This window comes from Manis pentadactyla, chromosome 17, assembly GCF_030020395.1.
Source record: "Manis pentadactyla isolate mManPen7 chromosome 17, mManPen7.hap1, whole genome shotgun sequence".
Taxonomy (NCBI): domain Eukaryota; kingdom Metazoa; phylum Chordata; class Mammalia; order Pholidota; family Manidae; genus Manis; species Manis pentadactyla.
Genome location: NC_080035.1, coordinates 39699241 through 39843419, shown reverse-complemented (window position 1 = coordinate 39843419; position 144179 = coordinate 39699241). Strand labels below are relative to the sequence as shown.

The 144179-nt window shown below is 37.2% G+C and overlaps 1 protein-coding gene and 1 long non-coding RNA gene across 3 annotated transcripts; one reads left to right on the top strand and one right to left on the bottom strand.

The window, feature by feature from the left end:
• Positions 1 to 51088: 51088 nt before the first annotated feature.
• Positions 51089 to 118215, bottom strand: NDFIP2 (Nedd4 family interacting protein 2). Of its 2 annotated transcripts, XM_036893688.2 has the most exons (8): positions 117719 to 118207; positions 86473 to 86638; positions 81744 to 81877; positions 71109 to 71202; positions 64527 to 64651; positions 60215 to 60281; positions 57554 to 57659; positions 51089 to 53992 (listed from the first exon to the last, which is right to left on the bottom strand). In XM_036893688.2, the coding sequence occupies exons 1-7, from the start codon at positions 118034 to 118036 to the stop codon at positions 57556 to 57558; spliced, it is 1008 nt and encodes a 335-aa protein (XP_036749583.2). In that variant the 5' UTR covers positions 118037 to 118207; the 3' UTR covers positions 51089 to 53992; positions 57554 to 57555. The 2 variants fall into 2 exon arrangements, with proteins under 2 accessions (XP_036749583.2, XP_057350604.1); XM_057494621.1 differs by lacking the exons at positions 60215 to 60281; positions 64527 to 64651 and having other exon boundaries at positions 117719 to 118215.
• Positions 118216 to 126942: 8727 nt separating this feature from the next.
• On the top strand, positions 126943 to 143730 carry LOC130681435 (uncharacterized). The gene is made up of 3 exons (XR_008994593.1): positions 126943 to 127030; positions 140653 to 140767; positions 143314 to 143730. It is a non-coding gene; the product is annotated as an uncharacterized LOC130681435 (long non-coding RNA).
• Positions 143731 to 144179: the final 449 nt, after the last annotated feature.

Below are 144179 nucleotides of genomic sequence, written 5' to 3'. Positions count from 1 at the left end.
CAGTATGTAACTAATGCAGTATAAGTAGCTGTATTATTCTTAGCTGTATCTTTTTTCCAAATATTTCAAAGTTTGAGCCAATGGAACCATGAGAATCTAGTAAATAATTCACTGTGTGCTAAAGAAAAAATGTGAGATTAAACTATATACGTAGTATTTTCTGGGAAGCCTCATGATTCTACATTATTACTCTAGAATGTATTTTGAGGTTTTGTTTTACATGTATGTGCCACTTCTCTTAGAATCACAAATAATTCATGTATGAAGGAATGAAGTCAGCTCATTTTGTTATAATCTTCTATATTTAATGTCTAACAGGAATTTATAGAATAAATAATATATGAATATGAATTAATGAAAAGATTCACTAGATCTTTGAAACAGAAAATCTAAGAAACAGCCAAGAAAATCAGATCCATCAGATCCTTTCTTGAAAGTTCGGTAGTTTAGCAAGTTCCTGACCACTGAAAGCTAGTATTACACCTTCCCTTTGCCCAAATCTTAATGATGGCAAGTGTCTGTTACCTTAATCCACCATATTTCATGCAAAGCAGATGACCTCTGTATTACTTCAGCCGTCCTCAATTTTCCTAGACACTTCTGATGCTATTAGCACCTGTTACTTCCTAAATTCAACCTCCCAGTCCCTGAAATTTATTTGTAAACCATACAAATTAGCATTATGTAAAGAGTAATTGTTCTCAAACTAGGAGTGAGTGGCTGGGATATCAGAATGACCTGTGAGATTTTTTTGAACCTACACAACCCTGCCCCCATCCTTCGGTAGCTATAAGACACTGGCAAAAATTTTGGGGAAGAGGCATAACATATAAACTTTGAATATTTATTCCCACCCTGGAAGAAAGGGGTTATGATGTCAGAGTCTGGGGTAACAGGCCAATGTTACTGCTTGAAAGGTCCCCAAAATTATCCTGATACAGGAAATTTCTTAAGACTTACACCAGTAGCTCTGGGATTTTAGATTTCATGATCAGTAAAATATAAAAAATATCCCTAAAGGAAAAACATTCAGTATTCAATTAGTTTGGAATTCAAGACAATTTCTTAAATGTAAAACGTTTAACTCAATTAAAAAAAACAAAAACCTCACTCCTTTGCTAGAACAAATGAAAACTTTCTCAAGCACATCACACAGGAACCATTTCAACCACATGGTCTATAATGTGAAATTAGCACCTCACTGGGTACAAACCAAGCTTCCTTCCTTCCTGTCACCCAGAAAGACAGGAAAGAAAGGACAGGAATGTTATATCCATTTAAGGGATAAGAAAATTCATGCTCAGAGTAGGTAAATGTTTTGCCAGAGGCAACATGATTAGGAAATGACAGAATCAAAAGTAGAACCCTAGACTTTTCCATGGAAGAGAACAGAACCCATAATTAATAAGCATTTAGAAACTTTGATAACAAAGGAAATTTTGTTAAAGCTAAAGATAAATATATTACGGTATTTTGCATGTCTTAAGAGTTTTTATTTCATTTTTCTCATAATCAGTTATGTTGTAAGCAGCATTGGCATTGGCCCACAAGAATTTGAAAATTAAAGAAAATGAAGCTAATTCCTTTACATTCCTCCTCCTCAAAGCAAATCAACCCCCACATAGGTATGGGTGAAAATAAGTATATATTAGGTGTTCTACATACTATCTCAAAATGCTTTATGAGGAACAGGTAGGGAAAGCAAATATTCAAAAATGATGAGAACTTTCTAACCAGCTTCAAAAGCAGCATGTAACACACAAAGGGGTAAAACTGTACTGTAAAATAGCCGAATAGCCAAGGAGAGAATCTGGAAGTGAAGGATAGATGTTACCATCAAGGAGGCAAGATGAGTTTGACAAGCCAGTTTCTTCGTGACACCCAGACAAATGGCGGCCCAGCCGAGCTCGGCCCCTGCTCGGACCTCCCAGGAGGCCCCTGGCCTCAGCCACGCCCTGGGGCCCCTGGAGAGAACGTCCAGTGCCTTCCTGTCACTTCTGCTCACTCCACAGGTCAGGAATAAATGGCCAAAAAGAGTGTCCCCAGCCCCCAGCTTAATAACCATGTAATCTGCTTAGCACAATCCCATAGTGGTTATTTCTGTTTGGTTGTTTTTGGTTTTGTTTTTGTTTTTAGGTAATACTTGTATTCAGTTTCAATACAATTTACAGCATTAAAACAAGATTATTTCTGAAGTAATAAACTATGTTCTGCTGTTTTTACCTGAGGTAAGTTGGTCCTTTAAAGCCTCAAAGTCTTTAAGAGAACTACCGTGAACATTTTTGTAAACATGAATTGTTTCATAATCAGGTTTCTTTCCATTGCCTTAATTTTCAGGTAATTACACTTCCCTTTGTTCCACCCCAAGTGGCACTTTACCGTCCTTGGTATTTAGGTTATTATCCACCAAAAATTGCAGGTGGTTATCAAGGCCTGTCTTTGCTGTCTCCAGGCCAAGGTGAACCTATTGAATTCCTTTCGCCTGTCCGCCCGAGCCACTCCCTCCCACCCCTCCATCATTTCCCCCGCTTCTTGTCTGAAGTTTTTCCAAGAAAATGTCTAGTCTTTCCTGGTCTCAGGCACCCAGAACAAATGTGGTTTCAGATGCCATGTCCTGAGAATCACTTCCCTACCCTGGGGTAAATCCCTTGAATTCTTCACAGCCCTTTGGTCTTTCCCTTCCCAGATCCAGGGTGGGTCTGAGGTTTTTCACTGCCCAAGGCAAAATGAGGCTTCGCCTTTTCTTTTATGCCTCCTAATCGGATAAATTTCAGAGAGGCTCACACTGTCCCCTCCACCCTTTCCCAACATGTGCTTCTGAATTATAGATACACTGCTAAATTACCTGGCTCCAAAGAACCATAAATAAATCCAAGGCCTTGTGATGTTTGAAAAGGTTACGGCTCCGAGAGGCAGAAGTGCGAAATCTGGCAATTCACCTGATTTCTAAAAGCCTCAGCTGTCCTCCTCTTTTAAAGTAGGCAATAAAAACAGTACGTGTACAAAATTATTTGTGCATATCCAGGGATTAAGTAAGGCTTTTTGTTCTTTTGTCATAATTCAGGATTTGTTAGAAAAAAAATAGGTAATAAAGTGACTTAGCAAAAGTAAACACCGCATAAGGAAAGAAGGTTACTGGTGATCCAGACTTCATGCTTTTGCCTTCAAAAGTCATCAAAAATCATGAAGGATCTGTTGTTTAAACATACTGAGTCAGCTCTAGTCCTATCGGGGAAGAGTAGCGCATATGCTTCTTAGAGTCTGGATGCTGTTACTTCAAGGGAGCAGCCTTTGTGTCTCTCTGAAACCTCGTGTTTCCAAAACCGTATCACAAAAGCTACTTTTTCAGTCAGTGTCTAGAGGGAAAGGAATTTAGAGTGTATAGACTCATTAGAAAAAAGTCATTTTTTGAAAGGACATTTTTAAATAAAGGTGTGGGGAAGTTGGGGTTCCTATGGCCAGGATCCTCACTGAACTTAGACCACCTGATGATGTAACTGGCCTGTTGCTAGGCTACCGCTTCCACACCTTTAGGCAATAAGCTATCATTGCGCTACATAGAGAGCTCAGCCCAGTGCTCTGGGTGGAGGCAGAGACGCTAGTGCTCGACCTGCCTCCGGGAGAACAAGCCGGGTAATAAACCCTTTCACCCCAAAGAACATTTTGCTGTCAATTTCTTTGGTCACATTGAATCCATAGCAAACTTGCCCGGGGCTGAAACCCATTGGCAAGACAAAAGGGTTTTGCTATGGTTAGCTTTAGAAAAGTCACACGGTTTTACCAAACACACTCAATGCTGAACACCCTCAGCTTTTGTTCAAGAGTAAAAGCATTTCTTTCCCACATCTTTTCTGACCTTCTTCACCACAATTAACATTCTTCTCCTTAGACTGTCAGCCTATTTGCAATTTCTGGACAGGCTTCCACAGTATGAAGACTAAAGGTATGAGTAAAGGTCCACTCACCTCTGGACTCCTGCTGAAGGCTGGGTGTGCTGGTGCCGACCAGGAGCCCATGCCAGGACTGAGGCACTCCCTCCCCGCGTGTGGCTGGGCTGGAGGCCGATTATGCAGCTGCATCTTTCTCCAGTAATTGCCTTGCATGAAGACAGCCCCTCTCACCAAAGGTTCACCATCCACTCATTTGTGTCCAGGGACTGGTCAATCAAAGACACTAAAGGCCTTAGAATTGGCGGGGTCCTGGGCTGCAGGTGCCTTGGAGTTCAGCTCATCCCGGGGCCAGTCCTGCTTCCTTCATGCCTCCTAGTTGTTGAACTCGGGCCTTCTCCGTAAACATGCTGCACCTGAAGCTCTCTCCATCTCACCTGCTGCTTTCCAAGAACCCGGTGCAGCCCAAGGAAGCCAAACCCTGAGCATGGCCTGCTCCAGGAGCAACACTAGCACAGACAGCTCTCTGCACAGGCAGCAGGGCAGTTGCTACAACTTCCAGCAGGGGAGGTCTGGGCCTGTGGACAGTGCACGGGGAGATGCAGGCTGATGCAGCATATCTGACATCGGGATGCATGTTCCTGGGATGAACCAACATTTTAGGGAAAGACAAGGAATAGCTGAGAGGTCTTAATCTCCAATTAGAGTGTAAATATTTAAGCCAGGGACCTCTGTCCCAAGCAAAGTGGTGTCCCTTTCACCCCAACGAGTAAATGAACGAGTAAATGAACAAAGCAGTATATAAAAAGACTCGCATCTTTTAAAACCAGAAGGCAGAAAATATTGGGGATTTGACCCAGGACTTAAAGAGCAGCAAAGTTCCAGAAGAGGTTATATTCTCAACCTTGACCGACTAACTACTCCACAGTCAGGACCCGGATTCGGAAGTAGTGTGAACCAAAGCTATGGGATGGGGATTATCTGAGTGGATACATTAAAAAGGCTTGAACCGTCAGATTTTCCCAAGCCCTCTAAGCCTGCCGAAGCATCCCGCTCCTCCCTGTTGAAGGCTAGTGACAAACTCCCTTTCGTAAATATTACAAAGGGGTTCTGCCTCACAAGCACGTGCACGCACACACACACACACACACACACACACACATGCAGAGCACACTTGACCTACCCTCACCTGCTGGCCACCAGACCATAACTGGAGCTAAATCAAAATATCCTGCTGAAGAAGAGGATCTGCTATCAAAGCAGAGATTATACCTTACTCTTGCTACAGGACCCCAAGATGTGCCAATAGAAATGAGAGGAGTATGGGACTGAATCCGGAGAGTATTGAATCAAGGGAGCAGAAAGTACAACTGGACTAGAAGAATTTCTGCTCTGGCAACATTCCTCTGTGACGTAGAATTGAACATGCTGGCAAAGATCCAGCGAGACAATACTAATGCAATGCTAGGATGGCTCGGGGAAGCTTGGAGTAAGCGAGAGTCCTTGCTAACTGGATGGAAATGCCAGAACTATCATGGGTATTGATGAAGAAGGAATCAAAACACTCAGAGAAGTGGGCAGGCTAGTGTGGAATACATAGATGGTAAGAATGAACGAGTAAATGAACAAATATCTTACCTCTCCTTAGTAAGGCACATCTGTACATTGCTGCCAGAATTACCTTTCTAAAACTCAAATCTGATCACATTACTCTTCATTCTAATAAGGTGCAATCCAATTGTTTTAGACTATTATATATTTATTACTTTGTATTATATGTGCCTAGTACATATTGTTACTCAAAATTTATTTGTTAAATAAATGAATGGAACTACTAAGCTTTCAAGACTCAGCTCTTTCCATTGCCTTCTCTGTTCCAAATGCCTCTTGTTTAAAAGGACCAACGCAATGACTTTCTCACCGTTCCCAAGTACAATAGCCATTCACAGCCTGTGCCTTTGTATAAGCTGATCACCACTAATGCTATTTCAACATTTTTTGATTTATTCACCCAACAAATATTTATTGAGTGCTAACACACACCCTCCCTGTCAACTCCAATACACTCTATGTCATCCGTTCTCTTGCCAATCTTTCCCAAGCAAAGTGGTGTCCCTTTCACCCCAATGTGACCAGAGGTTTTTGCTATGGTTAGCTTTAAAAAAGTCACACAGTTTTACTAAACACACTCGATGCTTGAACGCCCTCAACTTTTGTTCAAGAGTAAAAGCATTTCTTTCCCACATCTTTTCTGACCTTCTTCACCACAATTAACACTTCTCGTTAGACTGTCAGCCTATTTGCAATTCCATGGCCATGGCACTTTGAACCTTCCCCCTAGAACCTTCTCCTTTGAAAAGCTACTTGGCAGCTTACATATCTTTCTCTCCACATCACTGAGTACATGCAGAGCAGAAAAACCACCATCTAGCTTAGCCTCCTGTAAATGGGAAGGTGTATTGCAGACATTTGTTTTGTCTGCCTGGTCTCATTTTCAAGATTCTTCTTGCAGCAAGACCCCTACTTCTTATGGAGAACTACTGCTCCCCACTCTCTGTGGCTCCGACTGCTAATCACAATTGATTAGTCACAGATGTCACACACGCCCTTAGTCACAGAGGTCGGCATATGAACCAGCTCTGGCCAGCAGTGCATCTCTTTGGACATCTGCTTGATCCAATAAGCCACACCTATAAGAGTCCTTCTCTGGGATATTGTATATGGACCCTGCAAAAGGAAGAACTCCCTCTTCCCTCTGGGGTCACTAACTTAGAGCAGCATGTGGCCGTGACCTCCTGCTCTCACCACATGAAGGAAGCATATCTGAAACAGGGATAATGTGGCCAGTTAGCAGAGAAAGAAAAAGCAGGGAAAGCAGACCTAACAGCATTATTTTATTTTAGTTTCTGAAATCCCTGAGGCCTTAGTCATTCCGTTAAATTGCCAAAAAAATTTATTGAATGAACACAAATGAAAAATACTTATAAAACAGTATTCATTGTCAAAATTCAGTTGAAACATATTAAATTATCCCATAAATTATTACTAAGACTCTACTATGTGCTGGGCATTCTTTTAGATGCTAGGCTGGCACAATGAAACATTTTACTCTTTTCATAATATAATGCCATTTTATAATGCTATTTGAAATTAACAGTTACCTCAAAAAAGTAAATAAGCCTTTAGAATGTTATTAAATATTTGTATTTTAGATTAATAAACCTAACCTTCTTTCATTGTATTTATATTCTTGTTTATTGGAGTAATTTCTACTCTAATGTAAAAACAGATATTACCAAAAAAATGGCATAGATAATGGATAAGTAATGTAAAAGTCAGCTAACCAGTAAACATAATAAATTAAGTCAGGAATAAAAATGTATATTGCATATATTTACCCACAAAAATTGAGATTGATTTGATTCTTGATAGAGCAAGAATGATAAGGTGAGAAAGAATTCTATTGCTTTTTAAGAATCTCTCTAACTCAGCCACCTAAACTTACAAGTTTTCCCTAAAATAGATTAGCATGGAGTAGATATGCCAGAGTACAAATTCAACTGATCAATGCTCCTCTTATAAAGCATGCAGCCCAAAATTTATTATCCCCAAAGATGTGATCTAGCCCAAACAGAATGCAGAATTACTGCTGCTTCCCAACTGTGAATCTTGAATGTAGGACTCTGGCATTCATAGGTTCAATACTTAAGGTATAATATTTTATAAGACTCAAAACTGTGACATGTACTGTTCCCAAGGCACCAAATGATGAGGCTGGTAGTTTTAAGCAAATAATTTAGCAAGACCTACATGTGTTTCCCAAATCTAGCTATGTATCAGAATCATAGCTTTTAAAAACTACAGCTGTCTGGGTACTTACCTACTAGTCAGATTCTGAATGGATGGATCTGAGATAAAGCCTGAGCATCTGTATTATTTTTCAGTTTCCGAGGTCATAGCGATGCAAAGCCAGATGTGAGATCTAGAAAACCACCCAACACTCCTATCTGAATGAGTCTTTCTTTTACTCTGCCAGTCATCAGGTACACTCAATTTTTTTTAATATCCTTTAATTGAGACATAAAACCTTGGCTGATACTGAAGAGATGGTTAACTTGTGTCATAAAGATATACTTAGGGAACATGTGACATATTTCCATGTGGAGGAATTGGGGAATTCATGAAGATCTCAAATCTAACCCTTCTGAATATGAAGGGTCTACTGTATCTTATAAAGTTTGTTTAAGATTGCAGTGGTAGTCACATTATTTAAAATCATTGAATTTTAGAACTCAAATAGACTTGGAAACTCATTCAGTCTAACTCATTTTACAGAAGAGGATTTATATGCTATTGATGTTAACACACTGATAGATTTCCTTCAGATAACAAATGAATTCTGAAATGTACATTTTAATACAAATTTGTCAAATTTTGTTTTGGTGAATGCAGTAATCTCCCAAATCCCTAAAGCCATTCAAAATCTTGAAACTGATCCCTTGAATCCATCCTACCACTGGGTCAGTAAATAAGGAGACAATCCCGTGTGTAACAACCTCTTAGTTAGCAACCAGGACCACTTTCCATCTGTTAAAATGATCAGCTGACTTGATCATTTATAAAACATCTCATTTGAAAAAAAAAAAGGACAGATTCTATAAATCAAGTTGAGAAATCTCAACAGATTATTGTATCGTGTTGTATTCCAAGATGGAGCATATTCTAAAACAGGGTAGATCATGACATAGGTTTGTGGCTCAGGTTTATTTTCAAGAAACATTCGAGGCTTCTTAAGTTTGATTAGTGAATCTAAGCAGAATATGTAAGTTTCTAATCATGACAAACGTAATGTTCAAAAAGAATACTAGTTATTAGTTCTCAAGAGAATTCTACTTCAAGTGAAACTGATGTAACATTCTTTGTATACATGCAGACATTGGGTCATTTGTATACAGTAACAGTTTTATAACATCAACCATAAATGCACTGAAAAATGACACTAGTTCTTAAAAGTCATCTTTAAATGTTTAGTGCCTGTCTCATTGAGGACACTTGTGACGTTAGGTGGCTTATAGTATGTCGCTATTTTATACAGCAACACTCCAAACCCACCTGTCAAATTACACTAAATTTGTACATGGTGAGATCTAGAATAAAACCTCCCAGATCACTTCAGACATTTTTAGCAGACATTTGAAGCTGGTCAGAGACAGAATACTGACAACAAATCTTCTACTATAAATCTGTAGGGTTGTGGTTTGATTATAAAACCTGAAAGTCATATCTGGGTAGCTAATGTCATTGGTGAGCTATGCTTCAGACCACGGGGAACATTCCTGAACAAGAGGCAGATCAAGATAGACTTCTAATTTGCAATAAATAGAAAGATAGGATCAGGACTGAAAGGATCAGAATTTGAAAGATTATTTATTTTGCTCATTTGTTCATTTATTTAATAAGCCTATATTAAGCACATTCATTATAAATACAAACTTGGAACTTAGATCTGGAACTTTCCTCTGTAAGTTAACAGACTATATAGTGTAAGTCTTGTCAAAGATGTACTGAATGGCAAAAAGAAAATTTATTCTTTCAGTCTGAAAATTGACATAAAGAAAAAAGGATATTCTCAGCTGATTATTGATACTATACAAATTATTAAAATTATTCTATAGAAACTGTGGTGAGGCTGATCTCAGATTTTTCTAAATAAGGAAAATAAATTGCCCTTGAGTCTAAAATCAAAACCCCATTCAACAAGTACAAAATCAAGACACAATAGGTTCCCCCATATGTAAAGGAGACAGAAAAGTTTTAGGCAAGATGCTCCACATCGCTAATCATCAGAGCAATGCAAATTAAAACCATAAGATATCACCTCACACCAGTTAGGATGGCCACCATCCAAAAGACAAACAACAAATGTTGGCGAGGATGTGGAGAAAGGGGAACCCTTCTACACTGCTGATGGGAATGTAAACTAGTTCAACCATTGTGGAAAGCAGTATGGAGGTTCCTCAAAAAACTCAAAATAGAAATACCATTTGACCCAGGAATTCCACTCCTAGGAATTTACCCTAAGAATGCAGCAGCCCAGTTTCAAAAAGATATATGCACCCCTATGTTTATCACAGCATTATTTACAAGAGCCAAGAAATGGAATGAACCTAAGTGTCCATCAGTAGATGAATGGATAAAGAATGTGTGGTACATATACACAATGGAATATTACTCAGCCATAAGAAGAAAACAAGTCCTACCATTTGCAACAACATGGATGGAGCTAGAGGATATTATGCTCAGTGAAATAAGCCAGGTAGAGAAAGACAAGTACCAAATGATTTCACTCATCTGTGGAGCATAAGAACAAAGCAAAAACGTAAGGAACAAAACAGCAGCAGACTCACAGAACCCAAGAATGGACTAAGTTACCAAAGGGAAAAGGACTGGGGAGGATGAGTGGGAAGGGAGGGATAAGGGTAAAAAGGGACATTACAATTAGCAGACATAATGTAGTGGGGGTGCACAGGGAAGGCAGTATAGCACAGAGAAGACAAGTAGTGATTCTATAGCATCTTACTACACTGATGGACAGTGACTGTAATGGGGTATGTGGAGGGGACCTGATAATGGGGGGAATCTAGTAACCACACTGTTGCTCATGTAATTGTATATTAATGACACCAAAATAGAAATAAATAAAAAAATTAAACTTTTAGGTTGCACAGTTCCATAGGTCCTTTGAATATATGGTCAACACTTGATTTTCTAGCAGGAGAAAACCCACTTGAGCACTTTTAGGCAGTAACATATTCACCCTGATGAAGCCTTACAGCTGGATCTGGAAGGGATCTTACCAGACAAGAAGAGATCCCTGAGCATTATCTAATTTAACAAGAGCAGCTCCAGGTTCTTCAATTCCCATCAGCTTTTCTAAATGGTGAATTACATATAACATTAATTAATTTTCAACACAGAAATAGTAGTCAAGGGTTCAGAACATTTTTTAAATTAGCAACATAATATAACATGTATCCCTCCTATTACCTATTTAGTAATTTCATTTTATCAGATTTTTCCATGCTATCAGGTTTTTCTGGTCATTAATTAATGAATCATATCATAAATAAGAGTACTCTATTCAGGAAAAATAATAGCACATACTATGCCAGGATTTTTTAAAAACAAAAGAACAATTTTTAAAAAATAGATCTCACTATCGCATAAAAGAAACTTTGATTCTAAGTATATTAAAGCAAATACTTGTAGCTCATGTGTTAGTATTTCTATTTCAGAACTTCCTTTCAACTCTTTCTACTCAGCCAACAATTTTCTCATTCCAAAAAAATCTCTAATCTCTCCTAGGCTGTATAACTTGTCTAAAAGCATTCAGCTCTCAAAAAACTCAGTATCCCAAACCTTCTTATTTGGAAAATAGGGCAAAACACAAAGATTTCAATCTAATTGTTTGAATTTCTCTTTATTCCTATTTAGGAAAGACAAGTACTTAAAAGTAAAGGGCACATGGAAAAATCCTTGTACCGTATTGCACAGTACAGAAAATACTTAGGACATTTACAGTACAATATTGTGTCAACTTACAGTGTTTTATTTAAGTCTCTCATCTTTCTCAAAAAAAAAATTCTTGAAAGAACTCACAGAAAAATACATCTTAATAAGATTAAGAAATGACTCTATAAAATAAAAACTAATAATTGAGGAGAAAGCAAATATTCCAAAAACAAAATTGAGAGTAAAATTTATCTGTGATCTTCCTGCAAGGTAGGATTAAAATAGGAACACAACCAGCTAGGTTTGTCATTTGAACATGAAAGTGGAAGCATATCAATTGGACAAAAAGAGTAAATATTATTAATATAATTTAGGATTTTACATATGTAAATCATGTGGCTCAATACCTAAAGTTCTTGACAAGAGTTTTCCAACAGAAACAGAAGTCCTTTTTAAATGACTCTTTTTTATATAACTCCTGTTTTCCAGAGAACATATCCTGGAGATAAAAACAGGGTTATGATAACAATATTCTCCAGTTCCATCCCAACTGAGAAAATGCAACCAATTTCAAATTCTTCAACAAAAGAAAAGTCCCCAAGAAGGGTCTTCTTGGCTGCAATTTGGCATCCACCACTTTCTTTCCTTTCTATTTTGTAGTGATAGCTCCTGTCACTGCTGGAGCCAAAAATGACAGGTACACCACTAGAGCACCCAGCAGTGCCCATCACCAATGGTTGACAAGGACAGCAACATTACTGCTGAAGCCCATCAACATCCATGTCAAGGCTGCTTCATGTCACAACTACTGTTGGTGCTGAAACCACCATGTCTTATTTCTGCAGAACTGCTGGCACCAGAAGTGATGAATGAATCAATTAAAGTCTACTGAAGGTGTTTATTTTAGTATTTATTGAGACCAGTCTTTGTATTCCCTTTACCCTAGAATGTGTGGACTAAGCCAGAGGATAAACTGCTATCTACAGGATCACCATCCCTCTCAACACCGGTCTTTTTTTCAACCAAATGAGAGCACCCTGACTTCTCTTAGGATAGTTCTTTCTCAAGAGGCTGCTGAGCACTCATGTAAATAGATCCCCCCAAAGAACTGCCTGCCCATTCTCCAGATATACATGGTACATCTGAGCCCCTGATACTTCTCCATTGACGTCTCCACTTGGATTTATTATCTTAACCGTATTTCCTTCTCCACCCCAAACTTATTCTTCCCCTAATCTTCCTCATCTCAGCAAAAGGCATCTACTCAGTTGAGATGAAGCCAAAAATGGAGAAGTCATCTGTAATTCCTCTTTCCCTTATCCTCTATATGAAATCCCCAGCAGGACATATCAGCATTATGTCCAAATGTATCAAGAAGTAACAAAATAGCAGACTCACAGACTCCAAGAAGGGACTAGTGGTTACCAAAGGGGAGGGGTGGGGGAAGGCAGGTGGGGAAGGAGAAGGAGATTGAGGGGTATCATGATTGATGCACATGGTGTGTGTGGGGTCATGGGGAAGACAGTAGCTCAGAGAAGACAAATAGTGACTCTGTGGCATCTTACTGCACTGATGGACAGTGACTGCAATGGGGTATGGGGGGCACTCGAAAATAAGGGTGAATGTAATAACCACACTGTTTTTCTTATGAAATCTTCATAAGAGTGTATATCAATGATACCTTAATAAAGAAAAGAAAACCAACCATTTCACTTTTAAACTTCTCTGAGAGCCTTCTGGCTGGTTTTCCTCTTCCACTCTTGCCCTGTACTGTCCGTTCCCCACACACCAGTCAGTGACCAGATCCTCCCCTGCACTGCAATGGGAGAGAATCCAAGCTCCGTACCATGGCCTATACATCTCTATTTGACTGGCCCTACCCGCCTGCATTGTTTATCTAATGTTGCATAAAAAATCACCCCAAAACTTAGTGGCTTGAAACAATATTTATGATCTTACAGTTTCTGTTGGTAAGGAATCCAAGAGCTGCCTAAGGGCCCTTCCAAGCTGTTTTCAAGGAGTTGGCTAGGGCTGCAAATGATCTCAGGGCTCGACTTGGGAGGATCCTCTTCCAAGCTTATTCCCATGGTGGTTGGCACGATTCATTTCATTACGGGCTGTTGGATGAGGGCCTCAAGCCTTCACTAGGCCACCCCTAGTTCCGTACCACCTGGATCTCTCCATAGGGGCAGCTCAAAATATTGCAGCTTGTTTCCCCAGATGGAGAGAGTCAAAAAGGGGCAGAGAAAAGGGGAGAGAGAGCGTGTGCAGGAAGGATGTTGCAGTTTTTAAAAATGTAATCTCAGAAGTGATATCCCTTCACTTTTGCCATGTAATGCGTTATGAGTAAGTCACAGTCCAGCCCACACACAAGGGAAGGGGATTGCCCGGAAGTGTGAATACCAAGAGGTGGGAATCCTTGGGAGCCAAGGCAGAAGCTATACATCACACCTGCTCTGACCTCATCTCCAGCCCCTCCCACCTTTGTTCCCCAGGTTCCAGACACTATAATGGGGGGAAAAGGAAGTCAGCTCTCAGAAAGCTGCGTGAATACTTGATTCTGAAAGGCTGAGTGGGTAGCTGAATCCTAGCAAATGCCAAGTCTGCTTTTGGTCCTAAAAGTCTCGGCTGGGAAACAAACTACAACTGTGACAGAAGCTGCCCTTGCTATTTCACGGTGGCATTCTACAAGCTCCGCTAGTGTACCCTGTGGTTGTATTTTCCACGGATTAATGTGTCTCGTTGTGGCCTTGGGACTCCAATAGTGGTGCCAGGTCATCCAGTTCAGTTAACACCATGGCAATCAGCATATTAACTTTTCATAACCAGCCTCTCTCTCATGTAAACATTCAAAAAGGACAACATAAACAAATATCTGTTTATTTGTTTAAGTCTGGTCATAAATTCTGCAAATGAAACCTGAACTTTTTTGAAGTCAACTCCCTAAGTAATAAAAACATCCAATCAATGTTGGGCATGTGCTGTAATCACAGTGTCATTGTTTTGGGAAGTACATAGATTATATTCATATAGTCCTTTCAGTTTGTAAGGAGCCACTGTGCAAATCTAATGAAACAGTTCTGATTTCTCTGCGTGCTCTGACTTGCCATAAAGTAAAGAACTTCCTCTCATAGCTCACCAAGCTGTTGATTCCTCACTGCTTTAAGTTTTAAGAATGCCTATTTCTGAAAGATGTACTTAATTGAAACTATTCTCATTTTTGTAGCACATATGCCAATGCCTCTATTCTAGGGATCAGCACTTTTTCAATTGTTTATGTTCTTTAAATATTTTTATATGTTTAAAGTTAATTTTTAAATATTAAGTTCTAAGGTTTAAAATTTAGTTCTTTTTTTTTGTATGTTTAATTGATTGTATTTGGGGGAATGAATGGAAAAATGTGAGGTTAGCGATAAATTAACCTTATTAATTTGTGTAGCTATTTAGTTTGGAAAAAACATCCTGAAGGGGTATTTGCTACATTCTTATTTCTAGCTGTGTGATTCTGGTGGATGTTGGGTGTTGTGATGTGGTCATTTAAAAGTAAAGTAGATTTGATTTCAGTTCTCTATATGGGGAATTCCTCAGCACTTACTGAAATAATCAGAAACACCACGTCATGGGTTATAAAACTAGGACTGGGATAGCTCCTCTTAAATGAACAAAAGAAAAGTATTCTGAGCAGCGTTTCTCACACTTCAGCTTTGCCTGAACATTGGACTCACCCAGCAAGTTATTAAAACTCCTGATGCCTGGGTTCCAGACTTCAGAGATTCTGATTTACTTCTGGACAGCAGAATTTTTAAAGAACTTGTGAAGTTCCGCGGTGCCACCATGGTTGAGAACTACTGGTACACGCTCTTCATTAAGCCATCAGCTCTAAATGAAATCGTAGCTATTCTCATCATGCTGGGAGAGGTTTTCAGACCTCTAGGTGTTTCCCCCATAGATTCGAACTTTCATCGGGGCAAGAATGATCTCTCCTTCTTTTCGTCTTTTTTTTCTTTTTTTTAACCTCTGCCTGCTGCCTTCCCTTTAGTCTCACTCAGGGCCCAGCTGAATCTGTCTCCGACTGGCTACTAAAAGCCTCACGCTCTTACAGCAGCCGGCAGCCTCGCTCCACGCGGGTTTTGCTCCTCAGGTGGTGAATCTGCGTCGGAGAATCGCGATCGTGGGCGGCCCAGGGGCCGCACGGTTTTGCTCCATCAAGTATCTCAGGAGCAGTTTGCATCCCAGCCGGCGCCGTCAGGCAGCGGCCGCATTTCTTCTCCTGCAATTTGTTTTCAGCTTTAGCTGACTGAATAATGACACGCGTGAAATTGTGCCCAGAAGTCACCAATTTTGTTTGTTTGTTTGCGTTCAGACATTTCGGGGAGGAATGCCATGAAACAGAAGAGCATTGGATTTGAGGTCAGGACCTGGGTTCAAGTGCTACTTTCACTAGGGAGTCACTTTACATCCCTGCTAGGCCTCAGTTTCCTCATCCATTGGTGGTGGGGTGGGAATAATAATATAGGGTTGTTAGGAGAATGAGATCAGGTGTGTGAAAGCACTTTATAAAACAAAAAGTGTATTTCAAATATTAATTATGATGATTCTGAAAGGAATAAGTGAAAACTTTAGGCACTGATTAAATTGATTCAATAGAACAAGTACGTAGCATCCCTCATTTACAACAGAAATAACTTCCCTCAGTTGTTCCTGGTTTGCCTAACCTATCAGATCCCACATGCCTGTCTAAAATGTAACTTGGTTACCTTTATTTCCAACACTGTAACAGGACTAAAATTTTCCATCTCAACTCAAAGCAGGTATGCCATCATTGAGATATTCCTTTTCCCAGTAAACTCTTTGGAAGACATGGTGTAAGAGGCAAGTGAGGGAAGCAAATAGGTAGTGTTCACTCACTCGTTCCGCATGTGTGTACTGAGAGCCTGCCAGGGGAGAGGCACAATTTAAGGATCTGTCATTGAAGTAATGACGAGGACAGATACAGGGGAGCTTAAGTCTAGTGGGAAACGTCATAAATGTTACAACCGGGAAAAGATGGGTATCGTTAGCCAGGAACTTCACATAGCCAAAGGTTGTGACAGAGAAGCTGAAAGAATTCACTGGCCCAAAGGAAGCTGGGCAGGATTGCCCAAGCATGGAGAACAGGCCTGGGTGAAAGAGCATGGTTCGTTAGCATAACCGAAAGAAGTTCACTATATCAGAGCGTGTGAAAGGGAAAGCAGTTGAGAGAAGAGGCTGGAAAGGTAAACAAACGTAGCCATAAGCCATGGAACCCCTGTCAAGGAATTTTGGATTTCACCCAAAGGGCATTAGGAAATCATTAAAAGATTTTTTTGAAGCAGGAGAATGACGTAATCAGATTTCCGGGGGTTTTGTTTGTAGGTTTTGCTCCATTTGTCTGGTTGCAATGAAAGCATGTTTTTGAGGGGAGAAGAAATGAAAGGGAGAACAGATGTAATCCTCCAGAGGAGAGATGCTGGTGACCTCGTCCTGTGTTGTGACAAATGGGGTCAGAGAGACGGAAGGGAGCAATCTTTGTAAAACTCAAATCTGATCATGTCATTCTTTGAAACTCTTCAAACTTTCCTATTATTCTTTGGATAAAATTCCAAAAAATCTGTACCTGGCTTAAAGGGCGCTCTGTGTCGCAGCTCCCCCTGCCCCTTGCTCACTGACCCTCTCTCTCTCTTTCTTGTATGTACTAAGGTCTTTGGACTTGAAGATGATCACACCCAACCAGTCTAGAAATTTCCAACAGGCCATAACGGTCTGGTTCACTGAGCAATAAGTGAAGTTGATGATTTAAGAGATATGTAGGAAGTCAAATCAGTAAGACTTGGAGGGGAGGACATCAAGGACGAAACACAAGCTTCTGGCTTGATGAACTGGTTGTTTTAGGGAGCATTTGGAGAAAGAGACAAAGAAGATTGTTCAGTTGGACATATATTGAGTTTGAGGTAGTTGAAATATCTAAGAGGAGATGCAAAATAGGCAATTGGTTTTAAGTACTTAATATATGCCAGATTCTGTGCCAGGCACTTTCACATATATTGTCTCATATAAATAACTAAAGCCAAATGTAGATAAAAACAATTAACTATATGACCTAATTTAAAGTAGGCTCTACATTAATTACGTTAATTAATTCCTACCACCTTCACCTCCAACTTTGCTCATTCCACACTACCATCTACCCCAATTCCTGTAAGGGCTTCCCCTTCCTGCTTTTGGCAAGTAATTAAAAGCCAGATCTGTGAAGTATTTCTTCTACCTAGTTTACATATTTTATGCATCTCTGTTGTATGTAAAGGAACAGCATTAGCATTCCAGAATACATTTCCCCTGCATCCTTCAAACCTTCAGACTAAATTCTCCAGCAATCGAACTTAACTCTTGGCTCATAATCATTTAGAACAATGTGTCTAAAAGTATAATCTGTAGCCAAGCTCACTGGACCCAACAGGGCTGCTATCTTAAAACACAGGCTTGAGTCCTTAACCCTAGATCTACGAAGTCAGCATTTCTCAAGATGGGACCCAGGACTCTGCAGTTTAAAAAGCTACCCAGGTGCTATTTATTCAAACTAAAGTTTGAGAAGCTAGATAATTTTTGAATAAGGTAGATCATTCTCATTACACATTTTGCTGTCAGAAATAGTAATGGAACACCTCCTCACAGGGAAGCAATATACCAGAACAATAAATACATTAAATAAATAAAATTTTAGATCCTTGTGTAAAAAGGGCTAAATTGATTGAACACTGAATCAGACTCTATAAAAGAAGGTTTTAAAAGACGTTTTACCCACCTACTGTTCCTACTAGAGTAATTAATGGAGACCTGAGATGAAAATCTTTTATTCAGAACTACTAAATACCAGATAAATTTTAACTGATTACAAAAAAATAAGCTACTGAAGGAGGTACTTTGTAAGATGTGTCATTGAGGGGAGAAAAGATTCACATTACAGAGTAATTCCTACATTATTAGGGTTTTGTTTTTAGATCTTGTTTCCTGTTTTATGCATTTGTTTGCTTGGCTTTTGGTAGGTGCTCTTCAAAGACTCACTGAATTCAACTCTCAATTTTTGCCCACAAAACTTTATCCAATGTCTGTGTCATTACTTGTAGAAAGATTATGTGTATATATACACATACATACATATATATTTAATACTCAATCCAAATAGGGATATTTCAGTATGTTAAAATTCTTTTGTTTTTCCCAAATAAATATTGCTACTTGAAAGATGCTGGACAAATAGATGTATATGAGACTAGATCTCTGCTTAATCTGTATTTTGTAAATTTGAAAAAGAAAAGGAAAAAATCATTTCTGTGAAATTTTTTCATTCACAAAGCTATAGTCTTTTTTTTAATGCAGATACTAAAAACTTAATTTTGAAGTACTTTTCTTTTGCAAAATAAATAGAATATGCTATTCTCCATCAGTTAAACATAGGTAAGAAGTAACAGACATTGAATAGAAGAGAGATAAATATTATGCATGCAAGGAAAATTAAAACTTAGGATGTTGGGAGGAACATGTGCTTTGATGTACAAAAGGACCATTGTTAATGGGGGACAAAACCTCCCCAGTATGGAACAGAGATTAAAAGGAAGGAGTTTCTAGCAGATCAAGGTCAGCTGAGATCTATGAATAACATAAATGCTATTAATCTAGCACTGAATGAATCAAGGGAGTTCAGCAGGGTATGGCTGTGTGGCAGAGTTCGTGGCAGGAGTGTTTTATGTCACTTTGTATTAGATAATGAGCATATTCATCAAGATTCCTAAATACTATCCAAACTGGCATGGAAGAAGCTTTAAGGAGCTTGAGAGAACAAATCAAAGAACTAGATCTGAGACTCAGAAAGGTAATAGGGATGTTCAAACAGTGCGGCAAGTGTAGATACTTGTGGACATCCGCACAATCTCACTGCAGGAAATAGCGTGAGAAAGGATTTCTTTGCTGGATGACTAGCAGCTTATTATGTATGATGTTGCCTCCCTCATTATGTCCCAGTTTAATAGTTAGAAGAAATGCAGACAGTAATACCTTAGAAGACTTTGCTGGAAAGTATGTAATTCTTTTCCTCTTATGATTAATTTAAAATACAAAATAAGCTTCTCCTTTCTTCAGGGAAACAATGTAAAAATCACTAAGTATCATTCTCTTTTTTCAGATTCAAATCTACTTAAACATTGGGACCCCTCTGGTCTAAGTCTTACTGAAATATATAGATTTATTGAAAATATACATATACATTTACATTCCAGACCCATGCCTTTTAAAAGCCCAATTAGGAGGAGTTGAAAAAAGGGGAGAGATATGAAAAGGAAAGAGAACTGAGAAGAAAACAGGACTTATAACTGGTAATGGTAAATTCAACCAACAGGAAATAGGAAGGAAATGAAAGAAAGAAAAATAGGGAGAAAAGAGAAAGTAAAAGTAAGGAAACAGTATAAAGATGGAATTTTTAAAAGTAGATCACAAAGTAATGCACTTCTTGCTAATAAATTGCATTTCCAAGAACCTAGTGAGCCATAGAACCTCATAAAAAACAAGCACCCCAGAAGATTGGTCCATGAATGACATCTTAATTTGAATGTAGCTGGCCACACGGACTGAGTTCCTACCACTGAGACCCTATTTCAACCTTCTTCATTCATTTATTCAACAAATATTAAATGCCTTAGGCATTTAATGAATTAGGCATTGAGAATACTGCAATTAGCAAGACATATGTAAACCCCTGCCTCATAAAGCATATTGTTCTAAATGATTTTGATGGGTACAGTGGGTTGAAGAGTAATCTCCAAAAATTCGTGTCTACTCAGACCTTCAGAATGTGACCTTGTTTGGAATTAGCGTTTTGTAGATGTAACTAAGGATCTTGAGATTATACCAGCCTGGATTTGGCTATGGCCCTAAATCTAATGACTGGTGAATTTATAAAAGGACCAGAGAGAGATAGAAGGCAATGGTGGGAAGAGGAAGGCAGAGGGCTGGAGTGATGCATCCACATGCCAGAGAATACCAAGAATTTCTGGCAGTCACCAGAAGCTAAGAGAGAGGCATGGGACTTTTCCCGCAGAGCCTCCAGAAGGAACCAACCCTGCCTACACCTTGATTTCAGATTCTCTGGCCCCCAGTACTGAGAGAACAAATGTCTCTGTTCTAAGCCACCCCGTTGGAGGTCACTTGTTTTGGCAGCCCTAGCAAACAAATCCAGCAGTAGAAGAGCTGATGCAGACATCAGCCCCCCTGATAGCAGTGTCCCTGGCCACAGAGCACTGCTGCATCCCTGGGTGGCCTGAGGAGCCAAAGGGGCCCTGGTGGCGCTGCCTTTAGCAAAATCCCCAATAAAGGGACCAAAGAATGTGGGGGCAGGGTTCTCTCACAGATGCATGGACTATTAGGGTCAGAAGAGACTTCGATATCCTCTAGTCACCCTATTCATTTTATAGCCAAAGAACTGATGTGATCTGCCTTTGGCTTCCTTTCTCCTGTGCCTCAAGTAAGAAGCAGATGATCTGTCGTATCTCAGGCAGGAAATCTCTGTCTGGCTGACACCCTGAATGATTCAGCAGGATCCCCTCCCAGGGGCTGGGAAGGGGGATTTCTTGCCAGCAAGATGGTAACTGTAAAATCCATTTATTCGACAGTTATTCGGGAGCACCTACTCTGTAAGTCACAATGAGAGAAGCAAGGAATATGAACTCGGCTCTTTTAGAAACACATACACAGCCCCAAATGTGAGACCTGGTACATTTAAACTGTAAGGAAAGTCAAACAGGTATATTTTCAGTTCTTTGAGGTGAAGCTAGAGACCTAAAACACAACAAAAGCAAAAGGAAACTGTAGAACATCCCCATCAGTGGCATTTAAAACAAAGGCAGGACTTTGCTATCTGAATTACAGCAGACCAAGCCTCCTACTTAGAAAAACCAGAAAAGCAAGACAACACACACACACACACACACACACACACACACACACACACATACACACCTATTTAAACAACTACTAAAAGAGCCAAAACTGAGGGGGTCAAGACACTTGAAAGAAGGAAAGTTAATGGAAAGAAGGAAAGAAAGTGGCTGCTGCAGTGCAGGGGAAATGAGCAAACGTTTTAGTGGCTTCATGGGTCAGGAGGGGCAAAAATGAGTTCAAGACTATCAAGAGACCCAAGTTGCAAGAAGCCAAGATCTTAGAGAGAAGGAAACCACAGGATAATCAGCCTGATAGTCCAAGCCATTTTCCCTCTGGAGGCAGTCATCCATTTGTCTGCGGCACAGGCCGAGAGATAGAGAAGCTGATCCAAGCAGGGCTTGCAAAGAGGCTGAAACACGAAGCAGAGCTATTGGCACGGTGCTGGGCAGATAAATAAATAAGTAAAGAGAGTTCAGGGTCGCCAAAGTGGAGGTGCCCTGGCAAACATTCTAGGTTTTATTTGAGACTTCTTACCTTAGAAGTCAGGGCAAATCCCAAATAGTAAAAGCCCTAACGGCTGAGACTCCCTCTCGAGTCTGTCTGCTCTCTGATTGGATTAAATGATCAGATTCCCTACCAACTGCCTTCCAGAAGCTAAATAACATTGTCTCTGAAGAAAGAGAAACACCATCTAGACTCTACAGTTTTCATACATGAGGTCTAGCCCTCCCTGTAAGATTTTCAGACAGAGCCAGAGAGAGGACTAAGAGAATAAAAGGTAATAGAGTTGTGATATGGGTATTGAAATGATCAGACCCAAACTTTAAAACAAGGGCAGATTGCCCCCTTCCCCTCACCCCCACAGATAGTTCCACAAGGATCACATGTAATGCATGAAGCTAGAGTTCCTGGCTAGGAACCTGGGTAACTCAGAAGTGGGCTTCCCTCTGAAGGCTGTTGTTCTGTGTGGAGAGACCTTGAGTAATAAACAGGAGGGTTCTCTGACTGCTGCCCCAGAGGCTCCTTCCTTTGCCCCTCAGTGATTACTCACATGAAGCCACTACCTCTCCCAACTCCTGGAGTCCTGAATTACTGCACAGCATCTTGAATTTTCAAACAGTGAAGCTGAACTGTGTGTGAGGAGAGGAGATAGGCTAGGCTGGGCTAGTGGGCAGATGAAGAACGGGGAGCTCAGTCACATACCTCAACAAACAAAAAGCAAATAATCCAATTAAAAAATGGGCAGAGGAGCTGAATAGACAGTTCTGTAAAGAAGAAATTCAGATGGCCAACAGACACATGAAAAGATGCTCCACATCGCTTGTCATCAGAGAAATGCAAATTAAAACCACAATGAGATATCACCTCACACCAGTAAGGATGGCTACCATCCAAAAGACAAACAACAACAACAAATGTTGGCGAGGTTGTGGAGAAAGGGGAACCTCCTACACTGCTGGTGGGAATGTAAATTAGTTCAACCATTGTGGAAAGCAATATGGAGATTCCTCAAAATGCTCAAACTAGAAATACCATTTGACCCAGGAATTCCACTCCTAGGAATTTACCCTAAGAATGCAGCACTCCAGTTTGAAAAAGACAGATGCACCCCTATGTTTATCGCTGCACTATTTACAATAGCCTAGATATGGAAGCAACCTAAATGTCCATCAGTAGATGAATGGATAAAGAAAATGTGGTACGTATACACAATGGAATATTACTCAGCTACAAGAAAAAAACAGATCCTACCATTTGCAACAACATGGATGGAGCTAGAGGGTATTATGCTCAGTGAAATAAGCCAGGCGGAGAAAGACAAGTACCAAATGATTTCACTCATGTGTGGAGTATAAGAACAAAAGAAAACTGAAGGAACAAAACAACAGCAGAAGCACAGAACCCAAGAATGGACTAACAGTTACCAAAGGGAAAGGGACAGGGGAGGACAGGTGGGAAGGGAGGGATAAGGGTGGGAAAAAAGAAAGGGGGCATTACAATTAACATGTATGGTGTTGGGGGAGCACGGGGTGGACTGTGCAACACAGAGAAGACAAGTAGTGATTTTACAGCATCTTACCATGTTGATGGACAGTGACTGTGAATGGGTCTGTGGGGGGGACTTGGTGAATGGGGGAGCCTAGTAAACATAATGTCCTTCATGTAATTATAGATTAATGATACCAAAATAAAAAATAAAAAGAAGAACGGGGAGCTCAGAACATCACCAGGGTTTGCTATGAATTGCAGTGGGAGGTCAGACCCTGACACAGATGTGAGAAGAAAGAAAATGGACTTCCCACATAGATTTACTCAATATACCTTAATTTTTATTTATCAGAGGCTAGGGGAGCACATGGGACGAGGGGGTTTGAGAATCTTGAGTTCCCCCTCCTATCTTTTCCCGCCCCCTCACCCATTAAGCTGCAAATTAAAGAATTAATGAAACTAAGACAAACCTCCCCATTACCTAATCCAGTTTACTTTCTTTGGTCTTTTCTCTCTAGTTTTTTCTTTCCAGCTCCCTCCACGGGTACTGCATTTCAAAATGCAGCTAAAAGCTCTGCACAGTCCCCTGCCTTCCTCTGAGTCCTGGCTCAGAACCATCCCTGAGGTAACCTCTTCTGGGCCCAAGACAAACAAGCAAAAAGGAAACTGAGGGGCCCCTGGCTTGCTCCACTGGCGGGGTCAGGCATGCTCGCGAGGAAGGAGAGCCCTGCCCGGGACAAGTGCACACACGGAGGGAACCGTTCGCTCCCTTGCAGCAGCGCGCATGACAGGCTGTGCGCTCTGGTCACCACATCTGTGTGTCTGCAGGCTAAACACAAAGGAGAGGGTTTTGCCCTCTCTCTCCCTCCCGTGATCACTTTTAGTGGCGAAGCAGTTAACACCGTATTCCTCCTCTTGGCTCGGAGTTTGCATTTTTTTTTTATTGGCACGGTTTTATCCCCTGAGACAATAGCAGATTGTTCCTGGTGTTCGCAGAAGGATCTTGTTCTGGCAGGCAGGCTTCCAGTCAACAGGCTTGACATCCTCTGCAAAGAACGTGCGAGTGCCTTGTTCGAACCTGACTTTCAAGTGGCTTTTATAGACAATCATCCTAAGCACAGCCTGCAACTGCCTTAGGAGCTTGAACAAAACTGAAACCAAAAACACCCTTCAAGAGTCTGAGGGAGAAGCAGAGAGAGAAGACGACCAGGAGAGTAGGGAAGGAGGCTGCTACTTTTGGGTCAAAATGCTCCTGACCTGAGATTCTCTTCATGTTACCTAATTAGAAAAGCCCTTCTCTTCCTCATACTTCTGACCTGGTTAACACTCTTAAAACAGCTATATTGGGGAATCTTAACTGCAGCAATCACCCCACATGGGGAGCCTTCCTGGCAGGAAGGAAAGGAATTTCAAGCAATGCAAAACTCCCTCCTTGGGCCTGAGGGTCTGTCCCAAGCCAACATCTACACCCTGAGGCCACAGGGTCTCCTCCACCAATGACCTTTCCACTGAAAGCAGGGGAAAAACAACTCCTAGATTGCCACCAGGAAAGGCTTCTTGGGGGACAAGAAATCTGAATTAAGAGAAACAATTACTAAGACCTTAACATAGTCACAGTTCATAAAGCACAAAACAGTTTGGCCTCCTGGGTCTCAAAATTGATGCGAAAAGACAGATTTTGAAGATAAGGGAACAAGATAAACTCATCAGGTAATGCAACTTGCTGGAGTCACATGACTAGCAAAGGACAGAGCTGGTTATTAAAATATTTCTGGGGGAGAAAAAGACAAATCCATCATGTAGCAAAATTCCAAATAATTTATGGAGATACTCTGCTCTCAAAGAGGTGGAACGTAACTCCCCACTCCTTAAGTGCAGTCTCTGCATAGTGACACCTTCCAAAGAGTACAGCATGGAAGGGTAGGGTGACTTCACAGTGAGGAACCTAACAACACGACCTGACAGGCCATCAAAGTCAGTATCAACAGTGATGAGTCACACGCGTGTATCCTTGATCTGACCTGATGAGAATGGCACTTTACCTCTGTGGTCTCCCTTCCAAAAACCCATAACCCCAGTTTGATCATGCGGAAAACATCCCAGTCAGAAGATAAATTGTCACAGCCTAGAGGAGCCCAAGGAGCCGTGTGACTAAGTATCATTCTCGATGGAATCCTGGTACAGAAAAAGGGCATTTGTTGAAATGTAAGGAAATCCGAATAAACTGTGGAATTCAGTTAATGATACTGTACCAATCAATAGCAGTGCATTATGACGAATGTACCATATTAATGTGAGATGTTAATAATAGGGAAATGGGTGAGCTGAGTATATGGGAATGCTCTGTAGAATCTTCTCATTTTTTTGTAACTCTAAAACTGCTCAAAAATTGGATGTCCATTTAACTAAAATATCAGGTTCTCTGCCTTGATCCTCACATCTTACTATAACAGCACACAATTCTGCCTAAGGAAGCATTTTCTCAGTCTGTAATTCAATTAGTGTCTAGCTCCCTTACCAGACACTGGATTCTGAAAAGGCAGGGACCATTCCTGGCCAACATGACCTACCAAGAAAGAAGGGTGGCCCTCATGAAAGCCTTTTATACCCTTATCAGTCTATGATTTTTGTTACCTCACTCTGTCTAGACTCTGCACATAAATAAAACTAATGCTTTCTTCCATCACCAACCAGACCAAAAACTTCATGTGGGCAGAAAATATTTTGCTGGGCATTAGACCCCCTAGCACTTTGCACACTGCCTAACACATAGTAGGTGCTTAATAAATATTTTCCAGTGAATGAAACAAGGCCCAAGGATGTTTACAACTGGTCTTTCCAAACACATTAAATTCAAACACTCACTCCTAGGTCAGAGAGTATGCTAAAATATTTAAAGTATCAAAATAAGAAAATAGGATCCCAGGGCCTATTTCAGTTGTTAAAGTATTAATTCCAACATGGGGTTGGAACATGGACATTTTAAACAAAACACAAAACTAGAGCAAGGTTACAAAAGTGAGTAGGAACCTACATTACAAAGAAGAGGAACAGCAGAGGCAATGACCTTCAAGACACACACCAACAATGTGGGGTCACGTCAGACGTCAGTGCCATCAGTGCATACTCATGGAAACGTCAGAAGTCAGTGTCATCAGTGTGTACTCACAGAAATACAGGTGTAGGCCCCAGGTCACCCTTTCACTCTCTTGGCTTCTTGGCTTTTTCAAAAGACTGTGCACAGTTTGAGATTCTCTATAGAAAGAAGACAAAATAGTCAAATGATTACAAAACAGACAATACCCCTACGAGGATAAGTTAAAAAGTTTGGAAAGGTTTGCCAGAAAAGGGAAAAGCTCATAAGTGATTTGATAACAATTAGTTAACAGATAACAAGATTTTATAAGGAGAGAACTGAGCACTTCTGAGGCTTCATATAAAACCAAACAAGAGAAAAACATGAGCTTAAATGACCATGAAACTTCCTCTTATACATCCTGGATAGCTTTAAAATTAGAATGGCATACCACCTGGTAGACATGGCCTGTCACGAAAGCCTTTTATACCCTTATCATTCTATGATCCTGTTATGTGATTCTGACTTGACTCTGCACATAGACAAAATGATGGCCACAATGCTTTCTTCCATCACTGACCAGACCACAGCCTTCATGTGGGCAGAAACCTTGTCTGCTGTTTTCACCTCTCTCTTCATCACCTAACTTCAGTACCTGGCAGCTAGTGCTCAATAAAAACTTGTTGAACCAATTAATAAGTAAATCAATCGTGAACCATGAAAAAGATGGCAAATTTATTCTGACTTTTTAAATTTATGAGAACATGATACAGAAGAAAAAGAACAAAAGAATGTTCTAATCTTTGGTTTTGATTCAATCATCTAAAATAATTTAAATGGATATGCTAAAGAAAAACCTAGGGAAAAGGCATTAACACAGTGCCAAGTATTAGAGTACATTTGGCTCCCATATCAACCAGAGCTGTCAGTTTGTTGATTTCTTGGGGACCAATGAGTGAGCTCAACATGGGCCTCCAATTGCCTCCAACAGCCTTCATTTGGAAACAGTCCCATACCTGGGGCACGGGAGGCACCCAACCTAAACAGGACTGTATCCCCAAGGACTCCGTTGGAGCAGGTGGGGCATCAGGGATGATAGGGGTAAATGGGGTAGGTCTTCATTGCCCTTCTCTGCCACAGTTCCTGCTGCTCCTCAAACATGCCCATTAAACCAGACAGTGTTTGGGGATCCCCATACTCACAAGGAAGTCCACAAGAATCTGACATACAGGCCACCCCTTCCCACACACAGGTCAACAGCCAACCCAGAATTTTCCCCATGGATGCTGCTTTCCCCAGACCCATTTGTTCAGGCTTCTGGTTGTTTGGCCTATTGTTGGATCAAAAATTCAGGAGCTTCCAGTGAAATCTGAAATTGGCCCTGCACATGGCAGACAAGAAGAGACCAAAGAAAGAAGCAAGCCACTCCAGAATGGTTGGTGGCAGTTTGACAAGCAAGGGAACTTACACAAGAAACTTGTTTGGGCCTCAAAATGAGTACATCTGCACACCCACCAGCCAGTCTTAGAAGTTTGTAGAGAGACCTTAACTGGACTCAGTCACATATACCATCCAGATTGTCCCAGCAACATGGTCTCTCAAGGATGCATCCTTGAAAACGGCTTCCACTGTGGAGACGGTGGGCAGAATGTGCATTCCAAGGACAGGGAGGGAGTGAGGAGCCTCCAATTCTGAGTCTTACTGTAAGGTCAGCCAGTGGTCACGTCCGTCTCTCTATGATCTCCTCCAGCACTGTGTACCTCATACAAGTGGAATCACAATATTTGTCCTTTGGTGACTGGCTTATTTCACTTACAATAATGTTTTCAAGGTTCATCCATGTTGTAGCATGTCTCAGAACTTCATTCCTTTCTAAGGCTGAATCATATCCATCATATGTATATACCACATTTTGTTTATCCAATCATCTGGACAGTGCACACTTGATGGACACTCGAGTTGCTTCTACCTTTTGGCTATTGTGAATAATGCTGCTAAGAACATGGGTGTGAACATAGCTGTTCATGTCCCTGTGCTCAGTTCACTTGGCTATATACCCAGAAGTGGAATTGCACAGGAGGGCTTATCACTTGGATCACTTTCTCAGAGGTTCCCTCAATTCCCCTGCATCAAACCTTTGCTCAACACCTCCCACCAAAACCACATCCTGGCATGCACGCTGTCTTCTCAGCCTTTGCTGCAGCAGGCTGCTGCTGGGGCAAAGCTCATGACCACACAGAAGGGTTGGGGTGCATACGTCATGTCTCCAGCCTCAGCTGGGCCCACAGCACTGCGCACTGATTTCCACTCTCCCAGAACTCCACAGCCCAGGCCTTCCGTGGCTGTTCCCAATCTCCACCATGGATACCAGACACACTCCTCAAGCCCCACAGCCTTCCTGGGCTCTCTCCTCTCAACACCTCACTTCACCTCTTTATTAACTGCCCCAAACAACATCGCTCACATAGCATCTTCAAGATCTTTGCCCTAATAGTTTACCCTGGCGCTATCACTTGATATTTTTCTTTAAATCATCTCATTTTTAATCTTTATGTATGAGCATAACATCCAGAAGGTCTCAATTGTGTTACACGAGACACTTTTTGAATAACACAACTATTGAAAGTGCTTAGCCACATACCAATTAAAATGATTACCATCATTTGGAAAACTGTCCTCTGTAAATGAGAAGATTAAAGGCACCTGTCCAATCTCTACAAGCTCTCCTACATCCAGACCAGGAGATTCCGCCACTCAGGATCTATCATCCATTGTCCTACATGGAAACTTGGTCCTCCAAGATCACTTTTCTCCTCCCACACCTTGACCTCTGCCAGCAGTTCTGGCTCCCCTCTCTTGTACTACGACCTCATCATCAGGCCATGTTTAAGCGTCTGGGCTCTTCTCCCATTACACCCGACCTCTGACTTTTCGCCCAGAGATACTAAACTGCTTGAGCTTTTAACATGTATTGCTTTCTTCCTGTTTACAACTGCTCAGGCTTTTTTTTTATCTGTAATTACTTTTCTCTACCTCCTCTACCTATTTTTTAAAAATAAGAATCTCTGGAACTAACAGTGGATAAGACCCTGATTTGTTTCTTCTTATGATCTTTAATTTTCAATGGGCACAGTATGTGGAAAGCTTATTTAAGTTCAGTTTTACCACATTTCCTCATTATCAGTCAACAGTCTTTTACAAAACTATTATAAAATTTTTTGTATTTTCTCCATTCTTTATTCTTGCATCAAAATGTCCTGTATATTTACAAAATTGACAATAACACTATCAAGTCCAACAGCTCAATTCTGAGAACAAGACAAAATAAATGTGTCAAAAATGTCTTCTGCTACAATATAAAGTCACACTTAGTAGATATAACATATATTTATATGTAACATAAATTAAATCTTTAAACTATATCTTGTTATTAAAATAAAAATTATCCCTAATTTCATCAATAGATATGTTTAGAAAGTTTATTATACTTAATATAATGATCCTTTGATGATTAATAATTGCAGAATTACTGTATTTAGTATAATGCTTTTGATGTGTTCAAATTATTTGACCAAAGTAATCTTTCCTAGAAGACTTCAAATGGATGAATCCTATCATCTAGGTTTCTGTTCATGATAATATTTACCAAAATAAAAGCTAAATGCTAAACTCAAAACTAATTTCAAAAAAATTTAATAGTGTTTACAGGTAAGGTATTTCCTTCTAGAAACCTAAGCCTCACAAGTATATTATGAAATTCTGTCCTAAGTTTTATTTTTCCAAGGTCACAAAGAGGAACAGAACATTTAGTCTATCACCTCAGTTTCCAAATCTAGTAGAATGCCAGCAAGTTTCTATTACAACATTTAAGTAGCAGAAACTATAGGGTCTTTCTTCTCATAGACTTCCCATAAATCCTAAATCTTCGACAGGTGGTTATTAAATGAGGCATATTTCAAAAATTGGGTCTTTTTTTTTTTTTTTACAAAACATGCCTATAAAAATATTAATCATTTTAGTATTGCTCAATTATCCTTGAAAACTGGTAAGCTAGTAGTCTGTTAGGAAATATCCCATCATTTATGCTCTAAAGTTCTCAGCTGAATAACGTCTTGTATTTGTTGTTCTTTCTCATGTCTTACATCACTTCGTCTCCACCGTAATCCTGTGAGGTAGACAAGTAGGTGGCAAGTGTCTGTTCTCCCTTGTTGCACTTCCTTCTGAGAGAATCTGACCTCAGTCTCCATTTGGGGAGGCACCCTGTGTGTCAGGGGAAGCTGGAGCATCCCCACTGTGTCAGCTGCAGCGGCACTAACTTCATTACCCTTGCTAGGGATTGGCCTAGGAAAAGCACAGAGACGTGAGAGGAAGTCTCTGAGGAGCCTTCCAAGAGGTCCTGAAGCACACCTGTGGGAAAGCTCTTTTCCTACCCCAGATGTTGTGTTCACAGAGGGTAAAAGGAGCCCAGGGTTTGTTGGGCCTCATTAATGGGCGAGAATGGGAGAGAGCGAACAGAAGAGACAAATACCTACAAACAGTGGACAGTATATATAAATAGAAAATATATAGAAGGGTGTATGATGACGTGCTGACATAGATCCCTAATGCCTCAACCAAAACTAGAAAGCAGTAACACTCCTCAACAAAAAAGAAACTGATGCCAAAAAAAAAAATCAAGAATGAATCACAACCACATGTGCCAACATGATGAGCCTCAGCATTGAGCAAAAGCCATCATGGAAGACTCTACCTAGGATGGTTGCATTTATATAATATTCAAAACCATGCAAAACTAAGAAACCTATCTTGGTTATACAGAGGCAGAAAATCTATAAAGAAAAGCAAGAGAATGAAAATACAAAGTTCAGGAGAAGGTCCTTTGTGGTATAGGCAGATGAACGGGACCAAGGACAGTCCACAGGGCCATCAAGGGCACTAGGATTGTTGTTCTCACTGGGTAGTGGGAGATGGGTGCTCAAGTGTTCATATTAATGTTCTTTATGCATGGCTTATTTATACTACACACAAATATTCTTGCACAGTATTCAATATGTAATTAAAAAGTACTTACAGGGGCAGAGCCAAGATGGCGGCATGAGTAGAGCAGCAAAAATCTCCTCCCAAAACCATATATATTTTTGAAAATACAACAAATACAACTATTCCTAAAAGAGAGACCAGAAGACACAGGACAACAGCCAGACTACATCTACACCTGCGAGAACCCAGCGCCTCGCGAAGGGAGTAAGACACAAGCCACAGCCCAGCGGGACCTGAGTGCCCCTCACCCCAGCTTCTGGTGGGAGGAGAGGAGTCAGAGCAGGGAGGGGGAGAGAGCCCAGGACTGCTGAACACCCAGCCCCAGCCATCCGCACCAGAGCGCAGACACAGTGCGTGCGCAGTGGACCCTGGATACTAGGGAAAGAGGACAGTAAGATCTGTGAGTGGGTCCCCGTGGCCGGTGCCCCTGTGACAAAAGAAGAGTGAGTACCCTTTGAAAATATTAAAGGGACAGGGGCCTCACAGCTGAACAGAAGCGCCCTGGTGCAATCAGCCCAGTAACTGAGAATCCCAGGGAACTCCGGGCACCACAACCCCCTGGGCAGCAGTGCAGCTCGGAGTCCCCTCACAGTGATAAACAGCCTTCTGCCTGTTCCCCCTCTGGTGCAACTTGCCATAGCAGCAGCAGCCATGCCCACAGCAAAAGGGCAGAGCTTCTTTCACAGTGGCCGGGCAAGAATCAGACACCCCATCTGTGTGCAGCTGCCCAGCACAAGCCACTAGGGGTTGCTGTTCTCCAAGGAGAGGAAGGCCACAAACCAGCAAGAAGGGACGTTCTCCCAGCCAACACACGCACCAGCTTCCCACAACTACTTCTATTGCCATGAAAAGGCAGAAGAATTTGATTCAGACCAAAATCACAGAGCCAACCCCAGAGAAGGAGATAGACCTAACCAATCTCCCTGATCATAACCATACCAATGGATCTTCAGAGAAATATGCAAGAGCTAAGGGATGAAGTCCGGAAGGAGTTTACAGAAATGAAACAATCTCTGGAAGGACTTAAGAGCAGACTGGATGAGGTGCAAGAGGCCGTTAATGGAATAGAAATCAGAGAACAGGAATGCAGAGAAGCTGACACAGAGAGAGATAAAAGGATCTCCAGGAATGAAACAATATTAAGAGAACTGTGTGACCAATCCAAAAGGAACAATATCTGTATTATAGGGGTACCAGAAGAAGAAGAGAGAGAAAAAGGGATAGAAAGTGTCTTTGAAGAAATAATTGCTGAAAACTTACCCAAACTGGGGGAGGAAATAATTGATCAGACCACAGAAGTACACAGAACTCCCAACAGAAGGGACCCAAAGAGGACAACACCAAGACACATAATAATTAAAATGGCAAAGATCAAGGACAAGGAAAGAGTTTTAAAGGCAGCTAGAGAGAAAAAGGTCACCTATAAAGGAAAACCCATCAGGCTATCATCAGACTTCTCAACAGAAACCCTACAGGCCAGAAGAGAATGGCATGATATATTTAATGCAATGAAACAGAAGGGCCTTGAACCAAGAATACTATATCTAGCACAATTATCATTTAAATATGAAGGAGGGATTAAACAATTCCCAGACAAGCAAAGGTTGAGGGAATTTGCCTCCCACAAACCACCTCTACAGGGTATTTTAGAGGGTCTGCTCTAGATGGGAGCACCCCTAAGACTAAACAGATGTCACCAGAGAAAATAAAATCACAGCAAAGAAAGCAGACCAACCAAGTACTAACTAAAGGCAAAAAATAAAATCAACTACCCACAAAAGCAGTTAAAGGAAATACAAAAGAGCACAGAATAAAACAACCAACATATAAAGAATGGAGGAGGAGGAATAAGAAGGGAGAGAAATAAAGAATCACCAGACAGTGTTTATAACAGCTCAATAAGCGAGTTAAATTAGACAGTAAGATACTAAAGAAGCTAACCTTGAACCTTTGGTAACCAAGAATCTAAGGCCTGAAATGGCAATAAGTACACGTCTTTCAATAATCACCCTAAATGCAAATGGACTGAATGCACCAATCAAAAGACATAGAGTAATAGAATGGACAAACAAAGCAAGACCCATCTATATGCTGCTTACAAGAGACTCACCTCAAACCCAAAGACATGCACAGACTAAAAGTCATGGGATGGAAAAAGATATTTCATGCAAACAACAGGGAGAAAAAGCAGGTGTTACAGTACTAGTATCAGACAAAATAGACTTCAAAACAAAGAAAGTAACAAGAGAAAAAGAAGGACATTACATAATGATAAAGGGCTCAGTCCAACAAGAGGATATAGCCATTATAAATATATATGCACTCAATACAGGAGCACCAGCATAGGTGAAACAAATACTAACAGAACTAAAGGAGGAAATAGAATGCAATGCATTCATTTTAGGAGACTTCAACAAACCACTCACTCCAAAGGATAGATCCACCAGACAAAAAATAAGTAAGGACACAGGAGCACTGAACAACACACTAGAACAGATGGACCTAATAGACATCTATAGAACTCTACATCCAAAAGCAACAGGATACACATTCTTCTCAAGTGCACATGGAACATTCTCCAGAATAGACCACATACTAGGCCACAAAAAGAGCCTCAGTAAATTCAAAAACAATGAAATTCTACCAACCAACTTTTCAGACCACAAAGGTATAAAACTAGAAATAAATTGTACAAAGAAAGCAAAAAGGCTCACAAACACATGGAGGCTTAACAACATGCTCCTAAATAATCAATGGATCAATGACCAAATTAAAATAGAGATCAAGCAATATATGGAAACAAATGACAACAACAACACAAATCCCCAACTTCTGTGGGACGTAGCAAAAGCAGTCTTAAGAGGAAAGTATATAGCAATCCAGGCATACTTAAAGAAGGAAGACCAATCCCAAATGAATAGTCTAATGTCACAATTATTGAAATTGGAAAAAGAAGAACAAATGAGGCCTAAAGTCAGCAGAAGGAGGGACATAATAAAGATCAGAGAAGAAATAAATAAAACTGAGAAGAATAAAACAATAGAAAAAAATCAAGGAAAACAAGAGCTGGTTCTTTGAGAAAATAAACAAAATAGATAAGTCTCTAGCCAAATTTATTAAGAGGAAAAGAGAATCAACGCACATCAACAGAATCAGAAATGAGAAAGGAAACATCACGACAGACCCAACAGAAATACAAAGAATTATTAGAGACTACTATGAAAACCTATATGCTAAGAAGCTGGAAAACCTAGAAGAAATGGACAACTTCCTAGAAAAATACAACCTTCCAAGACTGACCAAGGAAGAAACACAAAATTTAAACCAGCAAAGAAATTGAAGCGGTAATCAAAAAACTACCCAAGAAAAAAAACCCGGGCTCATGGATTTACCTTGGAATTTTATCAGACATACAGAGAAGACATAATACCCATTCTCCTTAAAGTTTTCCAAAATATAGAAGAGGAGGGAATACTAGCAAACTCAATCTATGAAGCCAATATCACCTTAATACCAAAACCAGGCAAAGTCCCCACCAAAAAAGAAAATTACAGACCAATATCCCTGATGAACATAGATGCAAAAATACTCAACAAAATATTAGCAAACTGAATTCAAAAATATATCAAAAGGACCATACACCATGACCAAGTGGGATTCATCCCAGGGATGCAAGGATGGTACAACATTCAAAAATCCATCAACATCATCCACCACATAAACAAACAGAAGGACAAAAACCACATGATCTTCTCCATAGATGCTGAAAAAGCATTCGACAAAATTCAAGATCCATTCATGATAAAAACTCTCAACAAAATGGGTAAAGAGGGCAAGTACCTCAACATAATAAAGGCCATATATGATAAACCCACAGCTAACATCATACTGAACAGCGAGAGGCTGAAAGCTTTTCCTCTGAGATCAGGAACAAGACAGGGATGCCCACTCTCCCCACTGTTATTTAACATAGTACTGGAGGTCGTAGCCATGGCAATTAGACAAAACAAAAAAATACAAGGAATCCAGATTGGTAAAGAAGTTAACCTGTCCCTATATGCAGATTACATGATATTATACATAAAAAACCCTAAAGACTCCACTCCAAAACTACTAGAACTAATATCAGAATTCAGCAAAGTTGCAGGATACAAAATTAACACACAGAAATCTGTGGCTTTCCTATACACTAATAACGAACCAATAGAAAGAGAAATCAGGAAAACAATTCCATTCACAATAGCATCAAGAAGAATAAAATATGTAGGAATAAACCTAACCAAGGAAGTGAAAGGCCTATACCCTGAAAACTACAAGACACTCTTAAGTGAAATTAAAGAGGACACTAACAAATGGAAACTCATCCCATGCTCTTGGCTAGGAAGAATTAATATCGTCAAAATGGCCATCCTGCCCAAAGCAATATACAGATTTGATGCAATCCTTATCAAATTACCAACAGCATTCTTCAATGAACTGGAACCAATAGTTCAAAAATTCATATGGAAACACCAAAGACCCCGAATAGCCAAAGCAATCCTGAGAAGGAAGAATATAGTGGGGGGGATCTCGCTCCCCAACTTCAAGCTCTACTACAAAGCCATAGTAATCAAGATAATTTGGTACTGGCACAAGAACAGAGCCACAGACCAGTAGAACAGAATAGAGACTCCAAACATTAACCCAAACATATATGGTCAATTAATATACGATAAAGGAGCCATGGACATACAATGGGGAAATGACAGTCTCTTCAACAGATGGTGCTGGCAAAACTGGACAGCTACATGTAAGAGAATGAAACTGGATCACTGTCTAACCCCATACACAAAAGTAAATTTGAAATGGATCAAAGACCTGAATGTAAGTCATGAAACCACAAAACTCTTAGAAAAAAAGCATAGGCAAAAATCTCTTGGACATAAACATGAGTGACTTCTTCATGAACATATCTCCCCGGGCAAGGGAAACAAAAGCAAAAATGAACAAGTGGGACTACATCAAGCTGAAAAGCTTCTGCACAGCAAAGGACACTATCAATAGAACAAAAAGATACCCTACAGTATGGAAGAATATATTCATAAATGACAGATCTGATAAAGACTTGACATCCAAAATATATAAAGAGCTCATGCACCTAAACAAACAAAAAGCAAATAATACAATTAAAAATGGGCAGAGGAGCTGAACAGAGAGTTCTCCAAAGAAGAAATTTAGATGGCCAACAGACACACAAAAAGATGCTCCACAACGCTAGTTATCAGAGAAATGCAAATTAAAACCACAATGAGATATCACCTCACACCAGTAAGGATGGCTACCATCCAAAAGACAAACAAAAACAAGTGTTGGTGAGGTTGTGGAGAAAGGGGAACCCTCCCACACTGCTGGTGGGAATGTATACTAGTTCAACCACTATGGAAAGCAGTATGAAGGTTCCTCAAAAAGCTCAAAATAGAAATACCATTTGACCCAGGAATTCCACTCCTAGGAATTTACCCTAAGAATGTAGCAGCCCAGTTTGAAAGACAAATGCACCCCTATGTTTATCGCAGCACTATTTACAATAGCCAAGAAATGGAAGCAACCTAAGTGTCAATCAGTAGATGAATGAATAAAGATGTGGTACATATACACAATGGAATATTATTCAGCCATAAGAAGAAAACAAATCCTATCATTTGCAACAACATAGATAGAGCTAGAGGGTTTTATGCTCAGTGAAATAAGCCATCTGGAGAAAGACAAATACCAAATAATTTCACTCATATGTGGAGTATAAGAACAAAGAAAAACTGAAGGAACAAAACAGCAGCAGACTCACAGAACCCAAGAATGGACTAACAGTTACCAAAGGGAAAGGGACTGGGGAGGATGGGTGGCAAGGGAGGGATAAGGGTGGGGAAAAAGAAATGGGGTATTACGATTAGCATGTATAATGTGGGGGGGGGGGCATGGGGAGGGCTGTGCAGCACAGAGAAGACAGGTAGTCATTCTACAACATCTTACTATGTTGATGGACATTGACTATAATGGGGATTGTGGTGGGGGACATGGTAAAGGGGGGACCCTAGTAAACATAATGTTCTTCATGTAATTGTAGATTAATGATAACAAAATAAAAAAATACTTACAAAGAAAAAGGAATAATGTAAAGTGAGACATTAGGTCTGTAGGACACTTGAGAATACTGAAATGTCTTTATTAGAGAACAGAGTTGCTTTAACTTTGAGAAGGGCAAGCCTACTTTCCTCTGAGGTTGTGTGATCAGATCCTAGACAGAGGCAACTGACCATTTTTTGTTGGTACCTGGACTTGACAAAGTAAACTGGCCTTTAGCGTGCAGTTTGACATTTGCACAGGAGTTAGGCTGCAGTTTTCCATTTGCTGGAGCGGCAGGTGTCAGACGCTGCCATTTCCTCTACCTGCATGGTTTTTGCCTCCCCTGTTGACTTTCTCCTTCTTAAATAGGGTCGACGGTTTGACATACTTTCTGTTGTAACGTCCGGTTCTTCCAAGGGAGCCTGATATATGTGGCGGTAAAGTGCGGGGAGAAGGGAGGCACTCTGCTAACCGCATGATGAGATCTCAGTCTTTTAGGGAGCCAGTGCCCCTGCACTGTGATCTTGACAAGCGCTTCTCAACTTTTTTCCTACTCAGGTTTAACAGGAAGAGCAGACGGGGCTGCAGTGGGTGTTTTCCTTCCCCCACATGGAAGGCTACAGGGAGGTGGCGTTGGGTATTCCCTGCCTCTAAGCCAGCTGGGCTCTGGGTACTCAGGGAAAAAGAGGCCAGCATTTTAGGCATGACCCTCTGATTTCACCCAGGGCATTGTAGCAGGAACTTGTTGCCTCAATTTATTTCTCATAAATTTATTTATTTTCATTAAATAAAGATATCACTGTAAGGATGAATTAAGACACATCTGGTTTTAAGCACCAGAAGCCAATCTAACTAACAAGCAAAAATTATGGCAAGAGTTTAGAAAAGCTCATAAAATACAAGGATTCTGAAAACTAAGTTTTTCAAGGCTCCATTCAGGGCTGCCCTGGGAACCACCCCACATGAGTTTACAGAGTCTCAGTTACCAAAAAACTCGGAGCCTCGGTCTTTTAACTTCTGATTTTCAGGAAGAGAAGATCTGATTGGCCCTGCCTGGGTCTGCCGTGTAGCTTGGGCAAATCAGAAACCTGACAGCCGGAAAAGCACCTCTGTGGTCTCAGGGGCAAGTTCCCAAAGAACCAGGTAGAGAGTCAGCTTAACAGGGACTCAGTGTTTGGGGGACACATTTTCCCACAAAGGGAGAGAAAGCCCAGTTCTAACCTACCGGCTCCTCTCAACCAAGGTCCTCATTTAAACTTAGTTTTATTTTACAGTATTTTTGTTTCTCCACAAAGGAAACTACTGTAACAGCGTTGACATTTATGTCACAAGAACGAGGGGGAGCCCCTTCCAAATATATTAAATCTTGATGGAACCAATCTATAAAACGAAACCCTCCTTCCAAAGGTTGACATTTAAACTTTTTATTAGAGTTAGTATTTTAAACAGTAAAATACTTGCGTGTTTTAAGATATTTCATTTTCTTTGGGCGTATAAGGTTCTGATGTAAATTCTTGACTAGATCTTTGTGCTAATACCCATGTGGAGAGATTGAATCTTGTAGGCTGCAAATTAGGTGGGCAAAAAAATATACATATTTTTCTAAAACTAAACTCGTTTTCTTTCTTGAGCCCTCATTCCTTTCATGGCATAAAATTAATGTTAGTCAAACGGAATTTCCTCGGCCAGTTCTGAGTGTTTTTTGCATCCCCTTTCTATTTCCTAGAGATTGCACCCAAGATGCAGAAGGATCTGCAACATCCAGGCATAGGGAAAGGGGCCAGAGGGCATCTGGACACTGTTGTCTTTGCTCCCCGCTGACATTTCCTGCTGGTCCTTGTTCTCAATGGTCCCTAGTATGGGACATCAATATTCCCCTGGTTCCATGGCCAAAGTTCCACCTGGCCTACAGCCTAAACTCTTTGGCAGTTGCCCTGTGTCCCTCTTGTCCTAACCTTGCCCATATTAGGGGGAGAGGAAGGTTTCAGATTCCCTCCCCGCCACTGTGCCTAGACGCTGCGACCCACACCTTAATGTGGGAGGAATCTGGAACCTCGCCCCTCTTCTTGTTCCCACCCAGAAAGCCAGGCAGAGTTGTGACGCACTCCTGCATCCTCAGGCCTGTACATGGTGTCCCTCCCTCCCTCAGGCCATCCCATAATCATGGCCATCCTCGTCGGATTCCCTTCTCCCAGACTGTGGTCACTTCACCTAGTCTTGCTTGGTAGGTGGACAGCCCGTGGATCTGTGCCATATTCTCCTATGCCTCTTGTTAGTGGCATAATTGTACATTAGTTTTTCAAAGTTCTGATTTTCTTACAACTCAAAAACCATTTTTTCTTTAACGTCTATCCTTGCCATGTCAAATGAGAACCTGAGACTGATCACTGACTTTTTCACTAGTCAAGTCCCTTACTTTTAGTCCTTGTATTGCTGTTTTAATAACCATGCACTGGAAACTGTTAGGATAAGCACCCCTGCTGCCTGAGCAGGCAGCACATAATAGGGGTCACAGGAAAGACCAGGGAGAGGTGAGGAGATTAACATTTTAAGCTATTATTGCCTTAAAGGAAAGTTTGCCATTGTTATTTCATTTCAAAATAAATACAGCATCAAAAATGTAAAACATTTTCCTTTCACTTACCATAAATAAAATAGAAACATTTATTAATAATGTGTAAATGGACAACAAATTCATGACACCCCAATCCATTTTCATTTTTAATTTTGACATATTGTGAGGGTCCTTTGCTAAAGATGGTGACATTAAATTACAACATTTCTTAACTATATTTCCAGTAGAGCAACTATGTCCAACAAAACCCAAAGTCCCAATCTGACTCAGCGCACCAGCCCTGTCCGCACGATGTGGGTCAGACCTGCAAGGATCCATACTGCATCAGCCACAACCTCGGCTCTTCCCACTGAAGAGCAGGTGCGGCTTGAGCTGGGAGCTGCACTTTCTGATCTCTACTGGGCCAGCCCCAGGGAGGCTGCCGCCAACCAGCATTTCAATCCAGTTTAAATCCAAGTTCACACCATCTCTTTGCCTATCAGTTTACTTTCTTCTATTCTGATTTCCAGAGACAAGGGACATAAGTCAGCTCAACACATTAGTCCCTTCCTTATATAAAACCTGATGGGAAAGAATAATATCTGCAACTTGTCAGTCACCCCTGCTTGGAGCACCTCCAGACTTTGGTGTGTCCTTCCCTTTTGTTCTATTCTCAATGCCAAAGAACAACTGGGCCCTCTGTGGGCCTCGCTTACTCGTCAGTGCTCTCCTCACATTCTGTCAAGAGAGATTTTTTGGTGGAGAACTAACACAGAAGGCGGTACTGAAATCCTGGAATCCTGGAGCTGACCGGAGAGCCCTGAGCAGAGTCCTCAGTCTTTTGGCTACTGTTGACAGCACTCGTGTCATATTGCATTTAGTGTACAAGCCATGATTTCTCACTTCTGGGCAATGATTGCATTCATTATTATTATATGTAAGGCTGACATGAACAACTTTATGAAGTATTTTTTTCTTCTACTGAATTTTTTCCATGTGATAAGTTCCCATAAATGAGATGATTCAAGCTATTATAAATGATAATTATGGCAAGTATATACAAATAAAACTTACGGTAAAGCATTGTCAATGAAAAAAGGGAGCATAATCTGCCTGAAAAATAACAATAGCTCTGTATGGGATCAAGACCTGGCAGGAGTTGGCCAAAATGAAAATTGGATCAAGATATGAGATTATTGGTGATTTCTCTTTTTTTCCCCCTCAAAACTTTATAAAATAATGTTAAACTTTGCTTGAATTGTTTTTTAAAAAAAAACTACTGAAGTTTTTCTAATTATAAAGGTACATGAGTTTCTCATTGAAAAATATTTATTCTTATTTCTTGAAGAGTACATGAAAAAGAGTGGCTTCTATGGAGCATCATAGCTTTTTAGTGACCTAATCAAACTATACTTGTAATGTCTGCATTGTTTGCTGAGGTTACAATATCTGAAAAGTATCACAAAAGGACAATAACAATAGCAGAGAGTCTCAAAGTTCTCTTTTCATTGTACTGCTCTTTCTCGTAACTGCACATTGGGGGATTGTAATAATGACTGATCTACTAACATAATTGACTGATTTTATCATATTTTAGTTTTCATTCACTCAGATTTGAATTTAATCACATTTTGTTTGTAAATGCCAAGGAAAGACAAAATAAGCAATAAGAAGGAAATAACATGAGGGTTTAGTGGCTTTGCTTTGTGTGGACAAGTAAACAGAAGATGTAAAATTGTCTTAAAAAATGGCAATAGCATTAATGCATTCTAGTTGCTTACTTTAAATCAAAATATAACAGATCCCAATCGTTTCTTCCTTTTGTTTCCAAGTATCATTATGTATCACTTCATCCTTACTTCAACAATTAGGTAAGCTCTAGCATACAGGATCTTGTTTTATGTCTAGAAATATCCATATAGATAAAAAAATAAAATCAAAGTGCCTAATTTATTTCACCCTTTTTTTAACCCTTTTCTTTCCCAGTTTTATGGAGCTGTAATTGATATATAGAATTGTATTACTTTTAGGTGTACAACATAATGTTTTGACATCATTTCACTCTCAGATCACAGTACAAAAATGCTATAGATTGCTATTGTGAGTGCTGTATTTTTTGGGGGTGGGGATCTGTTTACTCTATGTGGGGTGTGTGTGTGTGTGTCCCATCTTGGTAAGGTTCAGTGGGGTAAAATAGAAGGAAAGGGAATTTACATGAAAAAAAACATAGAAGTTCCCTATCAACTTCTGTTTGCCAATCCAGAAGGGAGTTTTGCAAATAGGTCACTCATTAAAAGTTTATATGGTAAATTCAGGAAGGCTGATCCTGAGGAGAACAAGAGTGGAGTTTTTATAGAGCATTCTGGGTGGGCTTAAGCAGAAGCCAAAGTTTACATAAACCATTACTCTTTTAAAGATACTCATCTAACCACTCAATATGCATTCAGTTTTTACCTACCCTTAAGTAAATACATCTAATCATTTTTTCCCTTCTTTACAGCCATCAAAAGAAGACAAACTTGGTTATGCAATTAAAAAGGTTATTCATTCCTCATACCCTCTACTCACAAATATACAAATGTTAAAGAAAGCCAGACCTGGGGGATGGGTGTGATGTAAAAATAAATTATTTAAGGAATTAGCAGTATTTTTCTTTACTTAACAATGTCATCTGTTCCATTTTTGGGGTGAATTTTCAAAACTCACCCAAAAATCTGTGGAATGATGAGCAGCCCTTTGCACTTGAGTTGGACATTTTCAAGATTTTTTAAAGCATTTTTAATTTTTACAGACATGGGCAACTAAATAGGTGATCTATTTACTTTGGAAAACCTAAAATGCTTCCTTGGGAAAAGCTAAAACATACTCTTACCTCCAAGAGTCTTGCTGGCTTTATTTTCCAGCTGTTTCTAGAAAAATTTCTGCTATACAGGTCCCATTGTTTATCTGGACCCTTTAGTCTCATAATCAAGACATGACTTCACTGTTCTCTGGATATTCTTTTCCTTTCATTTAATTCTTTTCCCAAGCTCTCATCACAAGGGCTCTGTCACTTATATGTTTAGCACAGCATCAAGCTCAGCTGATAATAATTATGAGGCTTTAGCTGCTTTTCCCTATTAGCGCTCTCGAAATACATTGAAATGAATAAGCAACAATGGTAATCACTTGCCTTTTTCTCCTAAGTTATTCGTACGATTGCTTAATTTAATAGTCACCTGGGCATTTCTTGTCATTTTCTTCCTGGTATAGATTTCAGTAACTGCACAACTGAATTCTTGTTATGAGGAGTGCTTTTTGAGTGAAACCTGGACATTTTGTATTATGTTATGAGACTTCTGTTTTACTGGCTTCCCTGGGCAGGGGAAGGGAGTTGCCAGGTGGAGTAGAAGTCCGGGTTCCCCACTCAACCTACCTTGACACCCAAGGAGGGCCTCCTCCTGGTTATGGCTGAGGAGGGAGGAGGTCCCAGCTCCCCACACTGACACTGCAGTGGCCTTGTTACCACTGGCTGATGAAAGTTCTGAACCCCATGTGGCCTGCTTTCACACAAGCGCAAGCTCCCTACTTGGCCCTCTCAGCAGGTAGAGGATGGGCTGCCCCGCTACAGCCTGGAGAATACCAAGTCTAGGCTCCTTACTGTGGGTAGATGCAGGCCTGACAGCACAGCTTTTTCTGTGGGGTGTAGCTGTTTCCTAAGAGTTTTCTGTCTTGTTAGGTTGCACCTTTCCTGGTCCTTGGGCAGATCAGAGTCTTGCTGGGGCTTTTTCTGTCTGTGCTCTTTGGTGCCTCCACATTGCTAGCTGCTTCAGCTCCATGTCTGAGATATATGAGGCCAAAAAAGAAAAAAAAAATCGAGAAGCTCTGGGAACTCACCATGGTGTTGTTTCCTGGGTCCCAAGGTCCCTCGTTGATCTGTTTTCTCCCCACCTGTCTTGTCTGTTTTATGTAATTGTCTTGCCAATGGGTTTCAGCCCTGGACAAGTTCACTATGGATTCAATGTGACCAAAGAAATGACAGTAGAATGTTCCTGGGGTGAAAGGGTTATACCCACCTTTATTTCCATGGTGGCAGGTCAATCACTAAAATCCCGTCCACTCAGAGCAAGTCTGCATGCAACAAGCCAGTCTCTGCCTCTGGGCCTCTCTACCTGAACAGCCGTCTCAGTCTCTGTCCTTGGCGCTGCCACCACTCCAGCTTATGCTCTCCTGCAGCCCTGCCACCGTATGGCCCAGAGCACTGGGCAGAGCTCTTTATATAGAGTCAATAACAATGTACTGCCCACACATACGTAGTGAGCTAGCCAGCCAGGGCCAGGTGAGAATCCTGACCATAGAAACCTTCACTTTATCCACAATAATGTTTAGGGTTTTCAGTTGCACTTAGTGGGAGGAGTAGAACAAGTATGTCTACTCCATCTTCCTTTTTACCAGTCTTACTTTACCTAGAACAAAATTTGAAGAAACTGTACCATTAGGAGAGGACCACACTTTCACCCAGACTCCATTTAACTTTAAGCCCAAATATTTTGCTTCCGAATCAGTTCTGACAAAATATATGAAAGCCCATCCTAGGTTGAGGGAATCCCCCGGTTTGGCCATATTTACAGGGGTTTACAGTGTACTAAAGATGCCAATAATTGTCCTGTTTCTATACCAGAATCTGCCCCTCCCATGGCTCCAGATAAAAGCAGAGCTGTCCCTGCCCTCTCTGCAGTGCCACGTGGTGCTATGTGTATCATCCATCAACAGAATCCAGGGTGCCTGGGAGACAGACATGAATTCCACTCCTGGGACTGGAGACCGGGACTTGGGAATCGGGCAGATGGACCCTCGCGAGGCAGTGCCGGCCTGCGGCTGGCTTCCCTGGGCAGGACCACAGCAGTGGCCCTGGGGAACGGAACACAGCCGCAACTCCTGGGAGCTGCCGGCTCCCCCAAGGAAGAAGAGAAGCTGAGCAGAGCACACCCAGGTATTTACATTCCAAATTTACCCACCACATAAATTACTCCCCTGAGGAAGAGCTAATAAAGAGCTGGAGGGAGGTCAGGAATTACTCCAATTACATTCCCTTCACAAGGAAGAAACATCCAAAGTAGTGGAGAACAACCCCTGCCCCACACCCCTTCCAACAGCAAAGTAAATCTTCTTTAAAAAAAATTCTAATCCACAACTTTAAGATATTAGCATTATTGGACACATTTTCTTCAAATTTGAGGACCTAGACATGTAAATAGATGGCTGGAGTTAATACACAGGATGGGGCTCTGTCTTGCCAATGGGTTTCAGCGCCAGACAAGTTTGCTATGGATTCAATATAACCAAAGAAAATGACAGCAAACGTTCTTTGGGGTGAAAGGGTTTATTATCCAGCTTGTTCTCCCGGCGGTAGGTCGAGCACTAGCGTCTCTGCCTCCGCCCAGAGCTCTGGGCTGAGCTCTCTATGTAGCGCAATAACGTCTTATTGCCTAAAGATGTGGAAGCAGTGGACTAGCAACAGGCCAGTGACATCATCAGGTGGTTTAAGTTCAGTGAGGATCACTGGCCATAGGAACCCCAGCTTCCCACAGGCTCAGATTCCAACTAATTTATCTTCCAGAATTTTTTATATTTGGCCTTTATTCTTGACTTCAGACAATGATGAACTAGGTTTATGTCAGCAAAGAAATGGTGAAAGAGGGAGAAGGGGAAAAAGGTAGGAAGGGCAGGAGGGAAGGAAGGTAGGAACAAAGAAAAGAAAGGAAGAGAAGAGGAAGGAAAGAGGCCATCACTGTAAACAAGCAGGTGTAAACAGTCTCAGACTTTTTACACATCTCCCCTGCGTTCTGCCTCTAAGAGTTCAGAGAGGAGACAATTTCAGAACTGAAACCCCTGGCAAGATGTATTTATCCCTATAGGACTTCTTCACAGTTTCCTTCTTTAACTCTTCTGTGAGCAAAAATTAGTTTTGTCCAAGGAATAGAGTTTGGTGTGTGCAAATAGGTATTTCAAGCTAACATTAAGCAGAAGGGTGAAGCAGAGCTGAGATCTGTAGTAATCATTGCAAATGCATTATAGGGAAGTGTCTGTGCAAAGCTCCTGGTGTGGACAAACAGTGAATCTGAGTCATTTACCCCGCAACTTGACCAGAGGGCAAAACTCAGGGCAGGTGGGAGTGGAGACTGTGGGTGTTCTTTGGGCCTCTATACGCAACAGTCTTTATCTAGAACCCTTCTTGGCTCAAAAGAATCAGACGTAGTTTCATTTCTGAAAACAAAAGCCAAGATGGTGCCTACCGGAGCTGGGTCACTGAAAAAAGAGTGCCTCTTTCCCTTGGCTGCTCTCATTTCTTGCTTTGCCAAACAGAGATTTAAAAATGGCACCTGCTTCTCTTGACAAAGTTTTGTTGATAAACAGTGTGGATAGACATTGAATGACCTTTGAGACAGCAATTGAATTATGCCTGCTGACATTTCACTAAGCCCATTTCTACAAGCAATTGTTGGGATGTTAGTCACTCTGCGGGACTCCCAAGTGAGAATGAAGAGAATGAAGGGGGTGAGAGTGAAGCAGATAAAAACCCACTGCTTAGATACTGCTGCTCTAGTAAGTTGACTGACAAGCAATAAACTAAGTACAAGGAGCTTAGATGGCCAGTAACCCCATGGGAGGGTAAAACTTGTGATTCCTTTTTCATGTTGGCAGCTTCTGATGGTCTGAGCAGCCATCCTGTCAATTTTGAGGAAATAGATGGTTATGCCTGTGCATCAGTTTGGATCGTGCTTAAATATCAGTAACAACCTAACAATAGCAAAGCAATCATTTTTCTCATAGAGCAAAAAGTTGGAAGGTAGGCAGGTCCAGGGCTGGTGCAGTGCTCTGCGGTGTCAGCGAAGTCCAGGGTCCTCCTCCTTCCTTACCCCTCTCCTCCACCTACCAGCTGTTGCTCAGTGGCACAAGATAGCTGCTTCGGCTCCAGATACCACCCTTGAACTCAAGGCAGGAAGAATTTGAGAAGAGGAAAGAAAGGGTTCTAAATGTCAATTAGTTTACCCAAGGAACAGTGACTACCCCATCCTGGGAGCAATTTTTGGTCCTGAAACAAGAGAAATCATATTCATCTTCCTAAATCCACCCAGGCTGGATAGTCTTGTTGATCCCCAGCCCTTTCCTCCTAATAACCTGATTCCAGATAACTTCTCACCAAAATGAAACACTAAGATCATAAAGCAGGGTATCAGACCCTGGAATAGCCCAGCCCCCAGAGGCCTTGAAGCCACAAGTTACCCTTCATCTTGAGAAAGGACCAAGGAAATAAACTTTGCTTACTCAGGAGAAATAAACTACATTTGCCAGAAGAAATAGCACTCTCCTCTCAGAGTTGTCTGCAGAATGTACAGAAAAGACACATTGTCTCAGAGACTGTCCCTGGGATCATCTTACCTTTGTCTGAAGCCAGGAGCTGCCATCACAGAACACAGGGTCACCCTAATAAAAAATGTATATCTAGAGTACATAATAAATAGTTAACAGTTGTTACTTTTAGGGAGGGGGAAGGAGTTGGGAGACATGTGAAAAGGAGTTATCACAATTTATTCTATATATTTCTTATACCAATGTATTTGGAGAAATAAATCGAGGATCATAAACCCATGATCATAAGAGAAAAGCTGGTAAAAGTAATTTATCCTGGAATCAGAAACAACCTGCTCACCAACTTATTTTCTGATCACTTCACAGTTGGGATTTGTGCACTGGCTCCCTGAGCAAGGGCAGTAAGTCACCAATTACAGGATTCCCCCACTGCCTGAAAGTAGAGCGTTCCTTCAAAATCTTTTGTAAGTCCAAATGGCATAAAGTGAAAAAGTAATTACTACTGATATATATGGAAACTTTTTTGAGCATTCCCAGACCCCCAAAATCATCTCTTAGGCTTATCTAATACCTTAGTGCAGATCTTGCTAAAGGATGCACAATATAAATTGATATTAAAGCACGGATACGCACACTGCACACAGCTTTGGGGGCTTGATGCCGAGCTACTGAGTATGGTTCCCCGGGAAGAAGCTAGGTGGCGCTACTCCTGCTTTTGTGGGGTATGGACTGGCCCCCCAAACACAGCTTGCTGCAAAACAAATGCTAAACGGTTATTTTCACTTTATGCCTTTTCTCATCTCATAAAAGCAAAAATCCTCTTCGGATTTCTTTCAGTTAGCGAAAACAGGTGCTAATGAAATAGGTCTTTTGTAAAGGCAAATTGGCATAACTTGTACTTTTGAGAAGCCGGGGAATGCCTGTATGAAGTAACATCATCTCATCAATTTTCAGTGAAATTCTGAAGGGACCAGCTTCGGGGACCCCCACGTTTGGCTTGGAGAGATCCATGTGAGCGTCCTCTCTCCCTGCCAGCTGGAATACTTTATTGCTTGGCAAACAGTATAAATTCCCTTACCCTCTTCGCTTGATTGTATCCCATAAAATGGTTATTTAAGCAACTTCTGCTTTAATTCTACTTGCTGCAGAGAAGATACAGGAGCCAACTCTAGTTCAACATTATCCTATTATTATCACCCTTTTCGAAGGGATGGCAGATGCAATGCTCATATCAGGCAAGACATTTCAATTCTGGAGTCATCTACTAACACTAGCAGGCAGCCTGGGCAGGAAACACACTGAGCAAAGATGTAATAACGCCTCCCTTTCCCCTCCATGAACCCCACCGAATCCTCAGGTACTTACGCTTCCCAATAATCAGGTGAGGAAACTAAGGCTTTGGTTAAGCAAATTACCTGAATTTGCATGAGAGTTGATATTTGAATCCGGGGATAATCTGGCTCTAAAACCCAGTCTTTCTGTGACACAAAACTGCCTCTCAATAATCCACAGACTTCTCAAGGAAAGAAGGGAAGATGCTAGTGGAAAGTTAGTCTATTTTGAGTCAAGAAACGTCAACTGTGGTACTTAACCCAACTCTGCTCCCTTTCCAGGATTCTGGGGCAAACGGCCACCCTCTCAGCACCGTCCCGCTGCTCCCAAGCTGCCCTGAGGATGCAGCCCTGCAGAGCCATTTGTGGGTATAAAAGCATCCCAACCAGGACACTCCCAAGTAATAAAGCAACAACTCAAGAAATGGTCATTAACCTTTTAAAATCTGGTTTATGTGTCTTTTCCTTTCCCTGCAATTAGTCTGATACATTGATCCTAACACTTTTTAACTTTCTACCTATGTGTATACAAGGAGCTAGATAGACTCTACTACTAGACCAAATCCCCAAAACTTCCAACTATGAGAAGGAAATGTGCTGTCATGGGGCACATATATCAGGTCCTCTGGAAAACTAAGGGTGGAATGTTAATTTCCCCCAAACTCCCAGTTGATTATAATGCACTGTATTGAATAACAATCACAGCTCTAAAGAGAGGTCCTAAGAATTAATCAAGAATTCATCCTTGGGAGATCCCACAGGATTAGGGAAATGTAAGATTCAGGTGTCTTTTAGAAGTTCTTAACTCTCAATGAACTGATGCTACATGTTTTCTATACAGTGCTGATATAAAAAATCTAAGTGCTAATTCACTTATTCCATCACCACCTATTACATCAGGTTAAGTGGTCACAAGCACTTGCTAGCAATCAAGAGTCGTTAGGCATTATTTCTGAGTAAAATGGGAATTAAAATTTTAGAGCCCAAATTGCATAAATTACTATGCAGGAATCCAGATGGCTGAGAAACTAAGTTTGATGAAAGAGGAATAATAAATCTTATTTCCACACTAGGGATTTACTTACAAAAACTGTTCTTATACCTCTGAATAGTTCATACTGTCCAACACGGTTATTTACTTTCTTATTCTGAGAGTAGAGGCTGCCCTCCAGGTGTCTTCTAAGCTTGGACAAACTTTTGCTTTCCTGGCTGATCTTGCTTCTGAGAAAGCTAAAAGAAGAAAAGAAATTACACTTTAAAGGACAGCCTATACCCTTTCTTTGTGTCACTGAATGTAAAATGTTAATTAAAACAAATAAATGCAATATGAGTGGGAAAATTATTAATAAAGTGATTCTTTTTGCAACCCTGAGAAATAAGAAAACCACCTCTAGGATCTATGAACAGGAAATGTGAGACTTTGGCTTGCTATAACCTCAACTGCTAAAGGGGCAATACCCCTTCTCTCTTTTCTATCTAACTACTGTATGTATTTAATGGCTTACATGAAAATCAAATAGGTTTTTTAAAAGCTTGGGGCTCAATCTGTTAAAACAAAACTTAAAAAATGAAAGCCAAGCTGAAAACATCAAGAAAAGTTAAAAGAAGCATAAATGCTGAGTTCAAAATAAACATTTTCATTGTAACTTTTATGAAGTATGGAATGAGCTTTTTGGTTTTTCTGTAACTTGAGAGAAGGTTTTGTACTTTAGGTTGTATGTCCCAAATAAGAATACAGGCCCATAAGCAGGTCTGACCTATGGTGACCACTGATCTTTTTCAAAGTAGAAATGAACATAGGTTATTTTCATAAAGCTGGCATTTTTGCATTAAAATTAAACTGCAATCTATCTCCTAACATACAAAACACTGTGACAAGTCAAATGATGTTCTACATTCCAACTGAATTCCATGCCATTTGTATTCATCTTAAATAGGATTTACCATATAAACATATGTGAGGCCAAGGTGGCAATATACTGTGAATCCTAAGCTGATTTTCAAAAGGATGCATCACAGGTTCACATTTCCACATCTATAGAACTTTATTAGCAGGTAAAACACATGTCAGCATGTTTTATTTAAGGGCAAGGACATTCATATAGTAACAAATGGCACACTGTCATTCAACAGTTGAACTTTTTATCAACAATGAGATTTTTAAAATACACTACTTCAAATAATTATTTGAAAAATTAACTAATAAGCAATTAAAATAACATTTAACAGCAATTTTAAAAGCTCATTGTTTACTATTTACCATAAGCTGGAATCATTCCAATACAACTTCTATTAAAAAAAAAGGATACTATACATGTTCTACAGGCCAAACAAGTGGTCAGCTAGGAAAAGCCATTGACAACCATCACTGGCTCCTGCCTCAATACTCCAGTTCCTTCTCTCAAAGAACAATGAGTTTAGGCAGTCATTTCCCAGTACAGTGTACAGTTATATAAAGAGAGTGACCATATAACTTATGCTCCAAATTAGGGCACTTTTGAGAGAGGAGGCACTATTTTAAGCTGAGAAAACAGGAATAACCAGAACTGTTCTGAGCAAACTCAGGATATATGTCACTCTGGTTAAATACAGCATCAGATGCACTACATTACTTTTGTGCTTTTGGGGCCAGTATAGGCCAGTTGAAAATAATGTTAGATTAAGGAATTTTTCTTCAATTGGACTTTTTGGACTCCCATTATTTCCTGTTAGGACAGATTTTGCTGGAAATACTAGTGACTACTGTCTTAACAGGTTAAAATTTATGAATAACCTTACCTGGGATGTTATAGACTCAAAAAGCTAGAGATAACTATTTTTTCTATTAAACAGAGATTTTCATTTTAACCAAGTGTAATAGGATTTGTCTTTTTTAAATTTCTAAAATCCTGACCACACTATATAGAAAAATGTATTTTTGCCTTGTTTACTCTGTAAGTAGACTATCCTGGCCATAAATAGCTTATTCAAATGTAACAGAAATGATTTAATAAATTTTTGCATTAACCTCCAAGCCCTAGCTCACACTCATTCACAATATTTAGACACAATAACAAGGATTTTGATTTTCGATCTTTAAGGCAGAGTGCAAAGATGGTTAACTGTCCTCCAGACAGCACAGCAGCTGTTCTATCCAAACACACAGTAAATAAAGAGAAGTATGCTGGAACTGACAAATCTGGAAGGAAATTTTAAGTTTTTAAAAATATTATGATTCCCCTGATGAATGATGAGAATTAAGGCTACCATTGAACTGTACATGTACCTATTATGGAATACTCGATAATATGTACAAATCAAAGCAAAAAGTGAAATTTCTGATGGTGCTTGAAAATGACATATTAATATAAATGCCACAAAAACTAAAGTGACATTTTAATAAACTGATGTGTGATAGCTGATCTAGTAATTTAAAATCACCATGTATCATAGCTTAATTTCATTTAAAAATTATAAAGAACAAAGTATAGGCCTATTGGAAATTAATATGAGATAAAAAGAGATCTAGGATGAGTTTACATTTCTTATAAGCACATGCTAATTTTATCTCCAAATCAGAACTAAATTAAATTTTTTTTTCTTTAACCCATCCTATTGTTTTACTTCAAGGGTGTAACAAAGTTATTTTAGTCAACAATACAAGTTCTGAGCAGGGAGGAGAATGAATGAGGGAAAACAAATAGGAGGCTCAATTAGCAAAACAAAACTTGCATGTTTTATTTATCAAAGACAATGAAATAAATCAGAAAATACACAGAAATACAAAAGAAGTTATAAAGCATAATAAATTTTATTTTCAGAAGTGGAAAAATGTCCCTGCATAATTTTAGATGTGTATTTTAGTAGTAGTCAGTGTCTAATAATGAACAAGCCATCACTTTTATATGTTCTATATAGCCATAGTAAATGATTCTTAAGTTTAAAAGATATAATTCCCACCATTTTTTAATGTTGGCATTCAAAAGCAAAGATATAACTGAAAAGAAACAGATGAGACATAAAATGATTTGCACAATGTAGCTTATGTAGATTCCAGTTGTATTTAATAAATGGTCAAATACACACACTCTCCCAACATACACACACACCCACACCCCTACTCAATGCCACAGACACATTCCCCTAACTTGATAACAGGTATTTCACACATCTCAAGTCAGCATATGATTTTTACAAGTTAATCCTACAATCATAAAGGAGCTATATTAATAGTACAAGTTTTTACCTGCTAAGTTTTAACTAACTAAACATCAAAAGAAAAAATTATTACAATGATATTGAAGATACTTTTGTTTTTTTAAAAGACAAATGCAAATATTCAGAAAATTAATTTTCAGAAATGTCTTAAATGAAATAAATATAATACCTAAAACAATCTCTTTCTGCAAGAATCTTTATGATGGGCAATACTAAAAAACCAAACTTCTCCTTTGAGAATCTCTAAAACTGGCATTTCCTTAAAAAAAAAAATTTCATATAAAGGATGTGTGGAATACCCACATTTTCTTAAAATCTGTCCTAAAACAAACTATCTTTAATACCCAAACTGTCTCTATATATTAAGTTCACTTAATTTTAAATTAATGAAAAGACATCCAGACACAATTTCTAAGAAACAATGCAGAAAGTAATTTATGTGCAGTTATTTACAGAAGTTTTGCTAAATAATGATGTAAATATCAGGTTCAAAAATCTGACAAAGCCTTTCTAATAATCAGCACTGCAGGTTTCAAGAAAACATATATAACAAAAGAGTCATGTGGAGAGTTATTCGATGAATCTCAGAGCCAGAAACTAAAGCATCTGACATGGTTAATAATTTCATTTTTATTATACTAAATGTCAGGTCAGAAGTCAATGGCATTTACAAGCTGGAAGACTGTTTATCACTCAACTCTTTCAATGATATAAAACACTGATTAACCAAATGGACTTTACTGTTACTTTATGGTTTCCTTCAAGTATATGCAAATCTTTTAAATGGGCACGTATGTAAATGTGCAAAACAAATGAAATATAAATATCTAGAGAATGAACAGAAATGGCTTTTAAGCATAAACCACTCTGTCATTCAATTCTGAGGCTCTACTCTTCACCAATTTGTCTTCTGCTTTTAGTAGTCTTCTGTTAAAGTTGTAAGTTTACAGAGGATCTGGAGATTTCACATTGGCATAAGAAAGGAATGTCTGGTCAATGCAGCCTAGGAACAAAGAAAGAATCAGTCTTAAAATGTACTAAGTTGCAATATTCTAAATGATAGCACAGTAAAAAACCCACATTATAGCAGTATTTCATCAGTATATATAGTGGTCTTTTGATAAAGATGCCATAAAGTATCATGTATCAGAATAAAAGTTTAAGCTTCTAAAGGAGATCAGCTAGAAAATATTCACATTAGATTTTAGACTCTTGAAAATACAAACAAGAATACTTATAGTAACCCTGAAACATTTTGTACTTGTAGTTACATAACAGAAATGTTTTAATATACATTTTGTTTATGTAGTTCAAATACTTTCAAAGTATATATGTATTTTTAAATACTGTTTTGGATTCCACTAAAGAGGAACATTTAGAGGGAAAAGATATTTACAAATCATGTATCTGATAAGGGGTTAACATCCAAAATACAAAGAACTCATACAACTTAATGAAAAAACAATTTAAAAAATGGGCAGAGGATCTAATCAGACATTTTCTTAAAGACATACAGATGGCCAGAGACACTGAAAAGACGCTCACCACCACTAATCATCAGGGAAATGCAAATCAAAGCTACAATGAGATATCACCTATCTGTCAGAATGGCTATTATCAACAAGACAAGAAACATCATGTGGTTGGCAATGACATGGAGAAAAGGGAATCCTTGTGCACTGTTGGTGGGATTGTAAATTGGTACAACCATAGTAAAAAACATTATGGAGGTTCCTCAAAAAATGAAAAATAGAATTACCATTTGATCCAGCATTTCTATTTCTGGGTATTTATCCAAAGAAAAAAGAAAACACTGATTTGAAAAGATATATACACCCACATATTCATGGAAGCATTACTTGCAATAGCCAATATATGGAAACGATTAAGTATCTGTTGATAGATGAATGGATAAAGAAGATGCAGTACATTTATAAAGTGGAATACTACTTAGCCAAAAAATAAAGAATGACATCTTGCCATATGCACATGGATAGACCTTGAAGGTATTATACTAAGCAAAGTAAATTAGACAAAGACAAATACCATGTGATTTTACTCATAGGTTGAATCTAAAAAACAAAACAAAATGCAGACTCAGAGTTACAGAGAACAGAGGGATGGTAACAATAGGGGAAAGGAGTAGGTAGGGACAAAGAAGGTGAAGGGGATCAAGAGGTACAAATTTTCAGTTATAAAGTAAGTCATGGGGATGTAACGTACAGCATGCAGAATACAGTCAGTAATGCAGCTGACCCTTGAACAGCATGGGTTTGAACTGTAAAGATTTATATGTGGATTTTTTTATTAAGCTATTATTGATACACACTCTTATGAAGGTTTCACATGAAAAACAATGTGGTTACTACATGCAGCCATATTATCGAGTTCCCTCACCATATCCCATTGCAGTCACTGTCCATCAGGGTAAGATGCCACAGAGTCACTATTTGCCTTCTCTGTGTTCAGTTTTGCTTCGCTGTTATACTCCACAAATGAGGGAAATCATTTGGTACTTGTCTTTCTCCGCCTGGTTTATTTCACTGAACATAATGTCCTCCAGCTCCATCCATGTTGTTGCAAATTGTAGATTTGTTTCTTTCTCATGGCTGAATAATATTCCATTATATATATATATATATATATATATATATATATATATACACCACATCTTCTTTATCCATTCATCTACTGATGGACACTTAGGTTGCCTCCATATCTTGGCTATTGTAAATAGTGCTGCGATAAACATAGGAGCACATAGGTCTTTTTGAATCTGAGAAGTTGTATCCTTTGGGAATATTCCAAGAAGTGGGATTCCGGGGTCAAATGGTATTTCTATTTTGAGTTTTTTGAGGAACCTCCATATTGCTTTCCACAATGGTTGAACTAGCTTACATTCCCACCAGCAGTGTAGGAGGGTTCCCCTTTCTCCGCATCCTCGCCAGCATTTGTGGTTCTTAGTCTTTTCGATGCTGGCCATCCTTACTGGTGTGAGGTGATATCTCATTGTGGTTTTAATTTACATTTCCCTGATAAATAGTGATGTGGAGCATTTTTTCATGTGCCTGTTGGCCATCTGAATTTCTTTTTTAGAGAATTATCTGTTCATATCCTCCACCCATTTTTTAATTGGGTTATTTGCTCTTTGAGTGTTGAGGTATGTGAGTTCTTGATATATTTTGGATGTTAACCCCTTGTTGGATATGTCATTTACAAATATATTCTCCCACACTGTAGGATGCCTTTTTGTTCTGCTGATGGTGTCCTTTGCTGTACAGAAGCTTTTTAGTTTGCTGTAGTCCCATGTGTTTATTTTTGCTTTTGTTTCCCTTGCTCAAGGAAATGCATTCAGGAAAAAGGTGCTCATGTTTATTTATATTCAGGAGATTTTTGCCTATGTTGTCTTCCAAGAATTTTATGGTTTCATGACTTACATTCAGGTCTTTGATCCATTTTGAGTTTACTTTTGTGTATGGGGTTAGACAATAATCCAGTTTCATTCTCTTGGATGTATCTGTCCACTTTTACGAACACCAGTTGTTGAAGAGGCTGTCATTTCCCCATTGTATGTCCATGGCTCCTTTATCATATATTAATTGACCATACATGCTTGGGTTTATATCTCTATATGGATTTTTTTCAACAAAATTGGTGGAAAGTTTTTTGGATATCTGTGACCATTTTAAACTTTCTTTTCTCCAGCTTACTTTATTGTATTAACTTTATGTGGTAACAGACGGCAAGCAGATTTATTATGGTAATCAGTTTGCCAAGTATACAAATGTCTAATCACTATGTTGTACACATGAAAGTAATCAAATGCTGTAAGTCAATTATACTTTAATAAAAAAAGTATAAAGAGATATGAAGTCTTTTCATATGAAGATACTAATAGCTGCACAATTAATAAATGCTATTTTACATACACAGCCTCCAGAAACTGACTGGGTAACTAGTAAGAAAACCTCTACTCATTTCTTTATAGTCCCATTTATTCAACTTACAGCCTTCTCTGTGGAAACAAACTGGCATACATTAAGAAAACAAGTAGCAGAACTCCTGTCTTCTTCACACAACTTTTATTCCTTGATCCAGTTTGTTTATAAGTTCAGTGTACAGCAAATTGCTTTCTGAACACAAATTTGTTTTTTGGTGTTTTTTTACCAGATGTCAACGTGGATTTCACATTGTTTTACGTAAAATGCCCATCCCTTCTAGGTAAGAGCTTTGTCATTAACTTGTTTTTCAAGCCTTCAGATTTTGTGCTGGTGGTTACTTTATATCCTGTGGTCAATCTTTCAAAAAAAAAGTTTTAAATATCTGATTTAAATTTTCAGTTTATTTTATATTAAAAAAATTAAAACTCACGAACAATTTTAAAAAATCTAAGTTATCTTAAAAATTCACAAATTTCAATTAGCTGACTGTTAACAGTAAAAAAATATACTAAGTATGCTAAATTTGAGTAAACAACACAAGTACACATTAGGCATCTAATATGCACCTGGTCAACTTGAATACATAAAGGAGTAAACAGCATTAGTATATTAATATTTCTTACCTCTATAATAAGAAGAAGTATCTTGTTCTACGAGCAGCTGCCATACTTTCAGACATATTTCTGACTTTTAGATAATTAACAAATCCTCTGAAGAAAAGAAGCAGGCCTGAGAAGGTTGAAATAATACATATATATATTATGTTCTTATAATAGACAATTATAAACAAGACACTCAAGGCTTAAGGAATTTAATCTGTAGTGTTACATTCATTCTATACTCTATTTTACACTATAATGATAATTCCATCACGAGAAATTGTAATAAAATTTTACTGACACTCAAAAATTATTTCAATATTTTAAGCCTAGGTATATCTAATTAAGGTAAAAATAAAAGCAACTGCAGCCACAAAAATCCAGAACTACATAACAACATATATTTATTAAGCGATTTCTTTAAACAGCAAAGTTATCTAATGCATTTAAGCTGATTCAACTCATTAAAAAAAAAACATTTTATACCAAACTTTTTAATTAATACAACTACCAAGCAAATTAAGACACACTGATATTCAAAAGAGAATATTTACATGTAATTGCTAACAACTGTGAGATAAAACCAATAAGCCTGTTTAGTGATACCAAGTGCCCGTCACTTATGAAATCTCTATTTGAAGACATGTACATTAAGTAAATAATCTAAATTATTAGTTCCTATTTTCAAGTAATAATAAAAGACTAATTTATAATAAAAATTGAGATAAGAAGAATCAGGAAAGAAGACTTGGGAAGCAGCCACTCTAGTGATTTATTAAATGATCTGGGATATATCTTTCATCTATCTCTGTTCTCTGTAAAACATTTTTTTTAAATAACAATCATTTACATTACAAATATCTTTAGTCATTAATAAAACAATGCCTGTGAAATGCTTCAAAGTTTCAGATGAAAAATATTAACTAAATATAAAAAGCAGTACCTTTACTAGTAAAGTCTTTGATACACTTAAGCATATAATTCTTAGGGAAACAGCTATTAAACTCCAGTACATTTTAACCAGGTACTAGTTGGGGGCAAAAAACAACAACACCAGGTATGTATGCATGCAACTTTCCTCACCAGGAGGAAAACCCTGGCAATTTAAAATACAAAGTTCCAAACTAAATTTGTTCCCCTCCCCCAAGACAGTAATTAAAGCACCAGAAAAAGCAGCATAGTTGTAATAAATAAGACAGGAAAGATAGAAGAGATACACAAATAATGACTTTAAAAACTGGTAGAAATTTCAGCTAAATCTGATCCCATCTGCTTCACATATCCTCACTTCTTCCATTTGTGATTCCCACTCTGAATTCCACCCTCATGCCCTTCCAGATGCTGTTTTAAAAAATGGTATTGTGATCCAAATGTAGAAGTTGCTACTGAAAATGTAAATCAAAACTTGTAAAATACCTTCTTTTGTCTACCAAGCTGCTGTTTCTAAGACACATTTTGTTCTGCTCAGAAATTTTCTAAAATTAGCCAATTCATATCAACAAACCAATTACCAGCAGCTATTGTTTCTCAGTGCTCTATAATGTGCTCAACATTCTCTGAGTATATATGAGAGCAACCTTTCTATCACAGGTTAACTTTGCACGTTCTCCCAAATGCTAGATTATGGCTCTGATGTGGTACTGGGGGTTGTCCTCTGCATTCCACTCTGCCCCACAGGCGTTTTCCTAAGATTTCTCAAACCCTTAATATTTAGAAACAAATATACGCATTTAATATGCTTAAATGCTTATAAACTTTATACATTTTTTTTCAGTTTTAAGTCAGAAACTCAGTAACAAGCACAGAATTCAGGCAGTCAAAACACAATGAACAATATAAAAACTACCTAAACCTTTGTGTGAGTCTGACTCCCTCACACAGTCATAACTATATAACTTCACTACAATTATTAGAGAAAGAATCCAAGATCTTTAGTGATCCTAACTGACCACAATGGATTTGCTTCCCAAAAGATCCTAAAGATTTAACAAACTTAAGGAGAACACTGCCACCTGCTGAAATGCTATTATTTTCTTTTACAATTATGTTACTAGAGAAATGTGAGCCTTTAAACCTAAGTAGAAACGAAATCTATTTTTCATGTCAGTAAATAAATTTGAAATGTGGATTATAGATAATGTGATTTTAAGATTAACTGAACACTCGTACATCTGAGCAAAAAAACACAAGAGAACAAAAATCAGAAATCCATAAAATTTATCAGTATTAATAAAAAGACATGACTTACAAGAAAAAAACTCAACAGAAGTACTGTGATCATTAGGCATGAAGCCTTTCCTTATGCCTGGCTGATTAATGATTAATTCAGGGTATATATCATAAGTATAAAGAATGTTTCAATGATCCAAAAATAGGAAAATGGATAAGGCATCCAACTATCTTCTCAAAATTATTTTCAAGTTTTGTAGTATTGAATTATTATTCAATCACTGACTTTTTAAGCTGACAAGCTCTGGACTTTAAATCAGATATCTAGAGTGCTTGTACAAAGAATTATCTGAATAGCTGAAATGATATAAATGTTGTATATGAGAATTTTACAGTAGAAAAATTATTCCCATGTAAGTTGCAACACAATGTATTTACATCTTACAATTTTAGGAAACATCAAAATTAAACTAAATGCAAGTTAATAAAACTGAAATGTACTAAGAATAAACTTACCAAGTACAAGAAATATCCACCAAAGCCAATATTGTCCATTGAAATATCCAGTAAAATAATCAGAAAACTATGGAGTGAACATAAATATATTAACCATATTCATGTACCTAAGTTTGAAAATCATAAACTAGCATCAGTTTCAGAGTGATTCACCTTAAGTAATCTTTAGCACTGAAAACAGCATAAAAAGAAAAATAAAGGAAAAAAAATGACACATATATAATTGAGAAAATATTTTATACAATAGCAAACGAACTTATGTAGAATATTTTAAAAACAAAAGTCAGCTTCAAACTGCCTGTAACAAAGAAAAGTAACTGCTATATATCTGAATCCCTCCGAGCCACAACTACCTTCCCAAACACATTATAGCAACCCACTCTTTAGATATTAACACCAGAAGCCACATTAGTTTAATCTTATCAGATGGGGATGTTTGGCTGACTTCTAAAAAGAGTTTTTGACCTTCTGTACACCCCCTACTGTTAATCACTGCCAAAAATACTAGGCACATAAAGACCCCCAAGTCATTAGAGTCATTCTATTTTCAAACTAGATGCCCTAGTGTTTAGGACTCAACAGTGAACTGGGAACAACTAAGTCATTCTTGAAGTGGCATTTCAACAGCTCCTATTGTGGCCATGATGGACAGTTTTATATTCTCTGCAAAATGGGAGTATGAACAGGCAGATGGAAGACAGGGTTTGATAACACTAGACACATGTATCTGGACATCATGATTTATTATTTTTTTAAGTTCTTTAAGAAGTCCATCTAATTTTCTTCAGTTACTGCAGATAATTCTTCCCTATTACACTTTAGTACCTAAACAATGCTCTAAATGGTTTTTAAGTTTTTAATAAACCTACTCTAAAACTACTAAAAATTAACTTGTTTTATCTGTTTCCATTGATCTCCAAAATGAATCTGATTTGACTAAAAATTTTGTTAAATGCAGATTTGTCCTCAAATCTGAAATTAATTTAAAGGTTTTATCTTCAAGTTTATAAGTAATTATTTCCAACTATTCACTGGTAATTTCCATAAAAGCTTAAATATCCCATAGCTTTAATAATAACAAAAATGCTTACAAATTATAAATGATGTCACCACTGAGGAAGCATATCTACTAAAGATTATCTAAACCTGTTTAAAGCCTTTTAAATATTTTCACAGGATTTACAATTAATAAATGAACAATGATCTAAATACGCAGCTTAGAGTTTAAGCAATTATCAAAGTACCATTACAGATGCAAAACCCATACTCCTAACACCTTCAAAATAAGTACAATGAAGGAAGAACTAGAAAATTGGGAACATATAGCTTGTAAAATAGGACTGCACTACACTACTTTTTAATCAAGTAATTAATAATCAGAAAAAAAGACTTTCATACAGGTTTTAGTGGCTATAACAAAAAAGAAATAACCAAAGCAATACACTGTTAACTTTCTAATTTTTAAATATATTTTACAATATAGTTAATATATATTACCTGGCAAGAGGCAACCAGGAAATTAAGAACAAGTTATTAAGAACAATGTTGTTCTTCACCAAAAATATTCAACTAAAGCTATTCTTTACTCCTGAATGAAGAATATAATTACCTTCACTTTGAAGTCAAAGAGAAAGACTCACTATGTAAAAAGGACAAACTAGTATGCTTTTGGGCTCACTACTGAGTTATCAAAAATGTTTTAAAAAACTAAAAATCATAGGGCTGAGCCAAGCTGTTGCTACTGTTTTAATAAGTAAATCAATCATATGATTGGCCAATCAAAGGCCAGATTTTTGGAAAACAACAAGAATTTATCTGATTTTATTTCATTAAGATAACACCAGTATCATCCTGTCTATTCTAAGACTTATTTTTTAATAAAACACATATGCATTTGTAAAAAAGCAAAAAAGACATCAAAAGCCTTAGATAAAATTAATATCAGAATCTTGGACTAAAGATATTTAACACTAAATTTGTGTTTCATGGTAACTCAGAAACAAAAAGAAAAGCAGCAATATATTTATAAATAACTTATCCTTAAATGAAAGGAATCACCAGGCTTTTAGGAGAAAAACCCTCCTCTCAGCACTGAATTCCAAGGGGAATTTACTGCTTGAAGCATTATAATACAAGTCAAAGTACAGTATCACACAGGCAATACAGAATTAGGAAAGCAGGCACTGAATTGAGACCAAGCTAGATTCTAATCTACATACAAACTGTGGGACACTGAGCAAGTTATTAGACTCTTCCTATCTATAGTTACACCATCAATAAAATGGCTGGATTGCAACCACCATGAGTGACACAGTGAAAGAATCTAGCGTTTCTAATGAATTATTCCTAGAACATAGGAAGTACTTAATGAATGGCAGCTATTACCACTTCATACGAAAGATATTTTAAAATCTTTTTTTATATCAATTCTCAATACACATTAAAGGTATAATGTTAACCTGAACTCAGTAAAGGTATTTTAAGGGAAGGTATACAGTCCTGGTAATCAAACTTGATATTAGAATACACTCAACAAAACTTTGAGAAACTCCGGTCCTTAAAATCCCCATCTTATCACATTAACTGGAGTTGAAAACTAGATTATCTAACCCTTTCTCAACCTGGGGTTCAATGAGAGAATTAGCCCCTAATCCTCTAAAGGCATAGGTTACATACAATGACTAACTTCTTTTTCATGAATATAGAATGATATTGGCAGTTTACCAACTTTAGAACTGAGAAAATAGTCTTCAAATCATTTTCTGTGTTCTATGACTTAGATGAGAAATCCCATTTTAATAATAGTAATTAATTCAATTACTAATATAACCAAGGTTGTACATATCTACCTTCAATTCTTTTGAGGTTTTCTCATAATTTCTGCAAAGGCAGGGATTGTCTCTACCTTTGCATGCTCCATGGCACCTAAAGATTTATGCTTATGGTGGGAACCCACTTTATATTTTTTGAAATGAAATTAGAGTAAGAATCTGCCAGGGGAGACTTCTTGCAATGAATGGCTCAGATTTTGATTATCTTAGAAGCCAGTTCACAGTTCCAACCAAGAAACAACTGATTAACGATCAAAACCTATAAAATGATCTCAACTAACCTGTCTGATAAGATTACTAAAACCGAGAGAAGTGATAAAGTTTAAAAATCAATTTGATAATATAGGTTCATAATTAAAATGTCTGAAGCACTGATGACAAGCTAACATGTGTATACGATTCCACTGAATATTTTAGGAGGATTTGACTCATGCAATTAGAAAACAATGTTTAAATAAACAGAATTTGTAGAAATTACACATTTTATTAATTGTGTAATAGCATTTAAATGTATGGGTAATTTTTAAGAAGACTTATTAAAATAATAAATAAGCCACTCTTGATCATTCTCCTAGGCCCTACCATTAAAGAAACTAGGAAAATGGCTTTGTGAGAAGGGGCCAAGAGGGCCTTCTAGAGGCAAAGGTAAAGAAAGAGCTGGGGCAAGATCATGCTCACAAAACTGCTGTCTGTGAAGAGTTACAGAAAATTATTTGGGGACTAGAAAAGTTGTTGATATGGGAGGAAGAAGAGGACTTAACTTTCCTTATGAATTATGAAATTATGAAATATATACTGTTTCATAAATGGTAAGAAGCAGGCTGAGGGTGATTTCTAGGAACAGGAAAAAGAGAAGACCTAGAGGGAGCATAAAGGAAAAAAGATGAGTTCTGACAGACACTTCAAAGGCCTGTACTTTACTTTTGAGCTCTTAATGTAAAAAAGGTAAAAGAGTGAAAAGATAATTTAAGTTCATGATACTTTTACTCACCAATAGGAATTTTTATGTTTGCACTGATTTAAGGCTTGCCTGCAGTATATCACAAAGTGGTAACCATGATTTACTGAGCACACAGTTTTTGCAGCAACTGGGCAAGATACTTTATTATCTCCATACCTTACAGAAATCTTCAAAGGCAGCTATCATCAGCCCATTATGAAGAAATTAATGCTCAGAATAACCTAAAAACTTAAAAGTTAGAACACTGATATAAAAAAGCTGAGATTCTAACTTGAATTTTTCAGATTTTGAATCTCCATGTACTAACAAGCTCTCATATAAGGTTATAAAACATAAATATACAAAATACAAAATAAAATGTTCACACCAGAGATCACTAAAATAATTAAGTATATTTAGTTAAGAATAAGTCTAGAAATAAATGAACTCATATACATAAATAAACTTCTATGAACTACACAGGAAATTTCATATTATTTTAATTTTAGAGATAACAGTGAGAGAGGCTATAGACACTCACCCTGACAATAAGGATCCATTTGATCAATGAAAGGCCAAATCCACAGATAGCACCATACCTTCCAGCTATGGTATTGGTGATACAGAAGGATAAACAAAATCCAAGCCAGTTGAAAATAAATGCCACTAAAAGCAAGAGAAACAGTTCTCTTAAAGACCACACTTTGGAAACAAATTAACACAGACATAATATGACATACTTCACTGTTAATGGAAACAGCAATTCCTCTTTTCTTTCAACTCTGTATAAATTTTGTTTTTATAGTTAACCTTTTGCAAATGTATTAGTTATTTACTATAAAAGGGGTATAAGCTTGATTTCCTGTCAGTTTGGCCAGCTTAAGCTTAGCACCCATACGTGAAACTGCACTTTTAAACCAGCTAAAAACCAGCTCAAATGTAGCTTTCATGTGACCCCCTACCCAGGAAGTCCAGCCTAAGCAGTCAGCCAACCAAATCGACTTTTTAAAAAGTAGTATTAAAGATGAGCTGAATGAATCATAAAATATTCCCAGAACAGATACTGTTCAATGCCTCTTCTTCCTACCAAATAAAACCTGTTTTCCCCTCCTCAGGAAACCACCTACCTATACAGAGCCTTCATTTCAGGGAATGCTGGACCCTGTACTTAGCCCCAAAAATGTGGGTCCTGAGTAGTATGGAAAAATTACAGGAGGCTGAAACTTTTTTTTTAATGGGACTTCTGAAAAACATCATTTGGTTTTAAAAACACAGCAAGGAGAGGGAAGATGGAATATAGGTTAAATAACAGTGGTCCTAAATTGACCGCTGTTGAGTTAGGTGATGGATAGAGGTTTATTATACTCTTGCCTAGTTTGAGAATTTCTATAATAAAAGTTTTTTAAAAAGAAAAGAAATGGTCCTTCTTCTGTCACTGGATGTTATGCTTAGACATAACACCTGGTACTTCTGCAGGGATCCTGCCAGAAGCCTGAGGGTTAAACAGCACTCTAGGGAGAGAGTACAGAAAAGAGAAGCAGAGCTACAGCACTGACAGTTTCTGCACCAGAGGACTGCTTATCCAGGGTCTTCTTGTTTTGTGAGATAATCTCCTACTTAAAACAGTTGAGTAAGGGTTTTCCATTACTTGTAGCAAAAATCATTCCAATACAGGTCCTTGAGAGCGCCCTATCTGTGGTCAAGATACCAACACCACCAAAGTAATAACAGTAGTATTAAAACTAAAGATCAAAGTGCGCCTATGTGTGGTCCTGTTTTCAGTGCCCATCCTCTTAAAGTATCTCCAACTACCTTTCAGAGACAGCAAAGCAAATCATCTAGAGAAATTCTGCTTTTTCTAAATTCTGAAGACAAAGAGGAAATATTTAGGATAAGTTTGAATAAAACACCTATTTCTTGTAAGCAACTCCCCCGTTCCTCTAATTTTTTCCTTCCGAATGTTTTCTAGTCAAAGCTTTCTTGATCATTTATGGGAAGCTGTGTTTTGAGTCACAGCACACTCAACTCCCTTACATATGTGACCCTGGACTCACTGCTGACTTCTGTGAACCACAGTTCTCTGATCTGCAAGTACCTACCTCACAAAGTTGGTAAAAGGATTCAGTGAGATAATGAATGTAAAGAGCTTAGCACAGTATAGAACCTGGCACATGGTGATTGCTAAAGAAATGTCAGCCATCATTAGTACCCCAACAAAATAATTCCTTCACCATACAGGGCAGGTCCTATCTCTTCTGGGGAAAAAAAAAGAATCAGGAGACATTACTGGAGATAAAGCTTTCTTATTCTCCATTTTTTCTTTTTTAAACCTAGATACTCTACTCACTGATCAGTAGTTTGCTGTCCTTTACATCTACACTATCCAAAGCCACTGGCCACACTGCTTCTTCCTCCAGCTGCAGAACTCATCCTACTCTGCAATTTCAGTGTAAATGAATCAAAACTAAATGAAATTCAAAATTTAGTTCCTCAGTTGCAGTAGCCATATTTCAAGTGCTCAACAGTCACATGTGGGTTATAGCTATAATACTGGACAGAGAAGATATAAAATATTTCCACATCATAGAATATTCTAATGGACATAATTGCTCTGTATCTAATTGGCAAATAATTGTGTTACCTGTGTGAAAAAACAGCTAAGAGCCAGGTCAGAATTAATTCCATTTTACAGAAGGGCAAATTGAGAGAACAATTAAGCTCCACATAGAGTCACAAGGCAAGTAAGAGTATGCTAGACTAGAGCATCCAAGTCTTATGCCCCCTATAACCAGTGACCTTTTTATTATGTATTTATTTCCAACCTACCCAAACAGGTTAGCAGGACAACCTAGAAAGCAGAGCTATACACTACAGTTTATCCATTAACTAGAAAGTCTATACTTTAAAATTTTCAATAACCCCAAGGTATTTTAAGTTACAAAAGGGAAACCAGCAACTTTATAGTGAAGAGAACCTCACAGACGCCACCCGAACCTGATGAGAGTTGACATCACCAATAATAAGTATCCAGATCACTGTCTCCTGATAAGATGCAATAAAAGGGCCCATCATTTCTGTGGTTATTCTTCCAAAAAGAAAGAAAGAAAATAGAGAAAAAATACATAACCTGAATCTGATCATGAGCAAACATTAGATAAACCTGAATTGAGAGACATTCTACAGAAATAACTGCCAATACTCTTCAAAAGAATCAAAGTCGTAAAAAGCAGATAAAGACTAAGAAACTGTTCCAGACCAAGGCAGACTAAGGAAACACAGCCACTAAATACAAAGTGTAATCCTAGATTAGATCCTGGACCAGAAAAAGGGCAACAGTGGAACAAATGGCAAAGTATGAATTAGGTCTGTAAACTAGTCAGTAGCATTTCACAATGTTGATCATTGGACTGAAGTTACATAAAATGTTAATACTTGGAAATGCTGGATCAAAGTTATATGGCAATTGTACTATTTTTGCAACTTTTTCCTAAATTTGAAATTACTTCAAAAATTAACAGAAGTTCTAAACACTAAAGTTTGACCCTTGCTTTGAAAATAAGTATCATAAATGAATGAATACACCTATAATATTAACTAACACTGAGCACTTACTAATTTTTTTGATCACAGAAAAATACACCAGATTTCAAAGACAAGTGCCCAAAGAATAATCAAATTCACTGTAGTTATTTCTGAACTACGTAGGGGTAAATTTCTGTCTTATCTTCAGGCAACTCTTTCTTTAAATTGTGAGCCATTAAGACATGAAGCCAACAATTTATTAATTTTAAGACATTTTCACTAAATTATAAGAAATGAGGTGACAAAAAATTCTTCTTCTTGTAAACAAAACAAATTCAAAAAAATATAATACTTCATAAAAACCATATGAGTTTCTTAAGCTATAGTTACAACTCTTAGAGGTCCCCTTTCTGGATTCACTTATAATACGTAACCCCATTTAAAAGTTATATAACAACACAGCTTTACATGGACAAAACAAGTCAGTATGTATTGTTTCTCAGTATGTGTGGTGCCCAGACAACCCCTTTAAGATCTGTAACTTTTATGACCTGTCCCTGGTACTCAAAAGAATTTACTGACTAAAGATGCTCAACATCATTAATCACTGGGGAAATGAAAATTAAGCCATGAGATGTCAATACCAAATGCTGATGAGGATCAAAGCAATAGGGACTCTAATTCACTGCTAGTGGGAATGCAAAATGGTACAGCCACTTTTACATGAAAGTTTGACAATTTTAAGTTAAAAATAATGTAATATTTCTTTATGTTTCTCTCAAATCTAAAATGGGAATAGTGCAGGTGATTATTCCTATAGCACACTGATATGAAGATTCACACATGGTACAAAAGGCTAAACCTTAGAAGAAAAATTTTCTAAACAGCGCATTACATTTTTAAACACTAAGTCCAATATCTATTTCCACAGAAATGTCAATTACCCAATGAATCAAATCTTAATTTCTAGCTTTTAACTGACAAGTAACTGACTTCTACTTCACTCTCTTACACAGAAAATATGTTAAAAAATCAGATCAGATACAAGCAAGTTAGGGATATATGAGGCATTATGAGATGACATCAAGGTTTTATGAGAAGCAAAAATATCAGGTGATACATACATTTCTTTTACATTTTCTGAACACGAACATGTAATTACTTTGCCAAATTAAGGTGTAAGCTTGCTTTAGCAGTACATATGGTAAGAGATTGAAATGTAGATGTTGAAAACAGAGAAGGCAAGATTAAACCAACAAAGGCTTTTAAATGAAATATTCTTGTCCATGTTCACCGTAGGTTGACTTGTACAACATACATAACCTGAAAAGCTTACATTATAAGTTAATTAAAGAAAATCTATTTCTGGACTTTAGGAATGGACAATAAAATAGAATCTAGACAATAGCTACAAAATAGTTAAAGGTACATGGAAAATAGAGCAAGTTGCAATTTACAGAACAGCCACTAGATGGTAGTGATTACAAAAAAATCTGTGCTTATTAAAGCAAATAAGCTTAAGCACTGGCCTACAGCATACCAGAAAAAAAAATTATCAAAAAATGAAGGTGAGAAATAATTTACCATTTTAATCTTATATAATATTGGTGCAATAGCTGTAGAATAGGAAGCATAAAAATATAAGTTTTAGATAATTATTAAAAATGCAGTTAAGGCCAGATAATCTATGTAAAATATGAATGTTTACATTTATATTAATATACAATCACTAACCAAACAGGTAAACCAAGTGTCTAGGTTATTATGCATTTATAACACTGTTATATCAGCGAAATGTTTTCAAATCTAAAAAATAAATACCAAAAAGAGGATAGTAGGGTTAAGTGAAATACAGGAATGAGAAATAACTAAGCTGTGAGATAATTAGATGGTATCAAATAACATGTTTTAATCCTAAGAAACTGGTATTTACAAATAGTGCAATAAATTTAAAGTATTTCTTTTCCAATTAAGATTTTTAAAAAAGATATAACCATGAAAAGAATTAATATTTATGCTTTTTTTAAATTGAAGTATCATTGATAGACAATCTTATGTTGGTTTCAAATGTACAACAAAGTGGTTCAACACCTACCCATGTTACTAAATCCTCACCCCCTCTAGGGTGTTTATTATCTTTGTCAACTTGGAAAGATGTTACAGAATCACTGACTATACTCTCCATGCTGTACTACCATTCCTGGGACCAATTTATATTGTGATTGAGTATTGTGCCCCTTTTTCCCCCTCCCCTCCCCACCACCTGTGTAAACCCCTCCCCCTTGGAAACCACCAGTCACTTCTCAGCATCTATGAGTCTATTTTATGCTATTCTTTCTGTAAACAAAATATGTGGAAAGCCTGTTATCAATATACAGGATTACCAGCTGAACGAAGAAAAAAAATAAAAAAGGTTCATCGTATAACACAGTAGTTATTTATAGCCAAATTGTTGATTTCTGTTTCACTGTATCTAACTACAAACTTAAAACCGTAAGATTTAAATATTGCATATATATTAGCTGGTTGCCAACCTGAATATAACTTAGTATTTGAAGAGAAAAATTTAAGTGTCTGCCCACCTACCCATCCATTTCTGAGTGGTTATCTACTTCTGTTCTTCAGCAGATGAAATGAAAGGAAGAAACCGTTTCAAAATGTAGGAGAAGGTAATAAGCGAATATAGAAGTAACTAACAGAGTATGAATTTCCTATATATTCTATTTTTAAAGGTGAATGTGGTACTTTAAATAAGTAAACTATTCCTCGGGTTTATTATCAAAATAAACCTTACAGTTAAAATGAATTAAATCAACATTCTATCAAACAAGCTTGACCATTTAACCAGGATGCAAGCAAAAACTCATAGTATCATAGTCTAATTAATTTACTTACATGAATATTGGGTTTCTAAAAAAGATTTTAGCAATTTAAATAGTTTGTATTGAAAAATATTATTTACATGAGTCTATCATATGTCAATCACTGTGTTAGGAAGCCACATAATGAAGACATAACACAGTCTTCCCTCAAGTAGCATAAGTCTACTTTATTAGTCAAATATTAAATTATGAATTTTGCAAGATGTTAAAAATATTACTTAGGTTTCTAGTCTTCTAATTACTTGCCATTCCCATGAAATAAGATATACTTTCATACTTCAGTATCTCAAAGCACATTGTTCCAGTTGCCCAGAATATCTTTCTCCAACCCTCCCTCTAATGATTAAAGACACTCAAATGGAAGTCCTTTGCCTGAAAAGCATAATTTAGTTTCATTCTCCATGTTCTGTAAGCAGTGAGTAAACATGGAGCATTTCTCATACAAAAGGACATTTAGCTTAAATATGCTTATATATCTCTATACTGTCAGCATTTAGCTTAAGGACTACAATACATAATTATTTGATAAGTATTTAATCAAATTCTAGGATTTGTATTTGTTAACATATAATTACACTTAATTCAGTATCAGGAACAAGTCACAATTTAAACAAGAAGAAAGTATACAATATTTGCCTTTCCTAACTTTCCTGTCTCTACTAAATAGACACACAGCCAATAAATGCAAAAAAATAGTTCACAAATGAAAGATCACTTACTGAAAAATGCCAGCATGAAAATGCCATCATTACCCACTCTGAGCTGGTCTGCATCACTGAAGTCATCTCTTGGTGGACACTCTTCTTCCTGAATCTGTAAAGCATATAACAGAACAGCTCACTAAACCAATACAGCTTTACTAGCTTAAGTGTAAAGATAAGAATTTAAGTAAAATCTAATATCCTCAATTTGTACAAATAAAATGAGATAGTCCAGCAGATATAAAGTACTCAAAAAATATTATCAAGTGTTAATTTTTCATGGGCCTCCTTGAAAAGAGTAGCTTTAAAAGTAAACACAAAAAGATAAAATTGAGTAATATCAAATTAATGAAAATGCAATCAAGAAAGAAAGATATGACTGACACTGATGCATTATGTCAAATGGGAGAGAGGAATTTTCATAATCAGGGGTGGAATCTAAATTGGTACAACCTCTAATGGTTGGCAATTTGGTAATATTTATCAAAATAAATATGTATGTACCCTTTGACACAGCAATTCCATCTCTTTAAATATACTATACAGTATATACATATATTCCCACTTAAAAGAAATGATGTATTTAAAGATAATTCATTGCAGCAATGTTAAAAAAAGCAAGACAGTAGAGACCATCTAAATGTCCATCAACAGATAATTCTCCGTGAGTCTTTCATGTTTCTTACATGTCTTAAGGTGAGGACACTGGCTACCTTCTTTTCTCTGTACTATGTTTGTAAGGATATTTATACAGCAGATAGCTTTGGAAGAGAGGGACAGTATCTGTCTCCAGAGCACAGATGTGAGCATACTTATTGACCATTAGAAAATACTGGGTTCCCTAAACTCAGGGTTCCACACTGCATGTGGAGGCATCACTAGGACCTCTATGAGTATGCCCGATGGAAACTAAGACTCAAGAAACTAGCATGAGAAAATGCTAATGTTTTAGCTACTACCACTGCTGTAAAAATCAAGTTTTTGTCTCTGACCCAGGAGTCTCATGTCTTCTGACAGCATCCATAAAATTGTGAGAAACTAATCAGTTAGCTTTCAAGTAGGGTAAAAGCTCAAACCAGACTGTTCACGTTCTTGACAGATCAATGAAATAAATTATTGCAAGTCTATATAATTAATTCAAAAAGCAATGTAAAAATTTAAAAATACATAAAAAAGAAAAAGTTCTTAATACTCGGACAATTTCCAAAATATATTAAGTGAAAATTGTGTAATACGATTCTGTGTACAAAAAAATACTAACATATTTAACATGTTTGCTTGTTACTGTAGAGAACTTCTCTGAAAATATATACAAAACCTTTTATCACTGATTGCCTCCAATATTCAACAACTATCAACAGAATACCATCTCTATATAAGAATTTGCTTCCTACTTGAGATATATGAATTACATACAACAAAGTTGCTTCCCTTTCTTTCCCTATATTTCACTGACAAGAATAAACAACAAATAAAAACATGTTATTTATGCAATTATTAAAATGTGTAAATGCACTGCAAAAAAAAGTTAGGAAAGGGTGTTTAATAAGGGTTACAGTTTTAAATATGATGGCCAAACAGGCTTCACTGAAATGACACCTAAAGGAGAGAGGTTAAGAAACTTAGCTGTGCAGTCATCTCACAGAGAAGTGTTGCAGGCAGAGGGATAAGCCAGCTCCAAGGTCCTAAAATAGACTCACAGCTGGTATTTGGAGCAGCAGGAAGAAGGCTAGCATGGTTTGGTCGAAGTCATTGAGAGAGAAAGTAAGAAGAAACGGGGTCTGAGTCCACTGAAAGACCTTGGATTTTACTAAGTGAATTGAATTTCAAGCTAATTCAAGAAATAAACATTAAAGCACAGTATAAGCCCCCCAAAACATTCTCAATATGATGGCAATATAAATATTTCATAATTTTTTGAAACACTAGTCCAGAGATTTTTTTGTCATGGGACATAATTTTTAAAAAGATAGAAGACATATGCACAAAGAATTCCTTTACATTAACACTGGAAAACACACACACACACACACACACACACACAGACAAACACACATTTGAAAATAATCTAACTGTTCACTAGAAAGGAATGGTCACTAAATTATAGTATATTGATTTCATGGAATTTCACTCAACCATTAAAGTTAACAGAAAAATATTATACACAATGCTTAAAAAATACAAATATGCAATAATTCAACTACATTAAATACTGACTTATAAATCAATAAGTAGGAAGAAATGGTAAACACTTTATAAATCAATTGGTAAATAAAATTGGTAAAAGACAAAATATTTTAATATGAATTATTTTAAAATATAAAAGAACAGATGGATTAAAGATGGTGGCATGAGAGGTGAGAAAGGCTTCCTCATAAAACCACATATAATACTAAAATATAATTAATACAACTAATCCTGAGAGAGCAACAGGAAAAAAGACTGCACCAGACTGCATACACCTGGAGAAAAGAGCAGACCTCACGGAACAGGGTAACATACTAAAGCTGCGGCCCAGCGGGACCCAAGCCCTTCCCCACCCCAGCTCACCGGCAGGAGGAAGAGAAACAGCAGGGAGGGAGTGGAAGGCCTGGGACTGCTGAATACCTAGCTCCAGAGATCTACTCTGGGAGCACAAACCTACATTTCATGGTGCTTTCGTGATTACGGGGTTGGAAAGCTGAGACAGGCAGAATTCCTGGAGAGACTGAGATGTGAGTTGCTTGTGAAAAGCAGGGATCCATATCCAGCTGCTCTGGGACAAAAGCTTATACCTGTGTGCTCGGCCCACTGGTTCAGGCAGTGGAGACAGGCACAGCAGCCCGAAAGCGGGGAACAGCTCTTTCCTACCCCCAGGCACCAATCCCACTCCCCTGCGACCCCCAACATTGCTTCAGGGGCTGAACAGCTCCAAAGAGTAGAGCTTCTGGATACTAGAGGGTGCCATACACAAATATGAAATGCCATAGGAATGTGGTCCAGAGTAGAATTAACATAACTCCAGAGAAAGATTTAAATGACATGGACCTCGTGACTCTTCCTGAAAGGGAGTTCAAAACAAAACTCATCAACATGCTAATGGAGTTAGGGAAAGATATCCAAGAACTCAGGAATGAATTCAGGTTGGAGATCCAATCGTTGAAGAGCACAATGGAGGGTATTAAAAGCAGGTTGGATATGGTGGAGGAGACAATAAATGAAATAGAAACTAGAAAAGAGGAATACAAAGAAGCTGAGGCACAGAGAGAAAAGAGGGTCTCTAAGAATGAAAGAATATTGAGAGAACTGTGTGACCAATGCAAACGGAACAATATTCGCATTATAGAGATACCAGAAGAAGAGAGAGAGAGAAAGGGATAGAAAGTGTCTTTGAGGAGGTAATTGCTGAAAACTTCCCCAATCTGGGGAAGGAGATAGTCTCTCAGGCCATGGAGATCCACATATCTCCCAACACAAGGGACCCAAGGAAGACAAAACCAAGACATATAGTAATTAAATTAGCAAAGATCAAGGATAAGGACAGACTATTAAAAGCAGCCAGAGAGAGAAATAAGATCACATACAAAGGAAAGCCCATCAGGATAACATCAGACTTCTCAGCAGAAACCTTACAGGCCAGAAGGGAGTGGCATGATGTATTTAATGCAATGAAACAGAAGGGCCTGGAACCAAGATTACTTTATCTGGAAAGATTATCATTTAAATTTGAAGGAGGGATTAAACAATTTCCAGATAAGCAAAAGCTGAGAGAATTTACCTCCCACAAACCATCTCTACAGTCTATTTTGGAGGGACTGCTATAGATGGAAGTGTTCCTAAGGTTGAATAGCTGTCACCAGAGGTAATAAAACCACAGTAAAGAAAGTAGAACAGCTAATTACTAAGCAAATGCAAAATTAAATTAATTTTTAATTTTGTTAGCCTGATGAGCTATCCCCAAAGTCAATCAAGGGATAGACAAAGAATACAGAATATAGTACCTAATATATAAAGAATGGAGGAGGAAGAAAAAGGAGGAGAAAAAGAAAGAACCTTTAGATTGTGTTTGTAACAGCATATTAAATGAGTTAAGTTAAACTCTTAGATAGTAAGGAAGTTAACCTTGAATCTTTGGTAACCACAAGTCTAAAGTCTGCAATGGCAATAAGTACATACCTATTGATAATCACCCTAAATGTTAATAGACTGAATGCACCAATCAAAAGACATAGAGTCACTGAATGGATAAAAAAACAAGACCCACCTATATGCTGCCTACAAGAGACTCATTTTAAACCCAAAGATATACAGACTAAAAGTGAAGGGATGGAAAAAGATATTGCATGCAACTAACAGAGACAAAAACGCAGGAGTTGCAGTACTTGTATCAGACAAAATACATTTCAAAACAAAGAAAGTCACAAGAGACATAGGAGGACATTACATAATGATAAAGGGGTCAATCCAAGAAGAAGCTATAACCATTATAAATATGTTCCCAACACCGGAGCATCCACATATGTGAAACAAATACTAATAGAATTAAAAGGGGAAATAGAATGCAATGCATTCATTCTAGGAGACTTCAACACTCCACTCACTCTGAAGGACAGATCAACCAGACAGAAGATAAGTAAGGAGACAGAGGCACTGAACAACACAATAGAACAGATGGACCTAACAGACATCTACAGAACTCTACTCCTAAAAGCAACAGAATACACATTCTTCTCAAGTGCACATGGAACATTTTCAAGAATAGATCATATACTAGGCCACAAAAAGAGCCTCAGTAAATTAAAAAAGATTGAAATTGTACCAACCAGTTTCTCAGACCACAAAGGTATAAACCTAGAAACAAATTACGCAAAGATAATGAAAAATCCCACAAACACATGGAGGCTTCACAACATGCTCCTACATAACCAATGGATCAATGACCAAATAAAAACAGAGATCAAGCAATACATGGAAACAAATGACAACAATAATTCAACACCACAAAATCTGTGGAACGCAGCCAAGGCTGTGCTAAGAGGAAAGTATATTGCAAGACAAGCCTACCTCAAGAAAGAAGAACAATCCCATATAAGCAGTCTAAACTCACAATTAATGAAACTAGAAAAAGAACAACAAATAAGGCCCAAAGTCAGTAGAAGGAGGGACATAATAAAGATTAGAGCAGAAATAAACAAAATTGAGAATAAAACAATAGAAAGAATCAAAGAGAGCAAGACCTGGTTCTTCAAGAAAATAAACCAAATACATAAACCCATAGCCAGACTTACAAGAAAAAAAAGAGAGTCTACACACATAAACAGAATCAGAAATGAGAAAGGAAAAATCACTACGGATACCACAGAAATACAAAGAATTATTAGAGAATACTATGAAAAGTTATATGCTAACAAACTGGATAACCTAGAAGAAAAATACAACCTTCCAAGGCTAACCTAGGAAGAAACAGAAAATCTGAACAGACCAATTACCAGCAAAGAAATTGAACTGTTAATCAAAAACCTACCTAAGAACAAAACCCCTGGACCAGATGGCTTCACCACTGAATTTTATCAAACATTTAGTGAAGATCTAATACCCATTCTCCTTAAAGTTTTCCAAAAAATAGAAGAGGAGAGAATACTTCCAAACTCATTCTATGAAGCCAGCATCACTCTAATACCAAAACCAGGCAAAGAAATCACAAACCAATATCCCTGAGGAATATAGATGCAAAAATACTCAACAAAATATTAGCAAACTGAATTAAAAAATACATCAAAAGGACCATACACCATGACCAAGTGGGATTCATCCCAGGGATGCAAGGATGGTACAACATTCGAAAATCCATCAACATCATCCACCACATCAAAAAAAAGAAGGACAAAAACCACATGATCATCTCCATAGATGCTGAAAAAGCATTTGACAAAATTCAACATCCATTCATGATAAAAACTCTCAACAAAATGGGTATAGACGGCAAGTACCTCAACATAATAAAGGCCATATATGACAAACCCACAGCCAATATTTTACTTAACAGCGAGAAGCTGAAAGCTTTTCCTTTAAGATCGGGAACAAGACAAGGATGCCCAATTTCCCCACTTCTATTCAACATGGTACTGGAGGTCCTAGCCACGGCAATCAGACAATACAAAGAAATAAAAGGCATCCAGGTTGGCAAGGAAGAAGTTAAACTGTCCCTGTCTGCAGATGACATGATATTGTACATAAAAACCCTAAAGAATCCACTCCAAAACTACTAGATCTAATATCTGAATTCAGCAAAGTTGCAGGATACAAAATTAATACACAGAAATCTGTTGCATTCCTATGCACTAACAATAAACTAGCAGAGAGAGAAATCAGGAAAACAATTCCATTCACAATTGCATCAAAAAGAATAAAATACCTAGGAATAAACCTAACACAAGGAAGTGAAAGACCTATACTCTGAAAACTACAAGACACTCATGAGAGAAATTAAAGCAGATACCAATAAATGGAAACACATCCTATGCTCATGGATAGGAAGAATTAATATTGTCAAAATGGCCATCCTGCCTAAAGCAATCTAAAGATTCAATGCAATTTCTATCAAAATACCAACAGCATTCTTCAATCAACTAGAGAAAATCATCCTAAAATTCATATGGAACTACAAAAGACCTCGACTAGCCAAAGCAATTCTTAGAAGGAAGAATAAAGCTGGGGGCATTATGCTCCCCGACTTCAAGCTCTACTACAAAGCCACAGTAATCAAGACAATTTAGTACTGGCACAAGAACAGACCCATTGACCAATGGAACAGACTAGAGAACCCTGAGGTAAACCCAACCATATATGGTCAATTAATATCTGATAAAGGAGCCATGGACATACAATGGGGAAATGACAGCCTCTTCAATAGCTGGTGTTGGCAAAACTGGACAGCTACATGCAAGAGAATGAAACTGGATTATTGTTTAACCCCATACACAAAAGGAAATTCGAAATGGATTAAAGACTTGAATATAAGTCATGAAACCATAAAACTCTTAGAAGACAACACAGGGAAACATCTCCTGAATATAAGCATGAGCAACTTCTTCCTGAACGCATCTCCTTGAGAAAGGGAAACAAAAGCAAAAATGAACTCATGGGACTACATCAAACTAAAAAGTTTTTGTATGGCAAAGAACACCATCAACAGAACAAAAAGGCATCCTACAGTATGGGAGAATATATTTGTAAATGACATATCTGACAAGGGGTTAACATCCAAAATATATGAAGAACTTACACACCTTGAAACCCAAAAAGCAAATAACCCTATTAAAAAATGGGCAGAGGATATGAAGAGACAGTTCTCCAAAGAAGAAATTCAGATGGTCAACAGACACATGAAAAGATGCTCCACATCACTAATCATCAGGGAAATGCAAATTAAAACCACAATGAGATATCACCTCACACCAATAAGGATGGCCAGCATCGAAAAGACTAAGAACAAATGCTGGCGAGGATGTGGAGAAAGGTGAACCCTCCTACACTGCTGGTGGGAATGTAAGCTAGTTCAATCATTGTGGAAAGCAATAGGGAGGTTCCTCAAAAAACTAAAAATAGAAATACCATTTGACCTAGGAATTCCACTCCTGGGAATTTACCCAAAAAATATAATTTCTCAGATTCAAAAAGACAGATGCACCCCTATGTTTATCGCAGCACTGTTTACAATAGCCAAGATACAGAAGCAACCTAAGTGTCCATCAGTAGATGAATGGATAAAGAAGATGTGGTACATATACATAATGGAATACTATTCAGCCATAAGAAAGAAACAAATCCTACCATTTGCAACAATATGGATGGAGCTGGAGGACATTATGCTCAGTGAAATAAGCCAAGCGGAGAAAGACAAATGCCAAATGATTTCCCTCATTTGTGGAGTATAACAATGAAGCAAAACTGGAGAAACAAAATGGCAGCAGACTCAAGAGACTCCACAAATGAACTAGTGGTTACGAAAGGGGACGTATGTGGGAGTGTGGGTGGGGAGGGAGGGAGAAGGGGATTAAGGGGTATTATGTTTAGTACACATGGTGTGAGGGGTCACAGGGAGAACAGTGTAGCACAGAGAAGGCACACAGTGGATCTGTGGCATGTTACTACGTTGACAGACAATGACTGCATTGGGGTACGGGTGGGGACTTGATAATATGGGTAAATGTAGTAACCACACTGTTTTTTCATGTGAAACCTTCATAAGAGTGTATATCAGTAACACCTTAATAAAATAAAAAAAAAAAAATATATATATATATATAAGAGAATAACTGTGGTATTTTCTTCTTCTTAATTTCCCTCATTGGCTCATTTAAAGAAAGCACATAATTAACTGTCATTTATTAAACACCAAATACATACCATATAATAGTGAGATGCTGCAAGTGTAAACACAAGGTCCTTGTCCTGGAGTTGCTCACAATTTATCAAGTGCCAGTTTTTATGTCAAAAGACAAGTTGGTGACACACAATTTAAAACAAGGTGCAAAAAATGAACCCTGCTCATTAGAAGGTTATAAGAGAACGTAATGAACAAGCCAGGCTCTAAAAGGTTATAAAGCAAATTATTTGGAATTCAAATATTTTTCATAGGAATATTAAAAATGAGTAGTTCATTTCTATAAATCTATTTAATTATCCCATAATTATACATGGAACACTACACATTAGAAATAGGAACTAGTAGAAAACAGTGTTGTTTCCACGTCTCCCAGCTAACTCCACTGCCCTGATGTAACCAGATTTAAGAAAAAAGCTTTAGGCTCCCCCAGCTGAGATTCAAGTACACATGAATATACTCAAAAGCTAATCAGACCAGTTTTTAATCTGAATCAGGTATAGAAATTCAAACTCATTCATATTTTGCAGAAAGAGGATGCTGCAGCACTGGGTTAGGAACTAATGAATTTAAAACATTTTTTTTTACAAGGACCTAAATTAGTCTGTGTCCATGAAATTTTCCACAATCCTCACAAGCTAGAGTTGTAATGATACCAGAAGCAACAGCAAACAGAAAACTTTTCTTTATGGTCATATTCCAATTCAGGCTGGGGACTACATTACTTTCTAAAACAAGACACTAGAAGTGATGACAGTAAAGGGATGGAATTTCTAATACTTCAGAGTTTTCTCTCCAAAAGGCAGAATCACCTTTTCTCAAAGCACAAAGAACAAGAAATCCTTTCTACTGTCTCTTTAGAGTTCTACACTATTGTGTGGAAGTTAGGCAGTAGAGGACCCAAGGACTATAGCATGCTTTAAGGACTTTTGCCATTTCCACTGAGCATTTCCTCAAGTTGATTTTGATAAAACTCTAACTTTACAGATCTGCCCTCCTCTATGATTCTCCCCTCCCAGTATCAAAAATCCTTACTGACTGAGCTATATTCATGTCACTGTCTTAACAGACTTACTTTCCCCCTGAGAGGGAAAACGCATAAATAATAAATTTGAGGTTTGCTGTCTCTATGTGCCCAAAGCTATTTATGTTGATGTTTAACTCTGTGTGTGTGGGAGGATAGGAGTGGGAACAGGTATGAAAGGGTTGTAGCTGACGAAAAACATTCAGCTATTAGATAATCAACAACACTGGGCTCTGGCCTGATGATAAGAAGAGAATGCTATACATAGAAACATCTTTCTCTCCCTCTGTCCTTCACCTAATGCTAGCTCTCCTGCGTAATGTGATTTTTGTGTGTGTGTTTTTCCTGAAGAAAATGAGATGAACCCAGCCATGTGTAATGACATCTCTACAGTCTGAAAGAAAAAAAAAAAAGCAACAAATTCTAGTCCTGCTTGCAGCCACTCTAAAATACAAATAATTCCCACCTTTTACCTGGCTGCAGAATAGCGCATATGCAACTAAATGATTCCCCATTATTGAGATAGCCAATCCTTCTACCAGAACAAGAAACAACATACATGTAAATCACTGACTCTATGACTCTATTACTTGAAGACAGGAAGATGAGGAAGGAAGGGCCGATGGAATCCAAATTTCTAGGGCAGAATGAGTTAAAAGGACAAAAAAAAGTTAATCGACAAACATAATTTGAAGGCCTTGTAACTTATTTCTCTGTACATTTTAGCCTGCCTTGATTGAGTTCACTCATTGAGTCACTAGACTGGTCATGCTAATATATAAAATAATAGAAAAAAAGATGATTTATGATTACAGTTATGGATTACAGAATCTAAACTATTTAAGGAGAGAAATAAGGACATCAACAACGAAGAGTTCGAATGGGATGGGGGTAACCAGAGTGAGAGGTCAGAAGGGTGGAGGGTGAAGGTCAGCACATGAGAAGAGAGAAATCAAGATTTAGGAAGTGATGAATGTACTGGGAAAGATAAGACCTAGGACAACAACAAGCTAAGATGAGGTGCAGGGGAAGATCAATAGAAATAGAAATAGAAACAGAAATAGAATGAGAAGGTCAAGGAATGGAGAAGGTGAATGCAACTAGGGAGAGTGCCAATTTCACCAAAATGTGACATACATTAGTAGCAAAGTAAATACTAAAAATAAAAAAACCTACACATACAGAGAACTTTTTTGATATTACTAAATGTACACATTAATTAATAAAACAATACTCTCAAAAGGAAATGATACAAGGTTCTCACTCTCTGAGCTGTTTCTGCGGCGGCGGCCGCCATTGCAGCGGCTTTGGCCTTCTCAGCCTCATCATACGTAGGAAGAGAGGTAGCAACGCTGTACGGAGGTGGCACAGGATAAAACTCACTGTAAACTTCTGTATCTGAAGGAAAAGGATTAAAAAAGATAACCATTAAAACAAATTATTTAATATAATTTTATAGCCAGAAACTAATTTAATAATTTACAACAGGCCACAAAGGGCTATTACTATTTGCAGTCCTGTTATAAGCTACGTAACATATAAATCAGTATAACTGTATATATTTAGTTTTATGTTTACTGTAGAGAAAGGACTGATAAATATCCTCTAAAGGCTGATATACAAGAACATCAGGAATGAAGTTCTGAAAATCTGTGCAAGACAAGAGAAACTCACCATATGTGAACATCTTCTATATGCCTTATTGCTATGCTCAAAACATTTAATTTACTTTTCCACAATCTTACAGCCAAAAAAGTAGAAATATCAGGAATAATAACAGACATATATAGCACTAACCATTAACAAACTACTTCCATATACATTAATCTTAGCAACTCTGATGATTTGCCCAGTATTGCATAAGTGTAATTGGCAGAACCTGGTGATTTCTTGACTCCAAACACTTTGCTCTGAAAATATATGAGGTTAATTTTTCCACTAATCAGTTTAAGCAACTTCCCAAATCTCCTAAGCAAACTCAGTGTTTCTCCTTATGAAACAACTGATGATTTTTAACTCTTCTTTACTCTGACCCTTTCTCCTCCCATTTTTCCCTATTTAGTTTAGATTTTCTTTTTATGAAAAATTCATCCCTCTCCAATTTTTAAACTATTTCTGAAATATGATCCCCAGCAATATATTACAACAGTAAGTACAGACTGCTTATTAAAAAAACAAAAACAAAAAAGCACTGCATCACTTATTGCCAACTTAAGGAGAGTAAGTAAAATGACACAGATCAATCAACTGTTTAGACTTATACTGGAATCCATGGCATGAAAACAGGTAGATTCTAAAAGCAGCATATACCACAATGTTTGACTTCACTTCTGTGATTTGCTCTGTTACAATTACAGAAGTGTTACATTTTCTACAATGGTTTATAATTTTCTCTATCTTCATCAGAATTTATCTAATTTCCAACATGGAAAAACATTTCATTCTAGCAATATTTTCCTTACTGTGTTTTATGTATATAGGTTTTAAAATAAGTTTTTAAATGCTCTCAATAAGAACTAAGGATCTAAAGTTAGGCTATTTTTAATTTAGTAAAAGGAAGTGGTAGAAGAGGGTAAATACTGAATGTTATCTGCCAAGAAGCACAAGAGTCATAAATTCTTAGAAAAGACTCATTATTAGGATGAAAAAACATTACAGACAGTCAAGTGTATAGATTTCTTTGTTTCTGAAGACTAGAATAGAGGTAAAATGTAGTGAAAACAATGGTTATGAACTTAAGCAGTAACATTAAAATTATAAATCTTGGAAGTAGGATCAATGATATATGTTACCCAAGGAGATCAGATCTTTTACATTAATATCTTTTATATAATAATACATTACATTTTTGGAAAGTTTTATTAATACCCAAGATAGAAAAAATATCCCTACCAGTAAGAGAGGAAAGTAGGGAAGGAGCACTAAATTGCTACAGCTTTAATTTTCATTTATCGCTTTACTTAATTTTCTTCTACCCTTTAAGGCTGTGGTTCTTAACCAGAGAATTTTAAGTCTGGGGACTTCCAGTCCCAGATGCTCTTCTGAGAAGTTGTGTGGCCTCAAGAAAATCACTTACACACTCTGAAGTTCACTTTCTCATCCATAAAACTGACCCAGCAAAGCTATATTATGTGGTATTACAGATGAAATAGAAAAGTATTCAAGAGCACTCTGTAAATGGTGCAGCATTATACAAATGTCACCTATTATTATTGATGTTGCACAGATCTATAAAACCAATAATGAAGCCACCTACTAAAAAACATCATCTCCACAGAAAATGGCAATGTCAATGGCTTAAAGTATAACAACAATAAGAAGCTGCAGAAAACTCTTATCAATAGTTTTCATTAAATAGAGACCTAAAATATTCTACAAGAATTACTTGGTTCTTGTGGCCATGAATGGCCTTTTTAGCACAAGTGTAGAAAATTTAAAAAGAGCAGTACTCACAGAGACTATAAGAATAACTGAACATCTAGGTACCAGTTTCAGCTTGTCTTACAGTTAAAATTGAGATTTACCTAACTTTTAAAAATGGCATGCTGCATTATCAGAAATGTTCCATATCATAGAAAAATGAGAGGGTTCCCAATTCATATTATGCTGCTCCCATAATATTAATACCAAAACCCTAAAAACAGTATGTAAAATAAGTTATATATCCCACTTATAAAGCTGCGAAGACTTTACATAAAACAGGAATAAATCAAAATCAGAAGAAATTGGAATATGGTAACAATTTATTCCAGGAATATAGGAATGGATTGACTTAAGAAGTCAATAACATATTTCATTACATCAAAAATTAAAGAAGAAAACCAAGTAATTTCACAGTAACTTCCCCAAAAGATGATGCCAAGATTTCTGGACTGCTGGAGCCACTGAAATAGGAAGACTATCAAAGGCAAAGGTTTGGTGGTAGGGAAAGAGGCAGTATGTAGTTGTGGTAGTTTGAAAACTTAGTCTGTTCTTTGAAACTCATCCAATCAACACATGGAGACTAATTCATCAGTCATCTTGAATGATGACTTTAGTGACTACTTTTAACAAACCAAATGCGGCAGATGTGACACTTGAAACAATGTAATAACAGGAGACAGCTTCCATCTGGCCTTCCTTCAGAATTGTTTCAAGGTTGTTCTTGGAACCCAGCCTGCACTCAGTGAGGAAGCCCAGGACACAGGGGCCACATATAGCTGTTCTAGCCAGCAGCCCCAGCTGAGGCCCTAGCTAAAGCCTACATCAACCACCAACATGTAAATAAGGAAGTCATGAAGATGACTCCAGCCCCAGTCAAACCACAATCACATGAGACCTGGGAAGAAATCACACAACTGAGCCCAATCCACCCCAGAACCATGAGAATCAATAATAATAAATTATTGCTATTTTACTCTATTAAGTTTTATGTAGTTTGTTACACAGCAATAGCAATGGTGGCCACAACAAAAGGATTGCAATTTCAGTCTTAGCATTTCCATCATTTTGGATAAAGACATCATCAGGAAAATAACTCATTTTCTTTCTCCAAGATTACTATCAAATATACATACATTTTAAAATCTAGGTAGCAAATTATTGCACTATATTCTAGAAATTTGCAAAATAATGATGAAAATTTAGCCCATAATAAATTTAAGTATCAATCCTGCTTTGGCTTATTTAGCCAAAGACAAATAAAAGTGATATAACTCAATATTAAAAACTTGTGCATCCAGAGAAGACAAATAGCGACTCTGTGGCACCTTACTATGCTGATGGACAGGGACTGCAATGGGGTGTTGGGGGGACTTGATAATATGGGTGAATGTAGTAACCACAATGTTTTTCATGTGAAACTTTCATAAGAGTGTTTATCAATGATACCTTAATAAAAAATAAAAGTAAAAACTTGTGTATCAAACCTGGCACTGAACAAACTATTGATCAAATGAGCATTATATACAAATAAAAGAAGTTACTAATTTAACTAGCAAGAACACTTTCATGAAGATCAAGATGATTTTCAGTAACTGTCTAAAAAAGTAAATGGTTTGGTGTTAGAAATATTGGATCTTTTTACACATCCCATATGGTCTCAATAAATTTTGTACAAGGAAAAATGGTTAACTAGAGAAAGTTGGCATGAGTTTGAGAGAATCAGATGACATTTGCAGAATAAGGGATAAGGATGAAATACTCTAGTAAAGGGTTTTTTGCTAAAATGTTTTTCAATAATCAACTTAAAATGATTCATAATGAATTTATTAAATATTTGAGGCTATTTATAATAGTATACAAAATTATACTAAAAATTCAAATGTATACACACACACACACACACACACACACACACACACACACACACACATAATTATTAACTTGCCATTACTAGGAAAATACAAATTGTAGCCAGAGATTAAAGTAGTTCTTCAGAATGACCTGACAGAAAAGATGAACAGTATGAACAGTAGGAAGCAGGAATCACTGTCTTTAGTCCTAAATTATTACCATGTGTACAGGCTAACATTATGTACCCCCTTCACCTGTTTACACATACTCAGCACATTCCCATGAACACTCATTATCAGTAACACCTTGCTTTGTGACTACATAAGAGAAATATTAACACAAATACATGTATGTATGTGTATATACATGAGTATATATGCATGTGTGCATGCATGTATATGTGTGTATGACTATGTATGTATATTTATTTATTTATTCCAGAAGTTATATACTAGTCCATTGGGAATATATTCTAGTAAGCATGGGAATGTTTAAATAGCTATAGTTGACACTAATTTTTTAAAAACAACCATATGAGACAAGTAATATGTGAAGTAAATATTCTGCAAACTATCCTTGGGAAAACCTTTTTTAGAAAGTCATAAAGCCAAGAAGTCCATTAACAGACTTGGTAATTACACAAAAGCATCCTGCTTTAAAAAACAAAAACCCCTGAGCTACTCACAGTACCAGTAGTTGTTTCATACTAAAAATGATACCTGAAGTTGTAGGTACTTCCACAGTAATACTACTGTAAGGTGGAGGACAAGAGTCAGATTCGAGTCCTGCTGCTGACGGAGTCATCTGCACCATCTGCGGGGTCGGGCTTGAAGCCGATGGTTGCTCTACAGCAGATGATTCTGAATGATCCTCTTCATTGTGAAGCTACAAGAGCCAAGGAAAAAGGAAAGGTGATTCTGATTGTTTTTTAAAATTTTAAACTAATTTTTAAAGATTGTTTCAGGCAAAGGATTACTTCTTTAGCTCAACAAGAAATAAAATAACATTTTTTAAAAATGAACAAAATTTTTAGGAGATCTAATCAGTCACTAAGTTTAGAATTTTGGTAGTTTCTTTACATAAAGATGAAGTTCCAGTTGCTAAGAATTTAAAAAGAAAAGAATCGGGATTATAAATAGATTTAAATTCATTTAATCCTACAGTAAATATTGCCTACCTTGTATCAAATCACTGTGTACTACAAAGAACTCCTACTAATATAACCACAATACCCATTTCTATTACACTAATAACCTAGGATAATTAGAAACATAGTCTGATTTAATGAAATGGAATACTGATATACAAACATTCCAAAAATACAGAATACTCTGGTTTTCTCAAGTACTAGAAGACTTACTTATAAAAGCAAAATGAGTTAACATGTATATAAAATTCTGAATCTGTTCATCACACAAATTCATCAAAAGCTCATTAAGTAGTAGATTCTTTAATCATTTAACTCTTTTAATCCTCACAACAAACCTGTGAAATAGAGACTGTTATCCCATTATCAGATGAAAAGGAAAAAAAAAAAACCCACAAAGCTGAAAGTGTAGAGACTTAAAATAACTCTAAGACATCTCAACAGTTGGAAGGGCAAAGCCAGGCATCACAGCTAAGCACTGTGGCTGCAGACTTCTCACTTCATTTACGGTTATCTTTTAAATGGTCTTTCATTAGGAGTTGAAAATACTACATAGAACCAAACTTATCTGAGACGAACCAAAAATATCAATATTCTAAAAAGCAACTGATTAAAAAGGTAGTACAATTAATCCTTAAATATACTTGGAAAGGATGTCTTATTAAAATATTTTTAAGACACTTTAAAATGACTAAGAATCTCTGTTTGGAGAGAAATTACAGATTTTTAACATTATTCAATTTTCGTATTTTAATTTACTCCTGTTACTTTAAGAAATTCAGTATTAAAAATTGTCCTACAAAGGAATATTGTCACAGAGCAAATCTGTACACATACAAATTGGAGTGTTGCAAAATAAGAGAAATGAACATGCATTTTGGAGTTTAGAAAGAAGAGCATACAAATTCTTTCTCCATCTTTTAGAAGCTCTGATAAACATATCTTCTCTGTGCCTCAGTGTCTTCACATGTAAATTCTGAATGCAAATTCCTCACAGAATTGTAAAATAGTATTCGGAAAGCATCTCGCATAACATCTAACACACAGAGGCATTTAATAAATACAAGTTTCCCCTTCCTCTTCCCTTTTCTTTGACAGACTTTATTTCATGGACTCAAAAACAGAAATTACGTGGTGCCATCAATCCAGTAAGTAGTCACTCACTTGCCTTTAAAATATACATATACATACACATATATCTCCAAAGTAAAATAGGCCAACTTACTTATTGCTGTTTGCAGGTACCCTGGTAAGTGAACACACTAGCAAAAGACTTTTGTGAGTATATAAAGTTATTATGGCTCTTAACCAACTGTCACAAACATACCTAAAATCATTTCTCAAGATAATAAGAAAACTTTTTTATAACACGAAAGTTTATATAATAAAATCCACTCACAGAAATTGAATTATAAGGTCAAATAATTATAAAGTGAACTTTGTGTGAGCTTTACTAGCAGCCTTTTCCAAGTAGGCACTAAATGACCATCCTCCTGACCAGCGACACTGTCCTTATACCCAAAGCATCTTCCATGTTTCCCACTACAAGATACTCAAAAGAATTCCTAACTTAGTCCTTTTTGATCATACCTTTAAGAGCAAAAATGCTAGATGAGAAAATAAAAGCAAATAAAAGGAAAGTACAGATTCATACTTAGCAATAGCAACTAAACAAGTAATAAAATAGTAAAGGTGTCGAGAGGAAACCACTTGTCCATATCCACCATTAATGCTGCAAATGTCAATGAGCTGTACTAAAGAGCAATCAATATGCTGTATAACAAAGCAGCTCCCCTTCAGTTCTTCACAACAGTTCTTACCACATCAAACCTATAAATGTGCTTGCCAAAACGGCCAACTCGTTTTTAAAACCTGCCAAAATTTATTCAAGTAACTACAATAAAAAGAGTAACTAGAAAGTAGTTACTTTTACATACTGATCTCAGAAGTAAAGCTTTAGAACTTGTAAAACACATCCTAATTTATTTCAATTGCCTCAACAACCCTAATTTTTACCAAATTACAATATAAGTGAACATTTGGCATGTGTCAACAGTAAAATGCAGTAACTCAGTCTACAGTCTCTACCCACTATAGCACAGAACTTCCAACTTACTTTAGATATAAATTGTAATTTTGATATCTTGGTGCTTCTAATATATTAATCTACCTTGATGGCTTTTTAACTAAATCTATACAAGAGCTGAAATCAAATGAGACAATACCATTTGTGGAAATTTTCCTTTAATCATGCTGTCCAATGGTTCTGTTTTATACTGTTTAAGGATTAACTAAAAAGAAAAAAAGGGGGTGGGGGGCCTACATTTATACAGTAATAAACCAGGTGGTGTCCTCAGAAGTTATCTTCCCATGTGTACTATTTATGGGACACCTGAGAAGTGTGGGCAATAAGCACATGAAAATTAAAATACGTCTTTAATACAGTAACAAGGTTGATGGCAAATTTCATATTGAACCATGATTTTTTAGCCTGAAGGTTAAAAGGATAACAAGAGGGCTACCTTTAATGTTATCTGCTAATCTTCATAGATGTATATTGAGTGTTTTTAGGAAGAAAACTGTTAAGGATGTGATAAACTCTAGCTGGAAGTCCAGCCTTCCCCTATATAAACTATTGTTTCTTTTACTTTAATTGGCATGTCTCCTATATTATAGTCCTTCATTCTATCTTAAGGTGGTAAAATATTAATGCAATAACAGTAAGCTTTGCTTTTGTGAAGTTACAAATGTCACTGAATGTTACAAATGTTTTCTAAATGTACCAAAATGAGAATGTATGGATGTGCTACAAAGTGCTAACTAAGCGAGCAGTGCCCTGCACCAGAACCTGGTAAGTTAGCCTGTAGTATGGCCTTTTTTTTCATTTTCTTCACATTTCTTTTCTCTTCTTTTATAACTTGGGCATAGGTCAGAGAAACAGGAAGAAAACTAAGATTAAAAAAAAAAAAATTTTTAAGTTGTTAAAAAAAAAAAAGTATCTGAAGAGCTAGTATATTTTGTATATTACTATATTCTGATTATATTTAGTACCTGAAGGCAAAACTGGGAAAAAGAGTTAGTAGTTGCAAGGAGAAAAATTTAAGCTCCATAGAACAACTTTCAAGTTTTTAAATTAAAACTTTTTCACTATTAGAGCACTAGCTTTTCTGTGGAGCAACAGATATTTTCAGGCCAACTTTGGATGACTTCTGGCAAGGTTGTTGTATAACTGGGGTGACCATATAGCTGTTTTCTTCTAGGCAGTCCCACATTACACCTGTTGTTCCAGGGTTCCACTCAATGTAGCATTTTCTCCAACCCTTTCATTCTCAAAGAAATTGCATGGTCAACCTACATATAACTGCATTCTTGTCTTTTGTACAATACTAATAAATGACAAAGGTTTCTTCTAACTCTGAGACAACATAACCTAGTAAAACCTCGGCAATCTCTTATTCTAAATTGCTTTACTTAACACCTGATTTAGAGAGGAAAATGCAGATGATGGTTGCAATAAAATTAATTGGTAGAGTCAAACTACTCATTTTAATCACCCATGCAGATAGTGAGTTTCCTATATGATAGGGTAATAGCAGGTGCTAAGAAATCTCTACAGATAGCCCAAGTGACCAAAATCACTAGCTCAAAAAACAGGTTCCCACAAAACACTGCTGCTTGGTAAATGGAGCTAGATTTCTACCAATAAAACTGAATTACAGCAGTCTTTCTCATTCACATACTAATACTGATGTTGGGGTTCTTGTCTGCAGAGTCAAAGAAAGAACTTAGCAAATACTCAAGGTAGGAGAGCCAGGGAGAGGCTTTTATTTAAGATAAAGTGAGAAGACAGCTCCTGGCTCACACAAGGAGGGGACAAGAGAGCCCGTAGTTGTGCATTGTCTAGGGGTTTTAGAGGCAGTTGAGGATTTTAGGGAACGTGATAAAGGGCTTAGGGTTGTGGGCTTGTTAAGTGGTCTCTGAGTATTTAAAATTAACTTAACACAAAAAATTTACTGCTCTGATTTCTCTCTGAGATACCAGCATCTTGGTCTGGGAGCATACCAAACAAGACTGCCTGCCCAGCCCCCAAGGTGAGCTGAGCTACGGTCTGTTTGCTAAAGAGTAAGTTAAGAATCTTACTTCTTAACTTTCTGAGTATTAAAATGCAATCTTATTTTTAAGATTGAATCCTTTCTGCCTTTTACTATGTTGTTTATGGCTGGGCTTACTTGGCGTTAAATGCCCAGATTGCAAATCACTTTATCAGGTCTAGAGGAGGAAAAACAGCACATAGGCCTGGGCCTTTTAGCATGCTAAAGTGAATCTTACACATGATTATAAATGATTAGCATAATAAAAACATGGGCTACTTTCCTTTATCTAGGGAATATTAACTTGATCTTACTGAAGGATGACTCTAGAGCTTTAATGTTTAACACAGAGTTTTGGTAGGGGCTTTCCTTGCATGTTGCTACAGTGCTCTGACTAATTAATTATCTTGCCTTGCTTTTTCCAGAGGGCCTCACCCTCCTCTGACTACACCCACGGTCCCTGTCTCAATACTATTCAGCAAACTAACACAATTTATCTTAATTTTAGGTTTTTTCCCCTCTAAACCTTTGCTATCTCTGTACACTTTTCCACTAATGAGAGTGAGCATGCAGCAAAGTAAAACCACAATTAGGAAACAATGTAAAAGCAAAAAAATCAATGTTCATTAAAAAACTGAGTTAGCAAATCATGCCTAATTTTCAGCTTCTTTTGAAAATACAGAGGTTTGGTTGTAGTTTTGTATTTCATGATATAATACAGGCATATTTTCACTAGTAAAAACCTTTTCTGTTCATGTGAAAAGAATACCATTATTAGGTCCAATGTTCTATCACCTGAACAAATTTGAAAAAAATTATTTAAAACCACTTGTCATCAGATATTTTATCAAGGCACAACTGAACTGTCTTTTAAACAAGTAAGTTTTTGTTTCATTTTAAAACTATTATCTATTCATATGTCAGAAGGTGTAGAAGAGTATATATATAGTGTAAATGGATTTTTAAAATAATGAGAGGTTATTTAATAGATATGTGCAATCAAAAATCTCAAAGGATATTTAAGAACCAGCAAAGAGCTGCAGGTGGGGGAAGATATTTCATCATTTTCTACTTGAATTTTTCACCTTTAACATAAATTAACTTGACATTTTTAATTTTTAATAAATAAAACCAGAATGCAATAAAAACAAGCATCTGATTTCTGGTTTGTCATGTCTCAGAAGCAGCAATAGTAAAGCAACACTATATTATATGATAAGAAGTTTTTACCCACATAAAATGTTACGCAACATTACACTAGCTCTCCAAGGTTTGTGTGTATGCAATTTTCTATTGAAAATGGTAAAACCTGGAATTGTAACCAAATAAAAAATACATTTGAAGAATACAAATCAAAATATGTATCTGTATCTGTCTTTTTAAAAGGACTAATAAGGAGAGGAATAATTAATGGGGTAATAGAGTGATTAAAGAATAGAAGACCAAATTTACATTTCCACACCAAACCTTTTCTGAGCGTTAGACTTACATATCCATTCATTATTAACTCATTTCTTAAAACAACACTGAACATAATCACATACACAAAAAAAGGGATCTGGGCTGAATATGTTCAATTATTTTCCTTCCATGCCGCACATTCCATGCCTACGTAACTTCCACACATTGTTCAGATCTTATCTTAAAATACAGTAAAAATGCCAAAATAGGTATCATCAAATTCTGAATGGACCCCTTTCAGTCAGCAGAATCTGAACATTCAAGGGGTTTTAAAAGCAAAACTATTTAGGCACAAGAATAAAAAACAAGAGCTAGTAAATTCTAATTGCAACCATTTCCTTCCAGGCAACAATCACTTGCAAGTTTGTGCTACTCCGTGAGGCCCTCAGGGTTTAGGGACCCTGGCCACCTCTAATTATATTTGGGACTGCTTCCACCTTCCCAATCAGATCATAAGCTTCTGAAAATTAGGAAGTATCCTTTATTCATTTTGTTATCCCCTAAAAGAGGCAGCAGAGTACATTTTTAGGACACAGAGTAGGCTTTGCATAAATACACAGTCTTCTAAGCCTCCTGGAGTTTTTCTTTCACCAAAATGAGAAAGGAAACTTAGTCAAGTAATGGATGCACTCAACATTTCAAGATCAAGAATCACACCTCATATATTCCTATGTTGCTATGATGCTTTACACCTAGTAGAAACATAACATATTTAATTAATCAACTTTTGTGGCAGTCATAACTTAATAAGCAAATATTTGTCGCCCAAAGCTTACTAAATTAAACTGTTTTCCAAAAACCGTAGATCACTGAATTACACATCCTAAACAAGAATATAAATTCTAACCCCATATCACTCATCTTCAGAATAACTACTCTAGAGATAGCCATTCTTAAAACAGCTAGACAAGATATCCAATGATAAAGAAAGTTATCAAAAAAACAAAGAACTATCCTCTCTCACCACAAAATCAGAGTTGGCAAAGTTAAGGTTACTGGATAAGAGATAAAGAGATAAACTACTTGAGACTCCTGAGAAACTTTACACACTAATGGAAGAAGCATCAGTGATTAGAGCACAAAACTGTAACAAATGTTCTTATGCAAGACTTTTACTTATCAAAAAATAGTTTACTATTAAAGAATACAGGTACAAAAAACAAAAATTAGATCACAAAGGGGTACCTTTTGATACGAGTTCATAAGAATGAAAACTCTAGGAAAACAAAATTTATGGAACAAAAGAAAACAGCACACAGAAGGAATATAAATTATTAATGAAAAAAAGAAAATATTCCTAATAATTAAAAGAGAAAAAATTGTGTGTTAGGAAGGTCAGAGGAGTTAAACTATTAGTAAGATAAGAGCATACATTCACTCCACCACCTTGAAAAGGCAGGGCAGTTTGGCAATTCCTAGTAAGGTTGAAGGTTGTGAGACCCAATAATTCTACTTCCAGATTTTAACGCTAGAAAACTCTCACACTTGGATATAGAGACATGTCAAAGAATGCCATTTCGGTACTATTTATAATAGTGACACTGAAAAAAGCTGTCTGCCAGCAGAAAATGAATAAATATTATTCAATGATTCATGTAACAAAATTCAACATTTTAAACTGATGATTTATGAATCATCATAAATCTATAAAACATGCTAAGTGAATAAAGCAAGCCGAAAAAACATAAAACAGCAAAGTACTGTAACATACACTTTCATATAATCTAAAACTAAAGTATCTATTGTATACAGTAAAAACATGCACAGAAATGATATACAACTTCAGATAGTTTAAGGGGAAGAAGGGAGAGGGAAGGCATGAATGTAAGGCTTCGGCTTATCTTAAGAAATAAAAGGAAAAGAAAGAAAAAAATGTTCAAAACCTGAAACAAATAAAACAAAATATAAACATCTTTCATCTCCATAGTGGGCATAGAACTCTCTTTTACTTTTATCTTTATGTTTTTATCTTCTGTACTTTTCTTTATGTTTGAAATTTTTAATAGTTTGTTTACATTTTTACAAGTTGAGTTAGCCAAGCTGTCTTCCATGTATAAAGTACACGTAACCCCTATATGCAGTGTTTGAAAAAACACTACTTCATGATGAAAATCAGACAATTAGAAAATGAACCAAATAAAAAGCAAAGAAAGAGAAAATCAATGGCAAACGACAGAAGGTTAGCACTGAATACTTCAAATACAGAACTAATGCTAAACATAGAGCTAAAGACTAAACAGCTGCTGGCAAACAGAAACATATACCCTGAAAAGGTAAAAATGTAAACAACATAAAAATCAGCAACTGGGGAATGTCTTTGTACCACTCACCTCATCTTTCACAGTGGGGATTTAATCGCTAATCTAAAATTAAAACACACAACTTTAAAAATCAATTTCTTACTGGTTTTTATATTCTTTTCTTAATTTTAATGAAAGCCTACATAACCTAATAGCTCTAGGTTAAGGAAACCTTTATCTGGAATTTAGGTTTCTTTCCTTGCTGTTAAATTGAAACAAAATCATACTGTATTTTCAATTTAAAAAATAACAAGGAACATTTTTCCATTCTTGTATCATTATTACTGTCCATAAGCACAAATGATGTCCAAACGTTAATGTAAGTTATTTCCTGTTGTCAAGATTTGGGTGTCTTCATTGCTTCTTTCTTTTGTACTTGTGTTGCCTGTATTTTTAAAAATAAGTATATATTGCCCTTTTAAAAAACTTAAAAGGTCATTATAAAAACACTCACACTTTAGCCTAGCAATTCTCATTTTAAGACTATACCCAAAGAGACCCAGTAATTCCACTTTTAGGAATTTACCCAAAGAAAACTAAAATCTCTGATTCGAAAGATACATGCACCCTATGTTTACCACTGCATTATCTACAATAACCAAGGTATGGAAGCAACCAAAATGTCCATTAATAGATGAATGAATAAAGATGATGTGGTACATATACACAATGGAATATTAATCAGCCATAAAAAATTAAAAAAAAAGTCTTCCATTTGCAACAATATGGATAGGCCTAGAGGATATAATGCTAAGTAAAATAAGCCAGGTGGAGAAAAACAAATACCATATAATTTCACTGATACGTGGAATCTAAAAATAATGAACAAAACAGCTGTAGACTCACAGATACTGAGAAGTGGCAAGGGTTGGAGTGGGTGGGTGAAATAGGTGAAGGGGATAAAGAGGCAGAAAATCTCAATCACAATATAAATTAGTCACAGGGATGAAAGCATAGCATAAAGAATATAGTCAATAGTTTTGCAACATCTTTCTCTGTTGACAGTAACTACACTAGTTGGGATAAGATCTGCTATGTATTAACTGTTGAATCACTGTATTGTTTACTTGAAACTCATATAATACTGTGCATCAACTATAAATCAATTAAAAGGAAATAATCAGAAACTTGAAACAGGATTTCTTTATAAACTATTCATCATAGTGTTTTAAAAATGGAAACCTGTACACAATCTAGTCATCCAAAATAGAATAAATACACTGTATCAGTAAAATGGAATGCTATACAGCCATTTAAGGTAGTGTTTCTAAAGGATATTTAAAGACAAGGAAATGCCAATCATGGTATACAGTGAACAAGTTGTGTGTGTGAAAAATAATATATTATTTCATTTTTAAATAAGACAAAATGTTAGGAGTTTCAAAATGAATGTTAACAGACCAAATGGGTATGACTGCTTGCAAGCTGTATTTTCTTTTGTTGTTTTTTGGGGTTTTTTGTTTTTTTTTTTACTTTTCTGTATTTTTACCATGTCCTCTAGAACAGACGTAAAAGTAAAAACATTTTTAATGTTCTTAACATACATCAGAATGTAACATGTTAAACAGATTTCCATCTTTGTTTAAAGGAATAAATTTCTATAACTTAGAAAACAGTCAATGCTATTTAAAAAAATCACCACAGACTACATCTATTTAATAACCTTTTATATAACTGCTATCATCTCTACACAAAAAGAAAGTCGGTGACAGAAACCCAGATATGCACACGTTTCTCATTCTCCACCAATCAGTGAACAGTACTAACACATAAAGTAATGCCAGCATGTATCCATTTCAGTGTGATTTTCTAGTGAAACCCATTTTAGAGGTCAAAATGACTCATAAGGGCTTCTTTATCTCTTTCCCACCTAAAACAAGAGTTTCCATCATGGTGCCCTTTTCCTGTAACTAGTTGTTAATCACACTATAAATTTGTCTATTTGATCTACAAAGGCACTGTTTTCACAGTAACACTATCAATTCCTTAGAACTCCAATTGTAAGGATGGCACACTAACATTGTGAGCAACATACCACCAATATTCCAACTGCTTTATTCAACAGCTCAGCTAATAAAGGACTCTGCAAACTTTCCACCAAACGCTCCTTGAGAAGATGCTCGTATAGCTCGGCAGTACTAAACTAATGTGGCAGTAACTGCTGTGTTGGTCACCTTCCACTGCAGCCCCTATGTAGAAGCATAAACAGTGTCTCCTCAACCCACACTATACTCCGATCAGACACTTTCACATGATCTAAATGCTACGTAGTAGCAAAGTGAAAAAATGATAAAGACATATTGAAGGACAAAGAAGGAGGTGGGAGAGGCTCCCTCCCACTGGTCTAATTTGGGATTGTCCCTGAGCCTCAAAATAAATGATGATAGCATCAGATTATTACCAACACAGAATTAAATAAAAATGATGAATTCATACTGATATAAATGAATAAATAAATAGGAGGCAAGGGAAGTTTCTCCTTACAGAATTCTAAATAGTAAATGTAGAAGAAATGATAGGAAATCACCATTTGACAACCACGATAGTTACAACTATTTCCGGCAATAATAACCTATGAATTCTACAACCAATGGGTGAAAGTACAATTAGGAAAAAAAGGGCATTTGGGGGGTGTACTACAAAATAACTGACGTGACCCTCTCCAAAGGACTGTCATGAAAGACAAATTGCAGAGAACTGTCACAGATTAAAGACGGACAGTGTATATCAATTCTACCTTAATAAAAAATTTTAAAAATAAATAAATAAAAATAAAATAAAAAAGACAAAGACACACAACAACTAAGCACCCTATCTAATCAAGAACTATATCCTGATTGAAAAAGAATCCTTTTTCTTTTGCTATAAAAGATATTAGTAGGATTACTGTTGAACTATGTTTACAGAGTATAATATCAATGTTATTTTGATAGTTTGCACTGTTGTTTATAAGAGAATATCTTTGTTTTTAGAAAATACACACTAAGATATTGAGGTGAAAAGGGACAGCATATCTGAGATTTACTTTCAAGTATTTCAGAAAAAAATATAGTGTGCATATGTATACATACATATAAAGAGACTCACAAAGCAGATATGATCAAACGTATTTGAGGAAACTGGGTGAATGGTATTTTTTGTACTACTTTTTCCACACTTTTCTGTTTAAGCCTAAAATTATTTTAAAATAAAGAAAAAACAAAATGTATGAAAATATAATGCACTGTATAAAAACAAACAGATCAATTTAAACTCTACAATCCAGCTTCTCACATTCTCACAATTTCCACTCTATATATAGTTAGAAATCTTATATGATCGTTAAAAATCTCTACACCTTCAGTCACTTTACAAAATGATTTCTCCACATTAATCAAATTCCAACTTGCCCTGGATGGCACTACATCCAGCAAAGACTTCTCAAACACGAAAGTTAATCCTCCCACCACTCCCCTTTATCTGGGAACAAGAGAGGGAAAATTTTCTTGGATACTGCCAATTCTAGATGAAGAGCCTGTCTTGAAGTTCACACTGTCTACATAGCCTGTCAGAGCCTCTCTCATCCTGTTATTACTAGTATTTGCAAGGGTCCAAATCATTACCCAAGAAGTAAGACTTACAACACTCCCTACTCCCAAAGTCATTCCCTCTACCTAAAATCCTACCATAATACAGGATGGTAAACCAAATCAACACCTCAGCTATAAAACAGGAAGTAATGATATTCAGAGTTGAGTGGTCCAACTCTCTGAGGAGAACTACCTTACTTCTCTGCTTCTCTGACCTGATACTGCTTCTAGAACTAGAACTGCTTCTATTAAAAAAGATTAGTTCTCTACATCTTAGTTCTTAGACACAAGCTCCTGGCCTTTACTTTGCTCATTCCCTTACTCCCACCAAGTCTATTCTTTGGGACTGCCATATGCCATCACCTGGTTTTACTTTCTAACATATGTAGCCTGGACTATAAAGTAAGAAACTTTCATGATACCCTCAATTTCCTAGTTGCCATATCCTCTGCCACATCTACTCTATGGAGACCCAATTTGGGATGTGTCTGTTTATCTCCTAGTAAAGGAAGGGAAACAAATCACATGATTGGGTAGACTGGTACTACAAATTTTGCTTCTAATCCCAGCAGGGCCATCAGAACTCATCATCACCATGGCAGGGGTTTCAGCTCGGCCACTCTTGTATTCCCCACTTCAACCACGGAGCTCTCATTCCAAATCTTCGCTTCCTACTTCACAGAGGAAAACAGGTTTTCAAGCAAAAATTCCTTCAACTTCTCTCCTTTGCATCTCTAAACTTAGCATTCTGGCATCCATCCTAATATATTCTTTGCTCCTAAATGCCAGACAACTGTACAGAGAAGATCCTGCCTCCTGAAGGATCATTTTTTTCTTTCAATTACATCTCTCCTTCCTCTTCTCCACTTCTCTCTACCCACATGTATAGTCTATTCATGCCATATTTAAAAAAGAAACAACCTGCCCCTGCTAAAAATGATTTTTTCCTCGTGCTTTTCAAACTATTTCCATCTCTTCCTTCTTTCCTTCAGTGACAAACATCTTGAGAAAAAAAAAAAGAGGTATCTATCTATTCTCATTCTGCGCACTTCTAATTCTCATTTCCTCCCCAATCCATTACCATCTGGCTCTCACTCAAAGAGCTCTTGCTTTGAGAAGACTGACCTCATAATTGTTAAATCTAAAAGCTTTTCTAGTCCTCATGATACAAAAAAATCTGTAATACATTCAATACAACTGAATATACTTCTAGACTTTGTTTTTCTTTAGCCTCTAGAGAACTATTTCCTTCTGGTTTTCCCCCTACCTTTGACTATTCATTCTGTTTTTTCCAAAGGGGTCCTTATTTTCCTCTGCCAACCTTAAAGAGTCTTAGCTAAAACCAAATCCAGGGCCGTGAATACTGCCTCTGACACAGACTAGACTGAAGCTGGCTGGTGTGTAATTGGTTTGATTTAGTTTCATTTGCAAGGCATAAGGCAACTACCCCTATGTAATATTGTTATAGTTACTGCACAAGCATCATTCATTTATCATTTTTTTAATTGAGTTGCATTTATTTGGGGATTTAGAGATGTCAGTCCAAAGAGACACAGATTGAGGTAGCACCCCAAATTGTACTCCCAGCTGCCAACAAAGTTTAGATCACTTATCATTTAAGAAATTAGCATGGTATACTGCCTTGTTTGATTTTACATTTCATTTCACTGTGTTGTTTGGTTTTAGATGATTGGGTAGTTACTAAACAAATAAACTAGAAAAGAAGGTAATTTAATGCCAGAAGATTTAAGATATAGGTCTATTACCTCCCAGCTGCATAACCTTGACTAGGTCTTTGAGCCTTATCTTCTTTGTGAATCACTCATTTTCATTCAGTCAGTTACCAAACAGTCACTCAACCAACATTTATTAAATACCTGTTATATTCTTGGTCCTATATTGGGTGCAGGAAATAGGAAAAAATCCCAACCCATCGATTTCTAGAACTTCTGGCTTCTAACAATTAGGAGCTCTAAAGCAAGACCATAACACAGTAGAACTAGAGCTGCAACTGGGGGAATAAAGGGAAAAAAAGTATATATGGTATCACACATAAACCAGGGAGACAAGACCAGCAAGTACCAGGCCTAAACACCAACTTTCTTCAGGGAAAGTTTGTTCTTCCCTCAGTGAACACAGAGAAGCTAAGAAGAGAATCCTTAAGCAAAACTAAATACAGTAATATTAATTACTAAGACATGCTGTTGATTCATCCAGGAAGCACAGCAAATGCCAAGATGCCATACCAGGCAACAAAGGGACTTTCCCATTAAACTGTTATATTCCAGAGCAAACCTCCAAAAGTTGGCTAACAAATCTAAATACATAATCCAAATAACTACGATACATACACATATGCATTCACACACACATTCTGTTTCTCTCAAAAAATTAGCAATTATGTACCTCTGTACTATCTCACCCTATATATTTCTTTATTCCTGTATAAATAGTTATTCTCATGTTACAATAATCACACTACAATACCACATTTGTAAAGGTACTAGTCAATACAAAACGCTGTTACACTGAGGTTTTCCACAAAATTTGACACAACTGGCATTTCCTAATAAAAATTTACACATGAAATCCATTACTGCATTGATTTGCATGAGGAGCAAAGAAGCACAAGACAAAAAGATGCTGTAAATATTGTCTTTAAAGAAACCAGAACAAAGTTATTATCCAGAGAGAAGCTGAGTAGGTGGTTATCTAAGGTACTCAAGCTCTAATAGTAAGCAGATCTATCTTGGCAAACATAATAAAACAAACTTACTGAACAGTTCTGGAGGAGAAAAAAAAACTCTGGTAACCTACATTTTTAACTTGACTTTTTGAAAGACTGAATTTTGATTTAAAGAGAACCCTTAGTTAGCTCAACTAAAACACTGATAAAGGCTTGAAAGCATGTCATTACACAGTAACTGTTGTTTTAACTAGTAGGAATATATTATGTACAGATAAACAAAATACTGGCACAAATACTCTGGGCCTATCCTCAATCACCTACACTGGGCTAAGAGTAAGAAGCATACTGGCTAAGTACAAACACAGGAAACAACTTTTCAAGATTCAAAGCTAGGCTCCAGCACTTACTAATAACTGTGACCCGCCTAGGCCTCATTTTTTTTACCATCTATAAAATAAGGACTATTTTTCTCACCGGGTTTTTGTAATGCCTGACATAATAAACACCTAATTAGTGTTAGTTTAAAAAAACAAAACAAAGGCACTATACATAGGTCATCTACTTTAGTCCCTACAACAACCCACGGAGGTGAGGATGATGGACAAAACTTTAAATCACTGAATCAACACACCTACTTAGAAGCATAGGTTAAAATTAAGGTTTTACTGTCTCTAAACTTAGGCTCTTTTCTATTTCAAGATGCTTCCAATAAAAATTCATAGGTAGTCATCTATTCTGTCACAAATTTACCTTTATGAGTACTTTTAATGCTACTTTGAGTAGCATTACACACACACAATACACATGTTTGAATCCACCCAATTCCTCCTCCTCTTCAGTGGCACTACTCTAACCCAAGCTGCCACTACCCCTTACCTCAACTACTGCCACAGCTTCCTAACTAAAACGCAGACACTGACATTTGGGAGGCTGCCAATGAAAAGGCTGGCTCACCAAGAAACGACACAAACCTGAAGCCCAACAATCAACAAGTCAAGGACACACAGACACAGCATATAGACTCTAAGAAGTCAGAGAAGGAACACCCAAATGTAAAACCTTCAACATGAAAAACCAAACAAAAATATTAGGAGGCATTAATGTACAGAACAGAAAAACAAAAATCTCAAATCTACGGTTGGCTTGTTCTAGACAGGCCCCCAAACAGGCCAACCCTTCCACTGACAGCAACTATAAAAGTCTACTTTTGAATGTTAAAGAAAATAGGGATGCAGAGGGAAGTTAAAACTTGGAGACACAACCTGCACAAGGGAGTCTCCCCTTTTTTTTGCTTTTTGCAGCTTTGCTCTGAGAGGTATTGTGGCTGGACTGCTAAAACCCCAAGAGAAACCCTGCTATTTCCAGCCAAAGGAAGCATGGAATGGAGGCCAGAAAGTGAGGAGAAATCAGTAACCCTGGAACCATGCGTGGGCAGGACTGACCCAAAACAGGTAGGTATAGGCCTAAGGAATTAAGCTTAGATTTGAACTAATGCACACAGATTGTGAGACTATTTACAATCTAAAAATGAAACGATTGACTCTAAAACAAAGCATCTACATTCTCCAGAGAACCACAGCAAAACACTCAGAACATACAGGATAAAATCCAAAATTATTAGAAGTAAAAAATACTAGAAAATATAAATCATTCTCCAGGGAAACAGTGATTAAGAGATGCCTCCAAAATGACTCAGATTATACTTACCATAACAAGGATTTTAAAGCAGCTATAATAACTATTTTCCAGGAACTAAAGCAAAATTATGTGAAATCAATGAAATGACAAGGAAGCTCAGCCAATAAATAAAGAAAAAAAAAACAGGAAATTTTAGAATGGAAAATTTAAAAAAACGTGAAATGAAAAAATTCACTGGATAGGATCCACAACACAATGAAGATATAGAGGAAAGAGACAGTGAATTTAAATGTACTGATAGAATTTATCCATTCTAAAGAACAGCAAAGAAAAAGGATTAAAAGAATAAATAAGCAAATAAACAGAGGCACAGGGACTTTAGTTTAAAATGTCTAAGAAACATGTAATACGAGGCTCAAAGGAAACAAAAAAGAGACTGGAACAGGATAAAAATTTGAAGAAATAATGTCCATGATTCTTTAAGGTAGTGAAGAAAGTAAATGTATAAATTCAATCCCAGTGAGGCTAAAGCAGGACAAATGCAAAGAAAACCACACCTAAATACATAATAATAAAACTTCTAAATATCAAAGATAAGGTTATTGGAAGCAGCCTAAGAAAAAACAATATATTATACGTGGAGGAACAATAGACAAAATTTCTCATTAGAAACCATGATCATCAGAAGAAAATGGAACATCTTGAAGGGCTGAAAGAAAAAACTCAGCCAAGAATTTTACACCCAAAATATGTATTTATTTCATTAATTAAGGCAAAATAAGACATTTCAGATAAAAGGGATATAAGAGAATTGATTAGCAGCTGATCTGCCCTTTAAGAATGCAAAGAAAGTTCTTTAGGTTGAAAAAAAAAAGTTGAGAAATTTGTTTCTCCAGGAATCAAGAGAATGGAAAATGGCAAATGTCTAGCTACATATAAAATTTTTCCTCTTTAAGTTTTTTATAATATGTGTTACTATTTACAGCAAAAAATGCAACATTGCCGGAGTTTTCAATGAATGTACAGGTAATACATTCCATATCAAGGTCAGTAGAAGTCAGAGACTATTAAGGGAAAATTATTTATTAAAATTATTATAATTTTAATAAACACAATTAACGTAAAGAGGAATAGGCAATATTGAAAGGGACACAAAATGTTTTTTAAATCAAATGCCTCAAAAGGCAGCAAAAAGAGGTGAAAGAGGGCACAAAAATGAGGAAAAACAAGATAAATAATACAATGATAGAGGTAAACCAACCACATCAATAATTATATTACATGAAAATAATCAAATTAAAAGGCAGAGGCTGTTAGAGTGAATAAAAATATAAAAACCCAACAATATGATACCAACAGGACACACATTTTAAGGATCAGACAGGTTGAAATGTATGCCACACAAAAAGTAATAAGGCTAGAATGGCTATATTAATATTAAATAAAATAGACTTGAAGAGAAAAAGCATAATAAGAGACAAAAAGGGGCATTTCATAATAATAGAACCTCAAAATATAGGAAGCAAGAAATTGAAGTAATCAAAGGGAAAGACAACTCTATAATCATAGCAGACTTCAACACCCCTTGCTCAGCAATACACACACACACACAAAACCAGCAAAGACACACAAGATCAGAAGAATACTGTAAACAAAACTAGCAACAAAACTTGATCTGACATTTATAGAACACTGTATTCACCAACTTTAGAATATACATTCTTTTCAAGTGCATATAATACATACCAGGATAAATACACTAAGTCATAAAACAAGGCTCAATAAATTTAAAAGGAATGAGATCATGAGTGTGTTCTTTCACCACAAAAGATTTAAAAAAGATATCTAAGAAAACCTGAAATAATGGAAATTAAACACACTTCTAAATAACATATGGTTCAAAGAAGAAATCAGAAATAACAAACAATTTGAACTGAATGACCAGAAAAATACAATATATCAAAACTTGCAGAGAGATGGCAAAAACACTGTTAAAAGGATGCTTATATTAGAGAAAAAAATCTAAAATCAATGAACAAAGGTTCCACCATTATGAGCTAGAAAATAAAAGCAAAATAAGCCACAAAAGAAATAAGGAAACAGTAAATAAATAAGGTAAATGCATGAATCAGTAAAATAAAACAGAGATATTTAACAAACCCAAAAAGGTGGTTCTTTGAAAGATCAACAGAATTGACAAAAAATCAGAGCTAGACTATTAAGGGAAAAAAGAAAAAGCAAATCCCCAATATTAGGAATGAAAAAAGGAATTATTAGCACCGGCCCTACAGACATTAAAATGACAACAAAAGGTTATGAACTTGAAGCCAAAAAATACAATGCCTGAATTTTTTTCTTTTTAACCTCCAGGCTTCTTTTCATAGCTAACTACTAGAAAATATGTTCCACTATAATAAGGGAGTAAACCAAGAACAGAGAAAGACTTAGAATTCAAGAAATAGAGAATCCAACAGAGCAAAGTATAAAGGAAAAAAATCTCAGAATGACAACTGTGCACGACGAGGTCTGGAGAACGAACGAACAGTGCAGATAATGGAGGGCTCTGGAAAGAATGTCTTCTAAGAACAAATATAGGAACTAATTATTATCTGATACATTTGACCATGTAAAAAATATAGCTGAAAAGCAGATTTTGAAAAGTCACCCAAGGATATACAAAGTATGAAGAGATACACAGTAAAATAAATTTTTTTAAATAAGGCAACACCATGAAAATTTTTTTTTAATTTAGTTATACAAGATGCAAATCAGTACTGAACAATATTTTCATAGCCATAAAGCATAAATACTAATTACAAGCCAAAAATTAGGTGTTTTTCATACACTTAATCCTCACAAAATTCTATGAGGTTGACATCTGTCCTTACTTCATAAGTGAGGAACTTATGGCACAGAGAAGTTAAGAAATTGGCCCAAAGTTACAATGCTTGTAGAGTGAGGAGCCAAGATTTGAACCAAAGAAGTGGGACTACAGAGATCATGATCTGGGAAGGGAAAGAACATGAATGAGAACAAAAGTTAAGTTTAATAAATCAACAAGAAGCTGAATATACATATATGTTAAAAATAAAGAGTTAAATAAAGGAAGGAGTTAAAAGAGCTAAAAATTTTCTTTTGAAGAGAAAGGACTGTAGGACAAAGGGTGGAAAAGCGATTGCTGTTTTTATGATTTGTCTTTTGGTACTCTAACTTTTGAAACTGTAAACCTATATTATTTTGGTTAAAAAAAAAATGTTGGTCAAAGAAAACTCACCTATAAGCCGAATCCAGCCCACTGATTAACTGAGTTGTGGATTCTGGACAATCAGATGGGTTCAATTATTAGCTAAGTGACTACGATGCTCTATCTATCATCCATGCTCTCCATGTCTGACATCATCATGAAAAAAAAAAGAAAATTAACTGTAATGCAAGTTCTATTTCCCAGGATCTGTGATAAAAAGTATCACTCAGCTGGTATGTTTACAAGTAATAAAATAAATGTGTCCTCTAAGTGTCACTGCATATTCTTGAGCCAATACTCCCTTGGACAATCTTCTATAAAATTAGAAGGCTGACAAAAATGAACATTAACTACGTCCACAACATCTAGAAACAGTTTTTTTCCCCCTTCTTTCCATAGGAAGACCAAATAACTTAACCATAGTTAACTATCTTGCAAATACAAGCCAGCAGTCAGATGAAGATTTACGTAAAAATACCAGAATTCATCTAAAGAGATTCCTTAGTACTATTCTAAGTATATACCCTCACTATGGAAATCAAGAGTACCAACACTGTATAGACTGGCAATACATTGTTACTTTTACATAACAGAATTCTAGAAAACTGTTCACTTTATAAAATAAAGATAATAAACGAGTACCTCATGCATACATGAAATCTCTCAGAAAAAGACATTTATTTATTCCTGCAATTAAGTATTTACTATGCACCTATAATGGGCCCAAAACTATACTATATACTATTATAAGCAAGATAGTTCTAAGCCCTGCTTCCCATTGAGTTTACAAAATACATACCATGGAGTAAAGACTATGACAGAGTAAGTACATAGTGTTAAAAAGAACACTTACTTTGGCAGTAAAATGTGGGAAATGGAGGTGGGGAAGCAGAGGGTGAGGGAAGGTTTTCTAAAGAAAAGAACATCTAAACAGATGTGAATAAAGAACAGAAATTAGTTGTGGAACAAAGAGAGAGAAACAAGAAAAGAGTAGTAAGATGTTCAAAAGCCAGAAGGAAAGAGAGAGCATGGTGTTGAGTGGTGGTTGAAGAGGGGTCAGGGCAAGAGAACAAAAGTATTACAGGTTAAAATATGGCTCATGTGCAATGCAGTAACAAATTAAGCAGGAGTGACATAAGCAGAAGCTCATGTTGTTTAAAGATCACAAATAAAAACTTACAGGGTCTCAAGTGTTATTTCAAGACCCTTCCCCTTCTAGGGAAATCACAAAAAGTCATGCTGATATAAATGAAAGCTCTACACCAGTGTTCTAGATAAAAATGTTCTTTAAAAACTGTACTATTGGATTTCCTGGGTCCAACATCCAAGAGGCAATAAGTCCTAAGAGTCTCAAAATGTAAAGAAGTAAAACCATCCAGCTGATTTCCTTATTCTCAAAGCCTCTGCCAAACAGCATAATTTATTTAGATAATGTAATGGGTAATTCTGGAGAAACATCATAGACAAACTAATCCACAGCACATTCCTAAACTTTCAAAATATTAAATTGTTCATGTTCAAACAAATCTTAAAAGTAAGCAAGTCAAAACCCTGAAACAATTTCTGACAGTAAATCTTAGACTACTGCAGCATCTCCCAACTTGCATCTGGCATGTCTTTAACAAGAATTCTACCCACACCTTAATTCCAGCTAAGTGATCAAACTTGGAAGAAACCATAAAACATAGTATGAAAATACAGACACAGGATGATGGTAGGTAGGTTAGTTTTAATTACAATGATTGTCAGTAAATTTACATTTAATAAATGTCAGCAGAATGTATTCCACAGTTATTTAAACTAAAGTCAGGCCTACATACATACACACATTCTAAAATAATACATTATTAATACACATACAAACTGTTCTAGAATAAAAGTCTGATATTAAGGAAAAAATAAAATGAAAATATTTGCTAAGTAATCAAACAGGTAAGGGAAATCAAAGCAGTACCCAAACTCCACATCTAAAGAAGGTACTAAGCAGGGATACTGCATACAGATTCACAAGTTACTGAACAAGTTCACAAGGTGCCGATCATATATAGAGAGACTGACTAAGCAATATATGTTAAACTTGAAGATAATGCAAAACACACACACACACAACAACCATCTTAGAGAGCCCAAGTCTCAGTAGCAGTAAAAAATATATATAAAAATAAAAATTAGAATAACATAGGCAAGGTTTTGAGTCTACAGAATTCGTCTTGAGCTAGCACCATTCATTCATTTACTATCACCAAATACTCCCTAAATGCCTACCATATACCAAGCACTGAAAGACAGAGCAATGAACAAAACAAATATCTCTGTCCTCATCAAGTTTATAATCAGGAGGAAGGGAGAAAATAGGAAATAATGGGCAAAATATTTGGCATATCAGCTGGTGATAAGTACTATGGAAAAAACTGAAAAAGGGAATGGAGCAAGAGGGTACTATGAAGAGGGTACAGTGATTTTAAATGAGGTGGTCCAGAATGGTCTCCATGAGTTGACCAAACCAACAGAATGAAGATTCTACCAGATATGAGAAACTTGTCTTTGCCATTCTCACAGAATATGTTATACTCCATTCCACTACCCATTCAATTCTAGTGACAGACTAGGTGTCTGCCCGATGACCGAGTATAATTAGTATAAGTAAGTGATACATACAACTTTACAACATTTGAGAGGGTTGATTTGAGACAGTTTATTTCAAGACTGATAAAATAAAAAAATTAATTTGTCAGAAGCATCCTGCAGCAGGCCCAAGCTTCAGGTCTGTATGATGAGACACATCCTATATCATCTACATCAGGGTAGACAAATTACCACCAGCAGGCCAAATCCAGCCCACCACCTATTTTTGTAAATAAAGTTTTATTAGAAAACAGGCACATTAATTTGTTAACATATGAGTATGAATACTTTTGCACTGTAACAGCAGATCTTAGTAGTTGTGACAGAGACCACATGGTGTGGAAAGCCTAATATATTTACTATCTGGCCCTTCACAGAAAGTTTGCTGACCCCTCACCTAGATAATCATCATCACCACCACTACCCACACAGTGGGACTACTTTCAGGACCGGCTTCAAAGGACATAACCAGTGTAGTCATGGCCCGCCTCAGGAGGGCCCCATGCTTACAGTTTAGTATTCTGTGGTCACCACCTTGAAATTCTTAATGATTTGAATGAGTTTTGTAAGTGAACTCCAATGGGACAATACAACATGTGCCAGGGGTTTGGGATGTCAGCTCATAAGCAGTCTGATTCCACAAGAAAGATTCTCAGTCAGCTGAACTCCCTGGTTCTGCTCTATGTCCCCATCTTCACACAGTGGTCAGGGGTATGGAAAACAGTGGCCATCCCCATCTCAGGCTGGTTCCTATCATCATGACATTCCCAGATCTCACGTATCACTGAGTCAGATACGGAACAAGTTCTGGCATGGAGGTTGCAATCCCCTGAGGGTCATCTATCTGCTGCAGGTTGAGACAGCAGGCCTGAAGGAAGGGGAAATTTGACTTCTCTGCCCCAGGCCAGGACCCCACATTTTCATTTGGCATTGGGCCTTGCAAATTATGTAGCCAGACTTGCTGTTTTCATAAAACAAAAGTTATAAACTGAAGCTATAAATATGAGTTACATTTTTCTATCAAATTCAGCATAAAGTTTATTTCTATGTTTTGCCCCATTCCACTCTGAAGTATTCCCCTTCATCTTGCTCTAGCCACACAATTTAAAAAAAATTTTTAAACCAATAAACTCATTTCCACCACAGGCCATTATCTCACCTGAAATGGACTCATAATCAAAATATTTCAGTGAAGTCTCAGCCGGTCACACCTTAAGCCTAGATGGAGCTCCCTGACTCCAATCAATTGAGGGGTCAAACTGGTTAGTGTGGTACATCATCTCCAAAACTGGCCACCATCAACTTCTTGAGAGATGGACTTTATGACTTCTTCTGAATCTGAGCTGGACTTCTGATGCTTTAACCAATACAACACAGCAGAAGTGATATTCTGGACTTCTAAGCCCATGTCCTGGAAGAGGAAAGGCAGCTTCCTCTTCTATGATGTGAGAAGCTAAGGTCACATTGGGAGGACACATGAAGAGGGCACCCAGAGGAGACCTGAAATAATGCAGTCAACAGTCCCATCTCAGCTCCTGGTTTAACAGCATCAACTGCTAGCCCAGTGAGTGAGCCATCCTGGGTGTTCCGACTCAACAGAGTCCCAGAATGGCTACAGCCCTAGCTAACTTCACATGGAGGAGAATCGTCTGCTGATCAGAGCCAGCCCACAGAATCCTGAAACAGTAAAATGCTTGTGCTTGGAGGATTCTGTTACAAAGCAATGTAAAACTAAAACACCAAGATTTTATCACAGCTGGGCCTATTACTTAACCTCTTTATGTCTCATTTTTCTCATCTGCAAAGTGAGGATCAAGACATTATGTATTTCAAAGATTTGTTCTCGGGATTAAATGTGCTCATATGTGTAAAGCACTTTGCAGAGTTCTCAGCGTATTTCTGACATAACAGAACAAGAATGACTTTGCATGATTTCTATTTTAGTATTGATAAAACGTACTTTTATTCCACAAACCTGCTTCATTTTCTTCGAACCACCTTTTACTAACTGAAATTATGCCTATTTATTCATCTGCCTCCCCTCCACCAAAATATGAGCCATGAGGCAGGAACTTAGTTATCTTGTTCACCAGCACCTAAAACAGAATTTGGCAGAGATACCTCAAAAATAATTATGTGTTAAAAAAATACATGAATGAGTTATAAGATTTTTGTTTTATAATCAACAATGGTGTCTAAAATTGGTCCCATACCTTACACATAAATCTGACAAGAGGCATTCAAAACATAAAACAACCATATAAGCTATCTATAATGTGGTATTTTCATAATTCCAATGCATTTACTTGTTACTGCACAAGTATTACACCATTACCAGATCGTGTACTACTCAAATATGCCTAAATGATGGCTAGCGTTTGAATCATTATCGTTCAGGTGTGCTAGTTTACTCATCTGCATAACTTGACAACAAAAAACAAGCTACACTCAAATTAAATCAATGACACACTTACAGCTAATGTCACTGCATGCACAGAAAGAGCCAGAGAAACTTTTATCTGGGAATCTGTTAAAAAACAAATTACCTTGCTATACAAATTAACATACTAGTCTTCAAGCTGTGTAAACTTCGTATAAAACACATCTGAGTGTGAATTTCCTCAACTACAGTTTTTTAAAAGTTTAAAATCTATTGTAGAGAAAATAAAAATCAGAGATTCATAGTACCTGGAAGCACCTCTGAGGAAAAGCATCAGCCTAAAAGAATGACACCCAAAAACATAATTCAGTACAAGTTCTCTAATACTATGATTCTCAAGTTTTTTTCTGCCTTGATGTAGATTACATATGCAAGAAACTCACCCTATCTCCCTCTTCCAATTATAGTTTCCTAGGAGCTTTTACATTTAAGAGCACAATTTTATGAGGCAAACAAACCAGAGGGGTGTGGTACAGAACTTCAGATGTGAACTAAACATATGTAAAGTCAGGGAAATAACAAGTAATACATTACGGTTGAAAAACTAACAAGAAGTAAGTCCTGTAGCAGTTAGTGCATAAATATTAAGAGGGGGTTGATAAGATATGGCTGTCTTGCCAATGGGTTTCAGCCCCAGGCAAGTTCACTATGGATTCAATGTGACCAAAGAAATGACAGTAGAATGTTCTTGGGGTGAAAGGGTTATACCCAACTTTATTCCCATGGTGGCAGGTCAATCACTCGAATCCCATCCACTCAGAGCGAGTCTGCATGCAGCAAGCGGGTCTCTGCCTCTGGGCCTCTCTGCCCCCGCAGCCATCTCAGTCTCTGTCCTCAGCGCTGCCACCACTCCAGCCTCTGCTCTCCTGCAGCCATACCACTGTATGGCCCAGAGTACTGGGCGGAGCTCTTTACACAGAGTCAATAACAACGTATTGCTCACACATATGTAGTGAGCTAGCCAGCCAGGGCCAGGTGAGAATCCTGGCCATAGGAACCTTCACTTTATCCACACCATGTTTGGGAAGGTCCATTCAAGGAACTTGTATGTTAAAAAGAGAAACTCAAAAATCCAGTAAGTCCACCAAATTTGCTAAAAAGACTAGCAACACCAAAATTTTGGAAAGGTAGTGGAGTAAACGTATGTCCACAAAAAGATTTGTACAAGAATATCCCTATAGCTTCATCCATAATAGCCCCAAACTGGAAACAACCCAAACGTCCATCAACAGAGCAATGGATAAACAAACGGTAGTATAGTCATACAATTTATCCAATGAAATACTATTCAGCAATAAAAGTAATGAGCTACTAATATACACAGTAACACAGATTAATCTCCAAAGCTTCATGCAGAGTGAAAGAAGCTTTGCAGACTATATGCTACATGATTCTAGAATAGGCAAAGCTAATTTGAAATGAAAAAAATCAGAATAATAATCACCTGAGGGGTAGGAATTGACAAGGAAAGGTCACGAGAACTTTGTAAGGTGATAGTAATGTTGTGTACGACAGGTCAGTAAACTTCTTCTGTAAAGAGCAGAATAGTAAACATTTCTGGCTTTGTGGGCTCTGACTTAAAGAAGCTGACCCTTGCGCAATGAAGAGGTTAGGAGTGTCAACCTGCTGCACAGTCGAAAATCATGTATAACTTCTGACTCCCCAAAAACCTAAGTACTAACAGCTTCCTGTTGGCCAGAAGCCTTACCGCTAGCATAGTCAATTAACACATATTTTGTATGTTAACTTTACTGTATATTGTACTGTCACAATAAAGTAAGCTACAGAAAATATTGTTTCAAATTGTCACAAACCTCTAAGAAATTTCCCAATATATTTATTGAAACAAATCCACATATAAGTGGATCTGTGTAGTTCAAACTCATGTTCTTCAAGGGTCAAATGTCCTCAATTCTGCCACTGTAATGAATGGGCATGACTGTGTTATAATAAAACTTTACACATGAACAGGAGTTGAAATGTAGTTTGCTGATCTCTGTTCTATATTTTCAAAGTGGTTTGGGTTACACAGTTGTATGCATTTGTCAAAACTCATCCAATAGGCCATGTAAGATTTGTACATTTCACTGTATGTCAATTTTATCCCAAAGAAAAATAACCACAAATATTGAACTCTAGACTAATGATAAACATGCAGTTTGCAGTGAGGTACTGATATATGCAACCTACTTTGAAATCATCAAAAATAAGAGATTGATATACAATAACAAATATAACAAACTTGGTAACTGCAGAGCTGCAATTGGTATATGGGGATTAACTATACAATTCTTTCAACTTTTCTACATACTTGAAAGTTTTAATATAAATGCGGTGGGAGGGGAAATTCAATAAGAAGCCACTGAAGATTTCTGACCCAAAAAAAGGAAAATTAAATTTATGTTCTATAAATATGACTCATGCAGTGCAAAAGATACATGATGGATGGTAAGATAAAGAAAATAGCAAGGAGTCTATTACAAGAGTCCATGACATAGTAAGCATCAACATTTAAGGAATAAGTACAAAATGAGCTCAAGAAGGGAAGAAAAGTAGAAAGAGTAGAAAGCTTCATATCAGGAATAAGGAAGGAGTTTCAAGAAGAAAGTTCAGTGTCAGTGTGACAGAAATGGAGCAAAAGGAGAACTGAAAAGTATCTATTAGATTAAGCAATGGGCAATATTGATGTAAAAGCAGTGTGGCAAGACTATAAACCAGATAAAGATAAAGAATATTGATAAATTCAAAGGAAACAAGTGAAGATCAAAGGAACTGACCTGAGCCAAGAGAAGGCAGTAACTAGAGAGCAATAAAAAAGACTGCAAAATTTCTTTAAAATAGAAAACAAAAGTAAATGACTACACCTAAAAATCAACATATATTATCCACCCAGTACATAAACTGTTGAGTAAGGCAGTCCTCCACAGGCCTGAGTGTCCCTGCACATTCTTGCCTAGTGTGACAGTCTACAGTTAATCCATTCCCTGTTACTAAGTGTATTCTTGTAATAAGTCACATAAGCAACAAAGCAGGTCAAGGTTACCTGAACGCATAACTGCCCTCTCAGGGAGAAGTGAAGTCCCATGTTTGCCACAGTGCTTACTGCTTGCTAAACAACTGCTGGACCCTTGGTCCTGAGTTCCTCAGCTGTGATCCACTAAGTGCATCAATCTAGACCCATCACCCTCATGGGACCTGGTTGCAAGGAAAACCTACACAAATATGGTGATGTTCATGCAGCTTGCTGTGCTGTGAATTATAATGTCATTTGTTTCCTACGTGGGAGTCTCCTGTTTTCTGCCAGCAATCATGAAACATTACCAGATGGAATTATTAGCTTGCAAATATGTAAAATCAAATCCTAAAACTTTTCACAGCTCTTAACAAGGACAACAAAGAACTAGTTGATATTCATGTTCTTCAATAAAAGAAGGGACACAAGGTGGTCACCAGCAAAAACAAATATACATAATATTTTATAGTATATGTACCTTGTTATTCATAAAAGTATTTATCATGTTCCAGTCTCTATACCACACCTTTAACATATATTACATCATATATTCTCATAATAATCCTAATAAGATAGGTACTAATATGAGGAAACTGAGGCTTCAATATGATAACTAACCCAAGGGTTCACAAATTACAGACAGCACAACCTAAGTATAAACCCAGATGACTTTAAAACATGGTTTTTTTTAAACATTAATAGTCAACCTCCTTCCTGCTGATTTATCAAGGGCAGCTCTAGTTCTCCAGATGCAAGAATAAAGTATCTAGATGTTTACAGTATGAATACTTCACTATGTTCATAGACAACTAACGCTTTGGAAATTTAATATAATCTTGTATTTTTCTTTAAAATAATCCGTCATGAAGGTTAAGGAAGATCTAGGTTAAACAAATATAAACCACTGCCTTTATTGTAAATTCTCTCATGGCTTTAATAAGCAAATGTATATTTTAATATACTAATAGGTTATAAATCTTCTAAGACCATCTATGATCATCATTTTGGTATAGTTTGGGAAACTATCACCTAAAGCAACATAGCCAACAAAACATGGATGCCGAATACCTCTGAAATCTTAGTAGTCAGCCCGGTACAGGTACATAATCCTTTAAAATAGAGAACATCAAATTTAGAATGTGGTCTAACATCTCCAAGATAAGTCAACTACTTCATAGTTTGGCAACACTGCTGTTTCCTGCCAAACAAAACTGAATTTCCCATAAAACAGTGAAACTGCATATCATATCTGGCTTTTTCTGAAATAAGAAAGGTTAACAGTATAGAGTTTGTAGCTCTACACTGTAATCCGCAGCTTAACAAAATCAGACCATTTAACAATGGAAGGTAAGAAGAGACCACAGAAAAAGCTGCTAAAATGTGTGTATTGGTTAATGACAGTAAGTCATTCTGATGTCCCTGGGCATCACTGCTAACTCTCCAGTATGGAAAGCTAAATTTTAACTCTATTACTAAGTGATAAATCAGTATCAAATACCATTTCACCTCAAGTGTACTCACCTGTCTCCTACTCTTAACATTCAACAACTGAAATTGTTCATTACCCAAGTTTATTAATCATTTCAGAGTTTAAAATAAAAATTTCAGCTAAAAGAATCCATACAACAGTTGTGTTCATCTTATAAGCCAGAGCTACAGACTGGTCTCCAGCTGAATAATCTTCTAGACATCAAATCCGCTGATTCTCTGGCGTATTCCTAGATACAGTTACTGGGCAGGCCATTCTGAACAAAGTAAAGAGTTACACTAGGCAGATGAAATTACTATATAATTACAGAGTAACAGGGATAAAATACAAATTTAAACTGTGCCAAGATATCTTTTCAACACTTTGCCTTACCAGGAAAACAAACTGATGTCCTACCTACTTAAAGTGAGTAATATCTCAGGACTAATTTTTGCCCTCTGCTCTGAAGGAATGCCTCCACCCTTTCAAAGTCTACAGGGGACACACCTCCAGTTCGGGAAAAAAAGGGCAATAAAATATGATATTGTCCACTTATTCTGAAAGGACTTTAATATAGAGAAAAAGAAAATATCTTAAAACTGAGAGAGCAACTTCAGTATTTTGGTGTTAAAAATTTTTTTTAATAATAGTAAGCCAATAGGTAACAATAGTAAGTTAACTAGTCATAATTACTAAATGACTATATATTTTAAGGCATTGCTACATCAATTAAAAATGTTTTGAGTAGTGACTTATATACAAGAACATGGTTGATTCTGATAAGCAAAACTCCCAGAGAAAGAATTCAAATCAGCTAATGCCATTAAGGGAGACAAATAGGAATGGGGAAAAAAAGAAAAGAAATTAGGAAAAAAAGTCTCACTGGTATTAGTATTCAATACTTACCTCTGCATTTATTTTTGCCAACAATTGCAAAATAAGAATGCCTCTTTTAAAAAAATCAACCCACCAAAAGTATATACATTGGCAACTTGAAAAATGCCTTCCATGCTGGCAGCAGTAATACTTTCCAAACTCTTCTAAAAATACAGATATGTTTTTACAGTTTTCAGAATATGGATCATTTGGAGGTTTTACAGGATTTACCAGATGAAATGGAAGCTGAATGAGCTTTTAGAAAAATGCTGTATTACACACATGGGGACTTCATCATTTAGTAACATTCGTATTTGCCAAAATGCACTTATTAACATAAATATTTAGTCGCTACTGTCTCAAATGTGCAAATAGATCTGAAAGGTGAAATCTGCACTAACATATCTACATTTGTAAATTTCACAGGCAGTACTATTAATCGCACCATCAGCACTAGTTTTTCTCCTCCCTGTCAGTAAACAGGTTTAACGAAATTACCATCACAACGTTTATAGAAGAGCATGCTACCTAGCTGCAACAAACTAGTCAAGTATTTAAGTCCTTTTTAAATAGGGTTTACAATAGCAGTCTCCAATACGACCACCAGAACTAATGACAGAGGAAAAAAACGTATTAGAAAAATTGCTACTGATGACAATACTGAGACACTTTTCACTCATTTCAACATACGTAAGTTTGTATGGTTAAAGTGAAAAACCGTGTATGTAATGAGAAATAAATTTTCAAACAAAATTAGCTTTTTTTTCTAGTAAAACTTTGTTTCCTCTCCCGCCAAAGAAAAAAAGAAAAATGTGGTGAGAGAAAAAGGAATACACTTTAAATGCGAACACAACAGGAAGGGACAAAACGACAAGATTAACTAGAGCGGAGGGACAAGATCCGCACCACGATTATTCTCTAGAGTTGCACAATTTTTAAACCCTCCCTTTTTTTTTTAACCAAATGCACATCTCACCCAACGAAGTGCTTACATCTCCTTCTCTCACACCCACTCCATTCATTTATGACGGTGATCTCACCACCATTTCCAGTACACAATCCACTGGAATGTCTCAGAAGTGACTGAGTCAGGGAATGAGGAAGTGATAGAGAAAGTGACGAATAAGACAAATATAAGTTTTAAGGAGAAAACGGGGGTCTTACAGCGGGGTAGAGGGTGCGAGGGGTGGGAGCTCGGAGGAGACGGATCGGGAGGGAAGGAGTCAGAGGTAGGCGTCCAGAAGAGGTGTGATGGAAGCAGGTTGGCCAGAAAACACAAAAACAAAAATTAGCCAGCGCGTCCCCCTCCGAAAAAACCCGAGGAGAGGGATGCTCGAGGCCACAGCGGGAGGCCGACCGGGGCTTCGGCAGCGCAGAAGGCCGGGGCGGGGGCCAGACACTCACCACCTGGTAGCGGCCAGTCCCCGGCTGGTGATGATCCATCCTGCCCGGCTCGGGATCCGGTTTCCGAGCGGGCGAGTCCCCTAGGCGCTCAGCCCCCTCGGCTACCCCCGTCGACGACGTCGTCGCCGAAGGGCTTCTTCCCCTTCTGTCCGGGCCGCCGCCGTCCCTTGGCCGAGCCGATTCACTTCCTGTTGGTGCAGCAGCAGCCGCGGAAACCTCCGCGTCGGCGGCAGAGCGGTGGAACTCGGGGGCACCCTGAGCACTACTGAGCATGCTCGGAACGGCCGCGCATGCTCGCTGGGTCCTCCGGCGTCCCATTAGCGTAGCGAGTCGGGGTCGGGAGGTTGGCTGGGTGGGAGGAAATGGAAAGGTAAAGCAAGTCCGGGGAACTGTCTAGGTTGTCAGCAAGTTCAGCAGTGGGCGGTGGCAAAGGAGCGGGGAAAAAAAAAATCACTGTCCTTGATTGGTCTTTTCTGGAAGGCGGATTTCGAGCAAGCAAAGGCCGGGTGCACCGTCACACTCCTCGGAGACAGATGTCTAGGAGGAAGGGGACGCGTTCCAAGAACACCTGATGGCAGGTCATCCGTTTGCCCAACACTTATTACTCACCCAGCGTAGGACAACGCAGGAAGATGCATGTCTAGGACGTTGCTAAATTGCTCATGCAAGATCATTAGTGAGATAAAGGATATCTTTTGCTTGTTTTTTCGTCTACCTCTCTGTAGTGAGATTTAAGAATCCCACAGGGACTCTGCAGCCATACTCTTTTATCTCGCCATAAAAAGAGGCTTATAGAGCTCTAGGTTACTGGAAGGATAAAAAAAATAATGAAATAAAATAAACTATTTTGTGGTCATACATCAAAAATTCCTCAGGGCTTAACAGTAAGGAATCTTACTGTTACACTTATCTTACAATAAGTGTGCTAGCTACCTTGTGAGACTCTCAATGCCTGGTTAACGACACATGACCTGTTAGTACCTCCCACAGGGCACAAAGCATGTTTCTCTAGTAGAAGAGTATGACGGAGCAGTGTTAAGTGCCTTTTAATTCAAAAGACCTGCTTTCTATGCCCTGAAAACTACGGTATCGTCTGGCCCAGCTATGTTTTACTTCCCTTCTGAATCGCCAAAGGAGATCACTGTGCTGAAGAAAGCCACTGGATGAGCATTATCAGCTAGTTAAAATAGCAAAAACACAACATTGAGAGATCATCAACTAAAAAATTTAAGCCTTCCTAAAAATTTTAGTTAAAGCATTGATCAGTTCTTCCCACTTTTGCCACCTTGACACATCTAGTGATAGAGAGTATTAATAGGATAACAGAATAAAAGGCAATGTCATACTTAATTTCTTTAAAGTTGTTTTTCTTTTGATCTAATTTCATGTATCTTAGACTCTGACACAATGAACATATGACATTTTATTGTATTACTGTGTAAAAGCTCACCCTCACAATGTCACCGAAATGGTATCACCTTTTAATGATCAAAACAGCAGCCGGGGTCAGCAAAGTTAAAGTAGATTCCCTCATTACTTGTGATATATACAGTTCATTTAGAGCTTCATTTTGTATGTGCTTGCATTTTCATTAATCGTTTATATGTCCAGTTGTTTTTCAGGTAGACAGCTGCTCAGAGCAGAGGCCATTTTTTTACACCTAGCTCACCCAGAACAGTACTGAGAACATAATGGCGAGAACCAAAGACCTGACCAAAACCAGACATCCTGAATCCTGTAAGGTAACAGACTGTTTCATTTTCACCCTTCTCCCAAGCTTTGTGAACATTTTGCTGATCTAGAGAGAAACTGACAAAATTCAACACAAAAGCATTTTTTTCGACAAGGAGGAGGAAGAGAATGAATGAATGGAAGTAGAACAACAGCTAACAGGGACTGAGCCCTGCCCAAGCCAGGGACTGCACATGCTGCATAATTTCACCCTCACAGCAACTGTGGAGGGATGCTGTGAAGTCCCAGGGACCCATTTGCCTGAGACATACTTCCCACTGGAATCCCCATTGGCAATTCCCAGGGACAGAGGCATTCCCTCCAGAGGGAACTGATTTCTTAATCATCTTCCATATTCTCTTACTTGTAACTAGGTACACTAAACTGCTTCGATATGCATCAGGATTCTTTGCTGAGATTCCCACCGATTTAAATGGCATTTAACATGCTATTGCCTGCAGATGGCTATCTACATAGGCCTAAGGCACAGGTAGGAAAATGCTCTAAATTTTCCTTCCTTCTTCAGTGATTCTTGGGCTTTTGCCACTTCCTCTCTCTATGTATGCACAAACAACAGAACTACTCCTCAAGTAGCTAATGATGGCTAGTGTGAACATAGATCCTAACAGCTAATCACATTTGAAACATGTATGATTTTGTATATTTATCTAGAAAATGATTAAAAAGGGGCAATATTCCCTATCTGAAGATTTCTATCTCTACTTAATAAAAAGGCACTAGGTATTATCTTCTGTACATTAAATTGTAAGCAGATTTTAGAAAATAAACTACCATTTGTTTTAGTCAATGAAAACAAGCATTATTATTACTCCAAACTTTCATCTCAGTTACCATGTATGTAGTTCTTCTAAACAGCTTGTAGTCTTGGACCTCAATTTAGCTTCACATACTGTTCCTTATTTAACTAGTTCTGAGATTCCTGTCATCTGTTCAGCTCTAACATTTAAGGGGAAATTTTCTAAAGTGAGCAATTTGACACTCAGATATCTACTTCCTTTTCCTCTCTTTATTCTCATCCAGTATATTGGAAGAATCTTAAATACAGCTTTTTTTTCAATCAGTCAGAGTTTAACCAACAGAAGAAAACTAAGAGAAGATATGTATTTAGAGATTTATTAAAAAGAATTGACTTAACGCTGTAGTAAGAACTGGCTTAGGCAAGTCCCAAATCCATAGCACAGGCCACTGGAACTCTCAAAAAGTTCTAGAAGTTTTATTTATTCTAGGATACAAGTACCAGGTATGAAGGGAACTCCCTTTTTTTCATTATCTTGGCTTATTTTGTCTCTGTTAGACCATTAATTTTTTTCCTGTTTGAATTATAAAGGCCAGGAGACAGGTGTGAATTTCTTCTTAGTTCTGTAAAGAACTGTCTTCTTCCTCAGGAATGCTTCAATTGGGCACTCAAAGCCTATCAACAGATTGAGTCAGGCCCACCCAGATCAGAGAGGATAACGTCCTTTACTTAAAGGCAACTCATTTTATCTATAAGATGCATTCACAGCAACACTTAGATTAGTGTTTGCTTGAATAATTGAAACTATAGCCTAACCAAGCTGACATGGAAAACTATTACCTGTTTATTAAATTCTTCAAATTCAAACTGTCTCTGTAGAATAAAGTATCAAGAGAGAGAGGAACAGAAAAGAAAAAGGAAGAACCAGAGAGTTAGCTTAGAGATTAAAATACATTTCCATATTAAGTATTTCCTATTGGATTTGTTTTATATAGGTACTGTTTTCTATGGAGGTACCACCAGGCAACAATTAGAAAATATTTGAGTTCTGATAAGCTGCATCTCAGTCCTAACTACATTTCTATTTAGCACTTTCAGTTTTCCTTGGTTTAGTCATGAGCAACAAATGTGAGCAAATCAACAGCCATTTTGCTTAGGGATTATATATTTTAAATTGGGCTAAATCATAAGTTATTAAAATGGTCTTTGCTTTACCTTAACTAAGGAAGGCTGCTCTTTGACCATACTAAACATGCTTTACCTTGACTAAGGAAAGCTGTTCTTTGGCCATTCGTGTGTTGTAAATAGTCTCCTTTTTTATCAGAAAGCCTGATAATCACTTTGATCATAGAAGAGCAGGGCTGGCACTGAGTATATTGCCTATTATGATGGGTTTCTCTTGACTAATGCATGATCATTGTGTAAAAGGACAAACACTATGTGTGCATGTGGGTGTGGGTGTGTGTATAAAATACTAGGAGAGAAAAATGTTTCCTACATGTCAAAGGTTTTCTTAAAGTGTTAAAGATCATTTGCTCTCTTTCTTCCATAACAGGAACCAGGGCTCATTTGTTAAATAGTTTGATCTCAGTATGCTATTTCACCATTATCAACAGTACAACATTGACAGTAAAGTCACCATATAATAAAGTTGCCTGATTTTAGTGCTGAGGATAAAGGGCATTTATTATCTGAAGGGACAAAAGATGACAGTAATCAGAGGGAGTGTCTTTCCAGAACTAAGAAGAAATTCACACCTATTTCCTGGACTTTACAATTCAAATAGGGAAAAAATTAATGGCCTAACAAAGACAAAATAAGCCAAGATAATGAAAAAAAAAGGGAGTTCCCTTCACATACGGTACTTGTATCCTAGAATAAAATATTTATACTGTATCCCACTTCACCAGTCAATAATGTGTACAGTTCCCATGAAATGTCTATCAAGTCTCCTTAAAAAGAATGATCATTGAGAAATCTAGCATGATTTCCCCAATAAAGGCAAAGATAACAAGCACAAATCTTCTTTATCCAGTGTCTGAGGCTATTTGGAGTGCTATAACAAAACACTATAGTTCGGGTTGCTTATAAACAGCACAAATTTATTTCTCATAGGTCTAGAGTCTGGAAGTCCAAAATCAGGGTGCCAGCAAGGTTGGGTTCTAGTGAGAGCTCCCTTCCGGGTTTCAGACTGCCAACTTCTCATTGTATATTCACATGGCAGAAGGGCCCAGGAGGGATCTCTCTAGATACTTCTTTATAAGGGCACTAATCCCACTCATGAGGGCTCTACTCTAGCCTAATCACCTCCTAAAAATCCCACCTCCTATACCATCAGCTTGGATATTAGATTTCTAACGTTTGGATTTTGTGGGGGGGGACACAAACATTCAGACCATAGCATCCAGATACTGACTTTTAAAAACAAAAGCATAAATATTACAAAGATATACACATATACACAAATATAGTATATAGAAAAATCAAAAAAAAATTTTTATTTCAATGGGACAGATGATTTTGCTAACTATAGACCCTGAAATTTCCTTAGAACTCAATTGTTTGGAAAAAAGAGAGATGTATATTGTCATGGAGCCAAAAAACTTTAGCATTTGAGGGGACTTTCCAGATTACCCATCCCAACACCTACATTTTTAACATATGGAAACTGAGACTCAAAGAGGTAAGTGCAGCCTTAGAGTGATACCTGTGAAACTACCACTCCACTTCCAGCTTGGTTCAAACATGATAATTCATAAAACAATCCAAAATACTTGTGGGTAAAATTGTAATATTTCCAGAATATCTCTCCTGGCTTTACTGTATCCTCAGGGGTGGAGAGAAGTATGGCTTTAGTTCATCTGCATATCAATAGGTGACCATATAAATAGAGGATCCTCAGGGGTGGAGAGAAGTTCATGTCTATATCAATTACCTGGGCAACTGAGGGCTTATCTGAACCTGAGAGGTTAAGGGGAGGGCTGGTTTGCTTTTACCAGAGCAGGAAAGAGAGATGGCCCCAGACCGCAGTTTGTAAGCAATAAACGGGTTTTAAACTTTATTTCTACCTTTGACTAATTTCAGTTTTAGAGATATTTTGCCCCAGGATTTCCTCTCCCCAAACTTACAATACTCCATTGATTGCTTCCACCATATCCAACAAGAAATAGCCCTCCAAAACAGTACTAATAAATATAAAAAATACACAACTCCAACACATCATGAACTGGACATGTCTACATTTTTTTGAAAGAAATATTATAGTCAAATATACTGCCACCAAACAGAATAAATTCTAAGTTGCTAATCCTCTCATGCAGTGCTGCTTAGAACAAGTAAAGCATATACATTTTTAAATACAATAAATGAGCCCTCCAAATATTTAATCTTTGAAAATATAGTAGGTTCCTAACATTGTATGCATTCAAACTTAAAAGCCAAACAATCCCAACCTGTACATACATGACCATTCACACAAGTTTTGGATACAAAATGACCGAAACACATTAGGTGAGTGAGACGCTAACTCTCTTACGCCCAGCCCCCACCCTTTGGCCATGGAACTTTCCCATGATCCCTGAAACAATTCAGCTGACATACAATACAGTAGCTCCCTGCTACCTGTGAGCATTTAAATTTAAATTAATAATGTAAAACTTTGGATCCTCAGTGACACTAGCCACAAGTGTTTAGTGCTACTGTGTGTTAGACAGTGCAAAGAATATTTACAACACAGAAAGTTCCATTGGACATCATTGCTCAAAAAAAGATTCTCTTACTATTCACCTTAAATTAACCTCCTCTTTACTTCCTGAGTTATCCACATAAGTTTCAAATGGCTTTATCTTATTATATCCCAACTCTGCCATATCTTAGCAATGTGGTTCCTGACAAGTCACTCAGCCTGCTGAACTGGTTTGCCCATCTTTAATATCAGAATACTAATCCTTCCCTATCTGTCTCACAGTTTGTTGTGAAGTTCAAATGCAAATGTAACCATACAAATGTAAAGTAGTATTATTTGCTGGAGACTGTTTTCCTTTATTTCATTTTCTAGTGACTTCCAGGAAAAAAAATGTTTACTTTTACACTTAAAATGTGAAATAAATAGTATAATTTAGAGAAAGTAGAAACTACCTAAAAGGACACAGAAGCTGGTTAGGCCTCCCAGCTTGGTCACATCATATTTTTTCTAGTCTGAGTGACTGGACTTATTTCAGGATGACTTACAATGAGTCATCATAAAGTAAGTTATAGATTCCAGTGTGTGTAACCATAGAAAATACATCAGTTGTTTCTCCAGGAGTAAAACCATACCATAATGTATTTGTCAATCATTGTAATTGTAGTAATAATTGCTAACATTTATTGAATGTAGCCAGCCATTTTGCTAAGTGCTTCATATACATTATCTCACTGTACTTCAGAACAAACATGGTGTAAATACTGTTATTACCACCATTTTAGGTATCAGGAAACTAAGACTTAGAGTCTTAAGAAATTTACCGAAGGTCGCAAAGTAAGTGAAGGCAAGGAAATTTGCTGGAATTATTGTTGTTGCTATTGCTTTTACTTTAACAACCTGAAATATATGTACATACAGGAAAGTATGCAATTCATAAGTGTATAGCTTAAATAATTTTCATAAACTGAACAAACCCATGTGATCAGCACCCATGTTAAGAAATAGAATATTTCCAGAACCACAGAAAACCCATTGGCCCACTTCCCCTCTCTATTCCTGATGACGGGGTTCTTGTTTGCAGAGTCAAAGAATGAACTTAGCAAACACTCAAGGTAGGAGAGCCAGGGAGAGACTTTTATTGAGAGATACAGTGAGAGGACAGAGCTCCTGGCTCATGCCAGGAGGGGACAAGAGAGCCCGTACTGGTGCATTGTCTAGGGGTTTTATAGGCAATTGAGGATTTTGGGGAATGTGAAAAAAAGCTTAGGGGTGTGGACTTTTTAAGTGGTCCCTGAATATTTAGAATTAACTTAACACAAGGAACTTTCTGCTCTGATGATTTCTCCCTGAGATACCAGTGTCTTGGTCTGGGAGCATATCAGACAAGGCCGCCTGCCCAGCCTCCAAGGTGGGCTGAGGTATTCTTGGCTAAAGAGTAAGTTAAGAATCTTACTTCTTAACTTCCTAGGTATTAAAATGCAATCTTATCTTTAAGGTGGAATCCTTCCTGCCTTTTACTATGCTGTTTATGGATGAGCCTGTATGCTAAATTAGTTGCCCAGCTTGCAAATCACCTCATCAGGTCTGAAGAAGGAAAAACTGCACACAGGCCTGGGCCTCTTAGCATGCTGAAGTGAATCTTACACATGATTGTAAGTGATTAGCATAATAAAAACATGCGCTACTCTTCTTTATCTAGGGAATATTAACTGATCTCACTGAGGAATGACTCTAGAGCTTAATGTTTAACACAGTTTTGGTAGGGGGATTTCCTTGCATATAGTTACATTGCTCTGACTGCAAATATCCTGTCTTGCTTTTTCCGGAGACCCTCACCCTTCTCTGACTATACCCCACAGTTCCTGTCTCACTCCCTTATAAAGAGTAACCATAATCCTGACTTGTAGAACTATAAATTAATTTTGTCTAATTTAAAGTTGTAACTTTACATGAATCCTACTAGCTGCACTCTTTTGAGTCAGATTCTTTTTGTTAACTTTATGTTTGGTAAGAGTTGTTCATATTGTTTAGTGTAGTTGTAGTTCCTTTCTGTTGCTGCTGCATAGTATTCCATTGCATTAATATACCATACTTTGTTTTACTGAATAAATACAGCTGATAGACATTTGGATTGTTTCTAGTTTGGGGCTTATATTAGTTTCCTAGGGCTACTGTAACAAAGGACCACAAATTGAGTGGCTTAAGCAACAAGAATTAATTTTCTTACAGTTCTGGAGGCTGGAAGTCTGAGACCAAATGTCAGCTGGTTTGGTTCCTTTGGAGGGATGTGAGGAAGAATCTGTTCCATGCCTCTACCCTAGTTTCTGGTGTGTTGCTGGCAATCTTTGGTGTTCCTTGGCTTGTAGAAGCATTACCCTGATCTCTGCTGTCATCTTCACTTGGCATTCTCCCTGTGTACATGGCTGTGTCCAAATTTCCCCTTTGTAAAAGGTCACCAGTCATATCAGATTAGGGCCCACCCTATTTCAGTATGACCTTATCTTAACTAATAACATCTGCAATGACTCTATTTCCAAATAAGGTCACAGTCTGACATGGGAATTAGGGCTTCAACATAGGATTTGGTGGGGTGTTAGGGGAACCCAATTTAACCCATAACATGGCTACCATGAGCAATACTGCTAAGAATATTCTTGTACATGTTTTGGTGAATATATGTACTTATTTCTGATAAATATATTCTTACAAATGGTATGCTGGATTATAGAATATGTATATGTTCAAACAATTTTCCAAAATGGCTATACCAATTTTCTCTCCTCACATCAATGTATGAGAATTCCAGTTGAGCTGTAGTCTCACAAACATTTGGTATCATCTGTCTTTTTTATTTCAGCCATTATGATGGATATATAGTTGTATCTCATTGTGATTTCAATTTGTATTTCCCTTAAGATTAATAAAGTTGAACTCCTTTTCATATCTTCATTGACCATCTGGAGATCATTTTGCTAATCTGTTCATTTATCTGTTTTTCTACTGAATTGCTCACATTTGTCTTGGATTTACAATAACTCATTATTTTTCCAGAAATAATGGGTCCTTTGTGATATATGCATATACATTCCTCTTCACTTTTCTTGGAGTTAAGAATGAGGCTTCAGACAAGTGGACAGAGGTAGGTGACTTGTTTCACTTTCTGCCTCTTTCTCTTATGCATGTGTTTAAAATGCCAAAGGTAGAAGGGGAAAAATCATATTCTAGAATAGGGACAGGAGAAATAAATTTTGCAGAACTATCCATCAGCATCTGGTCTATTTGAAATGTTTGTTTTTAAAATCTGATCTTTAGTTTCAGAGGATGAGAGTGTGCATGTTTGTCAACATGAATGTCTATTCCCTTCAACTTTCCCTTCAAAAGGCTTAGCCATTTGGCCTGCTCACCTCTCTTTTTTTACAGTTTTTTGTCTGGGCTTACTTACCCTGCCTTCAGGCGCTGGCGTCAGAGGATAGAACATGTTTGCTTTCAGTACCTATGTGGGATCTTCCATAAAGTAGACCCTTATTATTGAATATAATGATTGAAGCCTCCATTTCATTGCTATGCAATATAGCAATTCATCTAAATATAGCAATATATCCATGCATAGGATGCTGTCTAATTTTTAAAGAATTTTTAATATCAACAAGGAGATATTCCAAAAGTTAACAAAAATATCATATTTTGTAAATGAGGCTTAGGAAATTTCTAATAGTTCTCCATGAAATTTTACCTGGTTTTACTCTAAATGTCAACAGAAGTAGATCTAGCCACTTAAGTGACATCTCACTAATTATGTCCTTCCCACTTTCACATATGATTTCAGATAGAGTCTCTTATGATCCTTAACCTTGTATTAATTCTATAATGGGCTAGATAGAACTCTACTCTAAAGAGTTTTCATGAGTTACTTTTTATTTTGGTAAAATATACAAAACATAAAATTTACTTTAACTATTTTCAAGTGTATATTTCATGCGCATCAATACTTTCACATTATTGTGCAACCATCACCACTGTTCATCTTCAGAACTTTTTAATTATCCCAACTGAAAACCTCTATCCATTTAATGCTAACTCCTCTTTCCGCCTCCCCACCTAATCCCTAGCAGCTACCATTCTACTGTCTGTTTCTGTCTCTGATCTTCACAATTACTACCCACAAAAAAAGCTGGCTCTCTGTCAGTTACATAGCAACTGACCCTGGCCAAGTTGAATTTTCTCTTTGCATATTAATTTCCTGATTTGTAAAATGGAAATGAAATATCCACCTCACTAGACTGGAGTGAAGATTTAATAAGATAACAAAATACCTAGTGTAGTGTCTATTTATTAAATAGTTGGTATTCAATAAATGGCAGCTAGTAGCAATGATTCACATTGATAGTAAACAGTTTAAGAGTCTGTTCCATACATCTCAGGAAAAGTCCAGACTAATGTATGCAATATATCCCCTGCTTTATGAAAAAGTCTCCTTAGGTCATATTCATATGGAATACCCAAAAGGAATTTTTGGCTTCTAAAGTACTCAAATCAATGAAGGAAGACAGGAATCATTTGTGAAACATGTACATTTTATTCCACCCACAACCTATTTGCCAACCTCTGAGAGGTTAAAATGTAAGTTTGAAGAGTTCAATTTTAAGGAGTACCCACGATTTGTCTTCAGAGAAAAAAAATTGTATTTTTACCTGACAAATAAGTACAATCATATCTTTAAGGAATGTGGACTTAACTTATTAAAAATAAAAGTATCTTCAGATTGAACTAAGATTAATTCTGAGAATGAGCATCTGGAAAATAAATAGCAAAGTTTTCAGGATAACTTTTTATGAACTTGTATAACAATTTAGATATAGATTCCCTCTAATACCAAATATTATTTTAAGCCTGAAGAGCTTTTAAACATGATTTGTCATTTAGCTAGTTTTATAAGAAATATTTTTCTGATTATAGAAATTTCAAACACACAAAAAAGACTGACAAAAGATTTATTTCTGTTCTTTTTTCTTACACATAATTCTTTAGTGGGACAAGAGAGGATAAACACAGTTGTTTCTCTATATTCAATTTCATATCCTTTTTCACAAAACTTTTTAGTAATACCCTCCATAGGATTTTTCCAAACTGATAAGAAACTGTTTATAAACACATTTTAACAACTAATTAATGTTAATCTTTCCTAACCTTTTCTAGGAAAATTATTTTAAGAAAAGAAATATAGAAAAGCAGTTAAGAATGTGGACTTAAGCCAAATTTCTGGATTCCAATCCCAGCCCTCCAGTTGCTAACTTAAATTTGAGTTGAGTTATTTCCCCTCTATCCAAGTTTCTTCACTGATAAATGGGGATATCAACAGTTACTGACCAGATAGTGTTGGTATAAGAATTAGCTGTGTTAGCCTGTAACACATTAAATATATATGAAATTATTAAGTGCACATAAAATGCCTTAATAGTGTCTCACATATGCCAAGCATTTTATAAATGTTACCTATTATTATTAGCTGTTAAGAATTCTTGATATGGTACACTACTGAAATCTCAAAACAAGTTAGATATAATAATTGACTATTTTTACAATCTATATTATTTATAGCTAACTTATTTATAATACTTTCTCAGCATTATAAATTTATTAATTTTGTAACTATAAAATAATAAATTTTAACATCTATAAAATATTTCAGGTCAAGTGGTATGATGACTTCTAATCCCCAATTTTTAATTTATGGACTTTGTATTTTATTTTTCACTTGTCAAAAGGATATACATCTTCACTGAAATACATAATTTGTCAAATCTTCCAATGAAAAGTGCTTAAAAATACAAAAGAAAATCAATAAAATTTAAGTTTCCATTCCCAGGCCCACAATCCATTTGGGCCTATCAGCCAACTCAGTAGCCACATGTGACTAGTGCTTACCATGTTGCACAGAACTTGTAGAGAACATTTCCAGCATTGCAGAAAGTTCTATTAGACAGAGTTGTACTACAACTTTAGGCAAAAAAATGGCCTGTTGGATTATGCAGCAATTCATGAGTAATCTGTTTTTGTCCCCACATTATTCAACTAACTATTCATTTTTTAGTAATTAAAATTTTTTTCTAATATGATACAAACTTAATATCATCTGAGAACTGAATCAGTCATCTATGGTAAGAATCAAATGCAAGAAAAGCAATACTGTATGTGAGCGTAATAGAAACATTTTATTTCACACTTCTTTTGTACCTTACGTGAAAAGTTACTCTAATACTTAACAAATGTTATTTTTTTTTTTTTAATGATTATTTTTTATTGAAGGGTAGTTGACACACAGTATTACATTACATGAGTTTCAAGTGTACAACACAGTGGTAGAACATTTATATACATAATTCTAGGTTCCAGCTATCACCCTACCAGGCTGTTACAATATCTTGACTATATTCCTTATGCTATACATTACATCCCGGTTACTAATTTATTTTACCATTGGAAGTCTGTCCTTTTTTTTTTTTTTTTTTTTTGGTGAGGGCATCTCTCATATTTACTGATCAAATGGTTGTTAACGACAATAAAATTCTGTATAGGGGAGTCAATGCTCAATGCACAATCATTAATCCACCCCAAGCCTAATTTTTGTCAGTCTCCAATCTTCTGAGGCATAACAAACAAGTTTTTACATGTAGAACAAATTCTTACATAATGAATAAGTTACAAAGTGAACAGTACAAGGGCAGTCATCACAGAAACTTTCGGTTTTGCTCATGCATTATGAACTATAAACAGTCAGTTCAAATATGAATACTCATTTGGTTTTTATACTTGGTTTATATGTGGATACCACATTTCTCTCTTTATTATTATTATTTTTAATAAAATGCTGAAGTGGTAGGTAGATACAAGATAAAGGTAGAAAACATAGTTTAGTGTTGTAAGAGAGCACATGTAGATGATCAGGTGTGTGCCTGTAGACTATGTGTTAATCCAAGCTAGACCAGGGCAATAAAACATCCACGTATGCAGAAGATTTCTCTTAGAACGGGGGGGTGAGGTTCTAAACCTCACCTCTGTTGATCCCCAATTTCTCACCTGATGGCCCCCCTGCGACTGTGCCTGTCTTAGGTTGTTCCTCCCTTGAGGAATCTTACCCGTCTCTGGCTAACCAGTCATCTTCCGGGGCCATACAGGGAAATGTGAAGTTGGTAAGTGAGAGAGAAGCCTTATTGTTTGAAAAAGTTAGCTTTTTACTTCTTTGCATATTTATGCCCTGTGGCTTCTATGCCCAGCATTTGTCTTGAGGTATCTTTACCACTTGGAAGAATTATGATACTCGGTAAATTTGATATGAGGCACGAATTCTATTTAAGGGTTGTAATTAGGAAGGAAGAAGAAAAGCTATAGAAGTAGCAGGCGGAAGAAAACATGGGAAGATTGATTATTTCTTTGATATATCTTCTTGTAGAGTAACTTCAGCATGTATAGGTTTTAAGTTACTACTTAAATTGCACACACACATTAACATAATAGGAGTATAGTTACATAACCAAAGCATATCTGTAATTACCAGCCATCTCCAGTGAAACCAAGAAAACCAGTTAGGCACCTTAGGCATTTGTGAAAACTTATCTATGATATGGTGGATATTGTCCAACTGAACTTGAACAGTCTGAGAGAAATCAGACAAATTAAAACAACCCATTCCTGGGGACTGTTCACATGCCATATGTTCTTTTAACAGTAAATAGTTTGTAGTTGTAAGACTTTGGAGCGCTACAATTTGCACTTCTCCAAATTCTTGGTTGAGTTCCAACAGTATAGATCCAGTCCAATTTTGTTGTTTTACTGTATGCACAGGCCAGCTTAGATATCTCCTTCCTCATTCCCATGGCAAGTCCAGGAACTGGTGGGATGAGTGCATCTACAGCTGTAGCAGTGCGTCGATCTTTGTTGGGGTTTTTTGATGATCATCTTCTGGCATGAGTCTTCCAGAGAGTGCTGATGTTGGAAGTTCTTTTTCATATCGTATCTTAGTTCATTTTCGGGGTAGCCCAATTAGGCTTTGATCCTCTGTATAAACACAAACAGACCCTTTGCCTACACTTTTATATGCCCTTTATACCCTTGTGTAGAACTCGTTGGAGGTTACCACACAGGAACTGCCCTTTTTTTCTTTTTCTTTGTTTTTGGTATCACTAATCTACACTTACATGATGAATATTATGCTTACTAGGCTCTCCCCTATACCAGGTCTCCCCTATAAACCCCTTTACAGTCATTGTCCATCAGCATAGCAAAATGTTGTAGAATCACTACTTGCCTTCTCTGTGTTGTACAGCCCTCCCTTTTCTCCTACCCCCCCTTGCATGTTAATCTTAATACCCCCCTACTTCTCCCCCCCTTATCCCTCCCTACCCACCCATCCTCCCCAGTCCCTTTCCCTTTGGTACCTGTTAGTCCATTCTTGAGTTCTGTGATTCTGCTGCTGTTTTGTTCCTTCAGTTTTTCCTTTGTTCTTATATTCCACAGATAAGTGAAATCATTTGGTATTTCTCTTTCTCCGCTTGGCTTGTTTCACTGAGCATAATACCCTCCAGCTCCATCCATGTTGCTGCAAATGATTGGATTTGCCCTTTTCTTATGGCTGAGTAGTATTCCATTGTGTATATGTACCACATCTTCTTTATCCATTCATCTATTGATGGACATGTAGGTTGCTTCCAATTCTTGGCTATTGTAAATAGTGCTGCAATAAACATAGGGGTGCATCTGTCTTTCTCAAACTTGATTGCTGCGTTCTTAGGGTAAATTCCTAGGAGTGCAATTCCTGGGTCAAATGGTAAGTCTGTTTTGAGCATTTTGATGTACCTCCATACTGCTTTCCACAATGGTTGAACTAACTTACATTCCCACCAGCAGTGTAGGAGGGTTCCCCTTTCTCCACAGCCTCGCCAACATTTGTTGTTGTTTGTCTTTTGGATGGCAGCCATCCTTACTGGTGTGAGGTGATACCTCATTGTAGTTTTAATTTGCATTTCTCTGATAATTAGCGATGTGGAGCATCTTTTCATGTGTCTGTTGGCCATCTGTATTTCTTTTTTGGAGAACCGTCTGTTCAGTTCCTCTGCCCATTTTTTAATTGGGTTATTTGTTTGTTGAGGTGTGTGAGCTCTTTATATATTCTGGACGTCAAGCCCTTATCGGATGTGTCATTTTCAAATATATTCTCCCATACTGTAGGGATCCTTTTTGTTCTATTGATGGTGTCTTTTGCTGTACAGAAGCTTTTCAGCTTAATATAGTCCCACTTACTCATTTTTGCTATTGTTTTCCTTGCCCGGGGAGATATGTTCAAGAAGAGGTCACTCATGTTTATGTCTAAGAGGTTTTTGCCTATGTTTTCTTCCAAGAGTTTAATGGTTTCATGGCTTACATTCAGGTCTTTGATCCATTTTGAGTTTACTTTTGTATATGGGGTTAGACAATGGTCCAGTTTCATTCTCCTACATGTAGCTGTCCAGGTTTGCCAGCACCACCTGTTGAAGAGACTGTCATTTCGCCATTGTATGTCCATGGCTCCTTTATCAAATATTAATTGACCATATATGTCTGGGTTAATGTCTGGATTCTCTAGTCTGTTCCATTGGTCTGTGGCTCTGTAGTGTGCCAGTACCAAATTGTCTTGATTACTATGGCTTTATAGTAGAGCTTGAAGTTGGGGAGTGAGATCCCCCATACTTTATTCTTCTTTCTCAGGATTGCTTTGGCTATTCGGGGTCTTTGGTGTTTCCATATGAATTTTTGAATTATTTGTTCCAGTTCATTGAAGAATGTTGCTGGTAGTTTCATAGGGATTGCATCAAATCTGTATATTGCTTTGGGCAGGATGGCCATTTTGACGATATTAATTCTTCCTAGCCACGAGCATGGGATGAGTTTCCATCTGTTAGTGTCCCCTTTAATTTCTCTTAAGAGTGACTTGTAGTTTTCAGAGTATAAGTCTTTCACTTCTTTGGTTAGGTTTATTCCTAGGTATTTTATTTTTTTTGATGCAATTGTGAATGGAGTTGTTTTCCTGATTTCTCTTTCTGTTGGTTCATTGTTAATATATAGGAAAGCCACAGATTTCTGTGTGTTGATTTTGTATCCTGCAACTTTGCTGTATTCCGATATCAGTTCTAGTAGTTTTGGGGTGGAGTCTTTAGGGTTTTTTATGTACAGTATCATGTCATCTGCAAATAGTGACAGTTTAACTTCTTCTTTACCAATCTGGATTCCTTGTATTTCTTTATTTTGTCTGATTGCTGTAGCTAGGACCTCCAGTACTATGTTAAATAACAGTGGAGAGAGTGGGCATCCCTGTCTAGTTCCCGATCTCAGCGGAAATGCTTTCAGCTTCTCGCTGTTCAATATAATGTTGGCTGTGGGTTTATCATAGATGGCCTTTATTATGTTGAGGTACTTGCCCTCTATTCCCATTTTGCTGAGAGTTTTTAACATGAATGGATGTTGAACTTTGTCAAATGCTTTTTCAGCATCTATGGAGATGATCATGTGGTTTTTGTCTTTCTTTTTGTTGATGTGGTGGATGATGTTGATGGACTTTCGAATGTTGTACCATCCTTGCATCCCTGGGATGAATCCCACTTGGTCATGGTGTATGATCCTTTTGATGTATTTTTGAATTCGGTTTGCTAATATTTTGTTGAGTATTTTTGCATCTACATTCATCAGGGATATTGGTCTGTAGTTTTCTTTTTTGGTGGGGTCTTTGCCTGGTTTTGGTATTAGGGTGATGTTAGCTTCATAGAATGAGTTTGGGAGTATCCTCTCCTCCTCTATTTTTTGGGAAACTTTAAAGAGAATGGGTATTATGTCTTCCCTGTATGTCTGATAAAATTCCGAGGTAAATCCATCTGGCCCGGGGGTTTTGTTCTTTGGTAGTTTTTTGATTACCTCTTCAATTTCGTTGCTGGTAATTAGTCTGTTTAGATTTTCTGTTTCTTCCTGGGTCAATCTTGGAAGGTTATATTTTTCTAGGAAGTTGTCCGTTTCTCCTAGGTTTCCCAGCTTGTTAGCATATAGGTTTTCATAGTATTCTCCAATAATTCTTTGCATTTCCGTGGGGTCCGTCGTGATTTTTCCTTTCTCGTTTCTGATACTGTTGATTTGTGTTGACTCTCTTTTCTTCTTAATAAGTCTGGCTAGAGGCTTATCTATTTTGTTTATTTTCTCGAAGAACCAGCTCTTGGTTTCATTGATTTTTGCTATTGTTTTATTCTTCTCAATTTTATTTATTTCTTCTCTGATCTTTATTATGTCCCTCCTTCTGCTGACCTTAGGCCTCATCTGTTCTTCTTTTTCCAATTTTGATAATTGTGACATTAGACCATTCATTTGGGATTGCTCTTCCTTTTTTAAATATGCTTGGATTGCTATATACTTTCCTCTTAAGACTGCTTTTGCTGTGTCCCACAGAAGTTGGGGCTTAGTGTTGTTGTTGTCATTTGTTTCCATATATTGCTGGATCTCCATTTTGATTTGGTCATTGATCCATTGATTATTTAGGAGCGTGTTGTTAAGCCTCCATGTGTTTGTGAGCCTCTTTGCTTTCTTTGTACAGTTTATTTCTAGTTTTATGCCTTTGTGGTCTGAAAAGTAGGTTGGTAGGATTTCAATCTTTTGGAATTTTCTGAGGCTCTTTTTGTGGCCTAGTATGTGGTCTATTCTGGAGAATGTTCCATGTGCACTTGAGAAGAATGTATATCCTGTTGCTTTTGGATGTAGAGTTCTATAGATGTCTATTAGGTCCATCTGCTCTACTGTGTTGTTCAGTGCTTCCGTGTCCTTACTTATTTTCTGCCCAGTGGATCTATCCTTTGGGGTGAGTGGTGTGTTGAAGTCTCCTAGAATGAATGCATTGCAGTCTATATCCCCCTTTAGTTCTGTTAGTATTTGTTTCACATATGCTGGTCCTCCTGTGTTGGGTGCATATATATTTAGAATGGTTATATCCTCTTGTTTGACTGAGCCCTTTATCATTATGTAGTGTGCTTCTTTATCTCTTGTTACTTTCTTTGTTTTGAAGTCTATTTTGTCTGATATTAGTACTGCAACCCCTGCTTTCTTCTCACTGTTGTTTGCTTGAAATATGTTTTTCCATCCCTTGACTTTTAGTCTGTACATGTCTTTGGGTTTGAGGTGAGTTTCTTGTAAGCAGCATATAGATGGGTCTTCCTTTTTTATCCATTCTGTTACTCTGTGTCTTTTGATTGGTGCATTCAACCCATTAACATTTAGGGTGACTATTGAAAGATATGTACTTATTGCCATTGCAGGCTTTAAATTCGTGGTTACCAAATGTTCAAGGTTAGCCTCTTTAGTATCTTACTGCCTAACTTAGCTCGCTTATTGAGCTGTTATATACACTGTCTGGAGATTCTTTTCTTCTGTCCCTTCTTGTTCCTCCTCCTCGATTCTTCATATGTTGGGTGTTTTGTGCTGTGCTCCTTCTAGGAATGCTCCCATCTAGAGCAGTCCCTGTAAGATGTTCTGTAGAGGTGGTTTGTGGAAAGCAAATTCCCTCAGCTTTTGTTTGTCTGGGCATTGTTTAATCCCACCGTCATATTTGAATGATAGTCGTGCTAGATACAGTATCCTTGGTTCAAGGCCCTTCTGTTTCATTGTATTAAATATATCATGCCATTCTCTTCTGGCCTGTAGGGTTTCTGTTGAGAAATCTGACGTTAGCCTGATTGGTTTCCCTTTATAGGTGACCTTTTTCTCTCTAGCTGCCTTTAACACTCTTTCCTTGTCCTTGATCTTTGCCATTTTAATTATTATGTGTCTTGGTGTTGCCCTTCTTGGATCCTTTCTGTTGGGGGTTCTGTGTATTTCCGTGGTCTGTTTGATTACTTCCTCCCCCAGTGTGGGGAAGTTTTCAGCAATTATTTCTTCTAAGATACTTTCCATCTCTTTTCCTCTCTCTTCTTCTTCTGGGACCCCTATAACACGGATATTGTTCCTTTTAGATTGGTCACACAGTTCTCTTAATATTGTTTCATTCCTGGAGATCCTTTTGTCTCTCTCTATGTCAGCTTCTATGCGTTCCTGTTCTCTGATTTCAATTCCATCAATGGCCTCTTGCATTCTATCCATTCTGCTTATAAACCCTTCCAGAGTTTGTTTCATTTCTGCGATCTCCTTTCTGGCATCTGTGATCTCTTTCCGGACTTCATCCCATTTTTCTTGCGTATTTCTCTGCATCTCTGTCAGCATGTTTATGATTCTTATTTTGAATTCTTTGTCAGGAAGACTGGTTAGGTCTGTCTCCTTCTCTGGTGTTGTCTCTGTGATCTTTGTCTGCCTGTAGCTTTGCCTTTTCATGGTGATAGGAATAGTCTGCAGAACTGGGACGAGTGACGGCGGGAAGGACTTCCTTTCTTGTTGGTTTGTGGCCCTCCTCTCCTGGGAGAACAGCGGCCTCTAGTGGCTTGTGCTGTGCAGCTGCGCGCAGACAGGGTTTCTGCTTCCTGCCCGGCTGCTATGGAGTTAATCTCCGCTGTTGCTGTGGGCGTGGCCTGGCTCGGGCAGCTACTCCAAAATGGTGGAGTCGCGTTGGAGCAGGAGCGGCTGGGAGGCTATTTATCTCCGTAAGGGGCCTCCCTGCTCCCTGCAGCCCAGGGGTTAGGGTGCCCAAAGATCCCGGATTCCCTACCTCTGGATTAAGTGACCCGCCCTGCCCCTTTAAGACTTCCAAAAAGCACCCGCCAAAACAAAACAACGACCACAAAAAAAAAGAAAAAAAATTTTTTTATTTAAAAAAAAAAAAAAAATTTTTTTAATTAAAAAAAAAAAAAGGTGGTCGTTCGTTTTTCTTTTTTCTCCGGTGCCAGCCTCAGGCCTCTGCTCACCGGTCTTTCTGCCCTGTTTCCCTAGTATTGGGGTCCCTGTCCCTTTAAGACTTCCAAAAAGCGCTCGCCGAAACAAAGCAGCAAAAAAGCAAAAAAATAAAAAAATAAAAAAAATGGTCGCTCGCTTTTCTTATGTCCTCTGTCGCCCAGCCTCCAGTGCCTGCTCACTGTTCTTGCTGCACTGTTTTCCTAGTATCGAGCGCCCTGCACTCTGGCCCGGATGGCTGGGGCTGGGTGTTCGGCAGCCCTGGGCTCCGTCTCCCTCCCGCTCTGCCTGCTCTTCTCCCGCCGGGAGCTGGGGGGAGGGGCGCTCGGCTCCCGCGGGGCCGGGGCTTGTATCTTACCCCCTTCGCGAGGCGCTGGGTTCTCTCAGGTGCGGATGTGGTCTGGATATTGTCCTGTGTCCTCTGGTCTTTATTCTAGGAAGGGTTGTCTTTGTTATATTTTCATAGATATATGTGGTTTTGGGAGGAGATTTCCGCTGCTCTACTCACGCCGCCATCTTCCGCCCCTCAACAAATGTTATTTTTAAGTACTTAATTTAATAGATTAACACGGTTTTAAAAAAACTTTCTGTAATGAAAAATTACAATTTTTCTCAGAAGTAGAGAGACAAATACAATAAACCTCCCTGGATCCATCACCCAGTTTCAACAATTATCAATTCATGATCAACCTTTTTTTATCTATAACCTACCTGCTCTCACCCCCCACCATCCACTGGATTATTCTGAAGCAAATCTCAGACATTATTTCATTTTGTCTGTAAACATTCTAGAATGTATGTCTAAAAGATAAGATTTCTTTTTTTATTTTTTGTCTGTTTTGTTTTGTTTTTTATTGAGATATAACTGACATCCAGTACAAGGTGTACAGCATACTGACTTGGCTTACATATATTGTGAAATGATTACCAAAATAAGAACTCTCTTTTAAACATAATCATAATAATAACATCGTAGCTAAAAACAAATGAAATCTAATAGTAATTATTAATTTTATAAAATATTCAGTCATTAAACAACAACAAAAAAAGGGTCAGTTACTTTTTCTGACCTTAAAACCAAATTTCAAAGTTGGGAAGTACATGATATTGTCATCAATTCAAATTCAAGGTCACTGATCCCTTGGTTTCAGAAACATTATAGATCAATATTCAGGAAATAAGAGCAGTATATTTTACCTATTTTTGTTAACAACAACAAAAATAACTCATAAACTCAAAAATAACCAATAAAAACAAAAATATGTTAGACTATCCAATTATTCAAAACAGGCTAAATAATTCTAATAATAAAAACAAGTTATTACTTCCACCCATTAGAATGGCTACTATAAAAAAATTAGAAAATAAGTATTGACAAGGATGTAGAAAAATTAGAACACTTCATACTATTGGTGGGAATGTAAAGTCATGCAGCCACTGTGGAAAACAGTATGACAGTTCTTCAAAAAATTAAAAATAGAATAACTATATGATCCAGCAATTGCACATGTGGGTATATACTCAAAATAATTGACAGCAGCTCTCAAAGAGATATTTGCATACCTATGTTCATAACAGCATTATTCAACACTGCTAAAACATGGGAGCAACACAAGTATCTGTGAATGAATGGATGAGCAAAACACAGTATATACATACAGTAGAATATTATTCAGTCTTAAAAGAGAAGGAAAATTTTGACATATACTACAACATGTATGAACATTGAGGACACTGTGCTAGGTGAAATAAGCTAGTCACAAAAAGACAAATACAGTATGATTCCACTTAAGTTTCTTAGAGCAGTCAAAATTATAGAGACAGAAAGAATGGTGGTTGCCAGGGACTGGGAGAGGGGTATAATAATGGAGAGTTATTGTTTAATAACAAAGAATTTCAGTTTTGAAAGATGAAAAGAGTTTTTGAGATGGATGGTGGTGATGATTGCACAATACGAATGAATATAATATCAGTGAACTGTATACTTAAAAATGGTTAAGATGGTAAATTTTATGGTGCATATATTTTACCTCAACAAAAAAATTAGGGAAAGACAAGTGCGTTAACTTATAAACAAATGTAGTTAAAACATTACACTATTTGCAGCAGAAGATAAACTGCTTAAAGAGTGATAAAAGATAGCTCAATAAATATTTTGCACATGTGTTTGCAACTCTAGTATACACAAATACATGAATGATCCCTGTATATATTGATGTAGAACAATATTATTCATATAGGATCTCATTTTTGTTTGGAGATTTTATAATTTCTAGTTAATGTGGAAAAATTGCTTAATAATAAAAATACAAAGAAAACTCAAAAAGTTGATAATAAACGTCTAAATTGCTGGAAGGAAATAAGTTGTTTCACTCAGCTAAAACATTCTACTAACTGCCAGAAGTAAGAGAGATGGATTATGAAACATACAATTTATTCAGCACAGAGATTCAGACACAGAAATGAACAGAAAATTGAGGTTACTCATTAGATCAACTAGATACATTAGGAAATTGGGGACCCACTGTAGGATTTTATGGTAAAAAGAAAGATATCCAAGGGGAAAACCAAAAAATCAAGGGTACATGAAAAAACAAATAGTGAACACAGATGAATAGAGACCCAGTTGGTTCTGATGAGGTATATGTATAAATTTGAGTTACATTTGATTTTTTTTTGATCGGCAGTAATTATAAAATGGACTATATGAACTCTAAGATCCTGTCTACTTCTAAGTTTAATATTCTAAAGTTTTAGTTGCCTTTTGAAATTTAACTTGTATTCTAACGCTTCTTCCTGGGTCAATAACTTGTTGGCTTTTTAATGTTTTAATACAATCATTTAGTGATTCACACAGGCATTCTTTCTTTTACACAGTATCTACAACAATATCTATGACATGGTATACAGTGGGGTCACAAAAGTGAATCAGATACATGGTCTGCCTTCAAGGAGCTCACTATTGATAAAACAAGGATAGACAGGAATACAGGTAATTATTTCATCTTAAAGGATAAGGAGAGTGAATTTAAGAAGTGGGCTCAAAGTGTTCCAGGTAGGAGGAGGCTTGAAGGTGCACAAGTAAAACCTGGGAAATGAGACTGCACAGCACCAGAAGAATTGGCAGGTAGCTAAGTATTCTTGGGGAGAAGGGTGGTGAGTGATTGGTTTGCACAGTTAGGAGTGGCCACATAATTAAGAACTTTATGTGTTTGGCATGTTAAGGAACTTGAATTTTATCCTGAAGGCAAGGGGGAAGTCAGTGAAGAATTCCGATTAGGAATGTGACAAGGATTTTATCCTGAAGGCAAGGGTAAGTCAGTTAAGGATTCTGATCAGGAATGTGACAAGATAAAATATGAATTTACAATAAATCTGAGGATGAGGCGGAAGTTCATTCAGGAGATTAGCGGCACATATGGCAACTGAGAGAGAGCTACAGTAATTCTGGCAGGAGTCATGCTCACCTGGATGAAAGCAGAGACAAGGGGCTCTCAAAGGCAGGGACAAAACCCAAAGATATTGAGGAGGTAGAGCTGGCTAGGCTGGTGAGGGCCCCACCCCAGGATTTATTAAGTCTGGAGAGGGATCTTGAGGCCAATAGTTAGTACAATTTCTCAGGTAATGCCGCTGATTAATTAGGCGTGGAACCCACCAATACAGACTGCTTCTCATAAAGCTTGAGTGTCAAAGAAAAGAGGAGACAGGATGGCAATTAGAGGACCAAAAGGAGTCTGTGGTTAAAGATCAAAGAGCCTTGACTGTTCACATGTCAAGAAAAGAGAACCAGCAGTAAGGGAGGAGCTGGAGGACCGGAGATCATGGAATCCATCATGCAGAAGAAAGACTGTCAACAGGAGAAAGATGTCAGTTCTGAGGCAGAAACTAAAGAAGAAAGGATGGGAGCACAGACAGTTGGGGAAGGGGGGATAGGGACAGGGTTGAGGGAGTTCTGCCTTATACCTCCTGCCCCCCCAGCTTTTGCTCAGTGAAGCAGGTGGTGAGTACCAGGACCTTTCCTGAAAAGGCTAAGATGGATGAGATGAATGGTAAGGAACGCAGAGAGTATGAGGGAGGCTGATAAGAGAAAGGTAAAGTACTGGTGTCTCTCAGAGAGTCCAATCGAGGAAACAAACTGTGTATTGGTATTGGTAGCAATGGGTACCCTGTGTGATTTTCTCCCTGTAGGATTGTCAGGTTTAGCAAATGAAAACACGAGGCCACCACCCAAATTTGAATTTCAGGTAAACAGTGGATGATTTTTTAGTATAAGGATGTCTCACGCAATATTTGAGGGCATACTTAAACTAAAATAATATTCATTAGTTATTTGAAATTAAAATTTAACTGAGCATCCTGTATATTATCTGGCAACCCTATATGAGAATTTGAAAACTCAAATTGGTGAGGGTTATGACCTAATACTTAAAGTTAGGATTAAAGTTTACCATGAAAATCCTCTTCGTTTATTCATATTTATTTTATTTACAAGAATGACTCACTGCCAGCAGCAGACAGGGCTATGAACACATGTTCTTAACATGGTGACAGTTACAAGACTGATTAGCACATGACTGCTAAACTGCTGCTTTCTTACCTGCTCCTGTTCCTTTTCTAGAAACATCCACCTTCACCTTTGATTCCTAGAATCAGTGTTTCCTAGAATCATCTGAAAAAAATTTAATTGTTTCTCTTATACTACTTTAACCAGCTACCCCAATATTTAACTAAAAGCAGGGTAACTGAATGTCCCCATTTTCCCAGAACTGAAGATTTTCCAGGACTTGAAATTCCCAGTTTTAACACTGGGAATGTCCCAGACAAATCAGAATGGTTAGTCATCTGCTTTGACCATGACAGTTGATTTAAGCCAGTGATGTCTTTATGTTGATTATTAAGCTTTAATTCTCACAAAAGAATCATAATTTGCTTCTAAAGAAATCTTATCTTCATTACATAAATTCTTTTATAGAAAAGTTAAGAATTTATAAAGGAAAGGTACATTTTTCCTATGTTATGCCATATCACATTTTAGTTCTTAGCATATTCTCATGGGAAAAGTATATCAATTACAAGGTCATCTTTTTCTAGGCTAATTATTAATGGTGCCTTTTTTAAATGATTGGGTCAAGGAAAGAGTTCATCCATATATATAGGCTGCCTTCATCCCTTATATACCAATTTGGAGATATTCTATGATTGATGAATAATACAGAATGACAAAATAATATGTATGTGTCTGTATATATATTTGTATGCTAATGCAAAATATAAATGACTGGCAACCTGTCTCTCTTTCAGAACACAAAAATGTACCTTGAAGTGAATCACAAACTCCAATAAAATTCACAGTCTACTGGCTTAAGCATATCTATACACCACCAAAAGACAACATAATTTTGGAGTAGTGCTTAGATCAATTAAAACCTTGCTCATGATGGCAATGTTAGGGTCCTGATTTAAGTTATGAAAGAACTAGCTGCCAAAACGATATTGATTTTCTTCTTACTTAATAACAAAACTTTGATTTTATTCCAGGTAGCAATATGACCAGCTAAAGGACACCTTTTTATAGCCCCCACTGCAACTAGACATGGAATTCAGAAAGCCTCCTTAAGAGACGGATAGCCAGCTTGCAGGATCTTCTTTTAGCTTCTCTCCTTTGTCTTGCTTCTTACCTGGAGCTCAAACATAGTAGCTGGAGCTTCAGCAGCCATATTGGATCCTGAGAAAAGCCTGAAAATAGAAGCCATGGCTACAAAAGACAAAGTAGGAATATAGGAATAGGCTGGGTCTCTGATGATGTTGGCACCACCCTATGAAATCAAGACCACCCATACCCAAAGTTCTTTTACCTGAGAGAAAAGCAGTTAAAGATCCTGTGTTTCGGCTCTTGTTTGTTAGTAGCTTCCAAATGTAAATCCCAACTGATACAATTATTAATTGTGAATATAAATAAAGGTGAAGTATTGCATGGGTTAGTATTAACAGTAAAACTTATTGAGTGCTTACTGTGTGCCAATTTCTGAAATATTTCCTAAACATCTCATTTAATCCTCATTAAAAACTCTATAAAGTAGGTATTGTATATACTCCATTTTTCACATGAGAAACTGAGCTCAGGAATGTTAAGTAACTTGCTCAAGGTCACAACCTAGAAAGTGGTGGTATTGGGACTCAAACCCAGACAGGTTGCCATGACAGCCCTCACTCTGCACTTTCCAAGGATGAAAGAAATACAATCCTAGTGATAGAAAGTGAAAAAGATTTTATAACTTTTAATAGATCAGTCATTCATTTATGAAATTATCATTGAGTATTATGAGCTTTGCTCTTTAATAGAAGCTGATTATATAGAAATGAAGTAGACTCATATCCCATCTTTATACCTCCTGGCTTGTGGG

What these genes read in the sequence shown, in the direction of transcription:
- NDFIP2 (XM_036893688.2), bottom strand. Translation starts at nt 118,036, where the DNA reads ATGGGACGCCGGAGGACCCAGCGAGCATGCGCGGCCGTTCCGAGCATG. An exon ending in TTTCATGCTGGCATTTTTCA is followed by an intron (nt 64,652 to 71,108) that starts GTAAGTGATCTT and finishes TCTTGCTTTTAG; the next exon opens with TGGCATTTATTTTCAACTGG. An exon ending in AATGGATCCTTATTGTCAGG is followed by an intron (nt 60,282 to 64,526) that starts GTGAGTGTCTAT and finishes TTCACTCCATAG; the next exon opens with TTTTCTGATTATTTTACTGG.